The sequence below is a fragment of the Rana temporaria genome, chromosome 3, assembly GCF_905171775.1.
Source record: "Rana temporaria chromosome 3, aRanTem1.1, whole genome shotgun sequence".
In the NCBI taxonomy this organism is placed as follows: domain Eukaryota; kingdom Metazoa; phylum Chordata; class Amphibia; order Anura; family Ranidae; genus Rana; species Rana temporaria.
The window spans coordinates 90,144,406-90,278,123 of record NC_053491.1 but is presented as its reverse complement, the minus strand read 5'-3'; the positions used below and the strand labels follow the sequence as shown (position 1 = coordinate 90,278,123).

The following is a 133,718-nucleotide window of genomic DNA, read 5'->3' as shown; positions in this document are numbered from 1 at the left end:
TCAGATATGATTGTTGCCACTTCATCCATTAAAAAAAAAAAAAAACGAACACATGTATTACAAAGGTTAACCAGTTGCCCTCCTGGAGGTTTAACCACCCTTCATGACCAGTCCATTTTTTTTTGCGATAAGGCACTGTGACACTTTAATTGACAATGTCCTTTTCCCACAAATAGAGCTTTCTTTTGGTGGTATTTAATCGCCTCTGCAGTTTTATTTTTTGTGTTATAAACAAAAAAAGACCCACATTTTAACCACTTCAATACCGGGCATTTTCACCCCCATCCTGCCCAGGACAATTTTCAGCTTTCAACACTGTCGCGCTTTGAATGACAATTGCGTCCATGTGCGATGTGGCTCCCAAACAAAATTGACGTCCTTTTTCCCCCCACAAATAGAGCTTTCTTTTGGTGGTATTTGATCACCTCATTGCATGAGTGTATGTTATTGTGGCCAGCCTATTCAGATAACCGGACATTGGGCGCCGATTATCTGAATAAGGACAGCTGGTTGGCTGTGCAGAAGTGCCTATCAGAGCCAGCGGCTCTGATAGGCTTTCCCAGTACAGCCCTTCAGCTCCCGGATGTCTTATCCTGGGAGCGTAGTGGGCTATGTCCCTTGGATAAGACTGACGGCCGTCTCAGCCAATCAGGTTCACTGATTCTGGTTATCAGTAACCTGATTGGCTGAAGCGGCAGAAGACATTGAGGGACTGTGGAAGGAGGATGGCAAACCCCAGAAAGATAAGTGCCGGGCGAGGGGGGGGGGGCAATCTGACTGGCAGCATTTTACAGGGCACAGTGGGGACAATTGATGTGGGCACAGTGGGGGACAATTGATGTGGGCACAGTGGTGACAATTGATGGCACAGTGGTTGAGTTTGGCATGGCACAGTGGCGACAATTGATGGCATGGCACAGTGGCGACAATTGATGGCATGGCACAGTGGCTGCATTTGATGGCATGGCACAGTGGCTGCATTTGATGGGCACAGTGGCTGCCTTTGATGGGCACAGTGAGGCTGCAATTGTCTTTTTTTTTTTTTCATTTGTTTGCGCCCCCCCAAAAAAATTTGAGCACCAACCGCCACTGCGGCAAACAGTAACTTGAGGTAGATAGCAAAAGATGGGTGAGAAGGAGAATTGCAGATTCAGGCTTGAACAAGAGAAGAAGCAGTCCTGCTTCAAACAACACTTTACTTTCGTCGCCCCTCAGCCGAGGGGGTATAGTGTACCTGGACAGGCCTCTCACACCGACCTGGCAGCCAGGGTATCACTCGGAGCACTGGGGGGAAGAAAAAGTCTCTGCCACAGACCTGGTGCAAATAGATATACAGAAGAGAACCTCTGCCACAGGCCCTTCCCTCGAATGTAGAAATATGAAGTGAATCTTCCCCAGTGAATTTGATGCCTGAATCTCCCTCAGGTAGTCTCTCAAATGGTCACCGCCTGACAGGTTGCCAACAGACAAACTCTCAATGTCCGGTCACCTTGATTCCCGGTGGATTGTCTAGGCCCTGTTGGATTGCCTGCCTCCGGGCTCTCCTCAGACTGACTCCTCACCGAACAGCACAACTCGCTTGGGATCTTCCTCAAAGTTTGGGGAACCCAGTAGATCACTGGGGTCCCGCCATAGCTTTAGTCGCTCCGGGCCAACATGGTCCCAGAACCAAGAACACCTCGTAGCACGTGCACCCCGGCCTGGTAGGCCATTTCGCCCGGGGCCTGTGATGTGTGCACACCCTGAAGGTGGGTGCCGCACCCGGAAACCGACTCCCGCCCGAAGGCGTCTGCCTCAGAAGTACCCTCCCCCAGCATGCCCCGAGAGGCTGCTGGCAGGAGGCGCTTCGAACTGAACTCCACTGCTGCCACCTGTCGCCCCAAGGTGGAAAGGCACCTTTGGAACACAGAATGAACTGACAGTATAGCCCAGCTAAAGCAGAGGCCCAATTTACATGAATTAGCTGGATGAGAGCCAAGTAACTCTCTCACCCCCCTCTAAATTTAAGATAGCACCTGGACTGAAAGTACACAGGCGCTACAAGCGTATAGTGATTGGTTTGTGCAAAAGTTATAGCGCCTACAAAATAGGGGATAGATTTATGACTTTTTTTTTTACTAGTAATGTCGGTTATCTGCGATTTTTGTCAAGACTGCGATATTGCGGCAGACAGATCTGACACTTTTGACACTATTTTGGGACCATTCACATTTATACAGCGAACAGTTCTATAAATATGCACTTATTACTGTGTAAATGTGACTGGCAGGGAAGGGGTTAACACTAGGGGGCAATCAAGGGGTTAAATGTGTTCCCTGGGAGTGATTCTTACTGTAGGGGGAGGGGACTGACTGGGAGAGGGGGCCGATCAGTGTCCCTATGTACAAGGGACACACCATCGGATTCTCTCCCTGATAGGACGTGGATCTCTGTTTTTACACACAGAGATCCATGTCCCTGGCTCTGTAAATGGCGATCACGGGTACCTGGCGGACATCGCAGCCGCCAGGCACGTGCATCAGTACCCGCGTGGCTCCCGTTGTGTCCAATCAATAGCCGGCGAATGTGATTTTGCACAGGAGAGCCGCCGAATATATACAGTATATGGTCGGCAAGCAGTTATGGTGGTAAGTAAACAGAACCTATGTCATTTATATGAGTTTGGGTTTAAGGTAGGGATACATGATACCATTTTATTTACAAGTACTGATACTTTTTAGTACTCGCCGATACCAATTACCGATAAGCTGATTAAAGTTAAAGGGTTAAATAGAGAGACATTTTAGGGCTCTTTCACACGGAGTGGACCGTTTCTGGGTCCGCTCCGTGTGTCTCCGTCGGCTCAGCAGGGATCCCCGCTGAGTTGTCGGCGGATAGGGCGGTCCCCGCACACAGTGCAGGGACCGCCCTGTCTCAGCTCAGCTCTGCCCTATGGGGAACCGGATGTCCGTCTGCATCAGTTCCGTTCCGCCGGACGGAAGAAAAATAGGGTTTTCTTCCGTCCGAAAACCGGATCCCGAAGGACGCTGACGCTAGCGGATGCTCCATCCGCTAACGGACGCGATCCCATAGGGATGTATTACAAGTCCGTTAACAGACTTGTAAAAACGGACAGGCGGAGCGGACGTCTGAAAGGGGCCTAAAATTAAACATTTTTTATTTATTTTTTTACTTGACAGGTTGCTTTAAACTGACTTAATTTGTCTACAGATTGAAGTTTATCCCTTTGATCTGTAGGTGTGTAAACGAAAAGATACAGGGGCAGATCCACAAAGATCTGCACCGGCGCAGCGTATCTAAGCTACGCTACGCTGCAGGAACTTACTTGGCTTTGTTTTAAATCCACAACGAATTTGCGCCGTAAGTTACGGCGGCGTAGTGTATCTCTCGCGGCGTAAGGGCGCGGAATTCAAATGCGGCGGGTAGGGGGCGTGTTTTATTTAAATGAAGCGCGTCCCCGCGCCGAATGAACTGCGCATGCTCTGTCCCTAAACTTCCCACCTTGCATTGCGCTAAATGACGTCGCAAGGACATCATTGTTTTGACGTGGACGTAAATTACGTCCAGCCCGATTCACGGACGACTTACGCAAACAAAATACAATTTTCTAAATTATACGCGGGAACGACGGCCATACTTAACATTGAGTATGCCACCATATAGCAGCTTTAACTATACGCCGGAAAAAGCCGTCTAGAGACAACGTAAAAGAATGTGACGGCCGCTCGTACGTTCCTGGATCGTCGGAAATAGCTAATTTGCATATTCAACGCGGATTACGACGGGAACGCCACCCAGCGGACGCCGAAGAATTGCATCTAAGATCTGAAGGCGTATGAAGACGTACGCCTGTCGGATCTAACCCATATGCCGTCGTATCTTGTTTTGAGGATTCATAACAAAGATACAACGCGGGAAATTTGAAGTTCGCCGGCGTATCAGTAGATACGTCGGCGTACTCTCTTTGTGGATCTGCCCCACACTATTTATTTTTACTTTTCTGTTTCAGTGGGTGAGCAATGTTGTTGATAAACATTGCCCAGCTGTTTGGTTTTTTTGACAGCTTTAATTGCCGGTCTTCTATCGATTTGTGCCCTCTGTCGAAAAGTGCCTGGGCATGCGCAGAACAGAAGGGGACTCCAGCATATTTCCCGATCAGCTGGAGTGACGTCACCAAAGCGCATGTGCACATCGTAGGAGGCTTTTTTCGATGGGAGATACCATTTCATGGGCACACTGAAAAGCTATGCAAAGAGCAGAGGGACGCCGTAGTTGTCAGATTGAGCCTCGCTGTTGCAGGGTGGGGGGTTGAGGGTGTGTCAAAGCGCAGGTTTTGTCTGTGTTGCAATCCGCCCTTAGACACAGGCAAAATCCGCCATTCAACACAGGCGCAACCTGCCCTGCAACACAAAAAAACCCGGACCTAGAGCACACTGTAAACCCACCCCACAACAGTGACGCAAAATATGGAAAATATGGTGTCCCTCCGCTGTTTGCATACCAGTCAATTGTGGCCGTCAAATGGTATGTCACGCCAGCTGATCGGGAAATTAGCTGGAGTGCCCTTCCGTTTTGCGCATGCACGGTCACTTTTCCACGGAGGGCACAAATTGACAGAACACCAGGACTTCAGTTTACACTTCAGCTGTGAACAGTGGCGGCCCTGCTCCTTAACAACCGATAAATGCAGTGTTATATATATATATTAGGGCTCTGCAAATTAACTTTTAATTAATCGATTAATCTTTAATTTTTTTGATCGATCAAAATCTTTTTGATCGATTAAAATTCTTTTGATTGGTACTCACCTCTCCGCCGGCTTCTGGGCCTTGAGGGAGTTCCGTCGGTGATCCAGTAACATCACGGACGCCGGGACCTTACTATCTGCCACACGCAAGGGCTGTTACACTTCCCTCTATCACTTCCCTCTATCAACCTGGGATTCTACAACCATCCACTGGGAGTTGTGATAGTTCCCTTCATGGGACATCTACATGCCGACGGACTGATGTTAACTTCTCCTCATCTGGATTCAGCAGTGGCATCGTTGTACACATTTTTATACCAGTATCATACTTAGCTACATGTTTTTATGACTGCTTTTGGTACCGTTTGGTATAATGCGCACCATTTTTACAGTTTATGTAGCTACATCGATTTTATCTCCAGTGCAATATTTATTTGGTTACCTACTTGAAGACTATAAACGTTTTAATGCTATTCCCATCGAGCGCTGCCTTTGTGTGGTTTTTGTATCCTGCTATCCATTTTTCCAGTGGTTGGGAATCAGCCTGCAAGGAGATCAGCTAAAAGTAGTTGGATCTGTATGTGCGTTATAATTAATCAAAATTAGTCGATTAATCGATTTAAAAAAAAAAAAACGATTAATCGAACACAAACATTTTGATCAGTAACAGCCCTAATATATATATAAATTGGCTGTCAGTGGAGGAACCAAGCCTAAAAGTATCGGTTTTAGTAATCGATGCATTTGCATGAATACCAATACTCCTGTAAATGCTTAGTATCAGTACCGATACCGGTATCCGTGCAACCCTAGTTTGAAGGGATGAGGTGGCAATCCTACCTCTATAATTCGCCACTTGGCTGCAGTTCAGGACCCAATATAGCAGGATAATGAATTGAAAATTAAAGAAGGTCAGGTCAGGTTGCTAACATTTTCTTCCAGCTGAAGTGGCAGCTCATGTTTGTGGTATGACTTTGATCGGATGATGTCTATCACATATGTACAATTTCCACAGCATTTCAACAATGAATACTGTCCATTTTCAGTTATAGCATTAAAGTGATATTAAAGTTTTATTTTTTTCCCTGTTAAAAATGTTATACTTACCTGCTCTGTGCAATGGTATTACACAGAGCAGTCTCCATCCTCCTTTTCTGTGGACCCCCACTGGCACTCCTGGCTCCTCCCCCTGCTGAGTGCCCCCATAGCAAGCCGCTTCCAATGGGGGCACTCATGCAGGCTCGCTCCTGAGTTACACTCTGTGTGCATTCAAAAGACAGACTGAGCATGACTTGGACCCGCTGCCTCCTCACTGACTGTGTTTGATAGCAGAGGCAGCCAATGGCTTCTGCTGCTGTGTCTGAATCAATGAGGAGGTAGGGAGCTGAGAGAGCCACTGATTGAGATCCATGGGACATGTGGACAGTTTGAACTTGGATGACTTTACTGTACATTTGTTCTTGTATTTGTATGGAATAGAGACAACTATCTTTAACCAATTGTCAACCGGACCATAGCCGAATGACAGCTACAGCGTGGTCGGATAACTCTGGAAGGCTGTCATATGACATCCTCGCAAAATCCCAAGACCCCCGGGAATGTCCAACCCGGCGTGTTACAGAACGGGGTAAAGGGCCAATGGCATCGGCCCTTTACCACGTGATCTCTCCATCCAATGATGGATCGATCAGTTGTCAACAGACCGAAGTATGTCTGGTTCAGCTCCTCCCCTCTCCTCGCACCGATCGGTACAGTGTGCAAGGAGAGGAAGGAGCCAGGTGCAGCAGCACTGTGGGCTGGATCTGAAGTATCCACAGCACTGATCTCTGCCCAGCCATATCCAGCCATGCTCATCCATGCCCAGCAATGCTCATCCATGGCTCGTTCCATGCACATCCATGCCCAGCCATGCGCATCCATCCCCATCCATGCCAAGCCATACTCATCCATGCTCATCCATCCCCACTCATGCTCAGCTATGCTCATCCATCCCCAGCCATGCTCATCCATGCCCAGCCATGCTCATCCATCCCAATCCATGTTTATCCATGGCTCATCCATGCCCAGCTATGCTCTTCCGTGCACATCCATGTCCATCCATGGCTCATTTATGCCTTATTTATGCCACATCAGTGCTCATCCATGCCATATCAGTGATCATCCTTGCAACATCAGTGATCATCCATGCAACATCCATGCCACATCAATGCTCATCCATGCCACATCAGTGCTCATCCGTGCCACATCCAAGCAACATTAGTGCTCATCCGTGCCACATCAGTGCTTATCAGTTCTCATCCATGCCACGTCAGTTCTCATCCGTGCCACATCCATGCCACTACAGTGCCTATCAGTGCCACTACAGTGCCTATCAGTGTCTCACAAAAGTGTAATAGGTAGTCAAATTAGATGTGTAATTTATGCTCCTAGAACACCTGACAGTGCTCCCTGTAGGTTGGGCCTCTGCATGTGGCCAGGCTGTGTAAAAGTCTCACACATGTGGTATCGCCATACTCAGGAGGAGTAGCAGAATGTATTTTGGGGTGTAATTTTTGCTATGTACATGCTATGTGTTAGAAATATCTTATATATGGACAACTTTGTGTAACAAAAAATGCATTTTCATTCCACATTCTCCAAAAACTTGTGGAAAAAAATGACATGTTCAAAAGACTCATTATGCCTCATAGATTATATGTTGGGGTGTTTGCTTTACAAAATGGGGTAATTTTTTGGGCGTTTCCATTCTTCTGGTGTTCTAGAATCTTCAAAATTGTAAGCTTGATGGTGCTCCCTCCATGTTGGGCCTCTGTATGTGGCCAGGCTGTATAAAAGTCTCACACGTGGTATCGCCATACTCAAGAGGAGTAGTAGAATGTATTTTGGGATGTAATTTGTTGTATGCATATGGTGTGTGTGAGAAAGACAATTATGACAATTTTGTGAAAAAAAAAGTAAATTTTGCAAAGAATTGTGGGAAAAAATTACAACTTCAAAAAACTCACCATGCCTCATACTAAATACTTTGGAATGTCTACTTTCCAAAAAGGGGTAATTTAGGGGGTATTTGTACTGTCCTGGCTTGTTAGTGTCTCCAGAAATTAGATAGGCCATCAGTACAGCAGGTGTGATCAATTTGAAACTGAAATTTGGTTGACAAATATGCAGGGGTATGCCTTGTATCAGAAGGACATGGAAGGTAGAAGAGGAGGGAGGGGTGTGTCCGTGTAAAAAATTATGCAAGGGTGGTAGAGAGGAGCAACATTGTGAATGGGGCAAGGGGGAGGGTAGAATCAGTGGCCCAGATTCAAGAAGCACTTGCGCCCGCGCAACCATACTTGCTCCGGTGTAACGAGTGCTCCTGATTCAGGAACCTCGTTACACCGAATGCAGCCTAGGATGTGACAGACATAAGCCTCCTTATGCCTTCACATCCCAGGCTGCATTCTTGCGTTGGCCGCTAGGGGGCGCGGCCTTTGTGATCGGCGTGTAGTATGCAAATTGCATACTACCACCGATTCACAAAAGTTGCGCGGGCCCTTCTCACGCAAGGTACGGAGTTTCCGTACGGCGCCTTTAGCATAAGGTTTCTCCTGCTATAGCAGGCGCAGCCAATGCTAAAGTATAGCTGCGCCTCCCGCTCGCGACGTTCAAATTTCACGTCGTTTACGTAAGTGAACCGTGAATGGCGCTGGACGCCATTCACGTTCACTTACAAGCAAATGACGTCCTTGCGACGTCATTTGCCGCAATGCACGTCGGGAAAGTTTCCCGACGGAGCATGCGCTGTTCGCTCAGCGCGGGAGCGCGCCTAATTTAAATGATTCCCGCCCCCGGCGGGATCATTTACATTAGGCAGCCTTGCGCCCGGCTGCTTAGCATATTTCCCGCGCAATTTACGGAGCAACTGCTCCGTGAATCGTGGGCAAAGCGCAATATTTGCGTGGGCGCAGAGAAAAAAATTTGCTCGTTGCCCACGCAAATATTGCGCGATTCTACTTGAATCTGGGCCAGTGTGGGTAGAACATCAAAGAGAATAAATAAATGGAAAATTAATAGTGGGGATATGTTATAGGCCACCCAACCTAAATGAGGAGGATGAGCTGCACCTACTATCACAGTTAGAAATGGCAGCGAGACAGGGAAATGTCATCATAATGGGGGACTTCAATTATCCCAATATTGACTGGGCAGAGGGGACAGCTCACTCATTACAGGCCCGTCATTTCGTGAATGTCTTACAGGAAAATTCATGTCCCAACTAGAAAGAATGCGGCATGATATTTGCACAGTTAATTCTAATGCCGCGTACACACGATCATTTTTCAGCATGAAAAAAAACTAAGTTTTCAGCATGTAGAAAAAACGTTGTTTTCCCAACTTCATCATTAAAACAACGTTGCCCACACACCATCGTTTTAAAAAAATGATCTAGCAAAGCGTGGTGACGTACAACACGTATGACGGCACTATAAAGGGGAAGTTCCATTCGCCTTTGGGCTGCTTTAGCTGATTGCGTGTTAGTAAAAGACGATTCGCGCTTTTCTGTCTGTTACAGCGTGATGAATGTGCTTACTCCATTATGAATGGTAGTTTTACCAAAACGAGCGCTCCCGTCTCATAACTTGCTTCTGAGCATGCGCGGGTTTTTAACGTCGTTTTAGCCCACACACGATCATTTTTTACAACCTGAAAAACTACATAGTTTAAAACGACGTTAAAAAATGCAGCATGTTCGGAATTTTTTTTGTCGTTTTTCAGAACCTGAAAAATGATGTGAAGCCCACACACGATCATTTTAGATGACATTTTTTAAAAACAACGTTTTTTTCATGCTGAAAAATGATCGTGTGTACGCGGCATCAAATACATATTTTTAGGGAAAAAATGCACTAAAATAAACTTTAGTGCAAACACAATTTTTTTTTGTGTAGCACACCCCTGTAGGGACTGCTGATGAACTTGGATCTCTCACTCCTGCACAGCCAGTCATATCAAATTTGCACAGGCACTCCAGAGTCAGAAAACAGTCTGTGACTTTGTTTTTGGCATTTATTGGGGGTTAATAACTTAAATAGGGATGGGAGGTTATGGTATGCCTCCTTGACTTTAATAAATATTCAGCAACAACTTCAGGGACATCTTCCTATATGCAGTCTATATAAAGTCTCCTTTACTTCCCTCCTGCACACACTTACCTTCTGGCTCCAGCTGCATCACTTTTAGTTGATCTGAAAGGCTCTCAGTCAGAATTTAGCAATAGCCCTTTACAGGCAGAGCCAATTTGTTATGTAGCAAAAATACATTGAACAGCTTGTACTCTTCCTCCATGGCTACCAGTGGCGGCTGGTGAAGTCTTAGGATGGGGGGGGCGCAAGACCCCGCCCCTCCACATTTGGCCCCTCCCACTTCTCATAAGCCACACCTCTTATATAATCCACCCACTCCATCCCCTGTATTCCACTTGCTTCCACTCAGTGTCAGGAGTATACAGCTCAGCATCACAGGACAGAGTATATAGCCCCAGCATCACAGCACAGAGTATATAGCCCCAGCATCACAAATCATGGTATATAGCGCAGCCTTACAGATCGGCGCAAACAAACTAAAAAAATTACACTGTTAGTAATGAAGGACTTTAAATGGGCAGGAGATTACCAGATACTGCGGACATACTGCACGAGATGAACAGAGACTGCGGACATACTGCACGAGATGACCAGAGACTGCAGACATAATGCACAAGATTACCAGAGACTGCGGACATAATACACGAGATGACCAGAGACTGCGGACATAATACATGAGATTACCAGATACTGCGGACATACTGCACAAGATGACCACAGACTGCGGACATAATTCACGAGATTACCACAGACTGCGGACATAATTCACGAGATTACCAGATACTGCGGACATACTGCACGAGATGACCAGAGACTGCGGACATACTGTACAAGATTACCAGAGACTGCGGACATACTGCACAAGATGACCAGAGACTGCGGACATACTGAAAAAGATGACCAGAGACTGCGGACATACTGCACAAATATTACCAGAGACTGCGGACATACTGCACAAGATGACCAGAGACTGCGGACATACTGAACAAGATGACCAGAGACTGCGGACATACTGCACGAGATTACCAGAGACTGCGGACATACTGCCCAAGATGACCAGAGACTGCGGACATAATGCACGAGATTACCAGATACTGCGGATATACTGCACAAGATGACCAGAGACTGCAGACATACTGCACAAGATGACCAGAGACTGGGGACATACTGCACAAGATGACCAGAGACTGCGGACATAATACACAAGATTACCAGATACTGCGGATATACTGCACAAGATGACCAGAGACTGCGGACATAATGCACAAGATTACCAGAGACTGCGGACATACTGCACAAGATGACCAGAGACTGCGGACATACTGCACGAGATTACCAGAGACTGCGGACATACTGCACAAGATGACCAGAGACTGCGGACATAATACACAAGATTACCAGATACTGCGGATATACTGCACAAGATGACCAGAGACTGCGGACATACTGCACAAGATGACCAGAGACTGCGGACATACTGCACGAGATTACCAGAGACTGCGGACATACTGCACAAGATGACCAGAGACTGCGGACATAATACACAAGATTACCAGATACTGCGGATATACTGCACAAGATGACCAGAGACTGCGGACATACTGCACGAGATTACCAGAGACTGTGGACATACTGCACAAGATGACCAGAGACTGCGGACATAATACACAAGATTACCAGATACTGCGGATATACTGCACAAGATGACCAGAGACTGCGGACATACAGCACATGATGACCAGAGACTGCGGACATACTGCACAAGATGACCAGAGACTGCGGACATACTGCACGAGATTACCAGAGACTGCGGACATAATGCACGAGATTACCAGAGACTGCAGACATAATAAACGAGATGACCAGAGACTGCAGACATAATACACGAGATTGCGGACATACTGCATTAAATTACCAGAGACTGCGGACATACTGCACAAGATTACCAGAGACTGCGGAAACTTCGCAAATGAAGTTTAAAAAAAGTTTTTAATAACCGGGGGGGGGGGGGGGTTGACGCCCGCTATTTGTGCAGTAATTCTAACGAATTAAAGAAATGTTGTTAAAAAGCGGGGGGGGGGGGTTTGGGTTTTTTTTTTTTAGGGGGGTTTATATATAGACTTTTAATAAGCGAATATTACACAGCTGGCGACCGCTATTTTCGGGGGCTTGTGCCGGCCGCTATTTGCGCCGAATTGTAAATAAAAAAATACTTTGAATAAGCAGGGGGGGGGGGGGTGTGCCGCTGCTGCCGCCGAACTTTTAGTATAAGAAAACGGTGGCAGGAACTAGCACACAAGATGTGTGCACCCGCCAGGCCATAACAATACAGTCCATCGCGCCGGAAGCAGTGGCGCGATGGACTGCGTCACAAAGGCATTTTTGCCTGCCAATGTAGCGCCTCGTCTGCAATCCCGTGATGGCAGTATGGCAGACGCGCTGCCCATACTGCCCGGCGCCTGGACATAGTGCACATAAGGACATTTCTGGATTTTTTTTGTTCTTAAAGGGATATGTTTAAATAATTTTTTTATATTATTTTTTTATTATTATTTTTTTACTGACTGGGGGAGGGGGGCGGCGCCCAGGCACCCCCTATGGACGGGCCGCCACTGATGGCTACTGATCCCAGCACCACTTCTACAAGCACTGTCAACCCACCTGGCTGCAGCTGTCCCTTTCACTAGCCCTCCAGGCTAACTCTCCACATAAGTCTTTCAGACTGACTCTTTACCAGCCCACCCTGCTGACTCTCAGGAGATCTCCCAGGGAAAGATAAAGACTTAAGCACACTGCTGTCTTCAGGGAGACTGGCTACATGTTATAGTCTTCCCCCATGCTAGTCCCCAGCAGTGCTGATCTACTCTACTCACACTGTCCACACTTGCTCCCATGCCTCCAGGAAGGGCTTCCTCCCATGTGCTGTGGTAGGATCTTTCCACTACTCGAGCCCCAGTCCAAGGCAGGACACCCCCCCCCCAGACTAGGGGGCACCCCTGAGGGCCACCGACAGCCTCCTCAGCACTGTAACGCCATCTTCCAACCAACTGAGGTAAGCTTTTCCCCCTGCCAGCCCACTACTGGTGATTGGCCAGGGCCTCATAAATATTCCAGGCAGCTCCTCCTAACATCCACTTACTATAAGGTGACCAGATTTTTAAAATGAAATCCGGGGACATATTTTTTCTTTACTAATGGCAGCAATTAGCGACTCTCTGCCCGTCGCCGCCCGCCTCACAGCCTCTCAAGTCTTACTCTCCGTGCCCCGGGTACTACTCTATGGGGAGCGGAGGAAGATCACTCTGCCAGGGAAGGCAAGGAGATAGGCAGGTGGCTGGCCGGGACTTGAGCCAAGGCAAAATAACATGCGAGCGGAGCTGAATAGGCATGCGCCCGAAACTGAAGAAATATCCCCCCCCCCCCGACCAGCACATGATCATCAGAAAGGGGCACAGATAATGGGAAAAATACAACCCCCTATGCTAGTAGGCTCGACGGAGCGGGGGTGTGATATTCAAAAAAAAAAAGTTTTAATTCTCCACTGACTGTCTTTGAAATTGCCCCTGCCCCCTATTAAATCCAATCTGGGGACAAAACCAGCCACAGACTTGGTCCGGGGACAGTGTCCTCAATCAGGGGACTGTCCCCTGAAACTGGGGATGTCTGATCACCCTAACTTACCAGCTCTATAACAGGGGGAGGCACCAAAGGAGCTGTCAGAATGAGTGATTCAGCCCTGACTTACTGAACCCTGACCCAGATTCCACAGCTCATGCTTAGCCTCGAGCAAACTAGAATTGACCTATTCTAACATAACCTACACTCCTCCTTGCACACACTAGAGGGTGCTACACTGGTAAAATATAAAAGATGGGGTTGCTTCAAGGTATTAGATGGAAAACACGTAAAGTTCTAAAATTATGTACGCTCACGGAATTGCAAAAAATAAAATTCTCTATAGGGGGTGCTTTGAAAGCCTTTACAGGTCAACAGTTTAGAGCAATCACTGAACTATGGCTGAAGAATTATTGGTCTCACGCTGACATTTGAGTCTAATAAATAACTGTGCAAATAGCATGTGACATAAAAAATTGCAACTATCACCATTTTATTCTCCAGGGTCTATGCTTTCAGAAAATGTATACATTTTTTTACAGTAATTTCTAGCAAGAAATGTTGATTTAACGTGCAAAAAAGGAAAACATTACCCTAGTAGACGAATGGTTGATGCTGCTTTCTCAACTAAACTGTGCTTACTGCAAGGAGATACAGAGATTGAATGTTTTGCCTTTTAATTCATCAGCAGTGTTATTATGTATTACATTGCCATAAATTCATTATAAATTCTCAACAAAAATGTATTGAAACAGAATTTCATGATACAGTATATTGTCACTACAGAAATTGGTATCCTCGGGACCGCTGCAGGTGATACAGTTTTTACAACTGTAATTTCCAGTGTCATATTCCAACTGTCATTTTCAGTTTGTGGGGAGGTGTAGCATGGTGCGGTGTCTGTAAACTCGCAGAGTCCAGTTGCAGAAAACAGAACTTAAAGTTTAGCAATTCACATCAAGCCCAGCGGGAAAGCACCTGACTGGGAACACTCACAGAATGCACCCGTGGTGTGTAGAAGAGCAGGTCTGGGATGTGCCGACAGCATTTGTCTTGAAGGGCGGAATACGCCTTGGCCAGTCCATGTCCAAATGGGGAGGTCTCCAGGATGGATGGTGTGTTCCTATCCTTTCCTTACCCATCTGGAACCTCTACTTACTGCTAATCACTGTCTCTGACAGACAGGTTACCTGCCCCTACACTAGCCACACAGTGAAATGCGCGGCAAGCCTGGGAGCCAGGGTCTTAAATAGATTTTGTTCAAACATATCCAACGTGATGTGACGTCAGCCAACATTTTTTAGGTGAGGTGGCAGCATCCAATCAGATAGCTTCCCCAATGACCCAGGAAACCATAGAGCAGGGGTGCCCAACCGTTTGAAGGGCAAGGGTCACTTAAGAAAATTGGTAACTGGTCGTGGGCCACAATGAGTGGAGCGGTTGGATGGCAGCCCACTCTACTCTCAGCACACCAAACTCGCAGGTAATAGAAGTCTCAGGTAACCCACAGGTGCACTTCTGTGTACCTGCGGATGAGTTTGAAAGCAGCCCAGTAACCACTGCAGAACAGATATGCCCATATATACACACACTGTAATTTTAGTAATAAAAACAAACCTTTAATAACAGTATTCTATTCTATTTTATTCCATCCCAGAGGGCGAGATTACCAGAGACTGCGGACATACTGCCCAAGATGACCAGAGACTGCGGACATAATGCACGAGATTACCAGATACTGCGGATATACTGCACAAGATGACCAGAGACTGCAGACATACTGCACAAGATGACCAGAGACTGGGGACATACTGCACAAGATGACCAGAGACTGCGGACATAATACACAAGATTACCAGATACTGCGGATATACTGCACAAGATGACCAGAGACTGCGGACATAATGCACAAGATTACCAGAGACTGCGGACATACTGCACAAGATGACCAGAGACTGCGGACATACTGCACGAGATTACCAGAGACTGCGGACATACTGCACAAGATGACCAGAGACTGCGGACATAATACACAAGATTACCAGATACTGCGGATATACTGCACAAGATGACCAGAGACTGCGGACATACTGCACGAGATTACCAGAGACTGTGGACATACTGCACAAGATGACCAGAGACTGCGGACATAATACACAAGATTACCAGATACTGCGGATATACTGCACAAGATGACCAGAGACTGCGGACATACAGCACGTGATGACCAGAGACTGCGGACATACTGCACAAGATGACCAGAGACTGCGGACATACTGCACGAGATTACCAGAGACTGCGGACATAATGCACGAGATTACCAGAGACTGCAGACATAATAAACGAGATGACCAGAGACTGCAGACATACTGCACAAGATGACCAGAGACTGGGGACATACTGCACAAGATGACCAGAGACTGCGGACATAATACACAAGATTACCAGATACTGCGGATATACTGCACAAGATGACCAGAGACTGCGGACATAATGCACAAGATTACCAGAGACTGCGGACATACTGCACAAGATGACCAGAGACTGCGGACATAATACACAAGATTACCAGATACTGCGGATATACTGCACAAGATGACCAGAGACTGCGGACATACTGCACGAGATTACCAGAGACTGTGGACATACTGCACAAGATGACCAGAGACTGCGGACATAATACACAAGATTACCAGATACTGCGGATATACTGCACAAGATGACCAGAGACTGCGGACATACAGCACGTGATGACCAGAGACTGCGGACATACTGCACAAGATGACCAGAGACTGCGGACATACTGCACGAGATTACCAGAGACTGCGGACATAATGCACGAGATTACCAGAGACTGCAGACATAATAAACGAGATGACCAGAGACTGCAGACATAATACACGAGATTGCGGACATACTGCATTAAATTACCAGAGACTGCGGACATACTGCACAAGATTACCAGAGACTGCGGAAACTTCGCAAATGAAGTTTAAAAAAAGTTTTTAATAACCGGGGGGGGGGGGGGGGTTGACGCCCGCTATTTGTGCAGTAATTCTAACGAATTAAAGAAATGTTGTTAAAAAGCGGGGGGGGGGGGGGGTTTGGGTTTTTTTTTTTTTTTTTTTTTAGGGGGGTTTATATATAGACTTTTAATAAGCGAATATTACACAGCTGGCGACCGCTATTTTCGGGGGCTTGTGCCGGCCGCTATTTGCGCCGAATTGTAAATAAAAAAATACTTTGAATAAGCAGGGGGGGGGGGGGTGTGCCGCTGCTGCCGCCGAACTTTTAGTATAAGAAAACGGTGGCAGGAACTAGCACACAAGATGTGTGCACCCGCCAGGCCATAACAATACAGTCCATCGCGCCGGAAGCAGTGGCGCGATGGACTGCGTCACAAAGGCATTTTTGCCTGCCAATGTAGCGCCTCGTCTGCAATCCCGTGATGGCAGTATGGCAGACGCGCTGCCCATACTGCCCGGCGCCTGGACATAGTGCACATAAGGACATTTCTGGATTTTTTTTGTTCTTAAAGGGATATGTTTAAATAATTTTTTTATATTATTTTTTTATTCTTATTTTTTTACTGAATGGGGGAGGGGGGCGGCGCCCAGGCACCCCCTATGGACGGGCCGCCACTGATGGCTACTGATCCCAGCACCACTTCTACAAGCACTGTCAACCCACCTGGCTGCAGCTGTCCCTTTCACTAGCCCTCCAGGCTAACTCTCCACATAAGTCTTTCAGACTGACTCTTTACCAGCCCACCCTGCTGACTCTCAGGAGATCTCCCAGGGAAAGATAAAGACTTAAGCACACTGCTGTCTTCAGGGAGACTGGCTACATGTTATAGTCTTCCCCCATGCTAGTCCCCAGCAGTGCTGATCTACTCTACTCACACTGTCCACACTTGCTCCCATGCCTCCAGGAAGGGCTTCCTCCCATGTGCTGTGGTAGGATCTTTCCACTACTCGAGCCCCAGTCCAAGGCAGGACACCCCCCCCCCAGACTAGGGGGCACCCCTGAGGGCCACCGACAGCCTCCTCAGCACTGTAACGCCATCTTCCAACCAACTGAGGTAAGCTTTTCCCCCTGCCAGCCCACTACTGGTGATTGGCCAGGGCCTCATAAATATTCCAGGCAGCTCCTCCTAACATCCACTTACTATAAGGTGACCAGATTTTTAAAATGAAATCCGGGGACATATTTTTTCTTTACTAATGGCAGCAATTAGCGACTCTCTGCCCGTCGCCGCCCGCCTCACAGCCTCTCAAGTCTTACTCTCCGTGCCCCGGGTACTACTCTATGGGGAGCGGAGGAAGATCACTCTGCCAGGGAAGGCAAGGAGATAGGCAGGTGGCTGGCCGGGACTTGAGCCAAGGCAAAATAACATGCGAGCGGAGCTGAATAGGCATGCGCCCGAAACTGAAGAAATATCCCCCCCCCCCGACCAGCACATGATCATCAGAAAGGGGCACAGATAATGGGAAAAATACAACCCCCTATGCTAGTAGGCTCGACGGAGCGGGGGTGTGATATTCAAAAAAAAAAGTTTTAATTCTCCACTGACTGTCTTTGAAATTGCCCCTGCCCCCTATTAAATCCAATCTGGGGACAAAACCAGCCACAGACTTGGTCCGGGGACAGTGTCCTCAATCAGGGGACTGTCCCCTGAAACTGGGGATGTCTGATCACCCTAACTTACCAGCTCTATAACAGGGGGAGGCACCAAAGGAGCTGTCAGAATGAGTGATTCAGCCCTGACTTACTGAACCCTGACCCAGATTCCACAGCTCATGCTTAGCCTCGAGCAAACTAGAATTGACCTATTCTAACATAACCTACACTCCTCCTTGCACACACTAGAGGGTGCTACACTGGTAAAATATAAAAGATGGGGTTGCTTCAAGGTATTAGATGGAAAACACGTAAAGTTCTAAAATTATGTACGCTCACGGAATTACAAAAAATAAAATTCTCTATAGGGGGTGCTTTGAAAGCCTTTACAGGTCAACAGTTTAGAGCAATCACTGAACTATGGCTGAAGAATTATTGGTCTCACGCTGACATTTGAGTCTAATAAATAACTGTGCAAATAGCATGTGACATAAAAAATTGCAACTATCACCATTTTATTCTGCAGGGTCTATGCTTTCAGAAAATGTATACATTTTTTTACAGTAATTTCTAGCAAGAAATGTTGATTTAACATGTGCAAAAAAGGAAAACATTACCCCAGTAGACGAGTGGTTGATGCTGCTTTCTCAACTAAACTGTGCTTACTGCAAGGAGATACAGAGATTGAATGTTTTACCTTTTAATTCATCAGCAGTGTTATTATTTATTACATTGCCATAAATTCTCAACAAAAATGTATTGAAACAGAATTTCATGATACAGTATTTTGTCACTACAGAAATTGGTATCCTCGGGACCGCTGCAGGTGATACAGTTTTTACAACTGTAATTTCCAGTGTCATATTCCAACTGTCATTTTCAGTTTGTGGGGAGGTGTAGCATGGTGCGGTGTCTGTAAACTCGCAGAGTCCAGTTGCAGAAAACAGAACTTAAAGTTTAGCAATTCACATCAAGCCCAGCGGGAAAGCACCTGACTGGGAACACTCACAGAATGCACCCGTGGTGTGTAGAAGAGCAGGTCTGGGATGTGCCGACAGCATTTGTCTTGAAGGGCGGAATACGCCTTGGCCAGTCCATGTCCAAATGGGGAGGTCTCCAGGATGGATGGTGTGTTCCTATCCTTTCCCTACCCATCTGGAACCTCTACTTACTGCTAATCACTGTCTCTGACAGGTTACCTGCCCCTACACTAGCCACACAGTGAAATGCGCGGCAAGCCTGGCAGCCAGGGTCTTAAATAGATTTTGTTCAAACATATCCAACGTGATGTGACGTCAGCCAACATTTTTTAGGTGAGGTGGCAGCATCCAATCAGATAGCTTCCCCAATGACCCAGGAAACCACAGAGCAGGGGTGCCCAACCGTTTGAAGGGCAAGGGTCACTTAAAGCGGTTGTAAACCGCATAAACTTTTTTTTTTCCCCCCAAACCTGCAATGCAAAAGGCATAATAGGCTAGTATGCACCGCATACTAGCCTATTATGAAATACTTACCTCGGAACGAGGTGTGTACCACTTACCTGGTCCACGCCGAGCAGGATGTCATCTTGCTCCGGCGTGTCTTCCGGGTATCGCCGCTCCAGCGCTGTGATTGGCTGGAGCGGCGATGACGTCACTCCCGCGCGTGCGCGCGGGAGATTTAAAATCGGCAGGGTCCGGCGATGCCGGTCCTTCAGCCGTGGATTCCCCCCTGCGCATGCGCCGCCCGCATTGCGGGGGTAATATCTCCTAAACCGTGCAGGTTTAGGAGATATTATCCTTACCTACAGGTAAGCCATGTTGTAGGCTTACCTGTAGGTAAAAGTCCAAATAGTGGGTTTACAACCACTTTAAGAAAATTGGTAACTGGTCGTGGGCCACAATGAGTGGAGCGGTTGGATGGCAGCCCACTCTACTCTCAGCACACCAAACTCGCAGGTAATAGAAGTCTCAGGTAACCCACAGGTGCACTTCTGTGTACCTGCGGATCAGTTTGAAAGCAGCCCAGTAACCACTGCAGAACAGATATGCCCATATATACACACACTGTAATTTTAGTAATAAAAACAAACCTTTAATAACAGTATTCTATTCTATTTTATTCCATCCCAGAGGGCTCCGCGGGCCACATGTGGCCCTTGGGTCGCTAGTTTGGGCACACCTGCCATAGAGAAACCATGTTCATCTTGACTTCCTCTCCCTCTGCAATGCCGCTGCAGTTGAGCGCAACCTGCAGTGGAGAAAGTAGACTGCACCTGCCTACAAAAGCTCTGCTTCGCTGCACATACTGTCATACCCTTCATACATAAATGAATGCCCCTCACATGAAGTACATTTTACAATGGCTTGCCGATTGCACATAAAAAAGTGTCCCTGGAGCTTTATTTGGCAACTATAACTTAAATGTTGGCAACTATGCATATGGCCAAAAGTTTGTAGACACCTTAATATTACACTTATAAGAGTAAGTTGAACATCTCATTCCAAAATCCTGACCATTAATATGGAGTTGTGAACCCCCCTTTGCAACTATGACATCCTTCACTCCTCTGGGAAGGCTTTCCACAAGATTCTGGAGTGCATCTTTGAGAATTTGTAAATATTAGGCCAACAAGCGTGTGGGAGCGGTCTACTCTTTCTGTACTTGGGAAAACTTTTGGCGCAGAGTGCACTCATCAATGCCCTGGACCAGACGGGGACTGCAGTTATGTGAAAGTCCAACATTAAGGCAGTTCCCCGACTTTGAGATGAGATGAGCCATTACACTGTGTGCAGTAAAAGTGAAGAATTCACCTCGATAAACTATTGTCCCACGTCGCTACATATTGTGACTTGATATATGTTGCAATAAGAGGGACGCTGCCAAGCAAGTGCCCTCTCCACCAGTCCAGCGCACCTCAGTTATCTTGCTCCCAGTAACAGAAACATGCTCTTTTTAACTCCTTCCATCACGTACCTTGTGACCAGGCCATAGATTTCCGTAACGTGGGTTCAATTCTGGTTGCTACTGGAAATTGACTGCTAGGGAGGGAGCCAAAACATTGACCACCTCTCTACTGGAGGACCTGTCACCTTTACCAGGTACCACACCTAATGACTGGTTGTTTTGTGTCCTAAACAAGTCCCTAGTTACTCATAGCAACTTCATTCCTCCGCCTTGTCTTGCCAAGGTAACCATTTGCAGTAACTTTCCTTCATACCCCTCATGTGCCTTACAGACCCATGTTCTTTTGATTCGCCAAAACCACCATGCACCCCTTTGAATAACTTCAGAACAGTTGATGCAACTTTACTGATGTGTTTCATAATTCACTCCAACATGAACAGTTAAAATCATAAGGTCCCATAAGATTCAGCATTCCTACGCTGCATGATTCACAACATGTCTTGCCCCATAAGTTGACAAAGGGTTCTATGCAGGCCACTGGAGTTTCTCCATACTAGGAAGTCCCAGGCCAGCTCTTACCAGCAGAGGGCACATAATGTAGAGAACTTGTGTAACTTTACAACAACCACAGTTAATACTACTGCAGCTTCAAATAGTGCTTTATTCTGGTTTCAAATATTAATTATTATTTTCCTTGCTAGGAAAGGCTGTTTGCCCAGGAGAATTGATCACAGTAATTTGATAACCACAGTTATGACTAAAGGACAAATATAAGGTGACCAGATTTTTAAAATGAAATCCGGGACATATTTTTTCTTTACTAGTAATGGTGGCAATCAGCGACTCTCTGCCCGTCGCCGCCCGCCTCACAGCCTCTCAAGTCCTACTCTTCGGGCCCCGGCTACTACTGGATGGGGAGCAGAGGAAGATCACTCCGCCAGGGAAGGCAAGGAGATAGGTGGGTGGCTGGCCAGGATTTGAGCCAAGGCAGAAGAACATACGAGCGAAGCTAAATGGGCATGCGCCCGAAACTGAAGAAATATTCCCACTGCTCCGACCGGCACATAATCATCAGAAAGAGGCACAGATAAAGGGGAAAATACAACCCCCCTAAGCTAGTAGGCACGGGAGAGTGGGGGTGTGTAATTTTAATTTTTTTATTTTATTTCTGCACTGACTGTCTTTGAAATTGCCCCTGCCCCCTATTAAATCCAATCTGGGGACAAAACCAGGGACAGACTTGGTCCGGGGACAGTGTTCTCAATCAGTGGACTGTCCCCTGAAACTGGGGATGTCTGGTCACCCTAGACAAATACCCATACTGTCTGTGCCACAGTTTCATACTTTTTTCACGTCTGAGAAATACTGGTATGAGACTCCAGGCAAAATCAGAAGTACTTACAGCCCTCCTCTGTCACATGAGCCTCCCTTTTTAAGGGGGGGCAAAAGGCTTCCAATTAAGCCTTTGAAAGTAGAGCTACCCCCACAGAGGAGGATCACATACTGCCATTACACCCCTTTAGAAAAAAAAAGACAATAAAAGATGATCAGTGAAAGGAAAGTATCAGAAATGCTATCAAGACCAGAGGTAATCAATGCTTGGATGCTCAAGTCAAATTAACAGAATTGTCTGCATGTATTAAATAACTTGACTATAATTTTATGACTTATTTACATACCTATTTTTAAAGGGCCAGAGCATACAACAATTTTGTTTTAGAATTGTTGCTCTTTGTCCTAACTAATAATATCTTTATTTTCAACTGCTCCCATAACCTCCAGGTGCAGGGTGCGGCGACAGGGACCAAGTGTGCCCTATCGTACGCAAACCTGTACCTGGGGGGATGGGAGCGGGAAACATTTTCCTCTGACGAATTTTGCGAATAATTTGAGAAGGTACTTATCTGGCGGCGTTTTATAGACGATATTTTTATCATTTGGACAGGAACTAGGGATGAATTTACCTCTTTTTTGAATCAACTGGAGAGGAACCAATATAATTAAAAATTTAATATGACATGTGATCAGAAGGCCATTTACTTCCTGGATATCACAATATATGTGAACCCAGACAGTACCATTGGCTCCTCTCTCTACAGAAAACCACTGTCTGGAAACACGATATTGCATGCCACCAGCTCTCATCCTGAATCCCTTATCCAGAGTATACCATATAGCTAATACCTCAGATTAAAGAGAAATTGTAGTCTTAGTGAGGATTTCGAGTTGGAACATAAAAAGGTCCGTCAGATCATTCAAAATTATTGGCATCTCCTTGCCACTGATGATGTTCTATCCAAATATGTTGAAGCATACCCTCAGAATCTGCCAAGTACATTCCCCCTCTGCTGTTTGCTTATCGTCAGATAATTCCATTGGACGATCTGCACATGCGCTGTGTTGACATCATGCCAGCTGATCAACATATCAGCTGGAGTGACGTTTGGTACTGCGCATTCGCAGACTCATCAGAAGCATTTTTCGTCAGGATGCAGTATTCAACAGAACACCGGTAATAGAATTTAAAAACAAAATGGGTCTGGTGAGAATTTTAAGGGGAACCTCCCAAAATCCATACAAGACCCTTATCCGAGCATGCAGGGCAGGGGTGGCTGCGACAAAATCCTTGTCATTTACATAGATAACCCAAAGGGGAATGTTTTTTTTTTTTTTCAACAAAAGTGGGGTACACTTTATTTCATTTTTTTTGGGCAAATTCTGTTTCTTTTCCTTATTTTTTTTTTATTTTCTACCAGTTAAAACTAAACTCTGTGTAATCAGAAAATTCCTTCTTGCAGTGAGGTTGGGCCAGTACTGCAAACTCTTAAAGGGGTAGTAAAGGTTCGTGTTTTTTTACCTTAATGCATTCTATCACTGTATGACATGGGAGCGCACCCGCAAAGGTAACCCCCTCGGGAGAGAGCTTCCCAGAGGGGGTTAGCTATTGCGGGGAGGATCCGTGAGAGCCGCCGTGGGACCCGAGAACAGCAGGATCGGGGCCACTCTGTGCAAAACGGACTTCACAGTGGAGGTAAGTATGACATGTTTGTTATTTAAAAAATTATTTTACGTACCTGATCCTCCTCTCTGCCTGCTAATGGTGCCCCCCATGCTCTGGTGCTGGACTATTCCTCAGTGTCATCATGTCCAATTCGGGACTATGGTTCCTGTATCAGTCTTGATGATGTCAGGACCTTAGACTGCTAAAACATGCGCGAAAAGACACTGCAAGAACCAGTTTTATTACTGTGCTCCCTAGACCTATTCGAACAGTCAACCCTTGAAGTGCAGTTGCAGCCCACTGCAAGAAGGAATTTTCAAGTCTTCCAGGGTTGGGCTTTAAATAAATGAACTATATTTTTTTCTGAAAAGGTCAATGTGCAGCTAAGGACCAACTTACCTTTAACCACTTCCCGCCCAAGGACATCATATGACATCCTGAACTTTCAGTGGGGATATCTGAATGACGCCTGCAGCTACAGGCATCATTCAGATATCACTATTTTCTGCTGGCGATTCTGTGCACCATAAAAACAATCGTAGCGGCAGTTCCGCTGCTTGATCATTCTTATAGGTGACGGAAGGGGACTCCCCCCCCTCCCGCCGCCATTCTGTGCTTTTCCAGGCTCTCCGATGCCATCGGGGACCCAAAGAAACGATCGGCCGGCGCCGGATGAGAAGCATAGAGATGACTGGTGACCATAGCGTAACATTGTTACAAACTTTATTTAATGTTTCCCCCTTTTATATGACATGCACTTACAATTTTAAACAAACTGGCATATGACATAAATCTTTCTCAGTCAGCAGGAAGCGTGGCAGCACTGCTGTTTACTGCACCGTAACTTGCACAATTCCACAGTCTCCCCGAATGACAGGTTCACATCAATACTGGTAGTTGTGTAGCCTCACTCTGACGTGTTTCGTCGTCATCCGACATTAACTGAGGGATTAAAAAAAAATTGGATTCACCTGTCAGTGGCAGGATTTTATGGTAGCAGCTTATTTGCCTTAAAGTGGAATTTTTCTGAATTAGTGTGATATATTTCATGTGGTTTTCCAAACCCATAGGCGCTTGAATATGTAGAAGGAGGCTGCAGTATCTACAGTGTGTATAATAGATTATAATAGATGTCCTATCCCAGACCCAGCTGAATAATTTAGTTATTTAGCACCTCTACCAAACATTTAAATTTCAAATGTTATTCTTTTGGTAATGGTGAGCTGTTAGGCCTCTTTCACGCAGAGCAGGCTCAGTTTAAATCTGCAGAGGATCTGTTTGCTGATCCCCTGGATATCAGAGATCAATGAACAGTTGGGTTTAAGGGGATGCTGCTGTCCTATTACATCCGACTGCCCTCTGATCCAATCTGCCTAGATGCAAGGGGACAATTCCCCTTCCATTTTTTTAACAAACCGAATCAGATTGGAAGTAGACAGGTGTAAATTGACACAAGTCGGGTTTCCATTTTTTTTGTCTTTAACAAACTGTGAATAGCTGCTGGTTAAGGAGCAGGTCAGGAAGCTGACCACTGTGTCCTTAACAACAGATAAGTCATCAGCTGTCAGCAGGATTAAAAGAATTGCAATAAAAAAATTCGGGAAAGAATCAGTCTTTTGAGTCTGGTATGGATTTTGAGGTAAACCCAACGCCAAAATCAAAAAAATAAATGGCGTGGGTTCCCCCCCAAAATCCATGCCTGGTGACATCACCGGGTGACCACCACACCCATGTGATATCGTTGGCCAGGGAAATGCTGGGCCAACGACATCACAAGAGTAGGGCCACCTGGTGATGTCAGCGGTTGATCCTTGCCCTTTAATAATTTCAGAGCTGGCAGAAAGCAGGAGCCTTCGGAAGGAGTGGGCGTTTTTTTTGGGGGGGGGGGTTTCTTTCAGGTCGATGAGCATCATGATTGATGGTGGATCTATTCTCTTCATGCCCAGACCAATTTTCAGCTTTAAGTACTCCCACACTTTGAATAACAATTACTCATGCAACACTGTACCCAAACAACATTTTTATAATTTTGTTCACACAAATACAGCTTTCTTTACCATCCTCACAACCACCAGCCAGGGTTGAGGGGAAGAGGCCCTTGTTTCCATCAACATGGGGACAAGGTGCTTTAAAAAGAGGGTTCAGAGCCCCCTACCCCACAGCACCCCCCCACATGTTGAGGGCGTGTGGCCTGGTATGGTTAGGGAGGGAGGGGCGCTCGCTCATCCCCTCCCTTTCCTGACCTGCTGGGCTGCATGCTCGAATAAGGGTCTGGTATAGATTTTTTAGGGCGACTCCACTCCATTTTTATTTTTACCATGGGGTTCCCCTCAAAATTTATACTGGACCCAAAGGGCCTGGTATGGATTGGGGGTTTTTTTCTCCGTTTTTTATTGCCAGCTATTTTTTTTTTACATTTGGCTGTCAGTGGGGAACCCCCCTGACATCTGATGACTCATTTGTTGTAACCTCTTCCTGCCCGCTGATCACGTGATGTAAACAAAGCGGGCACTGCGTAGCTTTAACTAGCAAATGCACACGATGCTATACCCAAACAAAATTGACGTCCCTTTTTCCCCACAAATAGAGCTTTCACCTCTGCAGTTTTTAAATAGAAAAAAAAATGTATTCATCAGTTAAGGTCGATATATATTCTTCTACATATTTTTGGTAAAAAGAAAACGCAATAGGCATATATTGATAGGTTTCCGCAAAACTTGTCGCGTATACAAACTATGGGATAGATTTAGGGACTTTTTTTTTCTTTTTTGTATTTACTGGTACTGACGTTTTTTTAGCAGGACTGAGACATTGCGGCGGACAAATCTGACCCCAAATTACACTTTTTGGTACCAGTGACATTATTACATTGATCAGTGCTAAACAAATACAGTGATCAATGTAAAAATTACACTGGCAGGGAAGGGGTTAACAGTAGGGGGCTTTCAAGGAGTCAACTGTGTTCCCTGGGTGTGTTCTAACTGTAGGGGGGATGGGCTGACAGGGACATGACAGAGATCACTGTTCCCGATCACTGGGAACAGAAGATCTCTATCATTTCTCCTGTCAAAATGTTGATCCGCCTTGTTTACAAAGGTGTACTAGGTGATCGCGGGTCGCCGGCAGACATCAAATCCGCTCGATACGTGGGCACGCTCCAGCAGCAGGAGTGAGAGTGCACCACCGGAGGCGCGCGCCTGCCCGCTATCGCTTCTGCGCAGGAGAGCCCACCAGCCAACAGAAAACAACGGCAGCTGGTCGGCTAGTGGTTAAACACCACCAAAAGAAAGCTCTATTTGTGTTTAAAAATGTATAATAAAAATGCCATAAATATATCGCCTATTTTGTAGACACTATGGCCCAGATTCTCAAAGGAGATACGACGGCGTATCTCCAGATACGCCGTTGTATCTCTGAGCTGTCTTATCTATGTGCCTGATTCTTAGAATCAGTTACGCATAGATTTGTATTAGATCCGATTTGTATATTTACGCTGGCCGCTAGGTGCGTGTACGCTGATTTACGCCTAGAAATACGTAAATCAGCTAGATACGCAAATTCACGAATGTACGCCCGGCCGACGCAGTACAGATACGCAGTTTACGTTAGGCTTTTCCTGCCGTACAGTTACCCCTGCTATATGAGGCGTACATGCGGCGTACCAATGTTAAGTATGGCGGTCCTTCCCGCGGTGAAATTTGAAAATTTTGCGTCGTTTGTGTAAGTCGTCCGTGAATGGGGCTGGACGTAATTTACGTTCGCGTCGAAACCAATACATCCTTGCGGCATACTTTGGAGCAATGCACACTGGGATATGTCCACGGACGGCGCATGCGCCGTTCGTGAAAAACGTCAATCACGTCGGGTCACAAGTTAATTACATAAAACACGCCCCCCTGTTCCACATTTGAATTAGGCGGGCTTACGCCGGCCTATTTACCCTACGCCGCCGCAACTTACGGAGCAAGTGCTTTGAGAACACTGCACTTGCTCGTCTAAGTTGCGGAGGCGTAACGTAAATAGGATACGTTACGCCCGCTCAAAGATACGCCGCTGTACGTGAATCCGGGCCTATAACTTTTGCGCAAACCAATCAATATACTCTTATAGAGATTTTTTGACCAAAAATATGTAGAAGAATACATATTGGCCTAAACTGATGAAGAAATTTTTTTTCCCATTTGTTTGGGGGGATATTTATTATAGCAAAAAGTAAAAAATATATTTTCTTTTTCAAAATTGTCAGACGTTTTTTGTTTATAGCACAACAAAATAAAAATGCAGAGGTGATCAAATACCACAAAAAGAAAGCTCTATCTGTGGGAAAAAAAGGGCGTAAATTTTGTCTATGTACAGCGCCGCGCGACCGCGCAATTGTCAGTTCATTAAGGGGGCAAATCCTTATGGTCCTTAACTAGTTAAACCAATTGCCATAGACATTAGTGGCACAAGAAGGTCCTGCTGCCCACTAGTTCACCATGGCAGAACAGTAGCAATAGAGATGCATTTTCTTTTTTGACAATGACTTACTGTATGTCTTTGGGCTACTTAACACTGTAAACAACCCAGAGCTTCCTCCACACACAGAATACATGGGACAAATGCCATGACCTATAAGTGGTTGGACTTAGACATAAAGAGCCCTGTAAGAGTTTTCTGTTTGAAAAAAAAGATCTTAGGGTGGAGAGTGTAACTACAGCAAGTGACAGTTGCCTGGTTTCTCAATCTGAACTGGTTAATCAAAAAAAGGGAGCAGCTCCAGTCTTGTTGCTTTATGTAACCATAGAAGCAAGTCCAAGCTTTCTTTCCTTTTCATTAGGCTTGAAGATCTAGGTGGGCTGACAGAGGTGCCAGAAAAAATAATCCATGGCATGTACAGCTTTAGCATAAGGTAAGATTTGCTAGCGTGTTTACGGAACTTTGATGAATGCAATTGCAAAGTACTTATACTTTTTACAAATTAGATTTAGTTTATGCATTGCATATAAATAAAATATTATTATTAGGCAATGTAATTATTTGTGTTCATGTTTGCATTTTTCAATTTTCAGTCTTTATATGTCATACTATACAGCAATGTTTCTAAACTCTAGTCCTCAAGTGCCCCCAACATGTCATGTTTTCAGGCTTTCCATTATTTTGCACAGGTTATTTGATCAGTTTCACTGCCTTAGTAATTACCACAGCTGCTTCATCTCAGGGAAATCCTGAAAACATGACCTGTTGGGGGTACTTGAGGACTGGAGTTGAGAAACTTTGAAATACAGTATACCTATGCATACCCTATTTTATGTAATATTTGATTAAATTTTTTATTTTTTTTTGCTTGCTATAGACATTTATGGGCAGTTATAGGGAAAAAATGCTAACATTAAGTAGATTTATCGAAACAAGTACTCATATAAACATGCACACTCAAATCACCTAAATCTCGGGGTATACACGTTTTATCAATTACAAATATCCAATGTGGTCAATCACTAGTTTTCCTTATATCAGTCATCCAAAGGTATCAGAGACGTGACCATTTCCCCATCTAAGTACCTTGGGCCAGATCCACAAAAGAGATACGACGGAGTAACTGCTGTTACTCCATCGTATCCCTTGTCCTAACTTTGGAACTGATCCACAGAAGCAGTTTTCCAAAGTTAGGCAGAAGATCCGGCATGTGTAATTGAATTACACTGCCGGATCTTAGGATGCAGTACCGCATCCGCCGCTGGGGGCATTTCGAGTCGATATGCTGCTTCTAGTATGCAAATTAGCACTTAGGGAGATCCACAAAGCTTTTCAGCTTCGTTTTTTCGCCGTAAGTTTTAGTTTGCAAGTGTAAAATTAGGGCTGGTTTTACAAAGTGGAAAGTTAGTAACAGCATGTAAAAGCCCATTCAAGCGACGGCATTTGGTATGCATTTCTGAGGGAGAACTCCACGGCAATTTGTAAAATCTAAACCGGCATGGGTTCCCCCCCCCCCAGGAGCATACCAGGCCCTTAGGTCTGGTATGGGTTGTAAGGAGACCCCCCCTACGCCGAAAAATCGACGTAGGGGGTCCCCCTACAATCCATACCAGACCCGTATCCAAAGCACGCTACCCGGCCGGGCAGGAATGGGAGTGGGGACGAGCGAGCGCCCCCCCCTCCTGAGCCGTGCCAGGCCGCATGCCCTCAACATGGGGGGGTTGGGTGCTCTAGGGGAAGGGGGGCGCACTGCGGGCCCCCCACCCCAGAGCACCCTGTCCCCATGTTGATGAGGACAGGACCTCTTCCCGACAACCCTGGCCGTTGGTTGTCGGGGTCTGCGGGCGGGGGCTTATCGGAATCTGGGAGTCCCCTCAAATAAGGGGGCCCCCGGATACCGGCCCCCCACCCTAAGTGAATGGATATGGGGTACATCGTACCCCTACCCATTCACCTGGAGGCAAAGTGATAGTTATTAAACACACAACACAAGGGTTTTTAAAATCATTTATTAGTCTGCTCCGGAGGCCCCCTGTCTTCTTTAGCTCTAATACCAGGGGGGGGCTTCTTCTTCCGCTCTCCGGGGGTCTTCTCCGCTCTCCGGGGGTCTTCTCCGCTCTCCGGGGGGGTCTTCTCCGCTCTCCGGGGGTCTTCTTCTATCTTTGCCGCTCTCCGCTGTTGACTCGGCGCACCCCGGTTCTTCTGCAGCTGTCCGGTGCCTTCTCCTTCAGCGCTGGCTGCCTGCTATCTTCGTGTGTTAGCTCAATTACTAGCAGGCAGCCAGCGTGGTCTTCTGTGACGTCATGTTCTTCTCTTCTCTTCTTCTCCCTTCTTCCGATGTTGACCCGACGCGACTTCTCACTGTAATGATGGAAGCGCGCCTTGCATCCCATTTATATAGGCCTCACCGTCCCATCATGCTCCGGTAGGTACCCACGTGGTGGGTGCACGTGGGTAGGCACCCACCACGTGGGTACCTACCGGAGCATGATGGGACGGTGAGGCCTATATAAATGGGATGCAAGGCGCGCTTCCATCATTGCAGTGAGAAGAGGCCTCGAGTCAACATCGGAAGAAGGGAGAAGAAGAGAAGAAGATGACGTCACAGAAGACCACGCTGGCTGCCTGCTAGTAATTGAGCTAACACACGAAGATAGCAGGCAGCCAGCGCTGAAGAAGAAGGCACCGGACAGCTGCAGAAGAACCGGGGTGCGCCGAGTCAACAGCGGAGAGCGGCGAAGATAGAAGAAGACCCCCGGAGAGCGGAGAAGACCCCCCCCCCCGGAGAGCGGAAGAAGAAACCCCCCCCGGAGAGCGGAGAAGACCCCCGGAGAGCGGAAGAAGAAGCCCTCCCTGGTATTAGAGCTAAAGAAGACAGGGGGGGCCTCCGGAGCAGACTAATAAATGATTTTAAAAACCCTTGTGTTGTGTGTTTAATAACAATCACTTTGCCTCCAGGTGAATGGGTAGGGGTACGATGTACCCCATATCCATTCACTTAGGGTGGGGGGCCGGTATCTGGGGGCCCCCTTATTTGAGGGGACTGCCAGATTCCGATAAGCACCCCGCCTGCAGACCCCGACAACCAACGGCCAGGGTTGTCGGGAAGAGGTCCTGTCCTCATCAACATGGGGACAGGGTGCTCTGGGGTGGGGGGGCCCGCAGTGCTCCCCCCTGCCCCAGAGCACCCAACCCCCCCATGTTGAGGGCATGCGGCCTGGTACGGCTCAGGAGGGGGGGGCGCTCGCTCGTCCCCACTCCCATTCCTGGCCGGCCGGGTAGCGTGCTTTGGATACGGGTCTGGTATGGATTGTAGGGGGACCCCCTACGTCGATTTTTCGGCGTAGGGGGGGTCTCCTTACAACCCATACCAGACCTAAGGGCCTGGTATGCTCCTGGGGGGGGAACCCATGCCGGTTTTTTATTTGAGTTCTCCCTCAGGAATGCATGCCGAGCGACGCTGTCAATTTTTTTTTTTTTTTCCTGACGCAACTTTTTTAAGCCGGCGCGATCCACAAAACTCGGCGTAACGTAACTTCGCGCATGCGCAATACGGCCGGCGCGGGAGCGCGCCTCATTTAAATGGGACTCGCCCCATTTGAATAGGAATGCCTTGCGCCGGCCGGATTTAAGTTACACAGCCTGAAATTTCTAGGTACTGTAAGTGCTTTGTGGATCGGGCACTTAGGTAGAAATTTTAAGGCAGTGTAACTTAAATGGGATTTTTTAAGTTGCGCCAGGTTTTTGTGGATCTGGCCCCTTAAGCCTAGGTTCACACATATGCGATGCGGGAACCAGTGCGATTCCAGTGCCGGTTCCAGCATCGCATCTCTCCCGCAGGCAGTTCACACTGCCTTCTGCGAACCACTGCGGGTGTCAATACAATGTTAATGACTCCCCCAGATCGGTTTACAGATCGCTGTGTGAACTGTGAACTTGCACAAGAATCAGATCGCATGGCTGTACTATTTTCCTGCAAATCCAATGTGAGTTTAGCCATACAACTGTATGACTGAACTCGCATTGCACAGACTTTGCATGCGATCGGCACCGCAGTGTGGGTGCGAATAACATGCGATGTCTGTATTCGCACAAGTGTAACAGGTGCCTTTTACAGACTTAAAAAAGTGCTTATCTTTTAATATTTAAAACAAGCATTACAATTAGGTCATGACATATTTTTTTTTATTATTATTTAAAACCTTTTTTTTTGTATTCAGCACAAAGGATGGCATTTTCATTAAGGTTGGGTTCACACTGCAGCACAGAGCAGCTCACAGCAAGGGTCCGGTGCATCCCTGTTCACCATTTCAGGTCCGATTTCATTCCAAAGTTTTGGCTGAATTCGGACCTGAAATGGACCAGAAGACGCACAGGACTTCTGTGCAATTCGAACCAGAGCCGCTTCAAAGATGTGAAGTGTGAACTCTGCCTGCATGAGAAGTGTTATGGTTGCTGCTCTCTTAGGCTAGGTTCACATATATGCGGTTGCGGGAATGTGTGAAATCCGCATCATAAAACCACAGGCAAATCATCTAGAGTCAGGCCAGTTAGGAGAGATGAGGGGAAGCTTTGATGGGGGGGTTTGGGGTTGTGCAAAGCTCACACCTAAACCCTGCACTCTGTACACAGCACACCCTTGAACTCTGCACTCAGTAGATAAAGTTTCCTGAACCCTGCACTCTGTACATAGTGCACCTCTGAACTCCACACTCTGTACATAATGCACTCCTGAACTCTGCACCCTGTGCATAGCATAATCCTAAACTCTATACTATGTCCATAACATTTCTGAACCCTACACTCTGTGCATAGCACACCCCAGATACAGCCAGCCCTTTGAGGGCAACCATACATCTGATAGGGCCCGAAATTAAATTGAGTTTGACCTAAAACAAAGGGGGGGATTTACTAATGGCAAATCGACTGTGCACTTTGCAAATGCAGTTTCTCAACAGCTTAGTAAATCAAGTAAAGCTTCATTTTGCAAATAATACACAATCACATGCAAGGAAAGTAAAAAAAATAGCATTTTTGCTTGCACATGATTAGATGATGAAAGTCAGCAGAGCTTAACCCCATTCACTGAGCTTTGGATTGACTGCACTTGTAAAGTGCACAGTCGTTTTGCTTTTAGTAAATCAACCTCAAATATGGCAATAAGGACCTCTGATTTTTTTCTGGCTTTCCTCATCAACATACTTGTTCCAGGTCAAGGATTTTAAAAGTGGTCAGAAGAACAGTCAGGCAACAATAGCAATTTCAGAAGGAGGTCACCAGTGGCAGCCCCCATTTTCTCTTTTGGCAGGTTTCTTTTATGTAAATCACATTTTGTTTAATCAAAATGGGCTCCCTAAAAATGTCCTTGTAATAAAAGAGGACACCATTTCACCTTTTATATATTACATTTATTAAACACAATGCAAAATAGATGCACTATTTGCTACACCACAAAGGAACAAATTGGACAATTACATAAACTCTTTAACGTAATTTCCTTTTGTATTACTCTTGCTTTGGTTGGCTCATAATGCATAATACAACACTTGTGCCGTGTACAGACGATCGGACATTCCAACAACAAAACCGTGGATTTTTTTTCCGACAGATGTTGGCTCAAACTTGTCTCAAACGGTCGCACAAATGTTGTCGGAAATACCGTTTGATAAGAACGCGGTCAAGTACAACTTGACGGCACTATTAAAGGGAAGTTCAATACCAGTCGTGTTAGTAGAACTTTGGTGAGAGACGATTCGCGCTTTTCAGCCTCGTGCTTTTCAGTCCGTTACAGCGTGACACATGTGCTATCTCCATTACGAATGCTAGTTTTACCAGACCAAGCGCTTCCGTCTCGTATTTGATTTAGAGAATGCATGGAATTTTGTGCATTGGAATTATCTACATACCCTCGGAATTTCCGAGAACGGATTTTGTTGTCGGAAAAAATGAGAACCAGCTCTCAAATTTTTGTTGTCAGAATTTCCGACCAAAAGCTCCCATCGAACATTTGTTGTCGGAAATTCTGAGCGTGTGTACGCAGCATAAGAGTTTAGTGTAGTGTAGTGTAGAAAGATCCCAGGCCTCCTTTAGTCTAATGAGAACCTCCAAAACCAAGAGCTGCTGACATCCTTCTGTATAGAGTGGGTTGTAAGGCATAGTGGGTGTAATGCAAGATAGATTCATGGGCGCCAGAAACTTCTTGAATGTAAAAGAGATTTTATTTCTCTTGAACAGAACTTTGGGAGAGAGGGTTAGGGCCAGGACAACCTTAGGTAGTTGCAATGTTAATTAGCAGACTCAGAGATTTCTACAGGTAGACAGCCATGCAGGGAAAGGCATCCAGTAAGATACCACATCTGCAAGGTAGAAATGCTGTCTCCTATGGCAACAATCTTAGAACAGTTCCTAACTCAAGTTGTAACAAACTCCTTTACTTTCTCTACAGTCACTTTGTATAGGTTCTTAACCCACTGAGCTCCCAGTCTTTCTCACTAGACTTGCTGATTCACTGCCATGAATCTCTTGAGCTCTTCCAATTTTCACTTAAGTATTTTCCTTAAGCGTCACCCCCGATTCTCTGCTGAATCCCTAGCTTGGCACTCCAGATACTTTTCAAGCTTCACCTCACTGGCCTGCTTGGTCCCTGGCTAGACACACAAGGTTGCTCTGCAACATAACCTCCGCTGGCTGGGTCCCTGGCTTGACACCTGCTGAAGTTTCCCAATTCCTCAACATCCCCGGTTGGTGAGAATACTGCTCTGGTACTTACTTCAGCCACTCACTGTGGTCCCTGGTAATAAGACGGTTGGTCCCTTAGCGGCAACAGCTTCCCCTTTACCTCCGACCATGAAATGTTCTCTGGCCAGCAGAACCGTCACTTATGGTTGGACTGCAAGCCGTAATCCCAACCCTGTGCTGTTCTCTTGCTTCTGGATAGGCCCTCAGACTAGAAGCCACATGTGCCTGGCCCTCAGACTAGAAGCCAGATGTGCCCATGATAGGCCCAAACTCTGGCCTAGCAGCCCGGGCAATACAACACACATCCACCCAGACAGCCGTCCAGGTGGGACAGAACACTGATCACCTGACTCCACCCAAATATATAGGTTCTCCCAGCAGGCCAAGGAATTTAAGAAAACCCCTGCCCATTGGCTGAGATACCCCATATACTCCTAATCTGTCCTTGATTTGCTATCTTATCTAATGTCACCAGGTACCCGGCCACCCAGTGGCAGAAGAGAGAAGTGCATTCATTCCAGACTTAGGGTGAACTCAATAGATCCCTAACAATGAGCCAAGGTGGCTATACCTGGTAGGTAAATTTAGGAGCAACCCTGCCTAAACACCAGGGTGCTACATTTGCATAACATAGAGTAAAGCATCCTCAATGGACCTATTCTTAAAAATTACACTACAAATAAAAAATAAAAAAACACATCCACATTACATTTGATTTTGCTACAATACTTGTATAGACTTTCCTATACAAAAATTACATTAAGCCTAGGTTCACATTAGTCTGATTTGGCATGCGATATGACATGTCTGAATCGGTGTGACGCCAACTAGTTCCTGCACTACTTTTGGCGACTTTGGGTGTGATTTCAATAGACATCTGTCCAGGAACCTGCACAGATGTCTGTCAAATCGCCCCCTAAGTCGGACTGCATTGCTGGGTTGAAATTGTGTGATATATAACCCACAGCAATGTGAACCTGGAAACACTGTCAGAAATTTGTTTGCTTGAGAATTTTTTTTCATCCTGCCCCTTTGAATTTTCTCAGCACCGCGGTGGAAATCAAACATTGATTTGACCGCAATAAGATTAGAAAATTTAAGGAATGTTCTTAAAACAAAGATGTGTGAATTAAATTCTACTAGCATATGGCCGGCTTAAATGGGTTGTAAAGGTAAAAAAAAGTTCCCTAAATAGCTTCCCTTACCTCAGTGCAGTCCTCCTTCACTTACCTCATCCTTCCATTTTGCTTTTAAATGTCCTTATTTCTTCTGAGAAATCCTCACTTCCTATTCTTCTGTCTGTAACTACATGCAGTAATGTGAGGCTTTCTCCCTGGTGTGGAGAAAGCCTCCTGAGGGGGAGGGGGCAAGCAGGATAGTCAGGACGCCCACTAACTCACAGCTCCTTTCTCTATCTGCAAAGTAGAGAGTGTCCTGACTTGCCTGCTCGCCCCCTCCCCCCTCAAGAGGCTTTCTCCACACCAGGGAGAAAGCCTTGCATTACTGTGTGTAGTTGCAGACAGAAGAACAGGAAGTGAGGATTTCTCAGAAGAAATAAGGACATTTAAAAGCAAAATCGAAGGATGAGGTAAGTGGAGGACTGCACTAAGGTAAAGGAAGCTATTTAGGGGATTTTTTTTCTCCTTTACAACCCCTTGAAGATCCCAAGATCCCATGTTTTTCGGTTGCCTGGAGCATTATGGGCGTGCCATGTCTATAGATACAACAAAGAATCTATTGTTTTCTGTCATTGTCTGTGGGCTGTCCAACAAGATAAGAAGAAGAGCAAGGCACAGGCATTATGGCTGCCCTCATGTAAATATATAATTACAAACTATAAACAGAAAAATGGTTAACACGCTTTGATAAGGTAAAACTTACATTAGGATGGTCTTTTTTACATATATATTTAAAAACATTAAAAATACTATCAGAAGAGCAAGAGAAGGAGCAAGATAAGGAAATTATGTCCACAAAAAAATAAAATAATATACTTTCCAAAAAAAAACATTTCATTAAAATTAATAAAATACATAAGAACCCCAAAGCATAAAAAGAGCCGGAACTATCATGGAGGAACACAAATAAGTGCCTACTGCCAGAGAACTCAGAGACATGAAATTACGAGGTGTTCAACTCTGCAGTAGTGCAACCATTGTTTTTATCTGATTGGACAGAATTATGTTGGTGTTTTACACATGGTCATACAAAGAGACGTCAGGAACTAACGTGAAACATATAAGAAAGAACCGTAAGGAAAGGAGGCAAAGTCAGGATTCTATTACTAGGGATAGTTGGACGAAAGACATGAAACATCTGCAATTGGGGAGAATCACACACCAGAAGATAAATCTAATAGTAACAAATGACCCTGGTACACTTTGAGCACCCAAAATATAGTTACTTCATAACTAATATCTAGGCCTTCATACCTGAGGCTGAACCTAAGTGAGGGAAAAGGGAGATAAAGAAAAGTATAAATATTTTTGGCAAATAGCTAAATGGGTTGTACTAAAGTTATGGACTGCATTTCGAAGAAGAGCATCAGGGGTCTGTGTTGGGTGTCAGAGTTTCAGCATAATCTTTATGTGTACTGATTTAATGAGGGACAGAAAATTGTCTTATGAAGATGCCATATTTGATGTCCCATGAGCATGTCGTGTTATTCACATCTTCAGATCTCATTTCTTGTCTTTAATGTCTCTAAGGCTTGTAAGATTTCAGATGGAGGTCTATGCTGCATTAGGTCTAGATGCACACTGTGTTTGTGTTTTTATTAATGCATTTTTTATGTGCATTAACCTCCCTGGCGTTATGATTATTTCAGAAAAAAGGTGCTGAAAGCGGTACCATTATTTGTAAGGAAATTTGGCGTTTTATACTGTAGGCCTGTAATTCTTAGGAATAACTCACTTAAATCTGTCCAAACAAGAGTCTAGTAGGCATCCCGGGTATTAATTAAAAAAAAAAAAAAAATTATAAATTATAATATAATAAATAATTATAAATAATTATAACAAATAATAATATAATTATAATAGAAATTATTCAATAATGTAATCAACTCAAAATCACTGAAATTTGCTCAGTTGCAGAATTGTCGCTGTCATTACTTTTATTTTTTTATGACGAATTTCCCCACAAATCGCTATCGCACAATTCTGCAAGTGATTATAATTTATTGTCGCTGTTTTCTAGCTGCTCTAAAACCATTTTTGACATAAAGGGACACTTTTGGTTGCTATGGACAATCTACAGTTTGCAGGCAGAAAGGACAGTTTTTATTATATAAAAGTACATGTAGGGCACTGGACAGACCACTAGGGACAAGGGGGGTGTGTATTTTTTACATACAGTACTGTAATCTATAAGATTACAGTATACTGTATGTAAGGTGTTTGTTTATCTTTTTGAATTTGGCACCGTTCTCCGCCCCCGTGCATCGTAACGTCGCAGGGAATGGAGATCGCAGCACACAGAGGCACTGTGTGAATCGAGCGAGGTCCCGCTCGCTCACACAGCGCGGTGGCATCGCTGGATCCAGGGACAAGGTAAGTAAACCAAGCCTGTGGATTCTGCGAGGCGAGCCCGAGTCTGACTCGGGGTTACCGATCGCAGCAGAAAAATGTAACCCCGAGTCAGAATCGGGAATACCCGAGTCTGGTATTCTAATGTTCTAAAGCGATTTAGATGCCCATTTATCAAGCGCTTACATTGTTTTGCAATTTTTACTGTAGCCCGTTAAAAACCTGTTTATAATGTCAGTGCCAGATTTCTAAGAGGGGCAAAAAGAGGGGCCTTCCAGAGGGGGCCCCAGACTTTCTTTGTGAAAATGTTTTAACTTATTTACCTTTGAGACTTCAGTAGTGCATTCGTTGATGACATTTTCCAGTTTGCAACCATTGCCATTCTCCAATCATGTCTCACTCTATCAGTTTTATTACATGATGAAGGGCTTGCTGATACTATTCCAGGTGTTAATGTAGCTCTTAGGCCTCGTACACACGACTGAGTTTCTCGGCAAAAAACAGCAAGAAACTTGCTGGGAGATATTTTTTTGCAGAGGAAACCGGTCGTGTGTACATTTTCGCAGAGGAAACTGTCGAGAAACCCGACGAGCCAAAAAGAGAGCAAGTTCTCTATTTCCTCAACGGGAGTCTCAAATTGGCTCGTCAAGTTCCTCGACGGGCTGGTTTTCGACGAGAAACTCGAACGTCTGTATGCTAAGAAAGCCGCGTATGCTCAGAATAAAGTATGAGACGGGAGTAAAAGTAGCATTTGTAATGGAGATAACACATTTTTCAAGCTGTAACAGACTAAAAAGTGCAAATCGTCTCTTAACAAACTTTTACTTAACATGCAAACACATGAGATTAGCAAAACCAGCCCCAAGAGTTTAGCCAGTGGAATCGAACTTCCCCTGCCGTTGTATGTGTTGTATGTCACCGCGTTTGAGAACGAGGAGATTTTGGCTTGACCGTGTGTACGCAAAGTAAGCCTGTCGAGTTCCTCGACAAGCCTAACAAGGAACTCGACGAGGAAAACGATGTGTTTCGCCCGTCGAGTTTCTCGGTCGTGTGTACGAAGCCTTAAAGTATATTTGTGTTTGATGGTCACTAGTTGTTCAGGAGAAAGGCCTTCAGAAAATTGGCTTTGATAAAGAATTATCTGGAAAGCACAATGACCCATGAAATACTAAAGCCAGGTACACACTACTATTTTTTTTTTCATTCAACCCATTCAATTTTTTCATTCAACCCAGCTCAGGTCAGAACTGCTGTACTAACAATCAGATGTTAATACAACAATCTCCCCTGCTGTGCTATTGTGTTCTGACAGGGGGGGCAGCCCCTCCGGCCAGAACACTCTGGTCACCCCACTCAGTCGGCTGCTGGTTTTCCAGCATGTTTATCCAAAAGAAGCCGGCCGGCTTCTGTCAGACTAGGCTGCCAGACACATGGGCTAAATGTCAGACGGTTTTATTGAAATTGAAATCAACTTGTGTGTACTAGGCTTGAGTGTTCTGTGCCTACTTGGTGTCGAGAGCAGTGTCCTCATGATGATACAGTTTGATGAGTTAGTTAAAGATTTTGCAGATGCTAAATGCAGGAAAACAGACTTTTAGTAACTATTGTAGTGTGACACCCCATTCACACCTCCGCGACAAAACGCCCGACGCCGGACGCTCGTGCCACTGGAGGGTAGAATTCCCATTGCTGTCTATGAGATGGTTCACATCTCATAGACGCCGTACGCCTGTCGCCTGAAAAAAAGTCCCGGAACCTTTTTTCAGGCGGCATTGGCGTTCGCCCATACAAAGCAATGGGAAGGCTTTGTTAAAAAAAAAAAGTTACACACTCGCAGCAAAATACGCATAATTTTGATGTATGACTTGCTAATTTAATTTCTATGTTAAGGGGCCACCAAACATGAAGTGCCCTGGGCCCCCCAAGGTCTTAATCTGGCACTGTATACTGTGACACTTGTTGACCTTGTGAGATCTACTTCCAGGATTATTTGTGGCATGTATTGGTGCACAAACAGCTGAGATGTCTCATTTCACTGAAACTTTGTAAGCAGAAGCACCTGTTGCTGTTTTGGTGCATTCAACTAAGATTTTGGATATTGCCCTTCTCTCCCTATCATTGTAGTGGCAGTAGGAGAGGTCATAAAGCAGGAGGAGACTGTGAACCTCCCTGATCATCATTTCTGATTCAAGGAATCTCTCTCCTGCGGTGGCAGGTATCCAGGGGAGTGACTTGCTACTAGGTGGTGTAAAACAAAATGTATCAGACATGCATTTTCATGCACTTTTGTTGACTTCTATGGCCCTAAAAATGCACTAAACTGAAACAAGAATTGGCTCTGAGCTATTTTCAAAATCGTGCTGCATCACAGCACACAGATTTGAACAGGCTCTTACAATAACATTGCTATGTATTGCCCAAGCATTTTTGCATGTTCCAACAAGTGTTAAAATGTAAATATATGAACCAGGCCTAAAATTGTGGGCAGAACAAACACTGACTGTACACATCAAAGAACCAGTAAACTTGGAACTAGGCTGTCTTACCATTTTGATATTTATTGAATGTTGATATGAAACAGGTTTGGAACCAACACTGGAGTCTTTGTTTACATGTTTCAAATATATTTCGATTGCATATATATAATTGTAAAAATATAAGTCAAAATATAAGTAAACAACAAAACTGATCCTGCCAGTATGTGTTTTTGCCATGCCATGTCCACTTTAAGCAAAATCATAGTCTGTATAGTTAATAATCATATAAATAGTTATAGTGTCAAATAGCTATATTATATAGTATAATATTTGATCTTCATTATTTTGCTTATTTTTACAGGTTCTATATTTTGCATCTCAGACTTGTACGCCTGAGCCAAGCACAATGATCATAAAAGTTGCCTAGCCATCTCTGTACAATTTTTGGCTATCTTGTATTTTGTAACTTTGTAACAAATGTCGTATCGGGTCAGCAATGGATATATCAGTTTGCCTTCACGTTATGGTTCCATAGAGAACTTTCAGCACCATCTGGATAATGGAAGGAGGTCTCCTCGATGGACCTCTAAAGACCTAGGCAGCTGCAGACATGGGTTGGATTCACCAAGACTCTTTGGTCTCTCAGAGCTGGAGAAGAACATTGCGGTGAGGCTTCTTCATAATATATAATATTGTTCTATTTTTTTTGTGTAAGGCCCCATTTGTGTCTGAGAATTTTTTATAGTTTGAAGCTCAAAGTTCTAAAACTGTCAACTAATAAAAAAATTTAATTAATTGGTGGCTGTTTCACATATGAGAGCTCAATCGCCTGTAGCTTAACTTAAAGCTACACAAGATAATTTGAAGGCAGATTTTGGCACTTTGGCCCCATAGACTTTAAAGCATGAAATTATCAGCCCCTGATATTTACTGGCAGTTTACTGGTGGTTGGCAACCCTGCTGAGCTCTTATATGTGAACAGCCACCATTAACTGCTTGAGGACACGGCTGGGCACAAGGGCGTACATGTACGTCCCCTTTAAGATCCCAGCTGTGGGTCGCGAGCACGCCGGCGGTGGCACGCTCGTGACATGGTCCTCTTTTCCATGACCGTCCCCGCAGGAACAGCGGACCTGTTTACCGCCGGTGTTCCGTGATCGGGTCACAGAGAGGAAGAACAGGGAGAGGTAAGTGTAAACAATCCTCTCTCCCCATGCTTCCTACTGAGCATGTCACTGATCATCTGTTCCCTGTCATAGGGAACGACGATCAGTGACGTCACACGCCCAGTCACGCCCCCCCTCACAGTAAGAATCACACATTAGGGCACACTTAACCCCTACAGCGCCCCCTCCTGGTTAACCCCTTCACTGCCAGTGTTATTTTTACAGTAACCAGTGCATTTTTATAGCACTGTTCGCTGTAAAAATGACAATGGACCCAAAATAGTGTCAAAAGTGTCCGATGTGTCCGCCATAATGTCGCAGTCACGATAAAAATCGCCAAAAAATTATTAATAAAAATGCAATAAAACTATCCCCTATTTGGTAGGCGCTATTAATTTTGCGCAAACCAATCAATAAACGCTCATTGCGATTTGTTTTACCAAAAATATGTAGACAAATACGTATCGGCCTAAACTGAGGAATTTTTTTTTTTTTTTATATATTTTTTGGAGGGTATTTATTATAGCAAATATATTTTTGTTTATAGCGCAACAAATAAAAACCGCAGAGGTGATCAAATACCACCAAAAGAAAGCTCTATTTGTGGGAAAAAAAGGACCCAATTTTGTTTGGGAGCCACGTCACACAACCGCGCAATTTTCAGTTAAAGCAACGGAGTGCCGAATCGCTAAAAGTGGCCTGGTCTTTAAGCTGCATAATGGTCCTGGGCTTAAGTGGTTAAAATACACAGGATTTAAAATGATGAAAGTATTTTTGTTGTAGTACTGTATATGGTATATTCATATCTAAACAAGCTGCTGAAGATAAGGTACATTTAGGACAGCAATACTGTACTAAAAAAGTACCTTTAGTTATATAAAAAAAAATGTTAAAAAAAGATTTAATGAGAGTTCTTTTTTAAGACAGCTGACCAGAAAATTGTATGTTTCTGAAGACTACTATTGCAGGATGTGGTAAATGGTCTCTTTATAGTGTTGTTAAGGTAGTTTTGATAGTTTCATAGCATTCAATAACTTATCTTTGTATTATCTTGCCTGAATAATTTCCCAAAAAGGCAGCTGGGCACATGGAACCAGAACACTGCATGGGACAGTGGAGAGATTACACTAGAGGGCCCACGAGTCCACGGCATACAGACAGAGAAAGATCCGTGAGTCCCCTGCGGGGCATCCACTCTTTGGAATGTTACAGGTACAATGAAACAAACATCTTTGCTGTAAATAGAGAGATTACATGTGTACAAACAGTAAAAGCATTATTTTCATTCTTCAGTTATAAAAGTTGACTGATGATCTCTAAAATGCAACCACAAAGGCCAAGCCCTACAGCCACAAAGTGACAGCATTACAATGATTCCATAAATTCAATCACACATACTGAACATTACTCTTCATTTCTATAGAGCTGGCCATACACAATTCGTTTTTAAAGTGAACCTTCATATGGAATATCTGAAAAGTCATTTATCAGAACATTCTTTCTTGCCATTATTTTGTCAACTAGTTTAGCTTGAAAGCCCTAAAATTTCATCCAGGCATTCTATTGAATGGAAATTCAGATGTATTAAGCCTCGTACACACGGCCGAGGAACTCGACGGGCCAAACACATCGTTTTGCTCGTCGAGTTCCTTGTTAGGCTGTCGAGGATCTCGGCGAGCCAAATTTCTCCATTGCCGTCGAGGAAAAAGAAGACATGCTCTCTTTTTGGCTCAACGAGATCCTGGACAGTTTCCTCGTCAAAAAGTGTACACACCACCGGTTTCCTCGTAAAAAAAAAAAAAAACTGCAAGTTTCTTGCTGTTTTTTGCAGAGAAACTCGGTCGTGTGTACGAGGCCTGACACAGCTTTCATTGCAATATTCTCAATTACCGGTAGCTTTTTTCATTTTTTTTTTTTTTTTGCATTACAGTTAGAATTGTTTGTTCCAGAAAATGTTTATCCTTTTCTCATCACTATGGTCAAAAATGAATGCCACTTTGACCCCACTAACCATTAGAAAATCAAATGAACGTTCCGAAAAAGATCATTTCGAAATAAATTTTGCTGGCGTATAGTCTGCTTTAGACCAGCCAAATATAGATTTTTTTTCAGACAGTCACTATTGTTTCAAAGAGATAAGGTGCTCAGCGCATAAATATGCATGCTTGGCCAAATCATGCTAAAATCATGCTACAAAATGACTGCAATCCAACATGTTTGTGTTGGTGTATGTGTTTACTCCAAAATGAAAGTGGCTTGTTTGTCAAAAGATAAGTTGCTGATTTGTGTTCATGGTCCACTCATATATATGGTCACCACCACTATTCTATTCCATAAAATGCAAATCAGAACAGTGTTTTTGTAAAACAGAATAAAAAAATATTTTAAAGTGTTACTAAAACCAGGACCCTGTATTCACCATATATGGTCTCCCACAGTACACATAGCATGTACATGCAATTATTTTAGTAAATATAAATTGCTAAATGCCTTTTCTCATCATCAGTATATAGCAGTCTTGTGACTTCTATCAGTGCCTGATTAAAGCTTGTAGGAGGTGTTTTGATACTGCACTGGCTGCCCTATCAGGATGCAGGACCCCTGACCCTCTGCCCCGTCATTTTGTGGAATATATTTTTGGGTTTGTGGGACAAATTGAGCTTTTATTTTTCTTCATCTCTAGTTCACATTGTACTGGTTGAAGTTGTCCCCAAGACTAATTAATTATTAATAAATAAAGTGTTTTTTGTATTTCATTATATTGACATTAAATCTTATTAATCCCAGTGCAGTGTAATTTAAACCATAACCATAATATATATCACATTAAACCACCACAATTGTGTTAACACCCCTTCACTTTAATGATACTTTAAATACAATCTATTGTCAAAACAATCACTATGTCACATGAATCCAATCAATACAATTATTTGTAATAAGCACAATCTTTAAACAGCGTCCCTATTCTTTAATCCGCTTCCTGTGAATCACTCCAAACAAAAACTTCTCTTGTGCTCCTCCACTCCCACATGGCATCAATATTGCTGATACAGGCTCCCAACATGTATAGTGCTGCAACTACACATCCCAGCTCCCTTCTCTGTCCGATGTTGCATTGTGACGTCACCACATTCTGCCATACACTTTACCTCGTGTAGGTTTAATAACAGAACGATGCATTATTAACAATATTAGTGTGGGAAATGCATATTGGTGCTGGTTTACTTAATTTAGAATTCACAGAGGGCACATATTAGCAGCACAGGATAAGTAATATTTATATTATATTGACATAGTATTACAAATCTTATTACCATTAGTGGTCAACCAACACTGATCTTTTCTAGTTATGTCTTTTGTATTGTGACAAAGTAGACAATTGTGTTCTAATTTGAACATTATCTGCACACACCCTGACTGCAATATTTCCTTTAATTGTTTAATGCCGGTTTCTTAAAAGGTTGCTTTACTAGAATTTTTTTTTTCTTTCACTGTTTTATAGTAGATCTATATTTACTAGTAGCTTTCAAATGTCCTTTATAGTTATAGAGTGGCTTCATATTCTTCAGTAAGCCTTCATCTAATGTAATTTTTATTTATTGTTTATAAAATGGTGCTTTATTGGAATAGTTTATTCATTTCTCCTAACTATTTTTTTTTTGACCCGCTATATCAAGCAAACGCTATCTTCTTTAATTTTCGCTATAACGAAATACTACCTTTTAAATTCTCCTATTTTGATTATATATGATTGTTATTGATGATAGCTAGAATAACATCACTAAATTGTTATGATAACTGAAATGTTACACTAATGCTTTGTACACACGATCAGAATTTCCGATGGAAAAAGTCAGATGAAATTTTTTCATACCGTATGTGTGCCTTATCAGAGTTTCTCCATCGGAAATTCCGACAGACTCTGATGAAAAAAAATCGTAAATTCCGTTCGTCTGTATGGAACTCCAACAGAGAAAAAAACATGCATGCTCAGAATCAAGTCGATGCATGCTCGGAAACATTGAACCTAATTTTTCTCGGATCCTCGTAGTGTTGTACATCACCGAGTTTTGGACGGTCGGAATTTGGTGTGACAGTGTATATGCAAGACAGCTTGAATGGAATTCTGTCAGAAAAATCAGTCAGAGTTTATCCCGACGGAAATTCCGATCGTGTGTATGAGGCATTAGGAATACTCCTTACATTTGGTTCTATATACTTCATGAGAGAAGTATAGTTAATAACTGCTTTTTTGCATTTTGTTTTCATTGTATTGTACTAATATGAATGGTACTATTCTTATGACCTTTCTTATGCTTTATGAAAACATAATAAAATATTCAAACAGAAAAAAATGGTGCTTTATATAGTTGATGGTTGTTCTAACTGTCTCTAATTGCAGCAAGCTGGCAATTAATACACCTCCCATTTCAAGAAGAAATTCTCTGTCTCGCCTGTCTACATCGTCTCCAGAGGAGTCTGCCTTGGAGTTGTCTTTGTCCCGTCGAGGATGGAGTGGTTCAGAAATGGACCTCAGGGCATCTCTCTCAGAAAGTGCCCAGAAACGCACAGATCTTGTACAGCGCTTGAGGGAAACTCAAGGGAAACTGGAGGAGCAATCAGAGGAAATCAGAAAGCGGGATAAAGAGCTGGAATTGAGCCGGGCCAAAACAGAGCTACTTGCCCTGAAGCAGAAAGTAAGAAAAGTGGTATCTTCAAGATATTAGTCATAAAAATCACAAACACAGGCCACGTTTTGTGTAGATTAAACCTATTTAGGCTAATCTTTCAAAAAAATGCCAAATGTTCGAGATTCAGATAATTGCTGCCAATCAGCTTTCATTCAGATATCAATCAGCAAATGGTATATCCAATGGCAAACCTTCCTGTATATGTGGTTATCATAGGATCACCATCATCCCTCACAATACAGAAAATTCAAATATCTCATGAATGAAACATTAGGTGGAGTGCAAATGTTTATTGTCTTTTTTTTCTATACATTTTCCTTATGTACTAGGGGCCTAATCCTCAAAAGAGATACTCCGGCGTAAGCCGTCGTATCTCTGGTTCTAACTTTGGAACTGATCCTCAGAAGCAGTTTTCCAAAGTTAGGCAGAAGATCCGACATCTGTAAGGGACTTATGCCGCGTACACACCATCACTTTATGTGATGAAAAAAAATGACGTTTTTAAAAACGTCACTTTAATTGACTGTGTGTGGGGGAAAACGTCGTTTTATGTCTTCTAAAAAACGACCAAAAAAAATTGAAGCATGCTTCAATTTTATGTGTCGTTTTTCAAAAGTGCACTTTTTACTTCACAGAAATTGACCGTGTGTAGCAAAAAACGTCGTTTTCTAAGACGTTTTTTCATCCACGCATGCCCAGAAGCTACTTATGAAGCAAGCTTCAATGGAAAAACGTGGTGAACGTAACCTCACTTTGCAAGATCATTGTGAGAAAACGATGGTGTGTAGGCAACTTCGTCTTTGAAAATTGAAGTTTCAAAAACGTCATTTTTTACTTCACAGAAAGTGTCGTTTTTTTTCATCACATAAAGTGATGGTGTGTACGCGGCATTACACTGCCGGTGCACTGCCATGAAATGTGTTTTGCCATGAAATGTGATGGTCCGCCTCCATCACATCCCATTGGCTCACTCATGTCATGTGACATATACACACGTCATCAGTCTCAGCTAGACTATCATAGGGAGAGGATCTCCTCTCCCTGTCATAGCTGAAGCTATATATGTGGATGAGGGCTGAAGTGTCGCCCCTTCACCTCTTCTGCGCCTGCTCCTTCCATAGAACTGAGAGTGATACCCGGGTAACCAAAAGATAATATAAAAGTCCTATTGGAGAGTATGGGGGATTTCCAGGGTGCAGAATCCAAGAATCAAAGCACGGAGCTGGTATATACTGTTAGGAAGGAGAAGCCAGTGTGATATGCACAGCTCTGTGAGCAGCAGCCTGTGTTGCAGTGAGTGCATTGCTCGTGTAACAATGTATAGAAACAATGATCTCACACACATCTATAGGCTGCCTCTCCCCTCCTCCTGCTCTCAGGCTGTGTGGCCAGCAGCACACACACACACCATGGGCAGCCTGTATAATGGAGCAGCCTCCCATCTGCCTGCCCCCCTCTCCCCTCTCTTAGCCCTTTGATAAGCTGCACGGGGGCTGACCTCCCTGGCTGTGCGAGTAAGCTAAATTTACTACTACAGCTCCGTGCAGCTTCAGCTATTACAGGGAGAGGAGATCCTCTCCCTATGATAGCCTAGCTGAGACTGATGACGTGTCTATATGTCACATGACATGAGTGAGCCAATGGGATGTGATGGAGGCAGACCATCACATTTCATGGCAAATCGCATTTCATGGCAATGCACCGGATCTTAGGATGCAGTACCGCATCCGCCACTGGGGGCATTTCGAGTCGAAATGCCTCTTCTGGTATGCAAATTAGCACTTAGGGCGATCCACAAAGCTTTTCAGCTTCGTTTTTTCGCCGTAAGTTTTAGTTTGCCAAGTGTAAAACTAGGGCTGCTTTTACATGGTCTAAAGTTAGTAACACCATGTAAAAGCACATTCAAGCAACGGCATTTGGTATGCATTCCCGAGGGAGAACTCCACGGCAATTTGTAAAATCCAAACCGGCATGGGTTCCCCCCCAGGAGCATACCAGGCCCTTAGGTCTGGTATGGGTTGTAAGGAGACCCCCCCTCCGCCGAAAAATCGACGTAGGGGGTCCCCCTACAATCCATACCAGACCCGTATCCAAAGCACGCTACCCGGCCGGCCAGGAATGGGAGTGGGGACGAGCGAGCGCCCCCCCCCCTCCTGAGCCGTGCCAGGCCGCATGCCCTCAACATGGGGGGGTTGGGTGCTCTGGGGCAGGGGGGCGCACTGCGGGCCCCCCCACCCCAGAGCACCCTGTCCCCATGTTGATGAGGACAGGACCTCTTCCCGACAACCCTTGCCGTTGGTTGTCGGGGTATGCGGGCGGGGGCTTATCGGAATCTGGGAGTCCCCTTTAATAAGGGGGCCCCCAGATACCGGCCCCCCACCCTAAGTGAATGGATATGGGGTACATCGTACCCCTATCCATTCACCTGGAGGCAAAAAGTTAAAGTTATTAAACACACAACACAAGGGTTTTTAAAATAATTTATTAGTCTGCTCCGGAGGCCCCCCCTGTCTTCTTTATTAGCTCTAATACCAGGGGGGGCTTCTTCTTCCGCTCTCCGGGGGTCTTCTCCGCTCTCCGGGGGGGGCTTCTTCTTCCGCTCTCCGGGGGGGGTCTTCTCCGCTCTCCGGGGGTCTTCTTCTATCCTCGCCGCTCTCCGCTGTTGACTCGGCGCACCCCGGTTCTTCTGCAGCTGTCCGGTGCCTTCTTCTTCAGCGCTGGCTGCCTGCTATCTTTGTGTGTTAGCTCAATTACAAGCAGGCAGCCATCGCGGTCTTCTGTGACGTCACCTTCTTCTCTTCTGTTCTTCTCCCCTCTTCCGATGTTGACTCGTCGCCTCTTGTCACTGCAATGATGGAAGCGCGCCTTGCATCCCATTTATATAGGCATCACCGTCCCATCATGCTCCGGCAGGTACCCACGTGGTGGGTGCCTACCCACATGCACCCACCACGTGGGTACCTACCGGAGCATGATGGGACGGTGATGCCTATATAAATGGGATGCAAGGCGCGCTTCCATCATTGCAGTGTCAAGAGGCGACGAGTCAACATCGGAAGAGGGGAGAAGAAGAACCTGACGTCACAGAAGACCGCGCTGGCTGCCTGTTAGTAATTGAGCTAACACACAAAGTTGGCAGGCAGCCAGCGCTGAAGAAGAAGGCACCGGACAGCTGCAGAAGAACCGGGGTGCGCCGAGTCAACAGCGGAGAGCGGCGAGGATAGAAGAAGACCCCCGGAGAGCGGAGAAGACCCCCCCCCCCGGAGAGCGGAAGAAGAAGCCCCCCCGGAGAGCGGAGAAGACCCCCGCAGAGCGGAAGAAGAAGCCCCCCCTGGTATTAGAGCTAATAAAGAAGACAGGGGGGGCCTCCGGAGCAGACTAATAAATTATTTTAAAAACCCTTGTGTTGTGTGTTTAATAACTTTAACTTTTTGCCTCCAGGTGAATGGATAGGGGTACGATGTACCCCATATCCATTCACTTAGGGTGGGGGGCCGGTATCTGGGGGCCCCCTTATTAAAGGGGACTCCCAGATTCCGATAAGCCCCCGCCCGCATACCCCGACAACCAACGGCAAGGGTTGTCGGGAAGAGGTCCTGTCCTCATCAACATGGGGACAGGGTGCTCTGGGGTGGGGGGGCCCGCAGTGCGCCCCCCTGCCCCAGAGCACCCAACCCCCCCATGTTGAGGGCATGTGGCCTGGCACGGCTCAGGAGGGGGGGGGGGGGCGCTCGCTCGTCCCCACTCCCATTCCTGGCCGGCCGGGTAGCGTGCTTTGGATACGGGTCTGGTATGGATTGTAGGGGGACCCCCTACGTCGATTTTTCGGCGTGGGGGGGGTCTCCTTACAACCCATACCAGACCTAAGGGCCTGGTATGCTCCTGGGGGGGGGGAACCCATGCCGTTTTTTTCTTTGAAAATTGGCATGGAGTTCTCCCTCTCAGGAATGCATGCTGAGCGACGCTGTCATTTTTTTAAAATAATTATTTGTTTTCCCGGCGCGTATATTTTTTTTCACCCGTCGCAACTTTAGTGTCCCGTCGCAATCCACAAAGCCCGGCGTCAATTACGTTCGCGCGCTGCACGTCGGGAAAATTACGTCACACGCATGCGCAGTACGGCCGGCGCGGGAGCGCGCCTCATTTAAATTTTAAGCGCCCCCCGGAGAGGAGGACCGCCTTGCGACGGAGGCACTTAAGTTACACGGCCTGAAATTTCTAGGTAAGTGCTTTGTGTATCAGGCACTTAGGTAGAAATTTTAAGTCAGTGTAACTTAACTGCTGAAAGTTAAGTTACGCCGCCTGGCTGAGGATTAGGCCCAAGATTTTTATTTTCTGGTCAGCTAAGTTAGTCAACTTAATGATTCAGTGCCATGTGAACAAGTGCAGAACTGGGCGGAAATGTCTTATAAGCCCAGTATGCAACATCATTCTTTTTAAAAGCTATATGGAGGTGCCTAGGGCTGGCCACACAGGTTATCAGCAACTAATAACCCTAAGACCCCTTTCACACTGAGGAGTTTTTCATGCATTTTAGCGCTAAAAATAGCACCTAAATACCGCCTGAAAAACTCCTGCCCTCCAGTCTCAGTGGGAAAGCCCGAGCCACTCCAAAAGTCCTGCTAGCAGCATCTTTGGAGCAGTGAAGGAGCGGTGTGTTTACCGCTCCTCCACCGCTCCTTCCTATTGAAAGCAATGGGAAACCATGGTAATACCGGTGGTATTAACCGTTTTTCGGCGGGTAGTGGGGGTTAAAACCGCACCGCTAGCAGCCAAATACCGCGGCAATTCCGGCAGTTTAGCGGCGCTAAAAATAGCACCGCTATACCATCAGCGCACCTCCCGCCCCAGGTGAAAGGGGCCTAAAGGAGATTGTGAAGCCTCGTACACACGATAGGTTAACCAGAGGACAATGGTCTGAAGGTCCGTTGTCATTGGTTAACCGATGAAGCTGACTGATGGTCTGTCACGCCTACACACCATAGGTTAAATAACCGATCGTGTCAGAACGTGGTGACGTAAAACACAACGACGTGCTGAAAAAAACGAAGTTCAGTGCTTCCAAGCATGCGTCGACTTGATTCTGAGCATGCATGGATTTTTAACCGATGGTCGTGCCTACTAACGATCGGTTTTGACCTATCGGTTAGGAATCCATAGGTTAATTTTAAAGCAAGTTTGCTTTTTTTTAACCTATGGTTAAATAACCTATGGGGCCCACACACGATCGGTTTTGACAGATGAAAAAAGTCCTTCAGATCGTTGTCCTTTGTTTAACCTATCATGTGTACGAGGCCTAACTCTCTAATACAGTAAGAAAGGCCCATTCGAGAGGATATTTTTTTTTTACATTGACCTTTAAATAGCCACTTGTCAACTGAAATACGCATATATACGTTGTATAGGATACAAAGTAAGTTGCGCTAAGTGAACATACAGTAATATAAATGTGGATGGATGGTAACGTCCAAAAAGTGTCAGCAAAAGAAATTGATAAGTCCAATTCCTTGAATAAAGTGCTGGATGCTGTGAAGTCCAAATGGTATCCTTCACCAGGTGAATCACCAACTTAAAGTAAGGCTGTACTTTTAGGCCTCGTACACACAACCAGTTTCCTTGGCAGAATCCATCAAGAAACTTAGTGGGAGAGCTTTTTTGCAGAGGAAACTGGCCGTGTGTACATTTTTCATCGAGGAAACTGTCGAGGAACTCGACCAGCAAAAAAGTTCTATATTTCCTCGACGGGAGTCTCAAATTGGCTCGTCGAGTTCCTCGTCGGGCTGGTTTCCGACGAGAAACTCGAGCGTGTGTATGCTAAGAAACCCACGCTTGCTCAGAATAAAGTATGAGACGGGAGTAAAAGTAGCATTTGTAATGGAGATAACACATTTTTAAAGCTGTAACAGACTGAAAAGTGCAAATCGTCTCTTACCAAACTTTTATTTAACACGCAAACACATGAAATTAGCAAAACCAGCCCCAAGAGTTGTGCCAGTGGAATCGAACTTCCCCTGCCGTTGTATGTGTTGTAGGTCACTGCGTTTGAGAATGAGGAGATTTTGTCTTGACAGTGTGTACGCAAAGCAAGCTTGTCGAGTTCCTCGACAAGCCAGGAACTCGACGAGGAAAATGATGTGTTTCGCCCAACGAGTTACTCGGTCGTGTGTACGAGGCCTCACCCTACACGGTGGACCCTCTGTTATGGAAGGACAGACAAGCATAGGAAACTGTCAGCTCCTGGCGCGAAGGGGAAACAGTGGTTTAAAGAATATACTGTACCTATCTCCAACAGCTTCTCCAGATGACTGGATCAGAATCTCATGTCCGCCAAACAGATTCCCAAAAGAAATAAGAAGGGGGGCTTCCAATAGTGTACATTTTTTTTTTTTTAAAGTGCACAACATAAGATACACAGTGCATATAAAGTATAAAAACTGCAGTTTAAAAGATAGCGTCTCGTCTCCCAGAGGGCCTTTCTTACTGCATCAGATAGTATGATTTTTATTTAATCAGTACAGTTTTCGTCTGAAAATACAAATACACTACATCACATTACATCACTTCTGAATTTTTATTCTGGCATATGAGAATTTTTGTACTTTAGTAACCTATTAATTTGATATAGAGATTATCCAAAAATAAAAAGGACGATCATTTGTCTGATAATTTCATTGTGTGTACTAGACCTTAGAGCGAGAGAAATAATACTAGCACTAGACCTCCTCTGTAACTTTAAACAGGTAAACATTTTTTTAATTGCATTTGAAAAACTGCTGCGCAAATGTGACATAAAAAATTGCAATGATGGCCATTTTATTTCCTAGGGTCTCTGCTAAAAAAATATATATAATGTTTGGGGGGGTCATAAGTAATTTTCTAGCAAAAAATACTGATTTAAACTTTTAAACAATAAGTAGATAGTATAGTTGTAAAGCTAAAACACATTATTCAGAGAATATACAATTAGATTGTAACCTGCATAACCAGTTTAAGCTAAGAGGTCAGTTCTAGCATTGTCTTTTTGTGCGATTTGTCATAGCAATGGTAATTTGTAGATCTCATTGACTTTCTTTCCTGAAAATAACAGTTATTGTGGTGCATAATAATCATTATAGCTTAGTAAATTGAGTCAAAAAGCTGGCCTAGCCAATGTTAAGTATGGAAGGCGGGCCCGCGTGGAATTTTGAAATTTTTACGTCGTTTGCGTAAGTCGTCCGTGAATGGGGCTGGGCGTAATTTACGTTCACGTCGAAACCAATAAGTCTTTGCGGCGTAATTTGAAGCATGCGCACTGGGATATGTCCACGGACAGCGCATGCGCCGTTCATAAAAAACGTCAATCACGTCGGGTCACGATTCATTTGCATAAAACACGCCCACCTCTTCACAATTTGAATTAGGCGCGCTTAGGCCGGCACATTTACGATACGCCGCCGTAACTTAGGACGCAAGTGCTTTGTGAATACAGCACTTGCCTTTCTAACTTACGGCAGCGTAGCGTAAATACGATACGCTACGCCGGCTCAAACATACGCCGCCCTACGTGAATCTAGCTAATAATCTTTTAAGGATATTGTTGTTGAAGTGAATGATTTTTTAACAGCTTTAAACTTAAGTTCTTCATCTTTTACTCTGTAGTGTAGATCTTATAAAGTTACATAGTTGGTAAGTTTTAAAAAAGACACAAGTCCATCAAGTCCAACCTGTATGTGTGCGCTTTTTTGTCAATATTATATTGTATATCCCTGTATGTTGTGGTCATTTAGGTGCCTATCCAATTACGTTTTGAAATTATCTATGCTCTGCTAAAACCACAGCTTGTAGAAGAGCATTTTACATTGTGAGGCCTCGTACACACGACCGATTTACTCGTCGGGCGAAACACATAATTTTCCTTGTCGAATTCCTTGTTAGGCTTGTAGAGGAACTCGACAAGCTTGCTTTGCGTACACACGTAACAGACAAAATATCCTCGTTCTCAAATGCGGTGATGTACAACACATACAACGGCAGGGGAAGTTTGATTCCACTTGCACAACTCTTGGGGCTGCTTTTGCTAATCTTATGTGTTTGCGTGTTAAATAAAAGTTTGGTAAGAGACGATTTGCACTTTTCAGTCTGTTACAGCTTTAAAAATGTGTTATCTCCATTACAAATGCTACTTTTACTCCCGTCTCATACTTTAATCTGAGCAAGCGCGGGTTTCTTAGCATACACACGCTCAAGTTTCTCGTCGGAAACCAGCCCGACGAGGAAATCGACGAGCCAATTTGAGACTCCCGTCGAGGAAAAAGAGAACTTGCTCTCTTTTTGGCTCATCGAGTTCCTCGACAGTTTCCTCGATGAAAAACATACACACGACCAGTTTCCTCTGTAAAAAAGCTCTCCCACCAAGTTTCTTGATGGATTCTGCCGAGGAAACTGGTCGTGTGTACGAGGCCTCATTGTAAAGAAGCCTTTAAGCTGTTTTTGGTTAAATCGCTTTTCTTCCTAATTTTTGTGAATGGCCACGAGTCTTTTTAAATGCCCTTTCGCGGAAAAGTTTTATTCCTATTGTGGGGTCACCAGTATGGTATTTGTACATTGAAATCATATCCCCTCTCAAGCATCTCTTCTCCAGAGAATAAGTTCAGTGCTTGTAATCTTTCCAGACCCTTTATTAGCTTTGTTGCCCTTCTTTGTACTCAATCCATTTCCAGCACATCTTTCCTGAGGACCAGAGCCCAGAGCTGGATGGCATACTCTAGGTGCGGCCGGACCAGAGTCTTGTAGATTGGGAGAATTATCATTTTGACTCCCTTTTTAATGCATGCCAATATTTTATTGGCTTTGCTTGCAGCAGCTTGGCATTGCATGCCATTGCTGAGCCTATCATCTACTAGGACCCCAATGTTCTTTTCCATCCTAGATTCCCCCAGAGGTTTTGAATCTGTTTTTAAAAGACAGTGGAGTGGAATGGAATGGTTGATAAAGCACGTTTTCATGTACATTATGGTGATTTTCACACCTATATTTTATTGTCTAGCAACTTGAAGCTTCAATTTCTCAGTTAGAAAAAGAGAAAGGTTGGTTGGAAGTATCCCGTTTTGAAGATAAGAAACAACGAAGCGAACTGCAAGACAGGTGAGTTTTTCATTAAAACTGTATGTTTATCACCTTTTTGTATGTTATACTAAGTTATACATTTTATATATCATGACATAATATTAAAAACACATAAATAGGATAATAATATTTAGCCATATTTTTGAAACTGGCCTAATCTTTTAAAAATTCATGCTACATGCTATATATAGCAAGCACATTATTGCTGGAGGTCAGAATACAGTGCACAATACAGAATCTGGAGATTCTTTGACACCGAACTGCATGAAAATATTTTAGTGTTTGGAATTTGTGAACATGTTTATTTAGGTTAATCCAGTAAAATTTCTTAATATAGCATTTACACATAGGTATTGGTGATAAATTTGACATTGTTCTATGACAAATGTTTTTATCGTCAGGATTATTAATTTGGAGATGGAAGTAATGTTGGCAAAATCTAGCTTAGAAAATTTCAACTACACCAATGAGCTCATGAATCAGAAAACCTCAATGGTAAGATTTTATGAAAAATTCAAATACCAATTTCATTATCATTTTTTTGCATAGACACAGTATAGTAATGTCTCCTGAACTTGTCCACAGCAATGGGCTGAGCTAACTTTTTGGACTGCTTTAAGCTAATGTGCATGTATCCAGAAGATAGGAGCAGTAAAGTGGGCACCAAATTCACAATTTTATTTGCATACATGTTTTTTAAAACTACGTGTATGGAAGAAACAGAAGGGGCTGACAACACATTTGTGCGAGTGTGTTTGTATAACCTGTTCAAACACCAACCAATCATCTATCATGAAGAAGGGCCTTCAGGGGACAGTGACACACAGGGCCTTTAACCCTCATTCACATTGACTGTGTCTTTATAATCGTGTGACTTCATCTGAAATCGCAGGATTTCAAAGCCGCATGTCAGTTCGACTTCGGGTGTGACTTGGAAGACATCTGCATGGCTTCATGCACAGATGTCTATGCAGGTAACACCAGGAATTGACAAAAGTAGTGCAAAAACTATTTTTTCAAATCGGTGCGGCACTGCAAAGTCGGCAATGAACAGTGTGATTCCCGGCAATAGGATGCGACTTGTCAAATCGTATGACATATTATTACAAAGAGATTTGTTTTGCATTGTACACATTACTAGTTTATTCTAAACAGCAGCATTATTCAGCACCTCACAGTTTTCAGTACCTTGAAGGATATCATCAGATGACCTACGCTGGTCATGATTTTAATATTATTTATATTGAGATGTATTCACAATGTGATAATACACAGATCAGGTCATGAGATTTAGTCGATGTACAATTAAGGAATACATTAAAGCTTAATCTGTGTAGGGAAATGAAGAGGTAAATCGGGAGCTGAAGACAGCAAGAGAAAATTTAATTTACTTTCGAAATCGAGTCAAAATCCTTGAGGCAGAGAAGAACCAAGCTGTGGAAGAGCTCAGAAAACTCAGAGAGGTAAACAGATATGCTAATGCATGTTACTTTTGACATACTTACTTACTTAAGTTTCCTATTTAAAGTTTAGGTAGACCCCAGATTTTAACACCCCTGTGTATTGAAGACATGAACACACATCAACTGCAGAGGGGTGCATGTTGAGTTTTTTCGTTTATATTGGCATAGAGAAGTAAATATATCCATCACAGATTAGAATTTTTTAATTGGAAGGGTAACTGAAAGATTGCTGAAATTCATTTAATGCACCCTTTTGATAGTGCCTTTACTGGATGTTGTTGGAAAGGAACGAGAGTGCTCAGATTCCAGACTACTTCTAATACTTATTGTAAAAGAGGAATGTGGCATGTATAACCTGAAAATAGGTTATTAGTGACATGGGTCTTTCAGTGTTGGTAGCTGATTGTTGTTGATATTAGAGGAGATTAGCATCACTGACAGTAATGCCGGGTCTGCTCTGAAGGTAGTGTAGTATTAACATTGTGGGCCAGATTCACAAAGAAATTACGCCAGCGTATCTGTTGATACGCCGCGTAATTTCAAAATTCCTGCATCGTATCTTTGTTTTGAATTCTCAAAACAAGATACGACGACTTCTGGGTTAGATCCGACAGGTGTACGTCTTCGTACGCCTTTGGATCTAAGATGCAATACTTCGGCGTCCGCTGGGTGGCGTTTTCCGTGTCGGGTATGCAAATTAGCTATTTACGACGATCCACGAACGTACACGCGACCGTTGCATTTTCTAACGTCGTCTGTAGTCGGCTTTTTCCGGCGTATAGTTAAAGCTGGTATTTTGCGGCGTATAGATAGAATTGCCATGTTAAGTATGGGCGTCGTTCCCGCGTCCAAATTTGATTTGTTTTTTTTATTTGCGTAAGTCGTCCGTGAATAGGGATGGACGTAACTCACGTCTAAGTTCAAAAAATGACGTTGTTGCAACGTCATTTCGCACAAAGCATGGCGGGAAATTTCTGGACGACGCATGCGCATTTCATTCGGCGCGGGGACGCGCTTCATTTAAATTAAACCCGCCCCCAACCCGCCCAATTTGAAATCGGCCGCCAGAAATACACTACGCCGCCATAACTTACAGCGCAAAATCGCTGAGGATTCGAAAATGCGCCAGGTAAGGTACGGCGGCATATTGTATCTCTGATACGCTGCGCCGTTCTACATGTATGTGGATCTGGCCCTGTGACACAACCATGCGCCAGGTATTGGCCCCATTTTTGCTTATCCCAAAGACACGATCTCACATGCAAGTTTCATTGACATTCAAATGTTGACCAGTTCCTTGTAAAACAGTCAAACCCAACAGAAAGCACATCCAGAGAAGTCCAGAGAGCAGGTGCATTTGAGTTGCAATGAGACACAGCCTTATAATTTCTTGCCCCATAAACTCATAACACCTCCCTACCCCCAGTCTCACCATTGAATGCCCTCATCCCCTTTCTCATTACTTCACTACTTTTTACGCATCCCCCCACTTCTGATGGTTGCCTCTGCGCTTGCCACCAATGTATCAATGTGCATTTTTGTGCTCACCACTACTGCTGTAATGTTCTCTATCATATTCCGGCCGTTTTACAAGTGTTTCTGTAAAGTAGAAAGCCCCCTTTAAAAAAATAGAATTTTGCTATTACAATGTTTCCAATATGTCTAAGAATGTTGGCATGCATCTCTATTTCACCTTACTTAACAATAGAGTGTTGCTAATTCTATCTGAAGTTTTGTGAAAATACCCATTGCTTATTTCTTACCTTTTAGTGCTGTGAGTTTGTCACTGAAGCTTTTTGGTGTAGAGCTTCTTTTTTTTTTTTTGTTTTTTTTTTTTGTTTTTTTTTTATAATCCTTCTACTCCCTTTACTTTAGAAAGAGATAAAGAAAGAAAAAGACAAAAAAAATATACCATTACAATTTTATCCCCTTATCCTCCCCTCCCCCCCTCCCCCCCTATCTCACCTTAAACAATCTCTTGTATCTCTAGTTCTCTCTAACTTTTTCTAGGGTGACTTTTTAAATGTCTTCCCTTAACTTTTCCGCGTAACTCCATGATTTCTTAAAGGTTCTCCAGTTGTCCCATTTCGTGCTTTGTAAAATGTTGTTGCCCTCTATTCCCTCTTTCAGTTCTTCCATTTTATAGGTTTCCTCGACCGCATCGATCCATTCCCAGATTGGTGGGCACTCTGTCTCTTGCCACCCCCTTGGGATTAATCTCTTTGCTGCGTTTAATAAGTGCGGTACAAGGGTATTCCTATAGTTTTTTATACCTTCTTGCCCTCCGTGGAATAAGACAACCCATGGGTCCATCTCGATCTTTTTTTTTGTGATCTCTTCCACACAGGACAGTATTTTTTCCCAGTACCTCTTAACCTTAGGGCAACCCCACCAAAGGTGGGCCATATTTCCTAGTGATCCACATCCCCTCCAACAATCTCCTGTTTGCCCTTCTTTAAATTTTCTTAATTTATCTGGTGTCATATACCACCCGGTTATGCATTTAAAGCACATCTCCGCAGTGCGGCTGTCTACCGCAGAGGAGTGTGTCAGAGCCAACATTTTCTTTATTGTGACCATATCTCGCTGTGTCCCAAGTTCCCTTTCCCATTTTTTAATGAATGGAGGTATACTCTGCTCCTCCATCTTTAGTAGAATCCCGTACAGCTTTGAGGTGGTTCCTTTAGAGCTTTCCATGGTACATATTTTTTCCAGTTCTGATAACTGATCTTCTGACCTCAATGGATGTGGAAGTTCTTGGATGAAATGGTTTAGCTGCCGATACCTCCATTCATTAATTTCCATTAAATTCTTTTGGAGTCCTAACTCCTGTAGTGTTCTAATGTGACCCTCGTTCATTATATCCCTTAATTGTGCAGTGTCCTTTTTAATCCAATTTCCCCCTACTTGTGTTTTACCTGGTGTAAAATAATCATTATTTTTCAGTGCTATAAGGGGTGAGTTATATACCTTCTCAGTTTTCCTATAAACAATATCCCATATTTTAAGTGCATTTTTTGTTATCTCATGTGAGTTTTTATCTAGTGTCCTAAATTGGGGGGGGTTCCAAATTATCTTATCCAACCTCGCCTGTGATAAATCATTTTCTAATCTAACCCACCTTTTTTCTTTGTTGACTCTGGCCCACTCCACCACTCTTGTTAATACAACTGCGTCATAATATCCCTTAATGTCCGGAACCGCAAGTCCCCCCTTTTTTTTGGGTTGTTTTAACATCTGGAGTGAGATCCTATGTTTCTTATTTCTCCATATGTAATTCATAATTACTTTTCTAAGGGCAGAGAACAGTGTTCTTGGGAGGGCTATAGGGATCATCTGAAATTTATATAAAATTTTTGGTAAAATAACCATTTTACAGTAGTTAATTCGTCCTATCCATGATATTACTCTATTTTCCACCCTTTTTGTTTCTGTCTTAATTTCATTTAATAGGGGGATGAAGTTTATCACATAGGTTTTCCTAATTGATTTAGTTAACAATATCCCTAGGTATTTGAGTTCTTTAACCCAAGCAAACTGGTACTTCGCTTTCAGGAGTTGCTCATCTATCTTATTTATGTTTATACTCATAATCTCCGTTTTAGTGACGTTTAATTTAAAGTTTGAAAATTCTCCATAGTCATTACATAAGTTTAATAGGTTTGGGATTGATGTTTTAGGTTCCTCTAAATAGAAGAGGACGTCGTCTGCAAAGGCAGCGAGTTTGTGTTCCTCCTCTCCTATTTTAACCCCCTTTGTTTTTTGACAATTACGGATCCTGGCCAGTAGGGGTTCCAATGATAGCACAAACAGGAGTGGCGACAGGGGGCACCCCTGCCTTGTTCCATTTTTCATTAAGAAGGTTTGAGAGAGGCTACCGTTTATTTTTATTTTGGCCGTGGGGGACCTATAGAGGGTGGCAATCCAATCCATCATCCTCTGTCCAAACCCCATTCCCTTCAAGGTGAGCAGCATAAGTCCCCAGTCTACCCTGTCGAACGCTTTTTCTGCGTCTATCGACAGGAGAAGGCCTGGGGACCCCATTGCCTTCATTCTCTGAATTATCAGGAGTGTTCTTACTCCGTTATCTCTTCCCTCTCTTCCTTGGATAAACCCCGTCTGGTCCGGGTGCACCAGTTTTGTCATTTCTTGTCTAACTCTCCCGGCCAGTACCTTTGCAAACAGTTTTAAATCTGTATTTAGCAGAGATATCGGCCGGTAGCCCGAGCAACTTCCCGTATCTTTGCCCTCCTTCGGAATGATGGTGATAGTTGCCTCTGATGCCTCTTTACTTAGGTTATACTCCTTTCCAAGACCATTAAAATACTGACATAGCCTTGGTATGAGTATCTCCTTGCATTTTTTGTAGTACATTACTGTAAAGCCATCTGGGCCCGGGCTTTTACCTGAGGCTGAGCTTGTTAGTGCTACTTTGATTTCATTTTCCGTAATTGGCCTGTCCATCCCTTCTGCGTCTATTTGACTGATTTTTGATAATCCTGATTCTTCTAAAAATGCTATGATCTTTTTTTCTTTCTCACCTTTTAGCCAATTCTTTTGTTCAACCGAGTAGAGTTTTTCGTAGTATAGTCGAAATGTTTCTGCGATATCTTTAGTTGTGTGTAAGACCTCTCCTTTCCCGTTTTTAATTTTATCTATATGGTTCCTTGATTTCTTTTTGTGTACCATCCGAGCCAGATGTTTGCTTGTTTTATTTCCCCATTTATATCTTTCTCTTGCTATTGAATTAAATTCCCTTCTTGTTTCCTGATCCATTAATTCTTTAAGTTTGTTCCGCTTGTCAACTAGATTCAAGTATAAATCTCGTTGCTTTCCCATTATCTTGTGTTGTTGTTCTAGGTTAAAGATCTCCTCTATTAGTTTTTCCCTTTGACTTTTCTCTTCTTTTTTCCTTCTAGCTCCTTCAGAGATCAAAACCCCTCTTATCACCGCCTTATGGGCATCCCATAATGTTGCTGCTGAAATTTCATCTGTCTCATTTATCTTAAAATACTCTTCTAATTCTTTTTTAACCCTCAATAAGCTTTTCTCTTCGATCAGTAGTTCCTCGTTTAGTCTCCAATTTTGATAGGGTCTTTGATTACCTGAAATATTTATGGATATACTAATAGGTGCATGGTCGGATATCGTCATGGTCTCTATTCTTGTCTCGACCACCATTTCCAACATTCTATGTTCCACAAGAATGTGATCGATTCGAGAATAGCTCCCATGTACCTGGGAATAGAATGTAAAATCTCGTTGGCTCGGGTTAAAGATCCTCCATGTGTCTACTAGTTGGCTTCTATGTAGGCTATCTTTTACTTTTTTTAGTTGTTTCTCTTGGGTTTCCGATGTCTGGTGTGTCTTATCAACCTTTGGGTCCATACAGAAGTTTAAGTCCCCACCCAGTATTATCTTTCCCCTCCCAAAATCTTTTAATTTCCCTAATATTCCCAGAAGGTATTTCATCGGGGAGGTATTTGGCGCGTATATATTTACGAGAGTATATTCCGCCTCTTCCAGTTTTCCTCGTAAAAAGAGGAATCTCCCTTCTGGGTCGGCCAATCTGTCTGTCAGGACAAACCGTGTCCCCTTCGCTATTCCAATCGCTACCCCTCTAGCCCTATTAGAGATAGTATCTCCATAATACCATATGGGAAAGTCGAGGGAGTATAACCTTATGTTTGATCCTAGTGTAAGATGGGTTTCTTGTAGGAAGGCAATGTCTGTCCTGTACCTCTTCAGCTCCTTTAACACCTTATGCCTCTTAGATGGGCTATTGAGGCCTTTTACGTTGTATGATAGACATTTAATTACTGGCATCTTTGGTGTTTTTTATCCTTTTCCTCCCTGCTTTCTTCCCCAAGTCTAGGTCTAACATTTTTCTTTTCTTCAGGTTACGCTTTCTTCTAATTGTTTTGGTGAGATAGGGTATCTTCCCTCCCCCCGCCCCCCCTCTCTTCCCTCCCTCCCCTCCCTCTCTCCCCCCTCCTCTCCCCTCCCCTGCCTCCCTCCCACCCTCCCAATTTGGCCTATTTAAGACCTCTGAACCATTTTCCATGTCTTGGTTCAGATTTGCTCTAGGTGGGGTCTGAGATTGCCTCTCCCTCTCCCGGGTTGTCTACCCGGGACAGGGGGGGGTACAGGGACCCCAGGCCAGAAAGAAAATACAAGTATAGCGAGAAACCGGGGGCCTCAGAAGGGGCCCACAAGGTGACTCCAAGAAAAGAGAAATAATAACAAGGAGAAGGAGAGGGAAAAAAGAAAGTGGGGGGGGGGGGCTTCCACTCTCCCCTCCCTCCCCTACCCCCACCCCGGTATGTCAGGGACCTGAATTTCTAATTTCCTACAGAATTCGCTCAAGTCCTCTGGGAATCTCAGTGTCGCTGATCTCCCCTCTTTTGTTCCAATTAAGCAGGCAGGGAAACCCCAGTTATACTTGATATTCGAGTCCAACATCTGTTTTAGGAGTGGTTTTAGCAACCATCTCCTTGCCAAGGTTTCTGGGGCCACATCGGTGAATATCTGCAAATCCATCCCTTCAAACACTATCGGGGGTTGTCCCCTCAACTTCTTCCAGATTGCTTCTTTTTCTTCATAGAATCGGAACCTTATTATGACATCTCTTGGTCGCTCAGAGGTCACTCTTTTCGGATTTCCTACTCTATGGACCCTTTCAATCCTGATTGGGTTATCTGCAGTTCTTTCCAGTATTGGATTAAATATCATCTGCGTTATTATCCTGAGGTCCTCACCCCTTTTCTCTGGTATGGACCTTATCCTCAAATTTTGTCTCCGATTTCTGTTTTCCTGATCCTCTAATTTATAGAGAATATGTCTTTGTTGTAATTGAATCTGGTCAATCTGGGCTTTTAATGTATTGGCTTCCTGTACTTGTTTCTCTATTTGTTCCTCCGCTGTTTCCAATCTGGAGAGCATATGGCCAAAATCGGTCCGCAGGTTCTGTATTTCGGCTTTTATTACGTTTTCCAGTCTTAACAGCATCTCTGCCATTTCTCCTTTAGAGGGGGATTGAGTGTCTACGCTTCGATCCTCCATCCTGCTGCTTTCCAGTCCACTCCCTGTAGGTCCTTCCTCTATGGATATTTCCCTGGAAGTATCGCTCTGGGGTTTCTTATTTTCGGTCTTCTTTGCTTTATTCATTTGTTGTTGCTTTGTTATTCCCTGGGTACCAGGGGCTCGCGGACTTTCCCCTCTGGTCACAAATGGCCTTATTGAGCTTGTTGCTGTTGTATTACTCGGAGTAGTTGAAGGTCCCCCTTTTGTTGATCTACTCGTCATCCTGCTCATGTTAGACTCCTTCTTTCTAATTCTCTTCCCCAGCTTGACCTCTTATTGGTGCAAAGCTTAGATTAGTGAATTAAGTCCCATTTGGGGTGTCAGACTAAGTCAGACCCGGGTTTCTGGGGTATATTTGATTTTTTTTTTTTTTTTTTTTTCCCCTTCTCCCTTCTCTCCCCTCCCTTCCTCCCCCCACTTTATTTCAGTCAGAGTTGTCAGAATACCACACTCCTGGACCGAATGTCCTGGAGATTTCTAATTTTTATTTAATATTGTGTTCTAGCTGTCTTCAGGTCTCCCTCCCCTTTCAATTTTTAACCAGTCCTGTGAGGAGGGGAGGGGGGTCTCCAGAGGGAGAACAAGGAGGATCCAGGCCTGATAGCACCTGGGATTTTCCAAGGGAGGGGGAATTATAATTATCCTCAGTCCGCGGGCTCAAATGGACCCTGAAGATTCAAGGAAAATGGACCCCCTTTAGGATTATATGCTCAAGCTAAAAAAAAAAAAACAGAAAAAACACAAAAAAAAAAAGAAAAAACAAGAAGGAGACCAGGCTATTTTCCGCAGTTTTGCCTATTCCCAATTTACGAGTAGGTGATCCCATTCCATTGGTTAATATGTCCTTGTCCACCCCCTTTTTATCCCGGGTCATCCAAAAGAGATAGGAAGAGATATGTTATTTTTGAATCTACCCTTATATACCTGATCTATTCTGGGTATTTCAAAAAGACAAAAGAAGCGGGGGGGGGGTACAGGTAGTCCACCCAGCTAATAGCCTAATAGCCTGATTAGCCGGTTAACGATAGTAGCAGCTGACTTCCATGTGATTTAACACTGTCTCGCTGGTTATCTTGAAATTCTCTTCTACTCCAACCATTTTGTCCCCAATGCTCATATAGTGGATAATATATATCATACCATCTCATTCCATTTATATACCTTGCAGAGGACTTTATAGGGGGGGGGGGAGGGATTGTCTCTTGTTATCACAGGATTTTTTTTTTTTTTTTTTAAATTTGAGTTACCTCTGTTCCTTAGAGTCCCCTCTCCACCTCCTCACCCCCTGCCATATTCCAGGTTTTCCACCGGGTCCTTGCCATACACCAAATCTTCCCTCAGAACCTCAGAATGAAATGCTTTAAAGTGCTAAGTGCTTTTTGATTTACTTATATCGATCTTATGTTTTGTCAGTTAATACTTATGTTCAGTTTTTAATCACAGCCAATAAGTACCATAATACACTTTTGCTTTCCGAATACTTAGGTAACAGCAGCGTAATTCCAGATCTTTTTTACTGCATTGATGTTTTTTTTCCGCTCACCTTCTCCTCTCCCACTGGGGGTTTCCCCTACCTTACCTCCGTGCCTCTGTCTTCTGTGCTTATACCTGAGGGGGGTGAAGGCATCCGGGAGCAGACCTTGGTGGAGGTAGGCGTCCGACTTTTTTGGGACCTGGTTGTCTCAATCCTCCCGCTGCATAGTCCGCTCACTGCTTTAGACCTGGCCATCCGTCTCCAATCCTTGCCGGCTGTGTGTCAGAGTGGCTACACTGTGCATCGAAGTAGCGGCAGCCCGTGCATCGCCATGACCCGCTCCCGCCGATTGCGTCCGTGGCTTCCAGCTGATCAGCCTTCTGGTAGGTAGGCGGCGTGCGGGCAGGGGCTGCTGCTGCTGCTGTCTGCCGTCTCCTCTCCTCTCCCTGTCAGCGCGGTCCGTCCGTCCCCATACCCGGCAATCCCGCAGCTCTTCACTCCCCCCACCTACGGTCACGCCACGTCCTCACGTGCACGTGCACGCCATGGAGTCGAACCCTGGTGTAGAGCTTCTAATGCTTAAAGCTATGCAATACCCTATGCCCCCCTCACACTAACCCTCCTATTAACCCACTATCACTAAATAATGTAAACGCAATCTTGTTTGCAAACTCACCTCTCCTGTGCCCGGAAAATGCCCCAAATAAACAATCTTTCCTGGAGAAAAATCTAACAGGGCCAGGATTCTGGCATTTGGAATCTACTGTTTCTAGTTAATACATGTCATTGTTTAGTGATAATATCCCTATATTTGTGCATACATACTGTTTTATAGAAATTCCATTTTTTATTTTTGAGCCACTTGGCATACAAACAAATAATAAATAAAAACCCTGATAGCAAGCAATTGTGCTGTAAGTTTCAATATGACTTGCTAAGCTGTTGCTATACTTGCCAGGCTTCACAAGATTGTTGCACAATTGCAGCAAGTCTGCTTTAGATGACTCCACATCAACTTTCTTTGCAAACATTCTGCAATTCTGCTGCAAGTTCTGCTTCAGTTATGTTGTGCAATAGTCATCCCACCACAGGGGTCACTGTGGCTGAATTTTCATGCTGTAGACTTGCAGAGCTCTTGCTATAGACTCACCACTGAAACTTTGCTCTTGCTAGAGACTTGCCATGCAAATTTGCTACACATTGGAAAAGTGTCAACTTGTGCTTCAAGTGCTCTGCAAGTGTACAACCTGCCAGTGAAAATGTGCAGTGAGTTAACAGACTTACAATTCAACACTGCCACAAATTTGTGACAAGTTATCCTTGCTATCTGGGAACACCTTGTGCTAGACAGCAATGGCCAAAACAATATGAAACAACCTGGTGATCTCTAAGGCCTCGTACACACGACCGAGGAACTCGTTGGGCGAAACACATCGTTTTCCTCGTCGAGTTCCTTGTTAGGCTTGTCGAGGAACTCGACAAGCTTGCTTTGCGTACACACTGTCAAGACAAAATCTCCTCGTTCTCAAACGCGGTGACATACAACACATACAATGGCAGGGGAAGTTCGATTCCACTGGCACAACTCTTGGGGCTGGTTTTGCTAATCTCATGTGTTTGCGTGTTAAGTAAAAGTTTGTTAAGAGACGATTTGCACTTTTCAGTCTGTAACAGCTTGAAAAATGCGTTATCTCCATTACAAATGCTACTTTTACTCCCGTCTCATACTTTATTCTGAGCAAGCGTGGGTTTCTTAGCATACACACGCTCGAGTTTCTTGTCGAAAACCAGCCAGTTGAGGAACACGACGAGCAAATTCAGACTCCCGTCGAGGAAAAAGAGAACTTGCTCTCTTTTTTGCTCGTCGAGTTCCTCGACAGTTTCCTCAATGAAAAACGTACACATGACCAGTTTCCACGGCAAAAAAGCTCTCCCACCAAGTTTCTTGATGGATTCTGCCGAGGAAACCGGTCGTGTGTACGAGGCCTAAGTGAAGTGACTGCATGTTGTTCAGAAAAATCCACCTGTGTTGTCAAAGGTTTAATAGTTCAATCTCACTATTGCTGTTTAAAGGGGAGTCATTTGGCTCTTAGCCACACAAATGAAGCAAACCAGAGGGTGACTGACACTCTTCGGACACATCAGAACCTACAAGAAGAGCTTTCTGACCTTCAACTGAACTTCAACAACATTAATCTGGTATGGATACTGTGGATACTGGATGAAGAATATTAAATGTTGTCATGTGGCCCTAACCTGTGTTTTCCAGTGTGATGAAGCTCTTATTTTTAACAGGAGAAAGAACTTCTGTCATCAAAAGTACTGAGGTTAGAAGAAAAGGTTTCAGATCTGACCTTAAGGTTTAAAATTGCTCAGTCTGACAAAGAGAGATATATGCAGGTAAGCATGGCAGCAGTTTGGAATAGAAGCGTTGCCTTTTGTATTTCATACTTACCGGTTTCATAAATTACCATGCATACAGGAGAAACTTGAGCTCCACCGACGCACACAGGAGCTGTCTTTAGAATTGGAGAGGTCTCGGAGAGGACGTGAAGGGTTTAATGACCAGGTCAGTGATCTCCATATTGAACTAGTTGGTGCAAAGACCCAGGCTAACCGACAAGATCAAGAAAAGGTGCAAATAAAGGAGGAACTGGTGATGCTGAAACAAGTAAGACTTTTTCAACACTTTCCTATATACATTTAGTACTCTTTTCTCATTACCAGAGGTTAAAAAAAATTAAAACGCATATTTAACATACCATTACTATTAATCGATTAATAAATATATTGTTGTCCTCTGTTTTGCCAGGTCAATGAGAAACTGACAGAAGAGTTGGGGCAAACACAACAAATGCTGCAGAATACTTTGGAGCAATTGCACCAGACCCAGGCAGAGCACAAGATTTCCAGCAATCTCTCTGCTGCACTGGAAGCTGAACGCAAACAACTCCTAGAAGAGAAGCAGCTTCTAATGGCTGCTGTGGAAAATGATGAAGAAAGTCAAATCGTCCAGGACCTCAGGTAAACTGTTGTGCCCCATTAGTTTGCAACCTGTACAAGGGCTAAAATTGCACCCAAGTCGTACCAAAGTAATGCAGGAATCTTTTCTAAATTTGGAGCAACTTGTGTAGTATCGGTTCATATGGCTCTCATAGTAAAACATTAAATTTGACATGCCATACGACTTGGGGTTTTTACAAGTGGGATCCCATGTCACAACAGTGTGAACCGAGCCAAAAATCGTATTAATTTAACCTGACCTGCAATTTATACTAGTTGGTGCAGCATGCTATGCTTGCAGTAGTGTATTTTGGTTTTGTGCTGCCCTAGGCAAGACTAAAACCATCGAATCTTGTTCCACCTCACCTACGGTCTACCGTTCTTCTCTCAGGGTCTGATGAGAAAGCTGCAGCCATTCACAGCTTACTCATCAGATCCTGAGGCAAGATTCGTCCAAGTGTCAAATATGTAGTCAGTGGGGCAGAGGATTGGGTCAGCAGGGTATAGGACTAGGGTCAGCAGGGCAGAGCATGGGGTCAGTGAGGCAGGGGGTGGGGTCAGGGGGGCAGAGGACAGTGTCAGTAGGGTAGAGCATGTGGTCAGTGGACCAGAGAATGCGGTCAGTGGGGCATAGGACACCTTCAGTGGGGCAGAGGACAGGTTCAGTAGGACAAAACATGGGGTCAGTGGGGTAGGGGATGGGGTCAGCAAGGCAGGGGATGGGGGTCAGCGGGGCAGGGGATTGGATCAGCAGGGTAGGGTACGGGGTCAGTAGGGCAGGCTATTGGGTCAGCGGGGCAGGGGAAGGGGTCAGTAGGGCAAAGCATGTTCAAAGGGCAGAAAAAGGGCGTAAGTGGAGACACTGAGCCACCTCCTCCATTACCCTGCTCAGTGTGTATGACTTCTACCATGGGGGCCTCCCACATGCTGCTTTTTCTTACCCTGGCAAATTAGGAGGCTGCAAAAACTAATTAAAAAGCCACCTTCTCCCTGGTGCTGCCCCCCAAACGCCTTGTTTGCCTCATGGTAAATACGCCCCTGTACGCTTGTTGTCCCAGAATTCTCTTTGGTTGATCAAGGACTCCACCTGCACTTTGGTGGAGCATTTGTAAAACAAATGAAATGCAATAACAAGATTTATCAGAGTCCGTCAAGACTGGGCACAGATGATAGGAAATCTTGTTCTCTACATTGTGACATCAAAAAAAATAAATAATAATTTTTGGGTTTACATCCACAGATTTGTGAACAATATTTGAGAGAAATAGGCCCTTTGTGTACATAGAAAAAGTCGCAAATCTTTGAGTTCAGCTATTGCTAAATAGGGGCAAATACAAAAGTGTTTTTTTTTTTTTGTCTTTCTTTCTTCTCTTCTGATGATTGAGCCAGTAAATCTGTTGTCTTTCAAAAACAGATCCTCTCTAGCAGAATGTCAGTTATAGAGATGAAACAAACCATTTAACAAAAAAGTTTGTTTTAAATGCTTATAAAGTATTAGATGGAGTTTGGTTTCAAAGCTCTAATACAGGAGGTGTATTACTGGCCAGACCATCAGATTAAAACAGAGTGAAAAAGCCTAAAAAAAGAAAACAAATGCAGCCACCATACCTAATGATTAGTTAGCTGCAATATATAGCTTTTTTGGGTTTGAGTTTAATACCACCTTAAACATATTTGTTACATAGTATTAGTTACCTTATTCCTATACAGGTAAGCCATAGTTATTATTTGTATCCTTATTTGAGACCTGCAACAACTTCCATATTTTTATCACTATATTGTGAAAACAGTTGGGAACAGTAATGTTATTTTCTGTATCCTGAACTGCATTGTTTGTATTTGTGTTTCATAGCAAGTTAGAAATTCTAAAGCCTTTTAGAAACATTTATGCTATTTTTATTTTATTACACTGATATCAGTCATGACCAAGGATTTTAAAACAGATCTTCCAACACGCCTGTTTTAAACATTTACTTGTACATTTTAGAGGTTCCCAAGAACACCTACAGGAAGAAAAAGACAAACTGCACACTCGTTGCCGTGAACTGGAGGCAGCTCTGGAACAAGCACATGAACAATTAGGGTCCCAAATCCAGGAGCAACAGCAGGTCACCCTATATTGGAAGGAAAGATGGCAACAGACAGCAGTAAATATGAAGAATGTAGAGGAGCTGCTGGAGCAAGAAAAATTTCAGTGTCAGAAAGCATCAGAAAAGGTGTGGGAATGTTCAGGGAAAGTATGTTATGATATTAATCTTACTAAAATTGTTTTACCATTGTTTTTTTTTTAATAAGTTAGAGCCTGATATGTTTTAGAGAATGCAATTAATTTATTGGGACCATTGTCTTTTATTAATACAGTGCTATCATTAAATCTGGCAGCTTATTTGGGAATTTGATTGCTCTGTAGAAATAAATTGGAAATTCCATTCTACACAGGATATAAATACATTGGATAGTATTATTAGTGTATTGGTAATGTGTGAGGCATCAGAAAAAAAAACAGTTGTCGTACAGCTGAAAATTTTGTAAAAATGGGCAGTAATCATAAAAGATTTTATTCTATACTGGCCAGGGCCGGTCCGCCCTATAGGCTCACTATGCAAGCCGCTTAGGGCCCCACAAAGCTGCGGAGGGCCCCCCAAATTACTAGAGGCCCCGCCTGGTGAGAAGTCATTTTCGGCCCTTCAACCTTCTTAACGCGCTGGCTGCATGGGAGAAGAGGTAAGAAGTGTGAACCCCCCCCCCCCCGCTTCTCACTTTAATGTAAGATGTCTTTTCCGACAGCAGAACACCCCCTCCCCCCGCTTCTCAACTTTAACCACTAGTCAACCGCATGCCGTCAAATGACGGCGGGTGGAAGACTCCATTGTTCTGACAGGACGTCATATGACGTCTTGTCATTTAAAGCCGCTAGGAGGCGTTACTGGGAACACAATGCGCGTGCCCGGCGGCCACGATGGCCGCCGGGCACCCGTGATTGCCCAGTAACTGAGCAGGACCGTGGATCTCTGTGTGTAAACACAGAGATCCACGTCCTGTCAGGGAGAGGAGACCGATGCTGTGTCCCTTGTACATAGGGACACAGATCGGTCACCTCCCCCAGTCACCCCCCTCCCCCTACAGTTAGAACACTCACTAGGCTACACATTTAATCCCTTCCCTGCCCCCTAGTGGTTAACCCCTTCCCTGCCAGTCACATTTATACAGTAATCAATGCATATTTATAGCACTGTTCACTGTATAAATGTGAATGGTCCCAAAAATGTGTCCAAAGTGTCCGATGTGTCCGCTATAATGTTGCAGTCCTAAAAAAATTTGCAGATCGCCGCCATTCCTAGTAAAAAATAAATTAAAAAAATCATAATTATGTCCCCTATTTTGTAGGCAATATAACTTTTGCGCAAACCAGTCACTATACGGTTATTGCGATTTTTTTTTTTTACCAAAAATATGTAGAAGAATACGTATCGGCCTAAACTGAGATAAAAAAAAAAGGTAAAAAAAAAAATGGGATATTTATTATAGCAACAAGTAAAAAACATTGTGTTTTTTTTTCAAAATGTACGCTCTTTTTTTGTTTATAGCCCAAAAAATAAAAACCGCACAGGCGATCAAATACCACCAAAAGAAAGCTCTATTTGTGGGAAAAAAAGGACGTCAATTTTGTTTGGTAGCCACGTCGCACGACCGCGCAATTGTCAGTTAAAGCGACGCAGTGCCGGAAGCTAAAATTTTGTCTAGGCAGGAAGGGGGTGTATGTGCACAGTAGGCAAGTGGTTAATGTGACATGTCATTTTCGGAACCCCCCCCCCCCCCCCCCCCGCTTAATGTGACATGTAATTTTGCTTAGGGCCCCAGGGAGGTCAGGATTGGCACTGATACTGGCCTTCTATTGGTAGTTTTAATCTGACATTGAGCTATTATTTTCATTTGAAAAATATGTAGGGAATTTATACCACTGTTTATACCACTTGTCAGCCACATTTCAAGTTTGTACTTTTATCAGCAACCATTCCCAAGTCTTTTGACTTTCAGTGTGTCTTTCCTACATGCTCTGCTCTCTTCTGCTACACCCCTGGCTTCTATTTCTCAGCCAAATGTCTCCTATTGAATTCATGAACTTTTAGCAGTTTGATGTCGTTGAAGCACATTTTTTTCAGGTACACAATGGATGCGCAATAAAAATTAGAATTTTGAAAATAAGCACATACTGGTTCACCAATCGGATAAAAAATACCACTTTCAAAACCAGTTGTCCGATAATCTGATTATTAGTATAGTACACAGCTTTTGAGAGCCTATTACGACAGTTCATGCAACATTTTCCGAAGGGACAAACAGGAAAAAAATTCTCGTTCGATACCAGATTAAGCGATTTTCATTTAATCAGTACAGTATTTGTTCGAACAAAATCGGAAGATGAAGACCACGCATGCTCGGAAATGAAAGATTACATTACAATACAATACAAACGATTACAGCACTTCCAAAGTTGTATTCTGTCGTACAAGAATTTTCGTAACTTTAGTAACCTATTACTTTTTGATATGAGACTAGCATGTAAAAAAAATAAAATAACGGACAATCATTAGTCCAATATTCTCATCATGTTTTCAAGGCTTATTGCAGGCGATAGAGAATGCAATTTTTTTTTTCAACCATGGGTGGGAAGAAAGAAAATTGCTCAATTGTCCCATCAACACTGACCGAATCCCTTCCGCAGTGTTTCTATGTTATGCTGGTGGGGAGCGCGGGGAGCCTTCCCTGCCAACAGAGCACAATGATTAGTGTTGCCGGCCATAGCAGGCGGCACTAATCGTTCGGGAGAAACACAACAGGCTGGTTGTACACAAGTTAATGAATAGATGAACTTGTGTACAGCCAGGGAGCCCATACATGGATCGCAATTTGCAAGGTCCCTGCTGAACCTGCCGAATTTTGATTTTTGTATGGTCAGTCTGTCCTAGTTATCATCTTTAGGATCAGTTTTATCTTTCTTGGCACTCTCACTATTCTACTTTTGATCACTTAAAGGGTGTCCCTTCCAGAGCAACCTCAAAGTCTGGGCTCTCAAATTATGTTGTTATTGCACAATTGCAGTTGACTCTGTAAGTATAATTAATACAATTATATAATGTGTCCAAATATTGAAGTCATTCCATTGTTTTACATACATTTACTCTTATAGTCATTTGCTAAACTGTACTGAATGAACATCTGATTATACAAAATGATGTTGCTCTATGGGTGGCGCGTTTTAAAGTAATGCCTAAAGAGCAATATGATTGAAAACACCTGCCTGCCATATTTATCCAGTACTGGAAACTTTGAATCAGAATGATGACTTCTATCTTATTTCTCGTTCTGTTTTCTGCCTAGAACACCGAGTTACTGCAGGATTGTGAAATGCTTCAGGCGGACACAGAGGAGTTGTCAGAACTTAAAGCGACAGTGAACAGGTTGGTTAGAGAAAATTACAAACAAGTAGACCTGCATTTGGGTTTTATTAGTGACTGAACGGTACATAAAAACCGACAGTACTCCATTGCTCTACATGTGGGCTATTTTTCCAGCATTTTATAATCTACCCTAAACCGTTGTGAGAGAATAATTGTGAATCCTCCACATTTTGGATTGTATTAATTTAAAATCAGATCTGATTATGGTAACAAATGATGTAACTATTATTACCCACTTTCACCCCCTTAATGCCCAGGCATTCAGCGCTGTCACACTTTGAATGACAATTGCAAGGTCATTGCTACACTGTACTAATTTTTTCACACAAATAGGGCTTTCTTTTGGTGGTAATTAATCACCACTGGGTCTTAAATTTTTGGCTAAATACGTGGAAAAAAATTATTTTTTGAAAAATGGAAAAAAATCTGAAAAAAATCTGAAAAAAAAAAAAAAAACGTTTCTCTTAGGCTCTGTTTCCACTACTGCGAGTTGTTGTGCGACTTGACACATGTGAAGTCGCATGACAAGTCAAAATCCATGTAATTCAAAGGTCGCTGTTCTAAATTGGTGCGACTCAAGTCACAGCGACTCCAAAAAAGATTTTTGTAGTACTTTGTTCCGACTTCGGTGCAACTTGTTCTCCCATGGTTCTCACCAGTCGCATGTAATTTTTCTCCTTCTATGATGTGCGCTGAGGTGGCTGGACTGATGAGGCGTCACTGATGGGCACTGATAGGCACTGATAAGGAAGCACCAGTGGGCACTCTAAGGAGGCACTGCTGAAGCTGCACTGATATACGGCACTGATGGGCACTGATAGATGGCACTGATGGGTACTAATAGGCTGCACTGAAGAGCACTGATAGGCGTCACTGATTGGCATTTTTGGGGCTGCATTGATAGTCAGGACTCCGGTGATCAGTGCCCTGATTATCAGTGTAAATATCCCCTTTCACACTTGCCAGTTACCAGCTCTCCTCTCCTTACGTTGTGACAGCTTGTGAGGAAAGGAATGCCAATAACCGGCAAGTGTGTTTACATTGTGATCAGCTGTGCTTGGACACAGCTGGTCGCCTGGTAAAATGACCCTTTACCTCAATCCGTGGTCAGCTGTGTCCGAAGGATTCCAGGTGCATGCACATGCAATTTAAATTGTTTTTATCAAAGCTTAAAGGGTTTGTAAAGGAATTTTTTTTTATCTGAATAGCTTCCTTTACCTTAATGCAGTGCTGTTTTCATGTCCTCATTGTTCGTTTTTGCTCTCAAGTTGCTGTAATTCTTCTCTGATCTCCACACTTCCTGGTTGTCTGTTTCCTGATAAGTACTGGGAGCTTTCTCTCTGTGGTCACTAATCAAGGAGGTGTGATTACTGTGTCTCTAAAACCCCTCAGCACCAATCAGTTTCGTTTTCCAAACCATCACTGCCCTGTATTGGCTCTGTGGCTCTGTACATCACAGAAGCAGGAAACAACATGCAAAAACTAAAATAGAAACTGCAGGTACATTATATGATTGATTTTTATCTATTTTTAATCATTTTTAAAGGGAATCAGTTAACTATTATGTCTCTATACCCTGTAAACAGTCATTTCAGCAAAAAAAAAATGTTTTCCTTTACAACTCCTTTAAATAAACAAGCTGATTGGCTGCCATGCACAACTGCACCAGATTTTTCACTCCCTTTGGCTATTCCCAAAATACAAAGTTACTTCTGTTCATGTATACATTTGAAACATGTACGTTTGAACCACTTTGCTATTGGTATGTTATCTTTTGAGTATTAGAGCATCACCTTTGTGGTAACCTACCATGAATTGTACCCGTGCACAGTATTTTTCTTATAGTAGACCCATAAAGGTTATCAAATGCTACAGAATATTAGTTGCCATCAGTTGTTATCTATTTAAGAATAGTACTCTGTACCTGAACTTCTTTTACATTTAAACATTGGGGTAGACTTACTAAAGAATTAGGGCATGTTCACTTTGCAAAGTGAATTTATAGTTCGCAAAAGACTTAATGCAAGAAATCGAGCCCTGTATTGCAAGCTTTACTTTAATAAGATCATTGTAAGAAATCAATTGTTTATAGGGATCACATGCTGGTTATACATAAACACATTAAAATAAAACCCAAATAGTACAGTATTTGTGTCCAGAAATATAACAATATATTTTTGTTTTCTGTTCAGAACTATGTGCTATATTTTTCTGAATTGTACATATAATATCTCACTTTTGTTCAGATTAAAAGAGGAGAACAGGCGGCTGTCCCAGCAAAAAATGGAAGTAGAACAAAGCCGTCATCTACAGCACCTTCAAAACTCAATAGTAAGGTCAAACTAAGCTTTTCTTTCATTGTTGACGCTTTTGAAACAGCATGATAGGATGAAGTAAGTCTTGAAACAAGACATAACGTTGGGTTGATTTACTAAAACTGTAGCGTGCAAAATCTGGTGCAGCTTTGCATAGAAACCAATCAGCTTCCATTTGTTTTTGTCAAAGCTTAAGGCTTGGCTTCTATGCAAAGCTGCACTCTCCAGTTTTAGAAAATCAACTCCACTATGTGCCTATTCTACAACCGAAATGATTATGTAAGTTTCTGTTTGCTTGTGATTGGATGTATAACCAATTATAATAATTGTACACATTGGGGTAAATTTACTAAAACTAGAGAGTGCAAAATCTGGTGCAGCTGTGCATGGAAACCTATCAGCTTCTAACTTTAGCTTATTCAATTAACCACTTCAGCCCAGAAGGATTTTCCACCTGAAAATGGAACTTCCGCTTTAAGTGATGGTGATCCCTTGACATGCCACATTTGGCATGTTATTTTTTTTGGGGCGGGGGGGGGGGGGCAGCGGAGAGGATACCCTCTTCTTAGAGGCATTCAGCTTCCACTTCCACTCGGGGCTCCACGGCACCAGAAGGAAGTTCACCTCTCCCGCCTCCCTCCCTGCAATCTTTTGGGACACATCACAGGTCCACTTCACAGCGCACAGCGCAGCTCGCGCATACACAGTATGTGCCCGGCTGTGAAGCCACTGCTGGGCCCCCACAGTCAGAATGACGGGGGCCGCGGAGAGGAGGGGGAAAGGAGCGTGGCTTCATTCGTCAGCATCGCTGGACCATGGGACAGATGAGAGTCTGATTATTAAAAGTCAGCAGCTACACTTTTTGTAGCTGCTGACTTTTATATGGGTGGAACTCCGCTTTAATGACCAGCCCATTTTTTGCGATTTGGCACTGCGTCGCTTTAACCTCCCTGGCGGTATTTCAGAGTCTGGCTCGGGGTGGAATTTTAGTACTAATAGCAGTAACCCTGGGCCAGACTCGGGATCGCATTGTAGTATCCATGCAGGGAGTTTCTTACCTTGTCCCCTGGATCCTGCGATGTCTCCCCGCTGTGTGATCGAGCTGTCTCCTCGCTCGATTCACACAGTGCCCGGGTGTCGCCGAGCTCCGTTCCCTGCGACATTACGACGCACGGGGGGCAGAGATCGGCGCCAAATTCAAAAACGTAAAAACACAGTACACATAAAGTATACTGTAAAACAGATTACAGTTCTGTATAAAATAATTACACACACCCTTTGTCCCTAGTGGTCTGTCCAGTGTTCTGCATGCACTTTTATATTATACATACATTTTTTTCTGCCTGGAAACTGTAGATTGTCCATAGCAACCAAAAGTGTCCCTTTATGTCAAAAGTGGTTTTAAACCAGCTAGAAAACAGCGATAATAAATTAGAATCACTTGCAGAATTGAGCGATAGTGATTTGTAGGGAAATTCGTCATCAAACACTGAAAGTATGGACAGCGACAATTCTGCAACTGAGCAAATTTTTGTGTTTTTGATTTGATTACATTATTGAATATTTTTTATTATATTATTATTTGTTATAATTATTTATAGTTATTTATTATATTATAATTTGTGATTTTGTGTTTCAAACTTTATTATACCAGGGATGTCTACTAGACTCCTGTTTGGACAGATTAAGTGAGTTATTCCTAAGAATTACAGGCCTACAATATAAAACGCCAAATTTCCATGCAAAACAATTGTACCGCTTTCAGCACCAAAAATCTGAAAGAATCATACCGCTAGAGAGGTTAACTGACAGTTGCGTGGTCGTGCGACGTTGTACCCATTTATTTTGGTACTATTTGATCACCTCTGCGGTTTTAATTTTTTTCTCTATAAACAAATAAAGAGTGACAATTTTGAAAAAAATTGCTATAATAGATATCCCAAATGTTTTTAAAAACAAAACAAATGTATTCATCAGTTTAGGTCAATATGTATTCTTCTACATATTTTTGGTAAAACAAATACCAATAAGCGTAGAGTAGAACCTTGGTTTGAGAGTAACTTGGTTTGAGAGAGTTTTGCAAGACAAGCAACTGAGTATAAAATAGAAGAGAGGCGCCTCTAAGTGTCACAATATGGTTACATTTAAGGAAGGTACACCATTTAGCAACTACACTTGGAGGAGCCTCTCTTCTCTTTCATACCCTGTGGCTCCTGCTGGATTTTGCATCTAAACCCCTTGTGGAGGCTGCCATCACATTGCTATAATCTTTTTATATGGTCTATAAACTGAAGGATTTATGAATAAACGGTTGTGGAATGAATTATCTGAGTTTCCATTATTTCTGATGGGGAAATTCGCTTTGATATACAAGGGCTTTGGATTACAAGCAGGTTTCCGGAATTAATTATGCTCGCAGTCCAAGGTTTTACTGTATATTGATTGGTTTTCGCAAAAGTTATAGTATCTACAAAATAGGGGATAGATTTAGGGACCTTAAATTTTTTTATTGTTTTGACAATCAACGGGACTGTGACATTGCGGCGGACAAATCTGACCGTAAGTGACACTTTTTGGGGAGCAGTGACACCAATACAGTGATCAGTGCTAAAAAAAATGCACTGATCAATGTATAAATGACACTGACAGGGAAGGGGTTAACACTATGGGCGATCAAGGGGTCAACAGTGTTCCCTCAGTGTGTGTTCTAATGCCGCGTACACACGATCAGTTCGTCTGATGAAAACGGTCCTGTTTTCATCGAACGAACTGATCGTGTGTGGGCCCATCGGTAAAAAAACTTAGAACCTGTTTTAAAATTATCTGATGTTTAAAAAACTGATAGAAAAAAAACAATTGTCTGTGGGCTAGTCCATCGGTTAAAAATCCACGCATGCTCAGAATCAAGTCGACGCATGCTCGGAAGCATTGAACTTCATTTTTCTCAGTGTTTTACGTCACCGTGTTCTGACACGAACAGATTTTTAACTGATGGTGTGTAGGCAAGACTGATGAAAGTCAGCTTCATCGGATATCTGATGAAAAAATCCATCGGTCCGTTTTCATCGGATGAACATGTGTGGGGGATGGGCTCACTGTGACAACACAGAGATCGCCTTTCCTGATTACTAGGAACAGACTATTTCAGTGTAGTGCCCTGTCAGAACGGGGATCTGCCTTGTTTACATAGACAGACTCCCATTCTGCCCGCGCTCCCCAGCATGCAGAGGGTGTGCCCACCCCACAGTATATGTGCAGTGGGCAGTCCAGAAGTGGTTAAGCTTTGACAAAACAAAATCCTAGAAGCGGATTGGTTTCTATGCACAGCTGCACTAAATCAACCCCATTGTGTATATATATATAACTCATGTATATACCTAATAAAAAAATATTTTAACGAGAAATAGAGAGAAAGAGAAAAAGAGAGAGCAGTTGGAAAACCAGAATCTGTTCGTAGAACTCCTATTACTTATGCTGGCCATACACTATACGAAAAATCGGGCGAAAATCGGTAGTTCAGACAGTTTGTTCGTTTTTCGACCAGTTAATGGGCACAAAATCGATAATCGTTGGGACGTTTTTGAGCCGAAAAAAGGACAAGTTTGGAAATTTTCTGCCGAACGATAAATCGGAAGGTTAATGTGTTTCCCGTCCAAACTTTCTGCACTAGGTATATGTAAAAAAAACGAACCAAATTGTTTTTATTTATGTCCACTGAACGATTTATCGGTCATTACATGATGGCACTATCGTTTGCGCTCACGACCGAACGTTCGTTTTTCGAAAGTTCGTTCGGATGATTTTTCGTGGAGTGTATGGCCAGCATTAGTTGAAGCTGTTGTATTTTAATTTATTTCTATTATTTTTTTTCTTGTTTAATATATATTTTTAAAACAAAAATAAGTGGTACAGAGTAGTTCTACTGATTAAGTTTTACATTTATCTCTGCAGCAAGAAAATAATGAAGGAATGACAACTCAACTAAAAGACTTATATGAAGAGCTCCAGCAAGCTCAGTGAGTGACCACTTGGAACCACTTTGGCCCTGAGTAATTCTGAATATCAACTAAAGCATACTTCCATCTTTCTGTTAAACTGAATATATTGAGGCAGAACAGTTAAAATAAATAAATAAATATATATATTGTGTAGGGGGTTAGCTCGGTAGCGGGGTGTGTGACCCCTTGGATGGGTTCACTACACACTGAATTTATACAGACAGGCAGTTGAAGACGGTTGAAAACAAAGATTTTGGTTTATTCTTCCATCTTGCTGGAAACAAGTGCAAGCATCCAAACAGCATAAACAAAATCAAACATAAAATAAACCCTGGCCACTTGGGGCGTCTATCTTCACCAGCACTAGGCTGTGCCAGACTCCATAAGTCTGGCACAGCCTAGTGCTGGGCAGACACTGCTGGTCATACAGCAGAAAAACAATAGTCTTTTGATTTTTATCACACAGAAAAATCAATCCTCTCCTCACCTCCTCAGAAGACTTTCAGTACGCTACTCTCCTTACTCACAAAGCCTCAGGATGCAGCAAATCAGTGGTAATCCTCTGGATTACTTATAGAGGCCTTAATTGCCTCATTCTGAACAGCTGAAGTTTTCCAACGTCCTTAGACCTTTTCTGGCTACTTTTTGCAGCCGACGCCTAATAACAATTGGTGTATTGTCTAAACAAGGCAGAAATGTATGTCCCGTCTGTGACAACACCCACAGATTTACCTGACTTCCTGTCACATACCCCCCCCCCCCCCTTGTTTCAACCCTAGGGTTGGGACACAGGTTGCCAGGCAGGCATGCACTCGGGACAACCCATCTGCATTCTCCATTTTAGCACCGGGGCGATGCGTTACCACAAAACTAAATTCCTGGAGGGCCTGGAACCACCTATTTATTCTCCTATTGGTCTCTTTTTTCTGTGCCATCCACTTAAATGGGGCATGATCCATCACCAGTTCAAACTGTCTACCCACGAGGTAGTACCGGAGAGAATCCAAAGCCCATTTCACCGCCAAACATTCTTTCTCAATGGTGGCATAATTCTCCTCATGGGCCTTCAACTTTCGGCTGAGGTACATAACAGGGTGTTCCTCCCCCTTGATAATCTGAGACAGTACAGCTCCTAAGCCCACATTTGACGCATCTGTCTGAACCACAAAGTCCCGTGAAAAATCAGGCAAATTTAAAACTGGCTGACTACATAAGGCCTGTTTTAAAGCCTGAAAAGCTGTTTCTGCTTCGGGAGTCCATTTGGTCATTACAGACTCCTTCCCTTTGGTCAAATTGGTCAGGGGAGCAGCCTGTGAGGCAAAATGGGGGATAAAGCGGCGATAATAGCCCGCGATCCCCAAAAATGCATAAACCTGTTTCTTGTTGGTGGGACGTGGCCAATCCTAAATAGCCTCAACTTTGTTTATTTGGGGCTTGATTAGACCTCTTCCAATGGTATACCCCAGATACTTCGCCTCTTCTAGCCCAAGGGTACATTTTTTTGGATTGGCTGTAAACCTGGCTTTCCAGATGGAATCCAACACAGCCTGAACTTTTGGCAAGTGTGATTCCCAATCCTCACTGTGGATGACAACGTCATCGAGGTATGCAGCAGCATAGGCTCGATGAGGCCGAAGGGTCTTATCCATGGTGCGATGGAATGTGGCGGGAGCATTTTGTAACCCAAAAGGCATCCTCCGATATTGGAAAGATCCGTCTGGAGTTACAAATGCTGTTTTTTTCCCTGGCCGACTCCGAGAGAGGAATTTGCCAATAACCCTTGGTCAGGTCTAACGTTGTCATGTACCGGGCAGTGCCTAGGCGATCAATCAGTTCATCTATGCGGGGTATAGGATAGGTGTCAAACTTAGTGATTTGATTCAGGCAGCGAAAGTCATTACAAAACCGCCAACTTCCATCTGGTTTGGGCACTAAGACAATGGGACTGGACCAATCACTGTTTGACTCTTCCATAACCCCCAGCTCAAGCATTATTTTAACTTCCTGGCGAATTGCCTCTCGCCGGGCTTCTGGAATTCTATAAGGCTTCAACTTGACCTTATCCCCTGGTGTGGTGATAATGTCATGTTCAACTCCGGAGACCCAACCTGGCAGGTCTGAAAACTTCTCCTTATTACGGAGCACAAATTCTTTAACCTCCTGTTTCTGAGTTTTGGATAGAGTCTCCACTATCCCAACTTCAGGGACAGCCAGATTAAATGGAGCAGAAAATCGGGTAGTCTTAGCGACCAAGGACTCTCTATCCTTCCATGGTTTCAGCAAGTTCACGTGATAGAGCTGCTCAGGTTTTCGTCTTCCCTGTTGGCTAATTTTATAATTCACCACTCCCATTTTTTCCAAAACTTCATATGGACCTTGCCATTTGGCTAGGAATTTACTTTTGACCGTGGGGACCAGCACCAACACCCTATCACCAGGTGCAAAGGAATGGACCTGGGCCCCATGATCGGCATCACTTGGGCAATTCTATCTTGCATTTGGGCCACATGTTCAATCACACTTCGATGAGGGGAACTCTCACTCTCCCATGTTTCCCCGGCAATGTCCAGTAGGCCCCAGGGGTGCCTCCCATACAGTAGCTCTAACGGAGAGAACCCTGTGGACGATTGAGGAACCTCTCTTATTGCAAACATCAGATAAGGGAGCATTTAATCCCAATTATTTCCGTCTTTATCCACCACCTTCCTCAACATTTGTTTTAAGGTTTTATTAAACCTTTCCACTAACCCGTCTGTTTGAGGGTGATATACTGATGTACGTAATTGGGTCACTTTCAGGAGTTTACAGTTCACCCTGGACATAAACGGGGTGCCCAGGTCAGTTAGGACTTCCTTAGGACGACCCACACGGCTGAAAACCTGAAATAACTCTTTGGCAATTGTTTTAGCAGAGGTGTTTCGGAGAGGAATCACTTCTGGGTACCGGGTGGCATAGTCCATTATTACCAAGATGTGCTGGTGCCCTCTAGTGGACTTTAGTAAGGGGCCAACCAAGTCCATGGCGATCCTCTCAAAAGGGACCTCGATAATGGGCAGGGGTACCAACGGACTGCCGAAATGTGGCATGGGTGCAGTAATCTGACACACTGAACAGGAAGAGCAGTACAATTCCACTTCTTTAGTGATCCCAGGCCAATAAAACCTCTGGGTGGTCCTCTCCCGGGTTTTTTCTGCTCCCAAATGTCCCCCAAGAATGTGCCAGTTCCAAAACCATCTTGTGGTACGGTTTAGGCACTACCAGTTGCTCAATGGTGTCCTCTATCCTCTGTGACACTCGATATAACAGGTCCCTTTCAATAATGAAGTAAGGGAGGGCAACCCTCTCGTCAGGGTTAACTAACTCCCCATTTATCTTCACTACATTCTTCCGGGCTCTTAGCAATGTGGGGTCCCTCAATTGCTTAGTGACAAAATTTTCTCTGTGCACCTCAAGGTCATCAAACCCTATCGGCCGTTGTTCCTCTTCTGAGGTAGAAGGCTCCTCCCTAGGGACTGGTGTTTCCCCTGCTAATACTGAGAATGGAAACTCAGGAGAATCCTCACAGTTATAGGTTTCTGGAGTAGATGGTTCAGACTCAGAAGAACTACCTACTGGGGAATCTGGGCAGTCCCAGAGTTCCCAGAATTTTGGGAAATCCCTTCCCTCAATGGCGTCATGTGGCAGTTTGGGAACTAAACCCACCTGGTGACACAAGTTACCGAGGGAGGTTTCAAAGGAAACCGTAGTCACTGGATATTCTCGAGTGTCCCCATAAACACAAACTACAGCCATTTTCCTTGGTTGTAAGGTTTTTCACACCACTAGATCACTTTTCACTAAGGTGACCAGGCTACCTGAATCCAACAATACCACAACATTTTTACCATCTAAGCACATTCTATATAAAGGTTTCTCATTTCCCTTTACTGCAGTGCATGTGGTTGCAAAAAGGGACTGTCGTCTCTCTGTCAGAAAATCACACTGCATTGGTTAATCACACGCTGGGCAAACCGCTGCTACATGTCCCTCTTCCCGGCAACGGTAACAAATCAACCTTCTGGTCCTCTCCTGTGGGATGGGTCTTCCAGGCCGCTCTCGCCAAATATTAGCAGTAGTCCCGATAATTCCTCTAGCTGCTCCTTGGTACCTCTCTCCACCCCCATCCCTTGATGCAGTCTTACCTATAGGTGGGGAGGGTCTGGTCTTGGGGTGAAAAGTCTGTGCGTCTCTGGTGGAAGAGAACAAATTCTCTGTTGTTAGGTACCTTTCGACCAGGTCTACAAGTTTGTCTGCAGTTTTCGGACCACCATGGTTCACCCATTTCTGCAGGGTGTTAGGAAGAGACCTAAGAAATTTGTCCATGACTACTCGCTCCAAAATTTTTGGTCTGGACAGAGTTTCTGGCTGTAGCCATTTCGTAGCCAAATGGATGAGGTCATACATCTGCGACCGCAGTGGCTTCCTCTGCTGATAACTCCAATTGTGGACCCGCTGAGCACGGACATCCAGGGTTACACCGAAACGTGTCATTATTTCCTCTTTTAATCGATCATAGTTTTTTGCATCTACAAGCTCCAAATCAAAATATGCCTTTTGGGCTTCTCCAGATAATAGAGGGGCCACTAGTCCAGCCCACTGTTCTTTAGGCCAACTCTCTCTTTCTGCTGCTCTCTCAAACGTGGTCAGAAACATCTCAGGGTCCTCATCTGCAGTCATCTTTGGCAATAAGTGTCGTACCCGAAAAGTCGGTATGTTACTGGCCTGACTCCCAGCCTCGGTCTGCTGTCTCTGAATCTGTTTCACGATGGCCTTCATTTGCTGCTGGTGTCTCTGTTCCAAGCCTGCAATGCTCTCTCAGTGAGCTGCAAGGCTCTCTTGATGAACCTGTTGTTGAGCTGCCATGCTCTCTTGGTGAGCCTGTTGTTGAGCTGCGTGACCCTGTTGTTGAGCTGCCATGCTCTCTTGGTAAACCTTTTGTTGAGCTGCCATGCTCTCTTGGTGAGCCTGTTGTTGAGCTGCGTGAGCCTGTTGTTGAGCTGCAAGGTTCCCCTGCAAACCTGCATTCGTCTGCTGTTGATTTGCATTTGCTATAGCCAGCTGTTTCAGTATCTCCTCCATTTTGGGTTTACTTTAACGGCCCGCATTCTCCACCATGTGTAGGGGGTTAGCTCGGTAGCTGGGGGGATGACCCCTTGGATGGGTTCACTACACACTGAATTTATACAGACAGGCAGTCGAAGACGGTTGAAAACAAAGATTTTGGTTTATTCTTCCATCTTGCTGGAAACAAGTGCAAGCATCCAAACAACATAAACAAAGTCAAACATAAAATAAACCCTGGCCACTTGGGGCGTCTATCTTCACCACACAGGAACCTATCTATGGAGTCTGGCACAGCCTAGTGCTGGGCAGACACTGCTGGTCATACAGCAGAAAAACAATAGTCCTTGCTTTTTATCACACAGAAAAATCAATCCTCTCCTCACCTCCTCAGAAGACTTTCAGTACGCTACTCTCCTTACTCACAAAGCCTCAGGATGCAGCAAATCAGTGGTAATCTTCTGGATTGCTTATAGAGGCCTTAATTGCCTCATTCTGAACAGCTGAAGTTTTCCAACACCCACAGATTTACCTGGCTTCCTGTCACAATATATATATACAGTATCTCACAAAAATGAGTACACCCCTCACATTTTTGTAAATATTTTATTATATCTTTTCATGTGACAACACTGAAGAAATGACACTTTGCTACAATGTAAAGTAGTAAGTGTACAACTTGTATAACTGTGTAAATTTGCTGTCCCCTCAAAATAACTCAATAGTGAGTACACCCCTAAGTGAAAATTTGTAAATTGGGCCCAAAGTGTCAATATTTTGTGTGGCCACCATTAATTTCCAGCACTGCCTTAACCCTCTTGGTGTCCTCTTCCACTCCTCCATGATGACATCACGGAGCTGGTGGATGTTAGAGACCTTGTGCTCCTCCACCTTCTGTTTGAGGATGCCCCATAGATGCTCAATACGGTTTAGGTATCGAGACATAATTGGCCAGTTCATCACCTTTACCCTCACCTTCTTTAGCAAGGCAGTGGTCATCTTGGAGGTGTGTTTGGGGGTCGTTATCATGTTGGAATACTGCCCTACAACCCAGTCTTCGATGGGAGGGGATCATGCTCTGCTTTAGTATGTCACAGTATATGTTGGCATTCATGGTTCCCTCAATGAACTGTAGCTCCCCAATACCAGCAGCACTCATGCTGCCCCAGACCATGACACTCCCACCCCCATGCTTGACTGTAGGCAAGACACACTTGTCTTTGTACTCCTCACCTGTTTGCTGCCACACACGCTTGACACCATCTGAACAAAATACGTTTATATTGGTCTCATCAGACCACAGGACATGGTTCCAATAATCCATGTCCTTAGTCTGCTTGTCTTCAGCAAACTGTTTGTGAAGACATCATCTTTAGAAGAGGCTTCCTTGCAGACCAATTTAATGCAGTGTGTGGCGCATGGTCTGAGCACTGACAGGCTGACCCCCTCCCTTCAACCTCTGCAGCAATGCTGGCAGCACTCATACTTCTGTTTCCCAAAGACAACCTCTGGATATGACGCTGAGCATGTGCACTCAACTTCTTTGGTCGACCGTGATGAGGCCTGTTCTGAGTGGAACCTATCCTGTCAAACCGCTGTATGGTCTTGGCCACCCTGCTACAGCTCAGTTTTTGGGTCATGGCAATCTTCTTATAGCCTCAGAGAGTTCTTTGCCATGAGGTGCCATGTTGAACTTCAAGTGACCAGTATGAGAGAGTGAGAGCGATAACACCAAATTTAACACATCTGCTACCCATTCACACATGAGACCTTGTAACACTAACATGTCACTTATATCATTTTTGTCCGACTAAGGGTAGACACCTGGAATTACGCACCACATCCCAAGAAGTCATTTATTCAAAAGAAGGAGAGCATTTGGGAGGGGACTATAACGGTGCTTATACAAATAATAATGGAAACCAATCAGGTGTATATAAAATATATACAAAATGTTTTTATTATAAACAAAGACTAAAACAGATAACACGACACAATAAGTTGTTGGATTTTATAGAGTATCTCTATTGTGGTGGTTAAACATAGAGGCTTTATAGAGATTGAATGGTCGTATGTTATTGCGACATGTTTCATACAGTGTGTGTGTGTATATATGTATATATTATTTTTTTATTTTATTTTTTGCCTGGGAGTGTATGTAGTGCTTTGTGCACTTTGTGTACTGAATGGTGTTGGGAGGACATTTCATAAATAAAGTTGCATTCATTGAAATATACAAAATCATGTACCCCAAGCACACTGAAATAGCGCATAATACTGCCATAGTGCTGTCAATATAACTAAAAGGACACTATAGCATTAGAGTGGAAATGTCCACCTACCTTATGTTTCCTATTAATTGTTATGATTTCTCATCACAGCCCAAAGAAATTCTAGTAAAAATATCCAAAAACGTGTGTGATTCTTATGATAGGACAAGAAAATTACAGACCTCATCGGGCAGAAATTGCTTTGAATGGGACAGGGTTAACTGCATAACACTTCAAATCATAAAGGCACTATGCAAGCAAATATTAATATTATCTGCGGCACCCTCATACCATGATGTTTTTCTCTTTTTTTTTATATCATTTTATTATGTTACATTTTTAGTACTATATATAACTTTAGTAGAACATTGCAGATGGTATGTGGCATGGCAATGAATAGTGCCTAGTCTCACTGAATTGTAATTGGCACACGCAGGTCTGCCCTCCTGAAATTTTTATTCTCTGATTGTGTATTGAAAACGTAGGACCTGTTTATAGATGAATAAGTGATAGGATTATTTATGTCACATTATCTCCACAGTGAAAAGATAAAAGTACTGGAGAGGGAAAAGTCAGATAAAGAATTAGAGATGAGAAAACTAAAGGTAAGCTCTCTGTTGTATACTTTGTGGCTGTACATTTTAACATCAAGCTAACTCATTTGCTAAATTCAATTTAAAATCACAATGTAATCATTAAGTGAGTGTATGTAATGGAAAGATTGTGTGCAGTTGGAGGAACCTATAAGTAAATCAGAGGTTGCACTGCTGCAATGGTTTGATTTGTTGCATGTAAAATAAAAAGACTTAGTTACAGCCTTTGCTCCAGAGCCCGATATTCTTATAATTTATGAAGTTATATGGTCTATTAAGATCCTTCTTGTCACCTAGCATGGTTTTGGCATGTTCATAAAAATTTAGGTAACATGCAATTGCAAGCTGAAATACCTTTCTTAGGTTTAAATTATATATGTGCAAGTAAGAATATGAAGAAATGCAATAATATTGTACCTGTCACCTATTTAAGCAGTGTGACAATGGATCAGTCCTTCGAATTGAGCTAGATGCCTGTAAGCAGCAGCTGGAACTGGAGAGAAACCGTCGGGAACTGCTACAAAATACAGTAGGAGAACTGGAGTCCAAACTGTCAGAAGAAAGGAACAGCCAGGTACAGATCCAAAAGCTTTATTCAACATCCACAAACTGGGTGGGGTGCACTGGATTTACAGTGCACACTGGAAGGGCACAGTGTTTTGTGGAGTGAACACTGGCTGGATGCAGTTTGATGTGCTGGATGGTTGCAGTGCTCACTGGATTTGCACAGTGCGCACTGGACTGTTGCAGTGTGCACTGAATGGGTGCACTGGGTGTGCGGGGTTTGACGTGCAGTGTACACTGGATGGGCACAGCTCAACGTGCAGTGCGCATTGGCTAGGGGTAGAGCGACGTACATACCTACATACACACACAAACAATATACTATACTGGGCTGAGACCAGCAGAGCTGCAAACCATCGGAATTGAATAATATTGCATCGTCTGATTCAGGGAAAAGTTCCCAGTAACCAACAATTAAGGTCTTAACATGTTCTTATTTTTTTGGCAAAAGTAAGATGAAAAGGTATGAAGGATTCTCTGTAAAGAATACCCCTATGTATTTAATGGCAAAAGTGGCCCATTTAAATTAGAATGCTTCTTGAAATCACCTGATCCTAGAGCCCAAGAGATTAGCACCTCTGATTTCTGCTAGTTCACTTTGATATTCTCCTGTAAGTTTGGAGTTCATGAGATTGGGTAAGAAAACTGTGGATCTAATGATAAAAAAAGAGAAGGTCTTCTGCATATGCTGGAACTTTATGATGCTTTCGACCTATTATTTAATTTCAACATTTGCCCTGATTTTACATAAGAAAGGTTTGAGTATAAGAATGAAGATTAACAGTAAGAGGGGGCACCCTTGGTGGGGCCCATTGTTTTTGAAAAAGGAGTTTGAAAGAATGCCAACTGCCTTAACACAGGCAGATGGGAAAGAATACAGGGCCATGATATGGGACAACATAAGCTTGCCTAGGCTAATAAGTTTGAGACCCTCCTCCTTAATTAAAGGACCATTCGACTTGGGCGAAGGCCTTCTACACTATCAGTAGACACCAGCGTGAGGTGAAGACTCCTTGACCGAACCAAGTGGATAATAGGGCTTTTGTAGTGTTCTTCCAAGCTTCCCTAGATGATATAAAACCCACTTGGACTTGATATATTAATCACAGGAGATGAGGAAAGAGCCAGGATGCTAAAATAAAGTTTAGAGTAATTGTAAGTCAACAGAGAGATTGGCCTGTAGCTGGAGCATATGTTAGGGTCATTGCCTTCTTTTAGAAGGACAGTGGCATGGGGAACTAGTATATCTAAGAGAACGGGACTTTCTGGTTGAAGTGAATAAAATCTGGAAAATGTGGTTCTAGGTACAGTATATGATCCTGTAGAAGTTTAAAATACTGACTATTTGACTTAGCATCCAAGATAGCCTATGCAAGTCCTTCTGAAGTTAAGGGGCTTCTAGTTGGGTCTGAACTCCTGTGTCAATTTAGGGAGAGTTGAGGTAGAAATATAGGACTGAATCTGATTATGTTGAGCCATGTTGAGCTGGAATGAGGAAGTTGTTCAAAAAATGTGCGATGGCATTGTGTCAAGATGGCTTTTCGCTTTTACCATATAGAAAGTTCTGATGGAATCTCTGGCTCGTAGCAATCTAGTTCCTGCCTCCTCTGAACCCGTACGCTTGTGGGGGAGTTTGACTGTTTAACTATCGGTTAAAAGCTCATGTATCTGAACTGTTTTAACTTTCTTCAGTTTAGAACCATGGTTTATCAATATATTTCGAATAAAAGGGTTGTGGCCCATCCAGATGACAAGTGGGTTGCTATTTGGTGTTTTTGTAAAAGTATGCAGTAATAATAAGAAGACTTTAGTTAGGCACCAGTGCCTCTTGGTAGCATGTGTCAAAAGGAGCTGGAGTCAAAGGGGAACCGGGGTGTGATCAGAGATTGTGAAATTATTGATGGATGAAGAGGGGAAGAGGGGCAGATCCCTGTGTTTCACTGATAAGAAGTCAATGTGTGTGAGAATAAAATGTGTAGTACCTAGTGGAAGTATGATGGATCCTCCACACATCACATCACAGCACAGCAAAAACTGGTGGAAGAAGTGTTTTAATTTGCGTAGTGTAGAGTGAGATAGAGAGGAGGAGTGGTGAGATGCATCGAGCAATGGCTTGGGGATAAAATTAAACTCTCTCTCCAGTATGAGAATGCCCTCAGTGAACTCCTGTAAGTGCTCTAGCATGTGGGTCAGGAAGGAGGCCTGATCTGTTTTGGGGGAATAAACCATGGCTGAGGTGACCTGTTGAGAGGCTATTTACCCATCTGCAAAAAATGTTTTGCCCTCTCCATCACACCATTCCTCCTGAAAATTTCCAAAAGGCATGTTTAGAGAACAGAGTGCTCACACCTTTAGATCTGGTGTCAGCTAAGGTCCCATGGTAGCCCAGAGGGTAGTTCCTATCTGTTAAGGATCCTGTCCAAGTGGATTTCCTGCAGGAAAGCAAAGTGGGCCTTCACACTGTGGAGAGAGTGAAGTAGCATGGCACACCTGGAGAGCCTTGATATTAAAAGAGATAAGTTTAAAATTAGACTTTAGCAGGGGATACAGTAGAGGCTGTTCTTAGGGGAAGAGTGAAGACACAGGGGAAAGGGGCAAAGGGAGGGGGGATGAGGTAGAAGTAGGACAAGTAGAGGGTAAAAGTATTATGCAAGGGTTCACCTCAAGAGGTATGTGGTGGTAATAGTGGTGCAAGACGGGAGAGAAAATAATGAGGTGGGTTCTCTAAAGAACAGAAAAGCTTCATTTTTTTTATGTTTTTCTATGTGAATGAGACATGTTACAAATATGAAGTAGATGTTTTCCCAGTTTCGCCACAAAAATGGAAGTACACTTTTTTAACACTTATTAAAACAAATGTTTTTACATAATGGAAGAAGAGTAAAAAAGAATATGCTGCTTGGGTAGGTAGTATTTGAATGGTCACTGTTTTGAATTAAAAAAAAAAGAAAAAAAATCTGACCTAAATACTTTGGAATTGCAGTTGCTTTCATTGCCTGTTGTTCATCTTAGGTATATTGTGTTATGTGAGGTACTGTATATTGATGTGTATATTGTATGTATATAATATATATATTTGTTTTTTAGGAATGGCTTAGTGGTGTGGGAAAACAAAATTCTGTGGATCTTTCAAAGGGGTATGTACATTAGTAACTAGCAAAACCTGATCATCATTTATTAAATGTTATTATTATTACTGCATTATTGCATAATGGCTCCTCTTTTTTTAACCACTTGCTTACTGGGCACATATACCCCCTTCCTGCCCAGGCAAAATTTCAGCTTTCAGCACTGTCACACATCCTTTTTTTCCCACAAATAGAGCTTTCTTTTGGTGGTATTTCATTACCTCTGCGGTTTTAATTTATTGCGCTATAAACAAAAAAAGATTTTGGAAAAAACACAATATTTTAGACTTTTTGCTATAATAAATACTCAAATAAAAAAAAAATGTTCCTCAGTTTAGGCCGATACTTATTCTTCTACATATTTTTGGTAAAAAAAATCGCAATAAGCGTATAGTGATTGGTTTGCGCAAAAGTTATAGAGGCTACAAAATAGGGGATAGAATTCTGACATTTATTGTATTTTTATTCTTTTTACTAGTGGCGGTTATCTGCGATCTTTTGTCAGGACTGCGATATTATGGCGGACACATCGGACACTTTTGACACATTTTTGGGACCATTCACATTTATACAGCAAACCGTGCTATAAATATGCACTGATTACTGTATAAATGTGACTGGCAGGAAAGGGGGTGAGGAAGGGGTTAAATGTGTTCCCTGGGAGTGATTCTTACTGTGGGGGGAGGGGACTGACTGGATGAGGTGACCGATCTGTGTCCCTATGTACAAGGGACACAGCATCGATCTCCTCTCCCTGACAGGACGTGGATCTCTGTGTTTACACACAGAGATCCACGTCCTTGGCCGTGTAATGGTCCATCGCGGGTACCTGGCGGACATCGCGGCCACCAGGCACGCGCATCGGCATCTCAGTGACGCACCGGGCCCCCCAGTGGCCGTAAAAAGACGGCCTCCCAGCCCTGTAGAGCCACCTTGTGGCCGTCTTTTTACAATGGCCCGGGTCTCAAGAAGTTAAGGTTATATAGTAAAAGTGTGTAATAATATAAGTTATACTTTTAAGCTCAGTTATACAACCAATTATACTAACAAGACACTGAAAACATAATTGAATGGATCTGGAGAACACATACCCTATGGTGAATAAGATGTGCTATCTCTTAGGTTGAGTGTGGGTGATGTCAGGGCAGAAATACAGAGCCTACAGCAGCAATTGGAAAAGGAGAAAGAAACAAAGAAGCAAAAGGATGAATTGATATTTACCCTGAAAGAGGTGAGAAACTAGCCATCTCAAGTTTACTTTGCAAATGAGTAAATGTAAGATAGTTTATATGGGTAATCTAAAAGCATCTCTTGTGGGCACCTTCTATGCCTCTAGGGCTCAGATTTAGTTTTGATTTTTACTCAGAATTCTATTATATTTTACATCATGTACTATGCTAGTGTAATTATCATTTCTAAATCTTTAATATTGTAACTGCTACTTGTAATTGTTTTTTAAATGTATTATTAATTTAAGTTAATTATTAGTTTTAACTACAATGATTACTAAACATATGATCTCTACCTACATTTAGGAGTTGGAAGATCTGAACAGTAAGAAGCCTGGAGACATCAAGGTGAATGTGTAGCAAAAACAATGATGCAAATCGGTCTGCCTTAAAGTGGAAGTAAACCCACCTATCATTTTCAGCCAAGGAAGCTGCCATCTTGGCCTCTGTTTAATCTTCAACTGCCATGATGCTGCACATGTGATCAGTTATGACACCAGCCATTGGATGGTGTGACAGTTTGGTTGAGAGCACAACCAATGAGACAGTTAGCATTTCCGGCATGCCGGGAATGTAACTGTCTTTGGAAACTATTAAATCATTGGGTTTACTTCCGCTTTAAGATATTTGATCAGATATGATTTTTACATTTAACCATACAAAAGGGTTTGTGGCCTGGATTTATTGTCTTTTCATCGTACATGCATGTCAGCTATAGGAGGAAAGTTGTACAAATTCCACATGGAAGATTTTTACATTGGAACATTATATCATTGGGATGCACAGGACTATACTACATATAGCGCCCTGTATACATAAACCATTTTTTTCTGTAATATATTGCTCTTTTCAATGTTGGATGTTAATCAGAAACAGAAATAATGCAGAAATTGATGTGAAAGGTAACTCTCAGACACTGACATTAGACAGAAGCTCAACCTTACTGGGTTAGACATTTTCTACACATCCTGTAGTCAACAGTCCTTTCATAAATAAGTGTACTGCTATGATTCTCAATAAGATACATAATGATCATAAGATACAAGTATGTATGGGAGTTATTAGAACAAATTATATTTTAAGTTAGTACATTATCTACAGAACTTTGGGCCAGATTCACAAAGGAGATACGACGGAGTATCTCAGATACTCCGTCGTATCTCTCAGAGTATCTATGCGACTGATTCATAGAACCAGTTACGCATAGATAGCCAGAAGATCTGACAGGTGTAATTGTTTTACACTGTCGGATCTTAGGATGCAGTACCGCGGCCGCCGCTGGGGGGAGTTTGCGTCGTAAACCAGCATCGGGTATGCAAATTAGGAGTTACGGCGATCCACGAAGATTTTTCCCGTCGTTACGTCGTCGCAAGTGTTAGATTTACGTCGCAAAGATAGGGCACCTTTAATATGGTGGAAAAGTACTCCACCATGTTAAAGTATGCCCGTCTTTCCCGCGTCGCTTTTGAATTTTTTTTGAATTTTTTATTTTTCCCGGCGTAAGTGCTTTGTTGACGTTGCGATTCTCAAAACGTCGGCGCGTCATAATTTCGCGCAAAGCACGTCAGGAAATTTGCGACGGGAGCATGCGCAGTATGTCCGGCGCAGGAGCGCGCCTAATTTAATCGGTACCCGCCCCATTTGAATTGGGCCGCCTTGCGCCGGACGTGTTTACGATACACCGCCGCAAATTTCCAGGTAAGTGCTTTGTGGATCGGGCACTAAATCTGAAAACTTGCGGCGGTGTAACGTAAACGGGTTACGTTACGCTGCGCCCAAGCTACGTGAATCTGGCCCTTTATGTTTAATGTTCTGTTTTGCTGTCTTCCACATATGCTGCCTTTACTTCTTTGTGGATTAAGTAATGGAATTCTCATCTAGGCAATGTTGTTGTTGTTTGACTGTGTTCTGTTCAGACGTCCTTGGAGGAAGTGGATTCTGAATTGGTTCTGGTTAGAGAAGAGCTACAGAAGGTTTGGGACATGTTAAAGTCAAAGGACACAGAACTAGAAGAGCAGTATCAAGAACTGGAATCTGCTAGGGACCAGGTATGAAAAAAAATACACACTAATTATTAACCTAATTAGTGATTTGATGACAATGAAACATCAAGTTTTGCATGTTATCAGTTTAGCGTGGTCAGAAAATGTTAAGACAGACCGTTGACTGGCAATGGGTATGTTTTGGGCTTTATAGAATACGCAATCAGTTGGCACAAACCAGAAACATGAGCTTGTTTTGAGCAAAATTGTATTAACTAAATGTAAAAACCATGGCACACTGATAGTAAGCTAGGAAAGCATGACAAGTGAATGGAATATCAGGATCTCATTGTTACTTAAAGTGGAATTTTACCCATAACAAATTGATAAAAAATAATGTTCCATAGCAAGGAACATACACTCCACATTAAAGTGGATGTAAACCCAGACATACAGTATACCCAGTAAAGTGAACAGCCTCAGATCATACACAGAGATGAAACACATCTCCCTACATAAGTTTTACATGTATATCTGCTGTCTTCAGCTTTTTATATTATTTAGCAAGTTCAGATTGTGTTAGGAGATTTTCTCTTTCTGTTCAGCACTGAAGTGAAGCCTGGGCATACAGCCAAGACAGCTGATTGGAGGAAAGGCACACACCCATTCTGCTCATAGGTAGAGACTTTCAGAACTGTTTGTTGAATAGTTCAGCACTCTGCTAATCTATTTATAGCATCCTCCCCAACACAAGACTCAGTTGACGGAGAACTTGTCAGAATTTATCAGGCTGCTAACAGAAGAACAAAGCAGGAGACAGCTACGGAACATAATGCTTTGAAGAGAGATAATAAAACACTACAAATATATGTGCCCAGCTCAAATTTATTGAATCAGGTTTATACCCACTTTAGTAATTATGCTATGAAGATTGTGTGCTGTAAGTTGCCTCCAGCTATACTCCCGTTTCTTCTTGCTGGTGGCTGCCATTTTGCTGAAGCCCAGAGCCCCTGAGCAGCAGAATTTTTTTAGGCTGTCAGCAGATGAGCCTCTAGTAACTCTGATTTTAGGCACAAAACATTTTTTTGCTAACAAAACAGAGCAACTGAGCATGCACAGAGCAGAGTGCATTACTGGATTTTAAACAGTATAGGCACTTATTCCTAATGCTATACCTGCAAAAGGGGCCAGCCGAAGGTGATCCAGCAGGACTTTGTTTTCTAACTAATGTTCCACTTTAAGAAGTGACCAGTGGATCCCACATAGCTAATATTGAAAAGCAATACAAAATATGTCAATATATACATTTGATTATATATCTGGCTAGAAGGGTGATTTTCTAAGTAAATGATGGCATGTGCTTCCTTTCTCTTCGTAGTACACAGAATGCAGCACTGAAAGGGTCAGACTGGAGCAGCTTGTCACCTCTCTACAGAAACAAACAGAGGAAAAGTAAGTTGCTGAAATCTTTGTAATTTAAAGAGAACAAGACCCAATTTGACTTTTGCTAAATTTTAAGTATTTGAATTTAAAGCTATATTAAACCCAAAACCAAAAATGAATATATTGTAGCTTTCAAATAAATGTGGTGGCTGCATTTTTTTGTTTTTTCTTTATTTTCACCCAGCGATCTGGCCAGTTACACGCTTCCTGTCTTAGGGTGTCTCCACTTTGAATGGAGGGACAACAAAGCTACCTTTGGACAGCAGCATTGTCAATCTGCAGAGAGGGTAGTGTAACGACCATATAGGTATTAAATCCATGTATGAGCAGGCTAGTTGTGCTAAAGCCAAGCCATTGCTTGACTTCAAGTACAACAAGCCTGTCAGATTTTTTGCGTGCAATTACTGCTGGTGGCTTTAGCCGGTGATCATTGTGTTGTGCCAGCTGGGAAGGCTTCCCATGGCAGAACACAATAGTACTCATCAGGCAGTGTTGTTGTGGGAATTGAACGATTTTCTTTCATGTGACCTATGGTTGCAGGAAAGAAAATTGCATTATCTATGACTTGTTTTAGATGCACTTGCATATTTAGAGAGACTTGACTGAGAATGCAAAAATAAACACCTGCCAACACTTTCCAAGCAGTTAAAGCAACAGATTTGTTCCTTCTGAATAGATTAATAAAAGTTAACCATTGTAAGCAACCCTGTCAGTTTTAAATGGTTTGTCTCAATCTTCTGACTGCCATGGTATTTCAGAAAACTATACCAAATGTTGGCCACAACATGAAGTTGATGATACTGGAGATTAATCTATTTAGCTGAAATTTAGTTCAGCTTGCACAAATGTTTCTGACATTTTTGCGACAAATTTGTTTATAAATAGACCCCCCCTAAATCCTTAAAAAATAAAACTAATGCAGATACCACATGTAGTAATAAATGTTTGTTTTGAGGTTTATTACCACTTTACATTATAGTAAATGGACAGGTGTACATGTGAAGCATTTATGTTTGTCCACTTAATTACCGTACCTTTAGTTACCGTATATACTTGAGTATAAGCCAAGTTTTTCAGCAAATTTTTTTGTGCTGAAAATGCCCCCCTCAGCTTATACTCGAGTCACCTTAAAAATTGCACTTGCCTAGATGGATACGGCATTGATTTGATGCTGCATCTGTTCCCCCCCCCCCCGGGGCTCTAAGACCACTGATCGCTCCGTTCTCAGCTTTCAGTAAGAAAAGAGCTCTTTCTGCTCTGCCCCTCCAGTGCTCACTGGAGCACTGAGCTGCAGAGGGGGCAGAAGTGGCTGGCTCTTACCATCTCACTGGGAGGCATGTGGGTGGATCTTTAGCCTGCTGTTGGCTGAAAAAAGGGTCACAGAACGAACTGTACTGCTGTGATGCCTAGGAGAAGTACACTCACCGTCAACTTTATTGGGTACACCTGTTCAATTAATTGGTAACACAAATTGCTAATCAGCCAATCGCATGGCAGCAACTCAATGCATTTAGCAATCTAAATGTGGCGAAGACAACTTGCTGAAGTTGAAACTGAGCAACCAAATAGGGAAGAAAGGGGATTTAAGTGACTTTGAACGTGGCACAGTTGTTGGTGCCAGAGGGGCTGGTCTGAGTATTACAATAACTGCTGATCTACTGGGATTTTCATGCACAACCATCTCTAGGGTTTACAGATAATGGTCCAAAAAAGAGAAAATATCCAGTGAGGGTGACGTGGCAGAATTGGTTGTATGCAGAGCACACAGCCATTTTGCCTTGTGCTATAAGCACACACTTCATCTTATTGAAATAATCCATCTTTAAGCTAAAAGGTCCACTCACCATGCATTCGGTCTGCCATTCATTCAATAACCAAGCACCACCATCTTGTTCTCAGTTCAGTATCGCCGCCATCATTCGGCTGCCCAGCTCCTCACGGCTCCTTTTATTCTCACAAACAGGAAGTGATCGCTGCACCAGCTTATCACCTCCCCCATGGGAGTGGTCATCACAGGATGTCCCCTCCACACAGCAAACACCATATATGGACATCCCTCTAACAGGATGTCCTATACCAGGGCTCAAAATTTCAAGCCCTGAGCTACTAGCCAGGCCTCAAGAGTTACTCGCCACCAGTTGCCCCACCTAATTCATACACTGCTCCACGCCTAATTGCGCCCCTAAACACGCCCTCGTAGCTTATCTCATGGAATGACACTGTTAAATGTTTTATACAGAATCAAGTTACACAATTAAATATTACCAAAAACAACTTTAACAAAATGGGACAGGGCACTGGGGACAGACCAGAGGGACAGGGCACTGGGGGCAGACCAGAGGGACAGGGCACTAGAACTGGATCTCTTCCCCATTCTCCCATCCATCCATCCTCTCTCTCCCTCTCCTATTCATCTCATCATCAGGAGCCTGTATGTACAGCTCCACGCTTGCATGTCCCCACTTCCCCCTTTTAATCAGGCTGGCAGTGAGGAGAGGAGCTGCAACACAGTGGGAGGGAGTACAATCCAGCGCCGAAATCCACACAACTGCACAGCCGTTGACACCATAGCACAGCGCACATTGACACCACACAGCACACATTGAGACCAGTCTGCTCACAGTGCTCAGGCTGAACTGCTGGACACCTACATAGAGCACAAGGAGAAGAAAACTGCACAAACTGGAAGGCTGCCACTCTCATGTCAGGGCAACTTTCAGTGAGCGCTGCACTGCCTACCTGGGACACCCGGAGTGGTAATTTTCGCAATCCTCCACCTGACTCATTACTTCCTGCTCCCTGCTCTCTGCTCTCCAGCTACATTGGTCAGGGGGGAGGGGGGGGGGAAGCTCAGAGAGGTCAAACTGTTAGGTCCCATGGCTTAATGAGAATTGTAAGGAGAGCACCTGTGTACTGCTCTGCCTGTGCGCGGCTCACCAGACTACTTTTCCCGAGCATGCACCTTTCCTCTTCGGCCGCCAGTCTCATCGGGACTCTAAATGTAGGCACAGATTAAAGGGACATTGGTCATGCAGCCCTGTCATCACTCACCCCCAGCTTAAATCCACTCGCCAAATGCTAGTAGACGAGTGGAAATTTTGAGGGCTGCCCTATACAATGAATACAATACATGAATACAATACATGAATACAATGCTGGCTAAAGTCTTATGGGCGTGTCCAGGCAGGGAATTCATGTATGCTCCTAGCAAACAAAGCTGTATTGCTTTTAAAACATGGACGCCTTCCCTGACTCTGAAAACGCTCACAAGCTCTGATATTACCACTGATAGGAATCCTTATTTTGCGCCATTCCATAGAATAACGCATATTCAGATTATACCATTATTGTAGGTGGAATGGAGGCTATCTACAGGCGTGCGCTACGAATCCCGACCATGCTGATCAGACACAGCAGAGACAAGAGCGCACATCTGCCTATAACCACTAATGTTGTTGCGGAGTGAGCATATCCCCTCCTCAACGATCGTCCGTGCTAATGCACAGAGGGCCCCTCGCCGGCAGACAAATGCCCAGGCCGCAAACATCACACTCCAACCTCAAGACATTTTCTACTACCAGACGGGATTCAACCAGTCTCAGACTGCCCCAGTCAGCTCTTTAGAGCGGATTGCGGAAATACTAAACACTGGGTGACACTATGACAATACATATTAAATACATCTTGAAATTTGCACAACAATTGGCAGTTGTGTGGAGGAAAATGCCTTGTTGATGTTAGAGATCAGAGGAGAATGGGCAGACTGGTTCCAGATGATAAAAAGGCAACAGTAACTTAAATAACCACTTGTTACAACCAAGGTATGCAGATAGCAATCTCTGAATAAAAAACACATCGAACCTTAAAGCAGATGGGCTACAGCAGCAGAAAACCACACTGGGTGCCTCTCCTGTCAGCTAAGAACAGGAAACTGAGGCTACAATTCGCACAGGCTCACCAAAATGGCACAATAGAAGATTGGAAAAACATTGCTTGGTCTGATGAGTCTCAATTTCAGCTGCAACATTCAGATGGTAGGGTCAGAATTTGGCGTAAACAACACGAAAGCATGGATCCACCCTGCCTTGTATCAACGGTTCAGGCTGGTGGAGGTGGTTTAATGGTGTGGGGCATATTTTCTTGACACACATTGGGCCCCTTAGTACCAATTGAGCATTCTTTAAACGCCACGGCCTATCTGAGTATTGTTGTTGACCATGTCAATCCCTTTATGACTACAGTGTCTCCATCTTCTGATGGCTCCTTCCAGCAGGATAATGCACTGTGTCACAAAGGTCAAATCATCTCACCACTGGACAATGAGGTCACTGTACTCCAATGGCCTCCACAGTCACCAAATCTCAATAGAGCACCTTTGGGATGTGGTGAAATGGGATATTCGCATTATGGATGTGCAGCCGACAAATCTGCAGCAACTGTGTGATGCTACCATGTCAATATGGACAAAAATATCTGAGGAATGTTTCCAACACCTTGTTTAATCGCAAGGTGTACCTAATAAAGTGTCCGGTGACTGTATGTCCAAAATATCTTTGGCTATACTTCTCCTTTAAATGTCAAAAACCGTATGGGGGGGATTGGAGTGGGAACTGTTTGTCCCTATTAAAAAATACTTTTGTGCCGGAGTTTAAATGTGCTCCCATAGAGAAGGTATCCCCTCCTTTCTGTTCTGCCATCTGAGTAAAGAGAAATCTCTCTTATGGGGACACAGACAGCAATAATATACAGTATTGACTGAAGCATGTCAATTTCATCTATTATTCATTAACAAAATATACAGTAAGTATAGTAAAAGGTTGATAATTCATTTTTTTATTTTTGAGCTTTTTGCAGTGAGAGCTTTAATGATGTATTGTCTGATAAGCACAGCTTGTTCATTGTTTCTTATGCAGGGAACAGTCAATAAAGCATCTGCAGCAAATTAGAGAAATGGAGAAAACAGAGATGGATATTGAGAGGTCTTCCTTGGAATTAAAGGTAATCTTTGTTTACAGGCAGTAAATCAAGCATACAGTGGTACCTTGGATTACAAGCATAATTAGTTCCAGAAGAATGCTTGTAATCCAAAGCACTCGTATAACAAAGCGAGTTTCCCCATAGGAGTCAATGGAAACTCAGATAATTTGTTCCACAGTGACTGATATTTTATGCAGTACCGCATGTGACCAGAGGTGGGGGGGGGGGCACCGGAGACACTCGGAAACACCCGGAGCCGCTTGGATGCTCTCAGAGATGCTGCCCAGAAAGTACAGACAAACGTGCAGATCCAATCGGTCAACCTATGGCAAAATATAGATGTTAAAAAATTGTCACATGGTATTTCTGTCCATGGCACACATTGCAATGCATGGATAATAATGAATAAGTCCAATAATGGTAGATTCAATTTGGAGGTCTCCTAATGGGTTATTTTCCCCACCTATCAAGAAATGTAAATAACGATCTGTAGATTGTACTGTATGTGTAACTTGCTAACAGTCTAAAGTCATGAATTCTGAAATTCAGTTGGCAGAGATGCAACAACAGTATGGAAAAACCTCCTCTAATAACATTGTGCAAGGAGCCCAGACTGGAGTGAAAAGCTGGAGTCCAAGAGTAGGCCAGCCTCCTGCAAGTTCACATAAATGTTCTCGCTGTGAAGTCTTCCTTCAGCAGGTGGAGAAAACAATTAAAGGTAAGCCCATCCTACGCAGGTGCCCATCTGTGACCACATTTGTCACAACTATACTCTTGTTCAGTATGTTAATAATTAAAAAACAGTAAGGGCCCTTTCACACCAGCAGACGGAAGTCTTTTTTTTCATCCGTCCGTTTACAGATGAACAAGGGACATACATGTATCCCTATGGGATAGCGTGTGTCAGCGGATGAACATCTGCTGACACCCGATCTCATCGGTCCACGCTATGGTCCGATTCTGTAGACGGAGGAAAATCCTATTTTTCCATCCGTCGCAGATCGGATCGGGTGAACACGGTGTGACAGGAAGTCAGGTAAATCTGTGGGTGTTGTCACAGACGGAACATACCTTTTTGCCTTGTTTAGACAATACACCAATCGTTATTAGGCGTCGGCTGGAAAATGTAGTCAGGAAGGCTAAGGGCCGTTGGAAGACTCCAGCTGTTCAGAGTGAGGCAATTAAGGCCTCTATAAAAAGTCCAAAGGATTACCACTAATTGGCTGCATCACTCCTAAGGTTGTGTGAGTAGGAGAGCAGTGCCAGAAGGTCTTCTGTGGAGGTGAGGAGAGGATTGATTTTTTCTGTGTGAAACAAAATCAAAAGACTATTGTTTTGTGCTGTATGACCAGCACTGTCTACCCAGCAGTAGGCTGTGTTAGACTTCATAGATAGGTTCCTGTGTGGAAGGTAGACGCCCAAAGTGGCTAGGAGTTATTTTAATGCTTGATTTTGTTTATGCTGTTTGGATGCTTGCAATTGTTTTCCAGCAAGATGGAAAAATAAACCAAAAAAGTTGTTTTCAACCGTCTTCGACTGCCAGTCTGTATAAATTCAGTGTGTGGTGAACCCATCCAAGGGGTCACACACCCCGCTACCGAGCTAACCCCTCACAACTGGCAGACGGTACGTGTTCATCCGATCCCCCTGTAGGGGATAGTGGAGATCTGATAGGGAGGTCCCTGCACAGTGTGATCTGCCGGCTCAGTGGAGATCAACGGAGCGATTCCCGCTGAGCAAGCGGATATATAAAGAACGGATGCTTCAAATTCTCTATTTTATTTTTAGCAAACCCCTCTTGCTGATGTCTTTATTTGATTTTGCTCTGTTCCCTCAGCTTTTGTTTTTTGAAAAAAGAAACACATCTGCTAGTATTGGTCATTATGCTTGTTACTGTTGCTTGTTACAGCCAAACCTGTAAGAGAAGGCGACATCCTATAACCAATGCTAAACATATATAATTGTTGACAAATGACAGTTTATTTCCAATTCTAATGCCGCGTACACACGATCATCTTTCAGCATGAAAGAAAACGTTGTTTTTCAGCATGACTAAAAAACTACGTTTTCCCAACTTCATCATTAACCACTTACCCCCCGGAACATATTGCTGCCTAAAGACCAGAGTACTTTTTGCGATTCGGGACTGCGTCGCTTTAACAGACAATTGCGCGGTCGTGCGACGTGGCTCCCAAACAAAATTGGCGTCCTTTTTTTCCCACAAATAGAGCTTTCTTTTGGTGGTATTTGATCACCTCTGCGTTTTTTATTTTTTGCGCTATAAACAAAAATAGAGCGACAATTTTGAAAAAAATGAATATTTTTTACTTTTTGCTGTAATAAATATCCCCCAAAAATATATAAAAAAACATTTTTTTTCCTCAGTTTAGGCCGATACGTATTCTTCTACATATTTTTCGTAAAAAAAATCGCAATAAGCGTTTATTGATTGGTTTGCGCAAAAGTTATAGCGTTTACAAAATAGGGGGTATTTTTATGGCATTTTTATTAATATTTTTTTTACTAGTAATGGCGGCGATCAGCGATTTTTTTTTCGGTATTGCGACATTATGGCGGACACTTCGGACATTTTTGACACATTTTTGGGACCATTGGCATTTTTATAGCGATCAGTGCTATAAAAATGCATTAGATTACTATAAAAATGCCACTGGCAGTGAAGGGGTTAACACTAGGGGGCGGGGAAGGGGTTAAGTATGCCTGGGTGTGTTCTTACTGTGGGGGGGGGGGGTGGCCTCACTAGGGGAAACACTGATTTTCTGTTCATACATTGTATGAACAGAAAATCAGCATTTCCCCTGCTGACAGGAACGAGAGCTGTGTGTTTACACACACAGCTCCCGTTCCCCGCTCTGTACCGAGCGATCGCGTGTGCCCGGCGGCGATCGCGCCCGCCGGGCACACGCACGGGAGTCGGGGGCGAGCGGGGAGCGCGAGCACGCGCCTCCGGCGGCGCGCACGCGCCCCCTAGTGGCGGCTATACGATAGGACGTATAGCTACGGGCTCTCGCCCAGGAGAGCCGACCTGCCGCCGTATAATGACGGTGTGCGGTCGGCTACTAGTTAAAACGATGTTGCCTACACACCATCGTTTTAAAAAAATGTACAACGGTACTTTAAAGGGGAAGTTCCATTCGCCTTTGGGCTGCTTTAGCTGATTCCGTGTTATTAAAAGACGATTCGCGCTTTTTTGTCTGTTACAGCGTGATGAATGTGCTTACTCCATTATGAACGGTAGTTTTACCAGAACGAGCGCTCCCATCTCATAACTTGCTTCTGAGCATGCGCGGGTTTATTTCGTCGTTTTAGCCCACACACGATCATTTTTTACAACCCGAAAAACTACGTTAAAAAATGCAGCATGTTCGAAAAAAAAATCTTGTCCTTTTTCAGAAGCCGAAAAATTATGTGAAGCCCACACACGATCATTTTAAATGACGTTTTTGAAAAACTAAGTCTTCTTCATGCTGAAAAATGATCGTGTGTACGCGGCATTAGGATTACTGGGCCTGATTCCCAAAAAAGCTGCCTAACTTAACTTTCAGCAGTTAAGTTACACTGACTTAAAATCTCTACCTAAGTGCCTGATCCACAAAGCACTTACCTAGAAATTTCAGGCCGTGTAACTTAAGTGCCTCCGTCGCAAGGCGGTCCTCCTCTCCGGGGGGCGTTTAAAATTTAAATGAGGCGCGCTCCCGCGCCGGCCGTACTGCGCATGCGTGTGACGTAATTTTCCCGACGTGCAGCGCGCAAACGTAATTGACGCCGGGCTTTGTGGATTGCGACGGGACACTAAAGTTGCGACGGGTGAAAAAAAATATACGCGCCGGGAAAACAAATAATTATAAAAAAAAATGACAGCGTCGCTCAGCATGCATTCCTGAGAGGGAGAACTCCATGCCAATTTTCAAAGAAAAAACCGGCATGGGTTCCCCCCCCAGGAGCATACCAGGCCCTTAGGTCTGGTATGGGTTGTAAGGAGACCCCCCCACGCCGAAAAATCGACGTAGGGGGTCCCCCTACAATCCATACCAGACCCGTATCCAAAGCACGCTACCCCGCCGGTCAGGAATGGGAGTGGGGACGAGCGAGGGCCCCCCCCTCCTGAGCCGTGCCAGGCCGCATGCCCTCAACATGGGGGGGTTGGGTGCTCTGGGGCAGGGGGGTGCACTGCGGGCCCCCCCACCCCAGAGCACCCTGTCCCCATGTTGATGAGGACAGGACCTCTTCCCGACAACCCTTGCCGTTGGTTGTCGGGGTCTGCGGGCGGGGGCTTATCGGAATCTGGGAGTCCCCTCAAATAAGGGGGCCCCCAGATACCGGCCCCCCACCCTAAGTGAATGGATATGGGGTACATCGTACCCCTACCCATTCATCTGTAGGCAAAAAGTAAAAGTTATTAAACACACAACACAAGGGTTTTTAAAATAATTTATTAGTCTGCTCCGGAGGCCCCCCCTGTCTTCTTTATTAGCTCTAATACCAGGGGGGGCTTCTTCTTCCGCTCTCCGGGGGTCTTCTCCGCTCTCCGGGGGGGGCTTCTTCTTCCATTATCCGGGGTGGGGCTTCTCCGCTCTCCGGGGGTCTTCTTCTATCTTCGCCGCTCTCCGCTGTTGACTCGGCGAACCCCGGTTCTTCTGCAGCTGTCCGGTGCCTTCTCCTTCAGCGCTGGCTGTCTGCTATCTTCGTGTGTTAGCTCAATTACTAACAGGCAGCCAGCGCGGTCTTCTGTGACGTCACCTTCTTCTCTTCTGTTCTTCTCCCCTCTTCCGATGTTGACTCGTCGCCTCTTGTCCCATCATGCTCTGGTAGGTACCCACGTGGTGGGTGCACGTGGGTAGGCACCCACCACGTGGGTACCTGCCGGAGCATGATGGGACGGTGATGCCTATATAAATGGGATGCAAGGCGCGCTTCCATCATTGCAGTGACAAGAGGCGACGTGTCAACATCGGAAGAAGGGAGAAGAAGAACCTGACGTCACAGAAGACCGCGCTGGCTGCCTGCTAGTAATTGAGCTAACACACGAAGATAGCAGGCAGCCAGCGCTGAAGGAGAAGGCACCGGACAGCTGCAGAAGAACCGGGGTTCGCCGAGTCAACAGCGGAGAGCGGCGAAGATAGAAGAAGACCCCCGGAGAGCGGAGAAGACCCCCCCAGAGAGCGGAGAAGACCCCCCCCGGAGAGCGGAAGAAGATGCCCCCCCCATATCCATTCACTTAGGGTGGGGGGCCGGTATCTGGGGGCCCCCTTATTTGAGGGGACTCCCAGATTCCGATAAGCCCCCGCCCGCAGACCCCGACAACCAACGGCAAGGGTTGTCGGGAAGAGGTCCTGTCCTCATCAACATGGGGACAGGGTGCTCTGGGACGGGGGGGCCCGCAGTACGCCCCCCTGCCCCAGAGCACCCAACCCCCCCATGTTGAGGGCATGCGGCCTGGCACGGCTCAGGAGGGGGGGGGCGCTCGCTCGTCCCCACTCCCATTCCTGACCGGCCGGGTAGCGTGCTTTGGATACGGGTCTGGTATGGATTGTAGGGGGACCCCTACGTCGATTTTTCGGCATAGGGGGGGTCTCCTTATAACCCATACCAGACCTAAGGGCCTGGTATGCTCCTGGGGGGGGAACCCATTCCGGTTTTGAATTTAAAAATTGCCGTGGAGTTCTCCCTCGGGAATGCATACCAAATGCCGTCGCTTGAATGGGCCTTTACAAGGTGTGACTAACTTTCCACATTGTAAAACCAGCCCTAGTTTTGCGCAAGCAAAATCGGAACTTACGCAGAAATCACAGTGCTGAAAAGCGTTGTGGATCTGCTTAAGTCCTCATTTGCATACTCAAAGCTGCATTTCAATGAGAAATGCCCCCAGCGGCGGATGCGGTACTGCATCCTAAGATCTGACCGTGTAAGTGTCTTACACATGTCAGATTTTCTGCCTAACTTTGGAAAAAGCCTTTTGAGGATCGTTTCCAAAGTTAGGCACAGAGATAAGCAGGCTGAACAGCAGTTCCGCCTGCGTATCTCTTTTGGGAACCAGGCCCACTATATATAACATATGGTAAAATATGCAGTCAATTATATGCTAATTACAATGTGGATAGATAAAACGTATCACTTGTTTTTAATCAGGATGTCAAGAGCGCAATGTGGAATTACAGGAAGAGAAAAACCAAACTCTCGTCTGTCTTTACCAACTGCAAGATGTTCTAAAGGTGATCACTGTAAAATAATATTATACCAATCAAATCTGTTTACAGACATAAGAGATGTGGGGGTCAGTTTCAGAATTTAATCAATTTTGAAAATATTAGCATGGTATGATGTTATTCTTATTTTTGCAATATTGAAATAATATAGCAGTGTATCATCACAAATATATACCGGTATATACATTTTTCAGACACCATGACATTGCATCACCACACATCACAGATGTAGCTCTGCACATTGTAGCAAAATGGTTTACAGTCTAGGCTTTATGTATAATGTTTATGCATAAATCAGGTAGAAAATTATTTTTGCCTGCTTATGGGTGGGTTTATGTCATTGGTGGCTATAACCCTAATGATTCATAATGTACTGTTCATATTTCTCTGTCTCTTCATGTCATACCTTATATCCTGAAATACTTGAATGAAAAAGTATTGAAAGTGAAAACTTAAATATTGGTTGTTAAATGATTCCCTTGAAATAAACTTGTTGTCAAACTCAGCATGCGCTGAAAGTCAGTGAACATTCTACATCAAAACAATCAATAGATACAGAGATATACATAGCTTAAGTCGTATGCAATTCATAAATCTATTCCCCCTTTCCCAAGCCTCTCCTTTTCGACAATGTCATTATCACATTATCATGGTCAGAGACTGCAGACGTAGTACAGTGCCTAGGATAAGTAATGGGTAATGGCCGACATGCCCTCTTACCAGACCCAGCAAAACTACAGCAGTGATCCCTGCAGCTGGACGATCGCTCACTCTGGGTTCCCCGGGGGCGACTCTGGTCAGTAGTGTAGCATGTCTGTATCCTGGCAGAGGCTCAGTCTTTCTCTCTGGTGGTGCTGGGGAACTTGTCTCTCTCTCTCTGGTGGTGTTGGGCAGCTTGGCTCTCTCTCTGGTGGCGCTGGGCAGCTTGGCTCTCTCTGGTGGTGCTGGGCAGCGCGTCTCTCTGGTGATGCTGGGCAGCGTGGCTCTCTCTCTGGTGGCACTGGGCAGCGTGACTCTCTCTCTGGCTTGTGCCCAGCACACTCCTCTTTTTTTGTCCTCTAGCACTCACTCCCTCAGCTTTTTTCCAGACTGCAGTCTCTCAATCTCTCTCTTGATCGAGCTGTACCCTCCTCTCTGTGGAAAATGGGGCCGCTAATCTTTGGGACTATATGTCCCATGATGCTCTTGTCTCCTTTGATTGACCCTCAGTTATGACCAATATGGAAGGAACGGCGCAGGCAGGAAGCTAGGCGGGGAACCTAGTGAGAGCTGCCATCTTATCTCCTTAACAGGAGAAAGAGGGGCGAGCAGGGGAAACCCCTGACAGCCCGCAGCTCGCCTATCTACTGTCACAGGAGTTCTCAGCAGGATTGGGCAGGGAAAATCTTGACTGCACCTTGATGGTGTCACCCCACTGGCGGGTGGTTCCTGGGTGCAGGCTGCCCACACCCCCATAGTGACGCCACTGTGCTGAATTTAACAGTGCTGATCCAATCCCTTATTCCAGGGGGGCACTTGACCCCCCTTTCCCGTACCTGTGGGTGCCCATGGCGGTCTCCCCAACCGACAAGGGCTTGGTGGTGAACCCCAGAGGCCGTAAGGGCTGACATTCCTCCTCAGGGTGCATGTTACTAGGCATGGTGTAGTGCAAGATGGAAAGATGGGTACCAGTCACTTTTAAAAATGAACAAAGAGAGTTTTATTTCTCTTAACGGGAACAGAGGAGAGAGAGGTAGGGCACAGGACAAATGTAATAGCAACTTGGCAGATTCCTTAGGCAAAAATAGAACTAGGCAGACAGCGATACAGAAAAGGGCCTTTATGCTGAATGCAGCAATCTGTATTTGGTAGCAACTGCTGTTTCCTATAGCAACAACTTTACTCACGGTATCCCACTGCAGATCCTCAAACTTAGCTCACAGCTACCCGCTGTATTCTTCAAGCTTCACCCACAGGTACCCAGTGGATCCCTCAAGATTTACTCACATCTAACCAATGTACTTCTCCTCAAGCTTAACTTACAGCTACCGGCTGTACTCCTTCAAGCTACACTCACAGCTACTTGCTGTACTTCTCTTGGATGAGTTCTCTCCTGAAGTTTTCCCACTTACTTCACAGTCCCCGGCTGATGAAGCGTCTGCTCTGGTACTCCTTCAGAACTCCATCTCTTTACACTTGCCTCTGGCGCCAAGAGTGGTTGTCCCTCTAGCAACTTTCTCTCCCTTGTCTCTTGGCAATGATCAGGCTCCCCTCAGGATGAGCCTCTTTACAGGTGGTTAGGCCTCAGGCTTCAGGCCTACACCTCTGCTGCTGCTCCACACATACCAGGGTTGCCAACTTTCAGAAAATTTACGAACAGTTTGTAAAATCTGTACTTTTTGCATCTGTCCTTGAATGTCCATTACGGACATGTAGGCTGCATGTCCGTAACTGACATTCATGGACAGATGCAACAGTTGTGGATTTTACAAACTGTTCGTAAATTTACTGAAAGTTGGCAACCCTGACACATACCCACCCAGGCCACAATCGCCTAATTCTCTCCAAATAAATAGACTATCCCAGCAGCCTCAGCGGCCACAAAAACACCTGCTGATTGGCTGAGAAAAGCATATTCAATCATAACCAGAATTCACTGTAATCTATCATACTAATGCCAAAGGTAACAGTGCCACGTATTGACAAAAGAGAGAAATCACAGTTAAACTCAAGATCAGGAGAAACCCATTTGATCATGACTACAAATTAGCCAGGCTAGTTACCACCTAGCACAACTAAATTTACTAGCAGCCCTGTTTAGGACAAGGGTGCTACACAATATAACAGGAACTATCAGGATTTGCAGGCTTCTCAACTGATGACATATATAGGTAGATTCACAAAGAGTTAGGCCGGCTTATCAGTGATAAGCCGACCTAACTCTGAATCTACGCCGGCGTTTGTTTAAGTGTATTCTCAAACAGAGATACACTTAAACAAAGCTAAGATAGGCCGGCTTGCAGCGTTTTATCTTCGCTTGCAATGTTTCTGTTGGCCGCTAGATGGCGCTTTCATTGCGGCCGGCGTAGATTATGTAAATGAGGGGATACGCCGATTCACGAACAAACGCTAGGCCTACACCGTCGCATTACGTCGTTTCCGTAAGGGATAGGCCGCCTAAAGTTATTCCACCTATGAGGTGGAATAACAATGTTAAGTATGGCCGCCATTCCCGCCGTGAGGTTCGATTTTTTTACGTTGTTTGCGCAAGTCGTCCGCGAATCGGGATTTACGTTGTTTACGTCCGCGTCGAAATCAATAGGCCCGAACGGCGTACTTAGCTGCAATGCGCCCTGGGAAATGTAGGCGCCCGGCGCATGCGCAGTACGCAAAAACGTCAAAAAACGTGAGGTCAAGCCTCATTTCCATACTACACGCCCCCCTCCTAGTAATTTGAATCAGTCGCCCTTACGCCCGTTCGGTTTAGGCTACGCCGCTGTAGATTAGCAGGTAAGTGGTTTGAAAATCACTACTAGCCTAGTTAATTTACGGCGGTGTAGCCTAAAAACACTAGGCTAGGCCAACCTAAAGTTAGTCCTCTGTACGTGAATCTACCTAATAGTTTTCAGTGATGGTAATACTTGTTTATGCATTAATGAATTTGTTTTCTATATACTGTGTTTAAACTTTACAGGTATGTCATAAGTTTACCTTAAATTAGATGTAGACACAAGGATAATATATTTAGAAATAATCTAAACGTGATAATATTTTTTTCCTCCATGCATATAAAAAAATGTTAGAATCCTACATATTTATGAAATGTACGCTTGAATCACAGTCTAATGCAGTGGTCCCCAAACATTCTAAACAAAGGGCCAGTTTACTGTCCTGACTTTAGGGGGCCTGGGCTGTGGCCATTGGGAGTAGAATTCGTTCTGGCATTAGTGGGAGTAAACAATGCATCTTTGGTGTCTGTGGGAGGAATACTGCCCATCAATGGTATCAGCGGAAGGAATAGTGCCCCATCATTGGTGTCAGGAGAAGGAATAGTGCCCCATCATTGGTGTCAGGAGAAGGAATAGTGCCCCATCATTGGTGTCAGGAGAAGGAATAGTGCCCATCATTGGTGTCAGGAGGAGGAATAGTGCCCATTATTGGTATCAGTGGAAAGAAAAGTCAATGGGAGGAATAGTGCCCCTTTGCTGCTATCAGTTGGAGGAATAGTAAACCATCATTGGTATCAGTGGGAGAAACAGTGTCCCATAATTGATGTGAGTGGGAGAAATAGTGCTCATTGGTATTAGTGTGTGGCATAGTGCCCCATCATTGGTGTCAATGGGAGAAATTATTTCCCCATTGTTGATGTCAGTAGGAAGAATTATGCCCCATTGTTAATGTCAGTGGTAGGAATAGTGTCTTGTATCAGTGGGAAGAACAGTGCTGAAGGGCCGGATAATGGCGAGCAAAGGGCTATATCTGGCCCCTGGGCTGCAGTTTGGAGATCACTGGTCTAATGTGCATGGATAACTTACACTATTTTGTTTTGGAATCTGACTATTTTCTGTTATCTCAATAGAATATGTCAAAGCAAACTAAAATAAATGAAGAGGTAGTTCAAAATCTTCAAGTGGACAATGAGGCTCTTAAACACCAGCACAAACTGGTAACCGAACAGGTAAGAATTTCCCAAGCCACACAAAGATGGTTATCATGAAATATAACTGCCATACTTAAAGCAGGAAACCTATTTAAGGCTTTACTAGTGCCATTAAATGTCAAACAATAATTATAAGTCTAAATAAAGACAAAGTTAATCCTCAAGAATTTTTTTTTATTACATTTAATGCCACTTGGTGGAGTTTAAAGCTGAACTCCAGGAGTTAGGAAAAATGTAATCTTGCCGTAGGGCCCCCTGTTCTGCAAGGATGAAATGCTTGTTTAATCTAGGGGTGCATCAGTAAGGAGTAATACTTACCTTATTACTTACTTGAGCGGGATCCCCCCAGCTGTGAGACTGTTCAAGGACTGCTAAGGTGCTTCAGGCTTCAATTGCATGCTTGCCTCCTCACCTGCACTGCACATGGTAATGCCAAGGGACCAACCACAGCACAGAACTTCAGGCAGAAGGAATAGGATACTTAATAAACCTTATCTCTGTACCCCTAGACTAAACCCTTACAGTGTCGGGGTGTGGGCCGACAGCAAAGGTAGACTTTGTCGAGTTCTCAGAGTTCAGCTCTAAGGACTAAGGCCTCATGCACACCTCATGCCCAGCTCTTCTGAACACCTTCCTTCTGGCTGGAGAAAAGCAGCATTAAAAACGTGCCAAAAGCCACATTCGGCAGACGTGTTTAGGTGTTTGGGCATTCATTCATTTCATTTGCCAGAATATTATTTTTTTACTTTTACATCTATCGCTTAGGAGGGTTTACATGCGTTTAGACACATGGCTGTTTTTCTCTCCTGTACATGTTAGCTCAAGGATTTTTTCTCCTTCTAAACAATCTAAACGCCTGTAAATGACACATAGGCTAGCATGGAGGGGAGTTTAGAGGCACAAGAAAAAGGCAAACGCACTAAGGCTACTTTCACACTGAGGTGCTTTACAGGCGCTATAGTGCTAAAAATAATGACCGCAAAGTGCCTGTAAAGCGCCTCTCCTGTCACCAGAGGCGGCTCTTTAATTAGGCAAATTAGGCGGTCGCCTAAGGCCTCGCACTCACAGGGGCCTCGCGGCCGCCTAACTTCCCCAATTCGTTACCCCAGTTTTGAGGGACAGGGGACCTTAACGCTGCTGTGCTCAGGCAGGGTTAAGAGCCCTGATTTAGGAGCGGGCCGCCAGCATCCCTAACAACCAGTGAATATCGGTGACACCGTCCCTTGTGACATCAATGACCCAGCATGCCCTCAGTCAATGACGTCACAAGGGGGCAGGTTCACCAGGTGACATCACTGGGTGGCCCCGCCCCTTAGTTATTAAAGAGCAGTATCTGGGGGGCCGCCTTGTTAAAGGGGGCTTCCAGATTCCGATAAGCCCCCTGTCGGCAGACCTCCACAACCACTGGCCAGGGTTGTGGGGAAGAGGCTCTTGGCCTTGAACTATTTTTCCCATCATGGGCGAGAGTGGGGCCCCATGTCGAGTTTTGCCTAAGGCCTCACAAAGCCTAGAGCCGCCTCTGCCTGTCACTCCAGTGTGAAAGTCCGAGGGCTTTCACACTGGAGCGGTGGATTTGCGGGAAAAGTCCTGCAAGCAGCATCTTTAAGGCGCTTTAGTAACAGTGTATACACTGTACCTAAAGCGCCCCTGCCAATTGAAATCAGCGCGGCCGAAAAGCACTGCTAAAACAATAGTAAATTCACAGCTAAAAATAGTAGCGCTTTACCGCCGACACCCTCAACCCCCCCAGTGTGAAAGTGCCCAAAAAGTGGTGTTTTGGATGCCCAGTGTGCATAAGACCCAAGCATTAATATTTTTATTCAGCATATGTACTGTAAACTGTTTTATCACAGTTTTACATTTTATTTTATTATAATCATAAAAGGAAACAATACCTCTGGGTTAACTATACACGATAAGAAGATGTTTGTGTTTAGTTTTCATGAGAGCTGAGCAAAGCTGTTCCAGTTAAATATCGAAGTCTTATTCATAAATGTATATACCATTTTAAAAGCACCAAGCTCTGGGGAACATCTAAAAGAAGGAGGTGTCTAGGCACATTTGCCTGGCAGCTGGCTGAATGAAAACAACTAAACCGATTCCCCCGTCCACACATTCAAGGTGGGTGAACAAAACGAGGATATCCCCTAAGTGGACTTTAAAGGCACTGGCATAATTCATTTGAAAAAGTATAATTTGTCACACATGATAAACAAAGTAAAAGATAAAAACAGAATACATTGGAATGATTAACAGTTGCTATGTACAAAATACAAAGTCACCACAAAGATTGCAAATGAGATTCTCGTAATCCAACTGATGCGTTTCAGAGTATCATTGTCTCTTTCTTCAGGGGTGTTATGAGGAGGTCAATCATAAATGAATAAAATAAAAGGAATGAATAAAATATATTGTAGTGGTGTCACAAATGAAACATTCCAATAGACATATTTAAAAACAATGAACAAAGGCGGAACTGTTTCTCCGAAATTTGCCTGTTTAGAGTAGCTGGTCTTGACAGCATGCAATGATGTTGCACAAAAAGGATAGAGTTTGAATCATGCCGGGCACCCACAGGGACGTTGGAAAGCTAAAGACACTGAAGCCAAAAGAGGATGTTGCCCTGTATCAGTAAGGGAGCAGGTTACTGATGCAAGAATAGTATGAAACTGTACAGCTGGTGTATGTTAGTAAACCAAGAGCAGCCACGTAGAGACACATTCTGGCTTTCAAACCCTCAGGTGGATGGGGAAATCCTCCCCATAGTGTCTCTGTATTCTGACAGCAGGAGAATACGCTGATTAGTGCTGCAGCCCATTGGCTGTATGTGCTGATAAAATGCTAATTTCCCAGCAGGACCTTTCAACAAATGCCAGTCTAACAACTGGCTTCTGTTGGACAGAGGAGGCTACACACGTACGTCGAAATTTGGCTGTTTTTTGCTGAACTGGCCCAATTCCAATCCATGTATGGCCAGCTTTTTGTTGGACTTGACTAACAAATTAGGACTTCTGCTAACACTTTTTATGAAGTTACAGCAAAAAAAAATTCTCATTTTGGGATAAAGGTTTTACATATATTAGTAAAAGCTTGAAAATGAAAAATAACACACATAGGGGTTGATTTAGTAAAATTAGAGAGTGCAAAATCTAGAGCAGGCCTGCATAGAAAACAATCAGCTTCTGAACAAACTGAAGTTAGAAGCTGATTGGCTACCATGCACAGCTGCATCATATTTTGCACTGTCCAGTTTTAGTAAATCCAACCCTTAAACCTTGTACACTCGACCGGTTTTCCCGGCAGGAAAACTGCCAGGAGAGCATTTGGCCGGGTGTATGCTCCCTAGCAGTTTTCCCGGCAGGAAAACAGCCCAGAATCCTGATGGGAAAATAGAGAACCCTCCTCTCTATTTTCCCGTTGGAATTTCCGGCAGGAAAGTGTTTCCTGCCGAGAAAACCGGTCGTCTAGATGTTGCTTACGTGTATGGTCCTGCATGTATACGTGTATTGAAAACTTCTGAATAAAACTGTTATTGATAAAAAAATAAATAAAACATTTCAAATTTATTATCACATTAAGCACTGTTGCAGAAGTTGCTAGATAGCATTAGGTTCTCACTGAATGCATTTGCTAGTTGACTAAATTTTGCTCATAAATAAATATGCACCTTTATGTCTTACTCTTTATGTAAAATAAGAGGTTTGAAACTTATCCTTTAGTGCATGTCATTTTATTTTCAGTTTTGAAGGACGAGTAGGGTTGCACCAATACCAGTATCAATGCCGACACTGAGCATTTGCAGGAGTACTCCTGCAAATGCACCGATACCCAAACCAATACTTTTGCGGTTCGATTTGTGCATATAAAAAATTAATGGGCTCAAATTGCACTGCAAAGAATCACATGCAATGTTAACAGGAATGCTGTGCGATTTCTATCCGAATTGCATGCAGTTTCCCACACCGCTCCTGTGTGAACCCAGGCTTGTCATAGTGATTTCAGCCTGTGTTCACCAGGAACGGTGCAGGAAACTGCATGTGATTTGAATAAGAATGCAGTGCGATTCCTGTTCAAATGACATGCGATTCTTTGCAGTGTGATTTGAGCCCATTCATTTTGTATGGGCTCAATTTGCACCGCAAAGGTACCAGTACTCAGTATCGGTAAGTACTTGGCCAAGAGTATAGGTACTCGCCGGTAAAAACGATATCGGTGCAACCCTAATGAAGAGATTATAAAAAAATGCTTGGAAGAAATTTATTATGTGATATATCATAAATCTGTCATCATCTAGTAGTGAGTAACTAAAAATCAGCTGCAATATATCGTCTTTCTTCATTATTTTGCTCATATGTACTTTGTGTCTATTTGAGCAGCTCAAGGGATTGTTCAAAGGAAAGCAAAACTTGGAAAGTGCTTATAAACAGATTCCTAAAGACGAGAAGCCAGCTGATGACTGGACAGTGAAATCCAGATTAGTGAAGGTAATTTATATACAAACTGAAGTTTTTTTTTATTTTGTTTTTTAAGCGAGAATCCAGTTAACATTAAAGCGGTTGTAAAGGTTCGTAAGGGTGAACACAGCGTCTCCCCGCAGGGATGTAGTCCCAAGGGTTAGGGCTAGGGTTTGGGTTAGGGGTTAGGGTTTCCTATTGAAGAATAAGGCTAGGACTCAGGAATTGGAACAGGGACCTCCCCTTAACATGGGGGCGAGCACGGTGGCTAACCTCCAGCCAGAACGGCTCGGATGATGGGGGCAGGCTTACTGAGGAGGAACAGGAAGTGAAAAATTCAGACAAAGCAAAAAAATAAATAAAAGGGAAATCAAAGGAAAAGGTAAGTGAACCAAGAATGCACTCGATTAAAGGAACCTATTTAGAAAATAAAAAACAAACCTTTACAACCCCTTTAAGGGTGGCCACAACATTTGACCAATGAGATGGTACAGATTAATGCCAATATAGCCTGTGATAAAACTGGTAACTCAGCATTGAACGTTAAACCTTGAACATTATGAGGGTGGCAGACTTTATATCTGGCAGTATATTAAGGAACAGGGGGGGGCTTTGTTTAACCACTTGCCGACCACCCCACGTATATATGTACTGCAGGGAGGCGGCTCCTACAGGCAAAATCATGTACCTGTACGTTGTTTCTACGCTGGCGACCAGCTCCCACAGTAATTGGACACAGCAGGAGCCAGTCAGCGGGACCCGCCAATCGTCCCAATAGAGGCAAAACGGCGACCTGCCTATGTAAACAAGGCAGATCGCCATTCTATGACAAGGGAAGACAGAGATCCTGTGTTTCTGCTAATCGGGAACGCAGATCTCTGTCTTCCCACAGTACAAGCATCTCTCCCACAGTTAAAAAGCACTCCCTAGGGACACATTTAACCCTTTAATCGCCCCCAAATGTTAACCCCCTTCTCAGCCAGTGTCATAAATGCAGTGACAGTTTTTTTATTTTTAGCACTGATCACAGTATTGGTGTCACTGGCACCCAAAAAGTATCTCATCGTTTGTAGACACTCTGGGCCAGATCCACAGATGAAGTACGCCGGCGTATCTACTGATAAGCCGGCGTACTTTCAAATTTCCCGCGTCGTATCTTTAGTTTGAATCCTCAAACCAAAATACGACGGCTTCTGGGCTCGATCCGACAGGCGTACGGCTTCGTACGCCTTCGGATCGGAGGTGCAATACTTTGGCGCCCGCTGGGTGGATTTTGCGTCGTTTTCCGCGTCGGGTATGCAAATTAGGGATTTACGACGATCCACGAACGTACGCGCGGCCGTCGCATTTTCTAACGTCGTCTGTAGTCGGCTTTTTCCAGCGTATAGTTAGGGCTGGTATTTTGCAGCGTATAGATAGACATGCCATGTTAAGTATGGCCGTCGTTCCCGCGTCGAAATTTGAAAATGTGTATTTTTTTGGCGTAAGTCGTCCGTGAATAGGGATGGACGTAACTCACGTTAAAGTTCTAAAAATGACGTCGTTGCGACGTCATTTCGCGCAAAGCACGACGGGAAAATTCGAAACGGAGCATGCGCAGTTCAATCGGCACGGGGACGCGCTTCATTTAAATGAAACCCGCCCCCTACCCGCAGATTTGAATTCCGCCGCCAGAAATACACTACGCCGCCGTAACTTACGGCGCGTAATCTTTGTGGATTTGAAAGTACGCCAGGTAAGGTACGGCGGTGTAGCGTATCTCTGATACGCGGCGCAAGTGCAAATGTCTGTGAATCTGGCCCTCTAACTTTTGCGCAAACCAATCAATATACGCTTATTGGGAGTTTTTTTTACCAAAAACATGTAGCAGGATAAATATAAAGGGGAATCATCATTCAGGTGTGCCCTGAGCACAAGCACAGTGCAATTTTTTAAACGCATTTAAAAAGTAGTTTCAGAGATTTGACCCACACATAATGATATTGAAATGTCATAAACACATATCAGTTGTAATAAAAGCTGATGCTGAAAGAAAATAATGCTTACATTATTTTAATTAACCCGTCCTCAGTGACAACTAAAACTATAAACGGGTATGTCTATAACATGTCACAGCTTCTTACCAATGTGGTCAGAGCCCTCAGTGCAAGGCCTTGCATTCTTTAACCAGGTGAGCAGTCTGATCATAAACTTTCTCAGATTCTACAGTCTCAGAGGTTTTCTAACTTGTTTTTGTGGCATAGTTCATCCTCCTATTTTCTATAGAGAAAAGGGAACAAAGCTATCCACAGTGCATGTACAGGATCTCACAAAAGTGAGTACACCCCTCACATTTTTGTAAATATTTTATTATATCTTTTCATGTGACAACACTGAAGAAATGACACTTTGCTACAATGTAAAGTAGTGAGTGTACAGCTTGTATAACAAATTTGCGGTCCTCAAAATAATTCAACACACAGCCAATAATGTCTAAACCGCTGGCAACAAAAGTGAGTACAACCCCTAAGTAAAAATGACCAAATTGGGCCCAATTAGCCATTTTCCCTCCCCAGGGTCATGTGACTCAGTGTTACAAGGTCTCAGGTATGAATGGGGAGCAGGCGTGTTAAATTTGATTTTATAGCTCTCAGTCTCTCATACTGGTCACTGAAAATTCAACACGGCACCTCATGGCAAAGAACTCTCTGAGGATCTGAAAAAAAGAATTGTTGCTCTACCTAAAAAAAGGCCTAGGCTATAAGAAGATTGCCAAGACCCTGAAACTGAGCTACAGCACAGTGGCCAAGACCATACATCGGTTTAACAGGACAGGTTTAACTCAGAACAGGCCAAAGAAGTTGAGTGCACGTGCTCAGCGTCATATCCAGAGGTTGTCTTTGGGAAAAATAGACGTATGAGTGCTGCCAGCATTGCTGCAGAGGTTAAAGGGGAGGGGGTCAGCCTGTCAGTGCTGAGACCATACACTGCACACTGCATCAAATTGGTCTGCATGGCTGTCATCCCAGAAGGAAGCCTCTTCTAAAGATGATGCACAAGAAAGCCTGCAATCAGTTTGCTGAAGACAAGCAGACTAAGGACATGGATTACTGGAACCTTGTTCTGTGGGGTCTGATGAGACCAAGATAAACTTATTTGGTTCAGATGGTGTCAAGCGTGTGTGGCGGCAACCAGGTGAGGAGTACAAAGACAAGTGTGTCTTGCCTACAGTCAAGCATGGTGGTGGGAGTGTCTGGGGCTGACTGCTGGCACTGGGGAGCTACAGTTCATTGAAGGAACTATGAATGTCAGCATGTACTGTGACATAATGAAGCAGAGCATGATCCCCTCCCTTCGAAGACTAGGCCGCAGGGCAGTATCCCAACATGATAACGACCTCAAGCACACCTCCAAGACGACCACTGCCTTGCCAAAGAAGATGAGGGTAAAGGTGATAGACTGGACAAGCATGTCTCCAGACCTAAACCCTATTGAGCATCTGTGGGGTATCCTCAAATGGAAGGTGGAGGAGCGCAAAGTCTCTAACATCCACTGGCTCCGTGATGTCGTCATGGAGGAGTGGAAGAGGACCCCAGTGGCAACCTGTGAAGCTCTGGTGAACTCCATGCCCAAGAAGGTAAAGGCAGTGCTGGAAAATAAATGGTGGCCACACAAAATATTGACACTTTCGGCCCAATTTGGACATTCACACTTAGGGGTGTACTCACTTTTGTTGCCAGTGGTTTAGACATTAATAGCTGTGTGGTGAGTTATTTTGAGGGGACGGCAAATTTACACTGTTATACGAGCTGTACACTCACTACTTTACATTGTAGCAAAGTGTCATTTCTTTAGTGTTGTCACATGAAAAGATAATAAAATATTTACAAAAATGTGAGGGGTGTACTCACTTTTGTGAGATACTGTACCTAGAAGATCTCTTTGTATATTGTTGGGGAGGAGGCAATATGAGGACAGGCATACTTTTGTTATATACTGTATGTATTTACAATCTATCTCATTTCTTTCAGAATGTGCTAAATTCTGTCAAAGCACACAAAGAGCATCAGGAGAATGTTGTCAAGGAGAAAAGGCAACAGGAAGAACAGCAAAACCTGCATGGAGAATCAGAAGAAAAAGATGTCAAGAAATTACAGACACAGTTGAAAGAGCAACAGGAAAAAGTACATTACATCATTCTGTCTTTTTTTATCTATACTATACTGTACTGTAGCATTATTGCTTGTTCACATATGTATTCGGCCAGGTATACCATGAAGAGCCGTGTGTCTATGTTTTGGTACTTGCAGCAGGGTGTTTGCAAGCAGCCCATATTGCCGTACAGGCTCATCTACAACCATCATCCAGCTCACCGCAATTACAAAAACATAAACGCATGGCTCCTCACACTGTGCATGGCTGAATGCCCTACTACTCCAAAAAAATTACATGTAATACATATTTAACAGTATACCTTATTTCCTGGTCCTTTGAGCAGCTTTTTTAACTTCAGCATTTTAAATATTTAACATTTAAATACTAGCTATACGTTTATGTTTCCTCCCTTTGCAAAATACTGCAATACAGTACAATGTATTTATTACCAAGATTAGTCAAAATTAACCCGTTGAATGAATTTATATTAATATTTTATGAATTTTTCAGATATTCACAATGTCTTCTGAAATCAAAGTGCTGCGAGAAAAAAATGAATCTCTAATGAAAGGTTTGTACAAGCCTCAGCTTTTCTGGGAAAACAAAAAAGATGTAGGAGGCAGCCTGGGAGCAGCCAAAAAAGACTATGGGCACGATCACATGAATCAGGAAGTGGTCAGCTTTGGGTATATCTTGTGCTGCACACAGTTATGTGTATGCATCTCTAAGTTCCAAAACACCCACCTTCAGTTTCTGCTTTTACAATGGCATTTCTTTCAGAGCACTTCTCTTGATGCAAAACCCTGGTTGACATTGATGCGATTTGGCATGCAATTTGACATGCCAAATCGGCTGCATTTTGCGGTAATGACTCCCCAGACCCGGAAGTGTCAGATCACGTACTAGGTACATGATCTGGCGCAGAGTGGCCGCCCTGCCACAGTAACTTTACGGTGAGCAGTCCGCAAGTGGTTAACTGGCAATTGCCTGGCCATGCAACACTGTACACAAATTCAATCTACAGTATATTATTTTTTTCACACAAATAGAGCTTTCTTTTGGGGGTATTTGATCACCACTGGGTTTTTAATTTTTTATTAAATAAACAAAAAAAAACATTTTGAAAAAAGAACAATGGGGCAGATTCAGATAGAGATACGACGGCGTATCTCCTGATACGCCGTCGTATCTCTGAGTTCCGTTGGTTGGATCTATGCGCCTGATTCATAGAATCAGGTTCCGCATAGATCTCCCTAAGATCCGACAGGTGTAAGTGACTTACACCGTCGGATCTTAGGCTGCAATCTCATGCTGGCCGCTAGGTGGCGCTTCCGTTTGTATACGCGAGGAATATGCAAATGAGGAGTTACGCCGATTCAGAAACGAACGACCGCCCGGCGCATTTTTTTTACGTCGTTTGTGTTCGGCTTTTTCCGGCGTATAGTTACCCCAGCTATACTGTATGCGGCGTATCCTATGTTAAGTATGGCCGTCGTTCCCGGGTCGAATTTCGAATTTTTTACGTCGTTTGCGTAAGTCGTTCGCGAATACGGATGGACGTAATTTACGTTCACGTCGAAACCAATGACGTCCTAGCGACGTCATTTGGAGCAATGCACACTGGGAAATTTAGCGGACGGCGCATGCGCAGTTCGTTCAGCGCCGGGACGCGCCTGATTTAAATTTTACACGCCCCCTAGCCGCGGAATTTGAATTCCGCCGGGGGATTTACGATATCCCGCCGCAACTTTAGAGGCAGGTGCTTTCTGAATAAAGCACTTGCCTCAAAAACTTGCGGCGGAGTAACGTAAATCACATTCAATAACATTTAAAAAAAATCTAACTTCTTCATAAATTTAGGCCAAATATGTTCTGCTACATCTCCTGATACGCCGTCGTATCTCTGAGTTCCGTTGGTTGGATCTATGCGCCTGATTCATAGAATCAGGTTCCGCATAGATCTCCCTAAGATCCGACAGGTGTAAGTGTCTTACACCGTCGGATCTTAGGCTGCAATTCCAGGCTGGCCGCTAGGTGGCGCTTCCGTATTTTTACGCGAGGAATATGCAAATGAGGATTTACGCCGATTCAGAAACGAACGACCGCCCGGCGCCTTTTTTACATTGTTTGCGTTCGACTTTTTCCGTCGTAAAGTTACCCCTGCTATATGAGGGGTATGTGCGGCGTATCCTATGTTAAGTATGGCCGTCATTCCACGCCGAGTTTTGACATTTTACGTCGTTTGCGTAAGTCGTTCGCGAATGCGGCTGGACGTAATTTATGTTCATGTCGAAACCTTTGCGACATCATTTAGAGCAATGCACACTGGGATATTTTACGGACGGCGCATGCGCCGTTCAAACAAAACGTAAAAAACTTGGGGTCAAGACACATTTACATAAAACACACCCCCTACATCCCCATTTGAATTACGCGGCCTTACGCCGCAACACATACGTTACGCCGCCGTAACTAAAGGGGGAAGTTCTTTATGAATAAAGAATCTGCACCCAAAGTTAGAGCGGAGTAACGTATCGGAGATACGTTACGCCGGCCGGACAGATACGCCATTGTATCTGAATCCGGCCCAGTGTTTCTCAACTTCTTTTCAATCAAGGCACCCTTTAACCACTTGACAACTGGGCACTTAAACACCCTTAATAACCAGACCAATTTTCAGCTTTCGGTGCTCTCACATTTTGAATGACAATAACTCAGTCATACAACACTGTAACCAAATGAAATTTTTGTCCTTTTTTTCCCACAAATAGAGCTTTCTTTTGGTGGTATTTGATCACCTCTGCGGTTTTTATTTTTTCCGCTAATAATGAAAAAAGAACGAAAATTTTGTAAAAAAATGAATTTTTTTTCATTTCTATTATAAAATTTTGCAAAAAATGAATTTTTCTTCATAAATTTGGCCTAAAATGTATACTTCTACATATCTTTGGTTAAAAAAAAAAAATTGGGTTATTATTTAGTCTGGGTGAAAGTTATAGGGTCTACAAGCTATGGTACCAATTACTGAAAATTTATCAATTTGATCACATCTGAAGTACTGACGGCCTTTCTCATTTCTTGAGACCCTAACATGCCAGAAAAGTACAAATACCCCCTAAATGACCCCTTTTTGGAAAGAAGACATTCCAAGGTATTTAGAAAGAGGCATGGTGAGTTTTTTGAAGTTGTAATTTTTTCCCACAATTCTTTGCAAAATCAAGGTTTTTTTTTTTTTCCCCCCCACAAAAGTTTCATATTAGCAGGTTATTTCTCGCACACAGCATATTCATACCACAAAATACACCCCAAAACACATTCTGCTATTCCTCCCGAGTATGGCGATACCACATGTGTGAGACTTTTACACAGCGTGGCCACATACAGAGGCCCAACATGCAGGGAGCACCATCAGGCGTTCTGGAGCACCCAGACCAGTTCTGACATTTCTCTCCTACATGTAAAAATCATCATTTATTTGCTAGAAAATTACATAGAACCCCAAAACATTATATATGCTTTTTTAGCAAAGACCCTAGAGAATACAATGGCGGTCGTTGCAACTTTTTATCGCGCATGGTATTTGCACAGCAATTTTTCGAACGCATTTTTTTGGGAAATAAAACAGTTTTGTGCTTTTTAAAAAAAAAAACATTAAAGTTAGCCCAATGTTTTTGCATAATATGAAAGATGAAGTTACGCCGAGTAAATAGATACCCAACATGTCACCCTTCAATATTGCACACGCTTGTGGAATGGCGCCAAACTTCGCTACTTAAAAATCCCCATAGGCGACGTTTTAAATGTTTTTACTGGTTACATGTTTTTAGTTACAGAGGAGGTCTGGGGCCAAAATGATTGCTCTCGCTCTAACGTTCGCAGCGATACCCCACATGTGTGGTTTGAACACCGTTTTCATATGTGGGCGGGACTTACGTACACATTCGCTTCTGTATACGAGCACGCGGGAACAGGGGCGCTTTAAATATTTATTTTTTATTTTTATTGTTCATTTTACTTTATTTATTTTAGTTTGACACGTTTTTCCACAAAAATAAATGTTTTGATCACTTTTATTCCAATTACAAGGAATGGAAACATCCCTTGTAATAGGAATATAGCATGACAGGTCCTCTTTACAGTGAGATGTGGGGTCAATAAGACCCCACATCTCACCTCTAGGCTGGGAAGCCTGAAAAAAACCAAAAAAAAAAAAAAATGATCCTGGCTTCGATCGCAGCGGTGAGTCAGAAGAAGCACCGGAGGGCGAAGGGAGTGGGGACGTCCACTTTTGCCTCTTGTAAGAACGATCAAGAGGCGGAACAGCCGCCATGATAGTTCTTATGGTGTACAGAATCGCCGGCTGAAAAAAATGATATCTGAATGATGCCTGTAGCTGCAGGCATCATTTAGATATCCCTGCACAAAGTCAAGGACCTCATATGACGTGGGCGGGAAGTGGTTAAAACACATTTTTTTCCCCAGAGTATTTTCTGGGTATTGCAGAGTATTGGCCGGGGTATTGCAGAGTATTGGTGCGGGGGTATTGCAAAGTATTGGTGCGGGGGTATTGCAAAGTATTGGTGTTGGGGTATTGCAGAGTATTGGCCGGGGTATTGCAAAGTATTGGCCGGGGTATTGCAAAGTATTGGTGCGGGGGTATTGCAGAGTATTGTGTGGGGGGTATTGCAGAGTATTGTGTGGGGGGTATTGCAGAGTATTGTGTGGGGGGTATTGCAGAGTATTGTGTGGGGGGTATTGCAGAGTATTGTGTGGAGGGTATTGCAGAGTATGGTGCGGAGGGTATTGCAGAGTATGGTGCGGGGGTATTGCAGAGTATTGTGCGGGGGGTATTGCAGAGTATTGTGCGGGGGGTATTGCAAAGTATTGTGTGGGGGGTATTGCAGAGTATTGCGCGGGGGGTATTGGGCGGGGGGTATTGCAGAGTATTGCGCGTGGGGTATTGCAGAGTATTGCGCGGGGGGTATTGCAGAGTATTGCGCGGGGGGTATTGCAGAGTATTGCGCGGGGGGTATTTCAGAGTATTGTGCGGGGGTACTGCAGAGTATTGCGCAAGGGGTACTGCAGAGTACTGGCAGGGGGTACTGCAGAGTATTGCGCGGGGGCATTGCAGAGTATTGCGTGGGGGCATTGCAGAGTATTGCGCGGGGGCATTGCAGAGTATTGCGCGGGGGCATTGCAGAGTATTGCGCGGGGGCATTGCAGAGTATCGCGCGGGGGCATTGCAGAGTATGGCGCGGGGGCATTGCAGAGTATGGCGCGGGGGCATTGCAGAGTATCGCGCGGGGTTTTTGCAGAGTATCGCGCGGGGTTTTTGCAGAGTATCGCGCGGGGTTTTTGCAGAGTATCGCGCGGGGTTTTTGCAGAGTATCGCGCGGGGTTTTTGCAGAGTATCGCGCGGGGTTTTTGCAGAGTATCGCGCGGGGGGTATTGCAGATTATCGCGCAGGGGGTATTGCAGATTATCGCGCAGGGGGTATTGCAGAGTAATTGCGCAGGGAAGGCAGAGTATTGCAGGGGTTAATGCAGAGTATTGCACAGGGAAGGCAGAGTATTGCAGGGGTTAATGCAGAGTATTGCACAGGGAAGCCAGAGTATTGCAGGGGTTAATGCAGGGATGGCTGAGCAGGGATGGATGGATCTGTGACTGCAATAGTCACAGATCCATCCACAGCGCTGCTGACACCCCGCGCTCCCCCCTCTCACACTGTATCGATCGGTACAGCGAGAGGAGGGAGGAACCGGCGTCATCAAATGACGCCGGTTTGTTTACCTGTGATCGCGCCGTCATTGGACGGCGCGATCACATGGTAAAAGACCGCGGTTGTCGGTCAATTACCGAGATCTGTGTAGCGCCGGGTCTCATAGACCCGGCGCGCACAGAATTTTCAGTGTGCGCGCCCGAGGCGGCGCGCATTACTGCTTCTGGTGGGCGCCGTTAAATAACGGCGACCCCCAGTTAAGCAACCACCTTGCCGCCGTTATATGACGGCGGCTGGTGGTTAAGTGGTTAAAATGGACAGTCTTGGGGCGCCCCATTCTAAAATGTTAAAACTATTTTCTGATAGTTTTATATAATGCAGCAACATCAATACACGTAGGATTACCAACGTTAGGTGATTTATTCTTCCAAAGCAAATACACTTTTGCAAACTGGTAATGACTAGTATTCCAATGTTTCTCCTCTCCCTCAGTTTTTCTCCCTCGCCTAGCTTATGAGACCCCAAAGCTGATGTCCAGAGGCAAAGGAGGGTCAAACAATGATGATATGCAGGGAACCGACAGTCTCCTTATTAACTGATAAAACAATTGGTCGTTAGGAGGTTGGCAGCTAGAAGGTTGTAATGGTGTACAATGAAAACCTGTGGCTTTGTGTAACTAAAAGGCAGGTTTCATCCACCCACTGCCTTGTATACAATTCTGGGGCAATTTTTTGGCATTTTGCCAAGGCACCCCTGAAGAAACCTGAAGGCAACCCAGGGTTCCTGCCTGGACACCCTGGTTGAAAAAGGCTGTTTTAGAAAGCCAGATTATATGGAAATGTTATAGCATGGCAAATCCTATCCTAATATTGATTAGTGGCTCCAAATTAATAACTATTGTAGTAGGGAACAGACACAAAAGAACCAAACATTATTAGTGCTGTGTGCACAATGATTGCAATGTATATTACAAAAGCAAAGCATTCAAAATGGAATAGTTTTATACAGAATTTACAATTTCTTTCACAGCAGGCAGCTAGCATTTTCAGAATGGGGTCAGCAAAGGCAGGCACCATATTTCTGTCCGTTCTCACAGTTTTCCATTAAGTGTGTTTTTGTTCATAACAATACAGATTATTATAATGTTGGTCTAATGTACTAATACCATTTGATTGATAATTTGTTACTAGAATAATCTAATTTTGCATAAAATGGATTTTGATGAAATTCAGCCAGGCACTTTTTTGTTGTATTTACACTTACATTGGTTAAGACAATGTGTATTGGTATTATGAAAGTTTTCGTTTCATGCTTTACTACATGGTCTGATGATTTCGGTCATTCTCTTTGCAGCTAAGCTGCGTTTCCAGCAACAGGTTCAGCAGATAAGGAGCATATCCCAACTAGGATGTGAAAAAGAGCCAAGAGATCCCATTGTACCACGCTTATCTAGAGATACCAAAGCCTCTCATAAAGAGAATGAACTTGAATCGAACAGCCAAGGATCATCAACACCGGTGGCTGGAAATCAAACCCCAGATGGATCCTGGGCAGGTTCTCAACAAAGCTCCAGATCTCCAACTCCTATAAATACAAATAATGCAACATCTTCGCCACCGAGACTTAACTTTCCTGGAACTATGGGCAGGAGCTGGAGGAATTCCATGGAGGGATCTTTACTGAGTCCAAGGAGTAATGCTGACAGTGATGGTCCCCTGACTCCCAGGTCTTCCACGCTGCTCTCCCCAAGGCCCTATCAGCCTTGGAATAGTAAAACATTGCAAAAATTTGGAGAATCTTAACATCGCATAGACAGTTAACTTATTCATAAATTTGCACATATTACAATTTGAGAGATATGCTACCATTTACAACACATATACCTATTTATTCATACAATTAACTTTAAACGTTTATTTTGTTTCCCAGTAAAGCAGAAATAATCCCCCAAAGACTTGTTTATGTTAAACACTCTGAGTCAGGGACACAGTAATTTAATCCTGTATGCTATATAAAACAGTTAGTAAGGCACTAATAAGAAAAGTAAATGCTGCAAAATTTGAATGTGTATTTATATATTTACAGCGAGGCAGAGTGCAACTAGGTGGTCAGTGTTATAAACTATTTATGGCCATTCCTATGTAAGCCAATATTAGTAGCAAGCGTTGTAACTGATCTAAGCATTGCATGTGAATACTGGGCAGTGTAGGGTTCCTACCCAAGTAAGTGTATGCATGTGCAAGAGCTGGAAGTGCCCTATATTGCTTACAGAGATTTTGCTACACATTGGAAAATGTTTTGCATTTTGTGGAGAAAACACAATTATCTTCTTTAAAGTAATTGCAAACCCTCACATATACCCAGTGAAGTGAATAGCCTCAGATGATACACAAAAATAAAACAAATCTTTCTACATAATTTTGTTTGTATATCTGCAGTCTTCTCCTTTTCACACCCTTTCAAAAGTGCAGATTGTTTTAAAAATCGTTCTTCATCTGCCAGGTTAGGGTGGAGAGACTGCAGCTACACTGTGTGGGAGCTGATTGGAGAAAATGGAAACACCCCCCTTCACATAGGCAGAGCTGTATTCTGAATCGACAAGCTGTGTGCTTATCTCCCGTCCCAGGACACAAATTTGTATCTCATGTTCCCTCGTGTGTCGGAGAACTTGTCAGAAAAGATTCATGCTGATAACAGAGAAACAAAGCACCGGAGAGAAACTACACTTAGAGCTTTGGAGAGAGACAAGTAAACACTACAGATATATGTAGTTCAAATTTAATGAATGGGGTTTACAACCACTTTAAGAGACTTTTTTTAACAGTTATTGAAGTTGGGGAAAAAGGAGACCTTAGCTACCACTAGCATATACCTATCTATTTCTATCTATGTACCTATCTATCTATAAGGATTCCTGCCAGGTTGCTTACTTACAATTTATTATAAAAAAAAATCAATCAAGCAACACAAAAATATAATAATCTGACAGCAAGTTTCAACATCGATTTTCTCACTTGGCTAAGCCATATTCTTGTATGGATTTTAGTAATAAGTGGAGCAATTTCCATGAAACAGATTGTGGAATGAAATTACAGCTTTACAGCAGTTGAAAGCTCTCAATTTCACTCATTAAAATTAGCTTGAAGATATTTTTTTTTCTTTATTTAGAAGGGGTGGGCTTTTTTGGGTGTATTTAGACCAGTTTTGATTTTTTCACAAAGTGTATACAGTATTTGTGTTTTTGTGTTTTAGTGGTGTGTATTTGATTGTTATTTGTGTACTGTTGATTTTTTTTTTAAGTTTTTAAACTGTTTGTTTTCCTTTCTGTAAAAAAAAAAAATAAAAAAAAAAAGAATAAGGTTAATGAGGTTTTTTCCTGACGAGATTCTTGGCAAGATTCTCTTGCCGGCCGAGTGTACACACGGGCCATTCAAAAGAACCGCCGTTCTTTTGAATGGCACGAACGCGGTGACTTCATCGACTACGACAAACATGCACTCGTCACATTCAATGCCATCGCCGCCATCTTACTTCACCCTACCTATGCCTTGGAAGCTACCGCGCATGCATCAAAGTCATTTTGAGCATGCGCGGGTTTCCATGAGGAGGTAAGTATACACACGCTCGGGTTTCTCGGCAGAACAGGTTCTCTATTTTCTCGTCTAGATTCTGGGCAGTTTTCCTGATGAGAAACCTCAAAGCCTCGTACACACGCACAGTGGGGGCAGACCTTCATGCGGAAGCAGGTTTGTCCACAGGCTTGTTAGGCTTGCGGAACCAGGGGCGCTTCTGCCCTGCAGCGGGCGCCTTAGCACCTTGCAAACTTTTTTATGCTGCACAGGGCGCACGGAAAAAAACCTTTGGTGTAGTAAAAGAGCGTCCTTGCCTATGGCGAGACTCCTTGCCCTTCCCAGTCTGTGGGAGCAGTGTGCTCTTACCACCTGAGGCATCCTTAATGAGGTCATCCAGGGACGCCCCAAAAAGCCGCTCACCCTTAAAGGGGCAAATCCACCAAGGCCTTCTTGGAGGATCGGTCCGCAGACCAGCATTTCAGCCACACAAGGCGGCATAGTACCATCGCATAGGCGGAGGCTCTGGAAAGCAAGGGAAGCGTATCCAGGGCCAACTCACAGACAAATGTTAGACCCTGAACCAATTGTTCAGCCAGGTCCTTGCAGGTCTCAGAAGCAACCTGCTCCTCCAGCTTCTGCAGCAACAACTTTGCCCGTTCGATAGAGAAAGGGTAACCGCTCAAAGAGAACCAGATAATCAAGTTCCTGTGGTCCGAACCTAGGGTGCAGGCAATGCAATCAGGATGCAGGTTTGAATACAAGAAAGGGCTGGGACAGCCGCACTCCAAAAAAACTTCTCCTTTTATTAAAAATGGATCACAAAATACATGCCACGGCCAAAAACAGAACAAAAAAGCTGACGCGTTTCGCACTGTATCTCAGTGCTTATTCATAGCTCAGTTTGCCCGTTCAGTCAGTGTCTGCGACACCAGAGACCCGGCCACGACCGGTCTCACAGCGAACCCACAACTGTGAACATAGAGCGGGCCACAGACTCCACTCTCCCATCAGTGGGGTCCGTAAAAGCAGGAGCCCCTACCACAGGCAATGTGGTGGCCTTACTCAGTCTGGACACAGGAGGGTCCGCTGACGGAGGAGAGACCCATATTTTTTTTTTTAAGTCCTCCTTAAAGGGATAACGGACCGCAATTTTTTTCAGGAACAGCAAAAACTTTATGTGGCGTGTCCCATTCCTTACATAGCAAAGGAGCACAGGGAAATACTTTTTTGCGGTGCTGGGCGGTTTGCGGAACCCAAAAGGGACCGGCACAACTGGTGCTCCCGCCTCCCAGTATCACGCACCGCAGAAATAAGAGCTCCAACAAATTCCCTATCATGTACTGACCCTGAGGCAGAGTCATCCTCACAGTCCGTGTGGGTTAAGCCTGCAGTGTCAGAGACATCCCCAGAAGCAGGCTCAGAGAGGGGGCGCTTTGTTACATAGTTAGTCAGGTTGAAAAAAGACACAAGTCCATCCAGTTCAACCACAAAAAATAAAAAAACAAAATAAAAAACACAGTAAAATCCTATACACCCAACTCCATACCCACAGTTGATCCAGAGGAAGGCAAAAAACCCCAGCAGAGCATGATCCAATTTGCTACAGCAGGGGAAAAAATTCCTTCCTGATCCCCCGAGAGGCAATCGGATTTACCCTGGATCAACTTTACCTACAAATCTTAGTACTCAGTTATATTCTGTACATTTAGGAAAGAATCCAGGCCTTTCTTAAAGCAATCTACTGAGCTGGCCAGAACCACCTCTGGAGGGAGTCTGTTCCACATTTTCACAGCTCTTACTGTGAAAAAACCTTTCCGTATTTGGAGGTGAAATCTCTTTTCCTCTAGACGTAAAGAGTGCCCCCTTGTCCTCAGTGTTGACCGTAAAGTGAATAACTCAACACCAAGTTCACTGTATGGACCTCTTATATATTTGTACATGTTGATCATATCCCCCCTTATTCTCCTCTTCTCAAGAGTGAATAAATTCAGTTCCTCTAATCTTTCCTCATAGCTGAGCTCCTCCATGCCTCTTATCAGTTTGGTTGCCCTTCTCTGCACTTTCTCCAGTTCTCCGATGTCCTTTTTGAGAACTGGTGCCCAAAACTGAACTGCATATTCCAGATGAGGTCTTACTAATGATTTGTACAGGGGCAAAATTATATCTCTGTCTCTGGAGTCCATACCTCTCTTAATACAAGAAAGGACTTTGCTCGCTTTGGAAACCGCAGCTTGGCATTGCATGCCATTATTGAGCTTATGATCAACTAAAACCCCCAGATCCTTCTCCACTACAGATCCCCCCAGTTGTACTCCCCCTAGTATGTATGATGCATGCATATTCTTAGCCCCCAAGTGCATAACTTTACATTTATCTACATTAAACCTCATCTTAGTCGTCCAATTAGACAGAGCATTGAGGTCGGCTTGTAAATTGGAGACATCCTGCAAGGACGTTATTCCACTGCATAGCTTGGTGTCATCTGCAAAGACAGAAATGTTACTTTTGATCTCAGACCCAATATCATTTATAAATATATTGAAAAGTAAGGGTCCCAGCACTGAACCTTGGGGTACACCACTGATAACCTTGGACCATTCAGAGTAAGAATCATTAACCACGACTCTCTGAATTCTGTCTTTCAGCCAGTTTTCTATCCATTTACAAACTGATATATCCAATCCTGTAGACCTTACCTTACACATGAGCCATGTGTGCGGAACTGT

General features: G+C 43.8%; 1 protein-coding gene across 3 annotated transcripts; it reads left to right on the top strand.

The window, feature by feature from the left end:
• The first annotated feature begins 28,745 nt into the window (after nt 1–28,745).
• On the top strand, nt 28,746–130,699 carry LOC120931466 (golgin subfamily A member 6-like protein 22). Of its 3 annotated transcripts, none has more exons than XM_040342947.1 (30): nt 28,746–28,889; nt 41,560–41,864; nt 43,440–43,576; nt 46,770–47,064; nt 56,084–56,181; nt 56,565–56,658; nt 57,501–57,626; nt 68,257–68,382; nt 68,479–68,583; nt 68,666–68,854; nt 68,996–69,207; nt 71,174–71,402; nt 74,569–74,648; nt 76,895–76,979; nt 80,915–80,979; nt 88,873–88,936; nt 89,361–89,498; nt 92,576–92,625; nt 93,739–93,847; nt 94,152–94,193; nt 95,762–95,893; nt 97,206–97,279; nt 102,184–102,268; nt 102,797–102,965; nt 108,398–108,480; nt 113,033–113,131; nt 117,490–117,597; nt 121,578–121,730; nt 122,212–122,272; nt 128,774–130,699. In XM_040342947.1, exons 2-30 carry the CDS (start codon nt 41,676–41,678, stop codon nt 129,220–129,222), a joined length of 3,846 nt encoding a protein of 1,281 aa, XP_040198881.1. In that variant the 5' UTR covers nt 28,746–28,889; nt 41,560–41,675; the 3' UTR covers nt 129,223–130,699. The 3 variants fall into 3 exon arrangements, with proteins under 3 accessions (XP_040198881.1, XP_040198880.1, XP_040198882.1); XM_040342946.1 differs by having other exon boundaries at nt 89,358–89,498; XM_040342948.1 differs by lacking the exon at nt 28,746–28,889 and having other exon boundaries at nt 41,782–41,864; nt 43,444–43,576; nt 89,358–89,498.
• Nucleotides 130,700–133,718: the final 3,019 nt, after the last annotated feature.

What these genes read in the sequence shown, in the direction of transcription:
- LOC120931466 (XM_040342946.1), top strand. Translation starts at nt 41,676, where the DNA reads ATGTCGTATCGGGTCAGCAATGGATATATCAGTTTGCCTTCACGTTAT. An exon ending in GAAGAGCTCCAGCAAGCTCA is followed by an intron (nt 80,980 to 88,872) that starts GTGAGTGACCAC and finishes TTATCTCCACAG; the next exon opens with TGAAAAGATAAAAGTACTGG. An exon ending in TCTGTGGATCTTTCAAAGGG is followed by an intron (nt 92,626 to 93,738) that starts GTATGTACATTA and finishes GCTATCTCTTAG; the next exon opens with GTTGAGTGTGGGTGATGTCA.